The 144,179-nt window shown below is 36.0% G+C and overlaps 2 protein-coding genes across 3 annotated transcripts; both read right to left on the bottom strand.

Moving 5' to 3' along the window:
- Positions 1-3,744: 3,744 nt before the first annotated feature.
- Positions 3,745-4,650, bottom strand: LOC131053461 (uncharacterized). Its single transcript, XM_057988071.2, has one exon. The coding sequence runs from the start codon at positions 4,648-4,650 to the stop codon at positions 3,745-3,747; it is 906 nt and encodes a 301-aa protein (XP_057844054.2).
- A 23,157-nt stretch (positions 4,651-27,807) lies between these two features.
- On the bottom strand, positions 27,808-91,288 carry LOC131053482 (uncharacterized). 2 transcript variants are annotated; one of them, XM_057988105.1, is made up of 12 exons: positions 91,163-91,288; positions 75,759-76,075; positions 35,398-37,860; positions 35,258-35,323; positions 35,046-35,164; positions 34,707-34,955; positions 34,519-34,599; positions 33,586-34,350; positions 33,200-33,461; positions 32,924-33,097; positions 28,690-28,967; positions 27,808-28,592 (listed from the first exon to the last, which is right to left on the bottom strand). In XM_057988105.1, the coding sequence occupies exons 2-12, from the start codon at positions 75,994-75,996 to the stop codon at positions 27,987-27,989; spliced, it is 5,301 nt and encodes a 1,766-aa protein (XP_057844088.1). In that variant the 5' UTR covers positions 75,997-76,075; positions 91,163-91,288; the 3' UTR covers positions 27,808-27,986. The 2 variants fall into 2 exon arrangements, with proteins under 2 accessions (XP_057844088.1, XP_057844089.1); XM_057988106.1 differs by having other exon boundaries at positions 35,398-37,848.
- Positions 91,289-144,179: the final 52,891 nt, after the last annotated feature.

Genomic DNA, 144,179 nt, shown 5'->3' with positions numbered 1-144,179 from the left:
TATAGTGAGCGATCAAAAGCTTACAGATTATATAACCCAGTTTCAAAGAAGATGATTACAAGCAGGGATGTCATATTTAAGGAGGAAGAAGCATGGGATGGAAATATTGATAGATCAGTCACAATTAGAGCACCAATTCCAAATAATGAAGAAGAACAGGAAGAACATGTTGATCACCCAAATCAAGGAGGACCAAGCACTCCACCAAGAAATTTTGTGCAAGGTCAATCATCAAAATATGCAGAGCATCCCACTCCAAAAGATGGTAATGAGACAACTCCTACACTTGCTAAATCACAAGGTAAGAAGATGAGAGGCTTGAAAGAGATACATGAACAAGGTGAAGAATGCTTGGATTTTAGTTCAATTTTTGTTTTATTCTCTTGTGATCCTATGTGTTTTGAAGAAGCAGTTAAGGAGGAACATTGGATCAAGTCCATGGATGAAGAAATTGATTCTATTGAAAGAAATCATACATGGGAGCTCATGGATCTACTAGAAGGTAAAGATTGCATTGGTGTCAAATGGGTTTATAAAACCAAATTTAATGCAGAAGGTGAAATTGATAAACATAAGGCTAGATTAGTAGCAAAAGATTATGCACAACAACATGGAATTGATTATACTGAAACATTTGCACCAGTTGCTAGGCTTGATACAGTTAGATTGGTTTTAGCAATAACTGCTCAAAATAATTGGAAAGTTTTTCAAATGGATGTTAAATTTGCATTTTTGAATGGTTTTCTAGAAGAAGAAGTGTATGTGAAACAACCACGAGGTTTTGAAGTTCATAGACATGAAGACAAGGTCTATAGATTGAAGAAGGCGCTCTATGGTCTCAAACAAGCACCTAGAGCATGGTATAGCAAGATTGATTCATACATGATTAGCAATGGTTTCAGCAGAAGCCATAATGAGCCCACTCTATACACAAAGATTAACAAAGAAGGTCAGATTTTGATTGTGTACTTATATGTAGATGATTTGATTTTCACTGGAAATTTGTTTGCAGACATTTTTAAATCAACAATGATGAAGGAATTTGAAATGACAGATCTGGGGTTGATGAGATATTTCTTAGGTATTGAAGTTGTTCTATCTGATAAAGGAATTTTTATTCGTCAATCTAAGTATGCCAAGGATGTATTGAGGAAGTTTAATATGTTGAATTCTAAATCAGCACCAACCCCAGTTGCAACAGGAACAAAATTAAGCAGAGAGGACAAGGGGTCAAATGTTGATCCAACTTTGTTTAAGAGGCTTGTTGGAAGTCTCATGTATCTCACAGCTACAAGGCCAGATATCATGTATGGTGTTAGTTTAATCTCAAGATTCATGGAGTCACCAAAAGACTCACATTAGCAAGTTGGAAAGAGGATATTGCGATATGTTGTAGGAACCAAGGGATATGGAATTTTATATTCCACCACTAACGAGTTTGATTTGGTTGGTTATACTGACAGTGATTTTGTAGGTGATATTGATGATAGGAAGAGTACTTCTGGATATATCTTTCATTCTGGTACAGGTTCAATCTCATGGGCATCAAAGAAGCAGCCTATTGTGACCCTTTCATCAGCTGAAGCTGAATATGTAGCAGCAACATCAGCGACGTGTCAAGCAATCTGGATGAGGAGAATATTGAAGGATCTATTACAAGAACAAGAGGAGCCTACACTAGTGTTTTGTGACAACAAATCAGCAATTGCATTATCAAAGAACCACGTTTTTCACCAGAGGAGCAAGCACATTGATACTAGATATCACTTCATCAGAGAATTGGTCAACAATGGAGAAATCTATCTTGAATTCTACATATCTGAAGATCAGTTAGCTGATATTTTTACTAAAGCACTACCTAGAGAAAGCTTTGAATATCTATGAGAAAATTTGGGAATGAGTGAAGCTAAAATTGTTAGTAGAAGAAATTAAGGAGGAATGTTAGAAGAAGTTAATTTCTTCTATTCATAGCCAATCTATTCAGTAAATCTTTCTCATGTAGATTCATGCAGATTCCTCCCTTCATGCAGTCGAATAAAACCGAGTTTAGAAATTTCTTTATCATGCAAACAGTCAGTTTGAGTTTGGTGATAATAAATTGATTTGTTGTTTGTCTTCATGCAGCTGAGACTTCTTCTCTCCATGCATGCATGCTAGAACAACTAGTTTAGTGTCCACCATCGTAAAAGATATGCAGTTAATAGGTTAACATGTTATTACCCATCGTCGGTACTAATAAACTCTTAGTTTGCATTTAATTATTTCTTCATGCAGATTTCATAAGAAATAAAAAATATGTGTTTGATCCTCTATTCATAGAGGCATTGTAATCTATTTCAGAATTAATAAAGATTTTAGTTTTGTATGCTGTAGCATACATTCAGCTATTAGTTTTTGTTATTTTTATTTTGATCTATTCTTTCAAATATGAAAACAGAGGAATGAAAAATAACAAAATAACAAAAAAAAATAGCTCAATGTATGCTACAGCATACAAAACCAAATCTTTTATTCATTCATTCTTAAATGCATTACAACTCCTCTTTTATTTATAGAGGATTCATCGATTCTTCTGAAATATCTAACTATTACCTATGCATGCGTGGAGGTTAGAGATCTCAGCTGCATGCATGGAGCAGACGTCGTAAGATCAATTTATTAATTATACCAAATCTTCAGTTTGACTGCTTGCATGGAGGATCTAAACGTTTGCATGGAGGATTTGCTTGCATGTAGACGGTGGCAGGAGAAATTATTCCTTCTAACATTCTCCCTTAATTTTGACTGCTAACTCTGGTTGCATTCTTAGTCTCTTTCACTCATGCTGCTGCATTGAAAAACTTCTAAATCTAGAGATCGAACCTAGGAAATCCCGTGCTACTATTGGGATGATCTTACCACGAACTCTGGCCCTCTTGGTAACCAGTCCATCGTAGGTTCAGGTATGATTCACTTTTATCAACACCTCCCTTAAATTCACACTACATATGATTGCTCGGGAATCTTACTATCAAAGGCCTTATTGACCTCAAACATTGCTTTCATACAAAAACATAATGCTCTTTTTTAAGTCTTCAACTTCAGCTACAGCCTGAGTAGTGCTTTCCCCCTTAATCTACAGCTTCACCATGACCAAATCTTACACCAATCCCCTTTTCTTATAAATTTCTAAAAACTCAACTTTACTGCTTTTCGACTCCCCCTTAACACTTAATCATTAAAAAAAACAGCGATCTTACTCATGCACGATACTTTGGTCTCTGACTCTTACTCATGCACGATACTTTGGTCTTTGGCTCCTTCAATTTTCTTCTTCACCAATAAGTGATTCTACACTTCTTCGTTAATTATGATCAACGGCTACACAAACTGACAATGATCTCCAAATTTCTTTGCAGGTAGTGGGCTCCTTCTGACTGCTACAGCAGTTCACACCAAGCTTTTTCTCTCATGGTTCTGGGCCCTCCCCTAAGGGAGATAAGCCCAGACCAGCTCTATAGCACCTAGCTCTGATACCAATTTGAAGGAATCGAACAGCAAAAATAATACACACACAAATAAAATGCTACAGCACAGAAAACATATTTCCTTTTTTCATTCATCATACGTTGAAAAACGATTACAATATCATTTATTTATAGGAAATACACTCCAGTGATTAGGAGATTTAAAACTAACAGTTTTTACGGCGCATGGTGATCATTACAGATTGCTAACTAAACTCACTCTTAACTTGCATGCATGCTAATTATCTAGTAGCCTATGCATGAGTTTCCTGCGCGACACTGCATGTTCGGTGCATGTAAATGAACTAACTACAGATGCATGGTAGAACTGACGGTGGCAGACTGAAGTTTGCGATAGGGATAAATTAAATGCATTCCAACAATCACACCTGTTTAACAAAACTTGTGGAATCTCTATACTTCCTGCTTTTACTGCATAGTGCAGAGCTGTCATACCCTTTTCGTCCTGAGTAGTCACTGAAGCGCCACGATCAGCAAGAAGTCCACATATGTGTGCATTTGCTTTCTCTGAAGCGCAGTGAAGAGCAGTCCTCCCTTTCTTATCTGCAACATTGACAAACTCATACATACTTGTGTCATCACACCTCCGTAGCAAAACTTGTGCAATCTCTATAATCCCTCCTTCAAATGCATAGTGCAGGGCTGTCATATCCTCTTTGTCTTTAGCAGTTACTGAAGCACCACGATCAAGAAGCGCTCCACAGATACGTTTGTATCCTTTCTCTGAAGCACCGTGAAGAGCTGTCCTCCCTCTATGACTTGACGCACTGACGAACTCATACATACTGTGCTCATCACATCTGCGTAGCAAAGCTTGCGCAATCTCTATTCCTACACCTTTAACTTTTTCAATCTTTCCTTCAAATGCATAATGCAGGGCTGTCATATTCTTATTGTCTTGAGCAGTCACTGAGGCACCGTGACCAGTAAGCAGTTCACAGATACGTGCGTTCCCTTTTTCTGAAGCACTGTGAAGAGCAGTCCTCCCACTCTTATCAGTGGCATTGACAAACTCGTATACACTTTGCTTATCACACCTTCGTAGCAAAGTTTGTGCAATCTCTATGCCCACACCTATAACTTTATCGATCCTTCCTTCAAATGCATAGTGCAGAGCTGTCATACCCTTTTTGTCTTGAGCAATCACTGAAGCACCCTGATCAACAAGCAGTTTACAGCTACGTACGTTTCCTTTCTCTGAAGCGATGTGAAGTGCAGTTCTCGCACTCATCTGCGACATTTGCAAACTCATTTATAGTTTCCTCATCGCCCCAGCATAGTAAAACTTGTGCAATCTCTATCCCCACATCTTTAACATTATCAATCCCTCCCTCAAATGCACAGTGCAGGGCTGTCTTGCCTTTCTTGTCTTGAGCATTCACTGAAGCGCTGCGATCAACAAGCAGTCTACAGATACGTGCGTTTCCTTTCTCTGAAGCGCTGTGAAGAGCAGTCCTTCCTCTCTCATCTTTAGCATTGACAAAGTCATATACACTTTGGTCCTTACACATGCATAGCAAAGCTACTGCAACCTCTGTTCCCACATCTTCGTTTCGAAATTTCGCAACTGAGTGTAAGACCGTTTTGTTTTTGTACTTACCAATTGCATGGCATCTTGCATGCTGGGCACCTCATTGCAATAGGATGTCTACAACAGCTAATTTCTCATCTTCTTCAATTTCATAATATTTCTGCTTTGCTACAATAACTAAAAGCTTGTCTAGGACACCGTAATTACGCGTTTCATCGCTGTAATTACGCGTCTCATCATAGCACCTCCACATTGCGTTATTTTTCAGCATCTCGTTAAACTTTTGTGGGTTGTCAGCCGCCGTCTCCGCAGCATGACGTAGAATTTTTTTGGCGCAACTGCCCTTGCAATCATGCGCAAGTCGTTCGTGTTTGATATCTGTTCGGAAATCGGAGAGATGTAACAGAATGGAGGTGGCAATCATCAAGGCATTGTGACTGTTGCTTTTTGCCTGCATCTCACGTATGTCTAGAAGGCTTGTAAGAGCACAAGTTTCTACAACATAGCCCGCAAAACTGTCGCACACAAAACACCAGATTGGCTCAGCAACATCTCCCACCTTTGCAGAAACCGGAAAAAAATATTCGTCACCGTCAAAGTATGTAAACTTCCACTTAGCACTACCCATGAATTGCACGACGTCCTCTTCTTCTGTTACAATTTTAATCATGCCTGATAGCACTTCTTTGACTGAATCTTTCCCAGAATACTTCGTCTTTCCTTAATTTTCAAGTGCTTTTCCTCCCTCTTCCCCAAGTCTTCTCGCTAAATGACCCATCATTTTGTTCATTTCTTCAAAATTGGCCACATCAGTGATAGGTATGTTGCCTCTTCTCACATCCCCGACGTTCCTGGTCTCATAATTTGTCCAAGAGTTTAGCAGCGAGTAAACTACTTCATAATTCCAATCATCCACGCACAAAAATAATGCTACTTCTTTTCCTCGTTCGCTGAGAATAACGTCAGCGTACGGATCACCTGGAAACACTTCTAAATATTGTAAAAAATAAACGAAATTGTATGCACCACTTGAAAACACGTCTTGAGTAATACTTGCACGTAATACAGTCTCTAGCTATTAGATGATGAGCTTCAAATAATATTTGCGAAAGTTTTGTTGAATTCAAATTTAGATGTTTTATTTCCCAAAGGTATTTTAGATTTAATTTGTGTTAGGTTCATCATTATTTTTATTAGAGATGATTTCTAGTTAACTTACTGTTCACTGAATTATGCAAGTGAATTTTGATATAAATGTCATAAATATTTGTCCCAATCATCTTTTATTTAGACAATAATGACAAGTGATCGTAATTGTGGTGTTGTGATTCTTGTCACTAAGATTCAAACTCCTACTAGGATGTTACTGTTGAGTGTGCTTGTCTAGAATGAGGTCCTCTGTATATGATCTCATCTATTCATTGCTGCAATCAAAAGCCCTCAATTTAAGAATAATAATAACCTTCTTTTATTAATGAATTAATATGTAAATGTGAGGACTATGAAATTAAATTTATAATAGGTTAATGCACTTAAGTATGAATGTTTCAATATTTCATCTACATCATTCTACTCTTTCGTGTTTCAAAATCTAAATAGTTTCTAAAAGAGTATTGATAAACATGAAATTGAAATTAAAATCAGGATGGTTACTAATGCCCACAAATATCCACAAAGGGTAATAGGACTGAAGATAAAATCTATTATATTAACTTTGATGAAAATACCTAAAAAATCTCTAAATAAAAAATAAAACAAACTTTATAGGAATAAAGGTAAAAAATTAAGTTAGTTGTGAAAGAAATCCATAGGCAATTTTGTGAGGAAAACTATGTCATACTATGCATCTGCTTAATTTTGACACATTGTGTTCGTTGTCACTAGCATGTGAGAGCCTCATTTTTTGGTGAGGTCTAGGTATGTGAAGGACTATAAGATGCATACTTCAAGCAAAAAAAATGCTTGGTTGAAATGAAGAAATAGGTTATAGTGAGCTACCATCAAAGAGGAGTAGAATGTCCTCTGGCATCAATGTTTTGAAAGGAGAGCTTCTATTAAAAAAAAATGAATTTTCTTTTTAGTTTTTCAATAAAGTGGATCTTCTAAAATGAAGAACCCTACTGAAGAGAATTATTAGAACCTCTAGAAGAAGAAACATCTAACTTTGATACAATAGGAAAGGAAGAAGGAATCGGATTTACCTACAAATAAGATAGGGCATCAATGATATCCGATTAATCGGGAATCGACACCCACGCCGATTAATTCCCCCAAAAAATCGCGTTTTTCCGGTAAACGTTTTTCAACGAGATTTAGTGGGGAAATAATCGCGAACCCTAAAACCCGATGATATGGCACGAAAAGCCGTCGTGAGAACTCCATAAATCCCGTCGCATGGCCAGGTATTTATTCTACGCGACACGAACAACCCACCATTAGCCAAGTATTAATGCTATGCCATCACCAACTGCAAATTTAATATCATTTAAAAAAAAAAAATTGCAAATGTTAGAATTTTTTTTGAAAATTGCATATTATTGAGTTCTGTTATGAACATATTTGTGATTTTTTATTTTTTTTAATTTCATGTTTATATACAGTATATTCATATTAACAGTTAATATACAATATACTGTGATTTTAATTAATGTACTATTAATATACAATATTACAATATACTGTTAACTGTTAACTTACTGTTAATTTAGTGATTGTATATTAACAGTATATTAACTGTTAACCTGTGCTGTTATACAATATACTGTTAAGTTGTCAGCTTAACAGTTAATATTAAATCTATATACTGTATTTACTATTAATATTAACATATATTTACAGTATATACTATATATATTGTATATGATATTTACAGTATAATAACAGTAATATTACTATATTTTTCTAAATTTAATTATTAACAGTAATATTACTGTATTTCTGTAAATTTAATTATTATTGTAAATTTACTGTTAATAATTATTAGCAATAGTATTACTGTATTACTGTAATTTACTGTAATTTAATTCACTGTATTAGTGTAATTTAATTTACTGTTATTTAAATTTAAATGTCATTCTCTTTAAAGTTATTAACATTTAATATTCTAAAAAAAGAAAATTTAATATATATGTGTTCAAGTGTAAAATAGTTTTTGATTGTTTTTATGTAATTTTTTAAGTTTTTTTTTCAATCTGATTTTTTGTCGATTTTTTTGAAAAAATCCTATTATTCTGTTTTGCCCAATAATTCCCCAAATGATTATTGCTTCTTTGCTCCATACAACTATTGGAAGATAGTCCAAGAAGTGAATGGTCATTCTATTTCATCTACATGATATAAAATATCATAAAAAATTATAATACATATTATTCCATAAACAATTTCATTGTTGTTAAATCATGCATTATTTTATTCATACCCACTTCACTTAGGATAAAGTCCAAGGAGGTAGAGTAGTATATTTTACTCAAGGTAGTGATTCTTTATCCATTATTTAAATTATAATTAGTTCTTTTAGTTTAGACTTATAATATATTTATTGAAATTAATTATAGAATATATCATGAAAACCTATAAAATGGAGACTTAATTTAGCTCTTGATTACAACAACCCTATCCCATCAACCCTCTTTCCAATCAATATCTAGAATCCATCAATCCATGCACCCACCTCCAAATTCAAAGCTATTAATTCACCAATTAAAATCCCAACCCTTACCTGCAATATTACAAATTCATACGCATTTATCCTAAATCCAACTTGACACCTATAATCCATTGCATCCTAACAGAAACACATTACCACAATAGTCATAATGGTATTTTATCAAGATATTTATATTGAGACAAGAGGAACCTAACTATCAAATAGAATCATCATATTTGTATATTGTATACCAATGCAAATATCCTAGCAAATAAAATTTACAAGGCTATGAGAATATCATGACTAAATAATCTAGTTTGGATACATCATATGTTCATTTGCACGATACCTAAAGTAAAATAATTCAAGATTCATCCAAAAAAATTAAAAATTCTAAAAACAAATTTAAAAAAACATCCATAAAATAATAAATATAATTACCATCTAATGGAAAATCCCATTTCTTATGGTGCTTTGTTCAAGTACCCTTGTCAAAAATCATTCATGGACATCATATGAAAGTTAATTAGCTATGTGAATCTTACAATTGGGGTCAAGTTATCTCATCTAGTCCACCATATCCACACTATCCAAACTAATTATCTTGGATCAAAACATGTTAATCCTAATATGGTGTATTTCTTAAAAATATCTCTTTAAATAATTTGGTCAATATATATCCTCTCTGCGCCATCAAATTCATCAACCATTCAATTCAACCCACCTTGTCATTGTCACTAGGCTTGGTTCATTCTCAAAATGACAAATTAAATCAAACCATTGTCCAAGCAAATTCTCAATATATAGAATGTTCCCAAAAAACTCCATCCATATGGAGGAACACAGATTCTAAAATTATTTAGTTATAATCTTTCATCCATATAAAAACATCCATTATATTTGTTTCTTATCTTTCTATAATTATTGTATCTCAAATCAGCCCAATCAATCATATTCAGGATATGTCTTCCTCAATACTCGCATTATATGTCTTTCTCAATACTCGCATTATTCTTTGTGATGCATCTTTTCCACATCAACAATTCTATCATCATAAAAAATTCAATCCTCGTCATTAATCCTTGGGTCCCCACCAACCAATTCCACCCACCATCCCATCTTCCCACACACCCTTAGCTTCAACATTTCATTGGATATTAACTTGTTTTTTGTGAATGTTTTATTGCTTGTATGTAATATTGTTTTGTGTTTTTTTTCCTCCAATCCTCTAGCGCTCAATCCATCACATTGTCACAGTCTCCCTCATCCTTCATATGATAGAATGCCTTAACAATGTGTCTATTGGATAACTCAAATAATTTTAATGTTTTTGTGTGTATATGCCTATGCACATAATGCATCATTTTTATGATCCATTATGTCATAGTACATAACACTAAATATTAGATCAAACTAAAAGGTTTTTTCTTGCATGCGAAGTTACTCTATCAAAGCTTTATCCATCATCTATTTTCATAATTTATTATCATTTATTCATAGTCCAAATTTCATGTTATTTTCTTGTATCATATTCTTGTGAGGTTTCATCATCCAACATGTAAATCCTAAAATCTAGAATCCTTTCATCCAATTCTCCAAGTGGCATCAATCAATATGCCCTATCCTTATCTATCATCATATCTATATACATGTCATGTGCAACATAATCCCAACATGATTTCTATCAAGCTATATTTTATTACTCTCACCACATCTTTTTATCATTCTTTATCTTTTTGGAGACCTCTTGAGCGCTATTTTTTATACCATCTCTCTTGAGGAAGCATCACTTTCATCATCATCCCTAAGCAACTTTGGTAACCTCCCACCAAACCTTTACTTCACCCTACTTTGTATTCTTCATGGACATGACATTTTTCCAACATTATACAAAAGAGGGGCAAAATATAGAGACCAAAATATTTCCTTAGCGTTCCTAGTCCTAATCAATCAATTACATCAGTAAGGCCAAATGCCCTTCATTCAGGGTCTTCCCCACTTAATGAAATAATGGAATTATCTAATTATCCTAATTTTCCATTCCATATCATAAATAAGTAAATAATTTTTATTTTTGACATATTTTCCATCTCAAACATGATTAAAAAAATTAATATTGTTAATATCTAATTATGTCAACGTTCCATTAACCCATTCCAAGAATAAAGAGAACCTAAAAAAATTATCCTTGTGATTTGATTAAGCTCTACACCAAACCAAAGAATAAACTCCTCCTAGATGTGTAAATGTCCCTCATTGCCCTCATTGTCACAACCACTTACTAAATTTAATAAGCCTATCCTAGCCATTCATAATCCAAAACATCTATCTCAACCCTCCATTCTCTTCTTGATCTTGGGAAAATCCTTTCAAGCATCCTCCAACATTTATCTCAACCATCTATTATCCCCTCAAAAGTTTTATAAATTAACGTACATCCTCATCCATTTCATATCCATCATCACTTAAGATAAGTACATGTTGTCAAATAAAGATACACTTAGAAAATGAAAATCTACGTACCAACTAGTTATTTGAGAAAATATTTTAAAAATGTATTCATTTGTAAAACTTGGTTTGGTTTTGACATTTCTAACTAAAGTAAGGTAGGCTTTTGATAGTGCCCAGAACTTGGTATAGAAAAAGGAGGTTACGAATGGGGTACCTATGACAAACAAAAGAGAATCTAAAATAGAAACATTAATTGCAAGAAAAAAATAAAACTACATAGAAAGAAAACTAACTACAACAACTATGGAAGATCAATTGAAATCAAAGTTGGAACTAAAATTTACCCTAAGAGGAGCAACTTGGGAGGGAAGACCTTTAAAGATGACTTTTTCATGTGACAAAAACCATCCAAGGAGCAAAACTTTTACAAATAGAAAATTTAGGAATAGGGGAGGAGGCATCATTAGAACAAACCAGTAGTGGCTCCACTCAAATGAGAGGTAGTTTTTGAGGGAACAACATCATACAAGCAGGAATAAGAATCTATGACAATTGAAGGACGAGGAGAGCCACTTGAAACATAGGAAGCTTGGGAAATAGAAGAAGAAACAATACCCATGGTCATCAATCCAACCAAATCACACACTTGAGACTGAGAGTTATGGATGACTAAAGGGGGAGGAGAGTTTCTCAAGTGGAAATAAGTTTGAGTATTAGAAGAAGAAGAAATATCCAGGGCCACCAAACTAATTGAAGCAAGTGTGGAGGGAGACGCCAATTCGATTGAATCGTCCAAATTATTATCTAAGTTGTTAAGGAAAATTGTGAGATGGATCAGAAGAGCACTCTTCTACTAGGTAGAGGAAGACTTGAGATGAGAACCACAAAGACACATAGAGGCCACATATCCTTTAGCAAAATAGCAACTATAGATGACTTCATAATAAATCATTTAAGTTCAAGGATGCTCATTCGCATATAGAATACTCTCACTCAACAAGGGCTTCAATAAATAAATATCCATGAGTATACAAGCATATGAGGTATAAGAGAAGTTATTGGTATTTAGGTCCACCTTAAGAAAATAGCCTAGCGCATTACCAATAGATTCATAGGATTACATACACCAAAATTGAAGGGGGAGATAGGGAAATCTTTCCTAAACAAAGGAAATATCAATAGATTATTATAATGAGTTAAAGGAGAGTTACCAAGGATGAATAGAGAGTGGATGAGGACTCCATTTTCAATCTTTCCTGATTAGGATGACATCATGATCTTTAGGAGAGGCAAAACTTACAACAAATAAATTATGAGCACAAGGCTAAATATCAATCTTACCTTCAATCGCAGGGGCCTAATTCTCAAAAATATATTTATGCAAGTCTGATAGAGTTTTTCATAAGTGATAGAAGCTACAAATCAATCATTTACTTTTAGAACAAGGGATATTATCAATCACCTCCTAACAGAGAACCACCACAAGGGCTATGGAGGCAATGGGAAGGCATTTTTGGGTAGCACTTTTTATTGTCTAATGAAAACCACTAGAAGGGTTATGTACTAGCTCAAGAGAGGAAGCTTTAATTGTAAGGGGGTTACGCACCTAGGCACAACAATTGAATTATAGAATCGGTGTCTAAGAGAGCAACAACCATAGTAGGGCTAAACAACACTTTCATGAGGGAAGTATTCTCCATAGGACAAGAAGAAGGTGTTGTAGAGGTGACCACACTAAAACCAAAACCAGGAACATTCACCACTGGGTTGCAAGTAGGGGCATTGAGTGGAAGACAACAACTTGAATGGGGAGAGAGTGGATAGCCATCAAGAGATTATTTCCTATAATTTCCTTTTGATGTTATTGTGTTTGTTTGCACTTCATTTTTGAGATCTGTTTAGAAACATTTCATCTTGGCTTTTAGATAGGAACTTGCTTGTTTGGTTGCTTCCATTTGCATTTCCAAGCATAAGCAATATAGTCCCCATAAAAATATTTGAAATCTTCCCTTAACTCTTTCTCATCATCTTCTCACCTCCACTCTTCATAATGAAACTATTTATCCAAAAATATTGATAATTATTTTCTATTAAAAAAATATTGATCTTTATTAAAGTATAGATGCAAATTTAATAATATTGAAAATTGAAAAGCTGAATTTAAGAGTAGAGGAAAAATTCCCATTACCCAGGTATTTAGCCCTGATTATCCTGCTCCAACCTGCATCCTTATTTAAAAGTTTCCAGGTAGTTTTGTTCATAAGGGCCTTATTGAACCTAGAGATGTTGCGGGTTCCCAATCCACCCATGGCCTTAGGGAGACAAACTCTATCCTAGCCCACCAAAGCGAACCTCTTCTTTTCTTTCTTCTTTTCTTCCATCCCCGTCCGAAGGAAAGTCTTTTGGAGATTCTCCAGTTTAGTAGCCATAGCCACTGAAATCTAAAAAAGGGAGAGGAAGTACACAAAGATCTCCTAAAGGGAAGAGGAGAGCAACTGCAATTTCCTAGCACTACTGAGAAATACACCTTTCCAACCAGCCAACTTCTTGTACTTCTTTCAAGGATTGAGATCCAGAAGAAATTAGAGACATCTTTGACAGTCAAAGGGAGACCAAGGTAGGTGCCAGGAAGGGAGGCCCTTTGACAACCAAGGATTCTACAGACTTTATCTTGAAGTTGAACATGAGTGTGAACGAAGTAGATGCTACTCTTCTCATAGTTAATGTGTTGACCCGAGGCCTGAGAATAAGAGTTAAGAAAAGATTTCCAAGTCGTAGCTTCTATCATAGAGGAGATACCAAAGACAATAGTGTCATCGACAAACTATTGCAGAACATTAGGAGGTGTTGTTGAGGCAGGTATAATGCCCAGGAGAGCTCCTCTATTGACCATGGAGTTTAGATTAGAAGCCAATACTTCATCAAGGATGATAAAGAGGTAGGGGGAGAGAGGATCCCTCGGTCTCGGACCTCTAGAGGCCCTAAACTTCTCCAGGGGGCTCCCATTGAGAAGCACATAGTAGGTGACCGTAGATATGCATTCCCCAATAAGTTTAATGATTTTATCTCCAAACCCCATAGTCTTCAGAACTTTAAAGAGAAAGTGCCAGTTAACTCTATCATAAGCCTTAGAGATACCAAACTTTAGCACCATCCCTAGCTGATGGCACATATCCACGGAATTTATTATCTCATGAGTAGAGATGGACGCATCAAGAATTTGTCTACCAGGGACAAAAAATTTCTGGGTAGATCTAATCAGAGAATCCAGGAAAGGTTTGAGCCTATTGACAAGAACTTTGCTGAAGATTTTATAAATAGTGTTGCAAAGACTAATAGGGTGGAAGTCCTTGAGCTTGGTCGCCTCTTGCACTTTAGGGACAAGGGAAATGAAGGTGTTATTGATCTTATTGAGAAGCCTTCCAGATCTTAATAAATACCTTGTGCCAAGGATAACATTAGGGCCCACCACCTCCCAAAAATCTTGGAAAAAGTCAGGGGGAAACCATCGCGACTCGGGGCTTTCAAGGCACCCATAGAAAAATTAGTGGACTTGACTTCCTCCTCAAAAATAGGGGCCAAAATGAGGTTGTTGTCCTCCACCGAGAGGGAGGACAGGAGGCAGTTGAGAAGGTCCTCCCCAACAGGGGCCCAAGAGTTACCATCCTCCCTAAACACGGTGGCAAAATAGTTAGTAGTCAATCTAACCAAACTGTCCTCATCTTTGACCTCATCATTGTTATCATCCATGAGGGAGGAGATGTGGTTTCTTCGCTCATGGATATTAGAAGATCTGTGGAAGAAAGTCATATTGTTATCACCCTCTTTGAGCCATTGTACCCGAGATTTCTATTTCTAGTAAAGTTCTTCTTTGTAGGAGTTCTCCTTCCATTTTCTGCAGAGAGAAGCCTCCTCCATATGAGTAGCTTCAAGGAATTCACCTTGATCTATGTGCTCTTGGATAGCAGTCAGTTTACTATTGAGATCCTTTCTTTGCTTGAAGATGTCCCCGAAGGTATTTTTGTTCCAACCCAGACATTCCTTTTGATCAAATCTACCTTCTGGGAATTCAAAACATAGGAGTGCCAGGGATGCAGGTGCTCCACCATCTTTTGATGTTGTCCTTGAACTCAAGATGAGAATTCCACATAATTTCATACCTAAAAGGGTGATTTTTCCTTACATAAATCGTGGTACTCCAAAGCAGCAGGGGGTTGTGATCAGAGATCATTATGGGGAGGGCAGTGAGCTTCAAGGAAGGACCAATTCCCCAATTGCTCGAGATGAGAAATTTGTCAAGTCTGACTTGAGTAAGATCCTTCCCCTTTCTAAGATTGGACCAAATTAATATTTGCCCCATTAGTTCCACATCCATTAACCCATTCTTACCAATGAAGTCGACAAGATCAATCACAGCTATCAGAGTACTTTGGGAGGCCCCCAACTTCTTAGAGGGGATCAAAGGAGAGTTGAAATCACCTATGATCAACCATTGGGCGTTGGCATTATTTTCCAATAAAGCCGTTATGTCATTCCAGAGATTTAGTCTACCAGATCTGACATTGGGTGTATAAACATTAATGAGAAGGCAAGAGTCCGTCGGGGAACAAATTTTAGAGACCAAAACCTTGGCAGAGGAGGAGAGAAGACTGCCAAAGAAATGGGAGGGGTCCCACATGGTAACCAAGCCACCAGAGGCTCCAGTAGCATCATTGATAACGAACTTAGTGCCAAGCCAAAAAAAATTCAACAACAAGGGAAAAGGAAGACATATACATCTTAACTTCCGAGAGGAGAAGGACCATGATTTTATTTTCAAAAATACAATTCTTAAGAGCATATTTCTTTTGGGGGTTGTTGAGGCCCCTAATATTACAAGAGAGGACCTTCATTTCTTACCTTTCATGGATGTCTCCAAGGTCTGATGCCTGGCATTGGCAATATCCCTTGCTGCTTCCTTTTGTTTTGATAGTCTCTGCGATGGCTGACATGCTTTAAGGTATGTCCCCACATCAAGCTTTGCATTCCTAGTTTTGCATCTCTGAGATTTACAACCCTCATCATCATGAGTCTTGCAACCACTGGATGAACCTCCAGATGCACTAGGAGTGGGGGAACCCCGGTGCCGAGTGGGGTGAGTTAACACTGTCAGGGAAGGAGCCATCTTTGGGGAAAGAATGGTCCCCCTAGCAATCTCACCATCTTCCACAAGATCAACTGGTGTGATCGAGCTGGCTATTAGGGAGATGCATTGTTCCTTCAAGGCTGAATTAGGGTCCTCATCCTCATTCTTTGTAGGAGATTTGAGAAGGTTGATAATACTCTCAGCATAGGGGTACTCTTCCATAACCGAGTCATCAACTGCAGGAAGGAAGATCCAGGCTAAAAGTAGGAGCCACAACATGCCCCTCTATCAGGACATTATGCATGGGAGGAACATTTGGCATAGGGCATTTATCTAGGGTCAAGCCCTTAAGCTTAAGAGGCCTGAGAGGTAAATCATTTCATTGAGAAATAATATTCCCAACTTTCCAGCATTTTTTGTAGAAAAGGGTGGCATTCTCATAAACAAGGGCCCGAGTCCAACTTCCTAATATGGACTTGAGGGTTATAAAGTTTGGGAGATTCATGCTCATAGTAGCTTGAACACAAAAACATGCATAGAGCAAGTGTGATTTGGTTCTAGTAATCTCATCAACACCAATAAAATGACCAAAGGTATTCCCAATTCATTTAAAGATGGACTCATCCCAGTACTCAAGGGGGAGCCTCGGGAGCTGAACCCAAACCGAGGCAATTTTCTGTAAATCAACCTTTGGGTCAAAACCAGCCTTCCATCGACAAAGGGAAAGATTGCTACGACCATAGGACCAGCAACCAAAATGGACAAGAGCGACATCCTCCTCAGCAGTGAATTTAAAGAGGAAGAGGGCTCCAAGCACAATGCTGACAGAGACACTCCCTTTCAGTTTGATTTTGTCCTTAACCTATTTTCTAACCATCTCCACTATGGGGTGCAGGGAGACAATTTTCCCACCAGGGTGTTAGCCATGTGCAAAATACGGTCGATAATAATGTCAGGGAGCTCTAAAGACGTTCCCTCCTTAGTTTTCGAGTAGATGGGGACAATTTTGGGTCCACGGTCTCAGTGTTAGGATTTCTTGTGCATAAGCTAAGCAAAATTTAAACTTGTATTTAAATTCTGATACAATTTTTTATTTTCTCACCATTATACTTTTGCCAAATTTAATGTAACATTGAACTTATAACCTAAGACAGGATCCATTGTGTAGATCTTGCAAAACTTAAGGTTAAGTTGAAGTTATAAGCTAAGGTAGGTTTTCTTTGTGTAATTTATTTAAACTTATAGTCATGCTGAAGTTCTGGACAAAATGAGGACTAATATTTAGGTTTTCCAAATTTAAAATATCATTCTGAGGTGTTGACTGAACTTTTTAGCTAGGTTTCTTCTTGTATTTTTTGAGCAGTGGACTCCATATCTCTGAAAACCCTATTATTTATTTCCTTCCAAATACCCTAGGCTATATGCAGCAGAGATAAGTTCTATAAAATACCAATCGCATGTTTACCATAGGGGCATTTCCATCGGCACCAAAAGTTCTATATAGAAACAGGGGAGACCCAATTAAAATTCCACGGATTAAGAAAGAAGGCTCAGATATCCCTAGCAAAGGGACAATGTAAGAGAAAATGACCAACTTTTTCAACGTAAACTTTGCATAAAAAATATCTATTAGTGATGGGGATCCCACATTTACACAGATTATCAGTGGGAGAAATCTTATTTTGCATGAACAACTAGAAAAAAAATATTAATTTGGGGGATTAAGAATTTATTCCAAACTCCTGCCCAAAAGGGGGCAAGAGTAAAAGATCTGGTAATGATCCTGAAAGTGTCTGCCACCACGAAATGCCCAAAAGTAGATCCACTCCATATGACCAAGTCCTCCACCTGAGAGGAAGGGATGAGGATCAGATTAAGTCAAGATTGCAAAGGCTCCAGAGAAGCATCAAAGCTACTAAGGTCAATCCAACCTCCATCACTGATATAATTCGCCACCCAGGTTCCAATCAAAGTAGTGTATTTTTCTTTGACTTGAGAAGCCCACCTCAATTTAGACAACAAACACTTTCTCATCCACCAATCTTCCCATAACCTTATATTTCTCCCATTCCCTAGCACCCATCGACATCCCTAATTGATAATGGGATTGGAGTTGAAGAAGTTGATCCACATATCAAAAGTTGAAGCCGAGAGGGTATAATTTTCTAGCATCCTTTGGAAACCGTGAATTTGTTATTTTTCCTAAAAAATATTTGTCCATTCATTGTTATCCTTTAAACATCTCTAGAGCTATTTGGTCATTAAATCCCCGTTGAAATCTCTCAAATGCCTAATATCTAGACCTCCCCTATTTATGGGCAAAGAAATGTGATCCCACATAACTAAATGAAGCCTATTCTTAGATTCAGTTCTCGACCAAAGAAAATGCTTTTGTATTCTTTCCATCTTATCCGCAATTTCGTCATGAATTTTTAAGACACATAGCATAGATCGGAATATTTTCAAGTGATTCCTTGATCAACTAAAGTTTACTAGCTTGACTTCACAATGCCCCTTTCAAGCCAGGCAACTTATTTTGGAACTTATCAATTAGACTGGACCAAAGTGAATCTAGGGTGGGTCCCACGCATAGGGGAAAGCCCAAATACGAATCTTCATTGGCAATCTTTATTTTTCTATGCTTAGGAGTATTCATGAAAAAAATGGAACTTTTAGAAAGGCTAAATTTTTGCGCAGTCTCTCTCTCTCTCTCATAGATATCCAAGATAACTTTAAGAGTTGTTTCTTCTTTTATCTAGCTTTCCCCCATCATCAATTTATCATCAATAAAATTTTGATGGGAGAAGATAGTAGCTTGGGAAGATAGCTATAAACCCGACAGATTGCTCTTTCTAATTTCTCTTTAGATAATTTTGCTGAAGGCTTCAGTCATCAAAATAAAAAGGAAAGGGGAGATAGGATCCCCCTGTCTAATACTCCTCGACATTGAGAAGAAGCCAGACGCAGAACCATTGATCAGAACCAAAAATTTAGGAGTGAAAATACATTGATTAACAAGATAGATGAACTAATTGCTCAAGCCAAAGGATCGAAGCACTTTAAACAAAAAATTCCAATTGACCCGATCATAGGCCTTGAGGAGATCCAACTTCATCAAAAAGCCTAGCTTCTTATTGATAGGTAAAGACTAGATATTCTCATGAACCACAATAATAGAATCCAAAATTTGTCTACTAGGGATAAACCCATTCTCATGCTTCAAAATTAAAGAGGGGAGGATTCCCTTGAGTCTAAATACAATAATGTTAGTGAAGATTTTATAGATAGAATTACATAAACTAATGGGTCTAAAGTCCTGAAAAGAGTTGGCATCCAACTTCTTGGGGATAAGGACAAAAAAAGCGGCATTCAACTCCTTAAGAAGCGTTCTGGAACCAAAAAAATCTCTCGCAGCATCCACAACATCAGAGCCAATAATCTGCCAAAATTTTTGAAAAAAGAACATAGGGAAACCATTAGGGCTAGGAAATTTATTACCTTCAAAAGAGAAGACCACAACTCTAACCTCATCATCGGAAGGAATTCAGGTTAGCTCCTTATTCATATCCTGGGAAATAGTACTGCAAAACTCCCTTAGGATCTCAGCTTGAGCATTTTCATTAAGAGGGCCATCATCTGAAAGAAGAGCGGAAAAGTATCTTATGGCTTCCTGGTTCAACTCCTCATGCTTATCAATCCAGCAATGATCCACCAAGATTTTATTAAAAAAAAATTCTCCCTATGTTTAAGAGTAATCATATAAAAAACTGTGTATTTCTATCACCACATTTGAACCATAAAGCTCTAGACCTTTGCTTTCAAAATTCCCCCTCCTTGGAGATGATGTCATGAAGCTTGGATAGTAACTCAATTTCTTTATCCATAATCACAGGATCATACCCAACATCTTGAATCTGAGATTGGACTTTATCTAGATCTTTCTTGAGCTTCTCTTTTATCTAAAAAATATTGCCAAAGGAAGCTTTGTTCCAAGGTTGAATATTGGACTTGACATTGGTGAGTTTCTTAGCTACTCTGAACATTGCAATCCCCTAAATATCAACACTCCACCACTTAGAAATTTTGTCATGTATTTTCAGAGCTAACAACCAAATATTCTCAGACCGGAAAGGGAAATCTTTCCTCCCAGTCAAAGGGTAGATGCTCAGACTAATCAGGAAATGATCAGAGCCAATTCTGGAGAGCACATTTAGCCTATGAGAAGCATCCTGAATCCACTTATGAGATATAATACCCCTATCCATCTTAACTTGAATGAGGTCCCCCTCACTTCTCCTATTAGACCAAGTGAATTTAGCCCCAAGGAGATCCAAATCTAACAAACCCAAAGAATTAATCATATCCACCAGCCTTCTCCAAATTAGATAAAGGGGTGTTGAAATCCCCCATTAAAATCCATTTCTCATTAGGGAAGATCGCTCTAGATGCCCCATCAACATCAACACATTGAGTTCCGCAATCTCTGAAAATAGCCAGTTTGATCTTTTCCACTTTACAACTAGGAATTTTGGTTTCTTGAACAAGACATATATCCGGTTTATGATCTCTAATCAAGTTGGATAGAAGATCATGGATGTGGGGATGGTTCAATCCCCTAATATTCTACGATATAAATTTCATTTTATTGGATGACGGGAACCAATCCCCATGTCCTATAGCATTCTCTAGACTACATCAACAATGGATACCCGACCATGTTTGTCTTTGCTAACCGTATTGGGTGGCCTTCCCACTCCCCTCACATCAAACGCACAGTCCGCCTCTTGACGGTTTCTAGTCTTAACTCCACTAGACACCAATGTTGAGTTATGGTCATTTGGGGAATTCCTTTTTCTGTTCTTAGCTCTGACCTCAATGAATGGATTTAGGTTGTCTACAACATCATCTTGAGCATCCACATCCAATATTCTTGATTTCAAAGAGTTTCCAACTTCAATAACAAGGTAGATGGTGGAATCCAGCTCCCAATAAAACCTCTGTTGGAGTCACATTCCCACAAGAAGTCTCCTTAGGCATAAAAATTCCCCCTACATCCCCATCCACACTCAAGGGATCCAGGTTTAAAAGATTTGGATCTGGCAACATTAGGAGTCATAGAAACATCATTAACTCCATCCAGACATGGAGAAGAACTCAAAGGCAAGGGTTCCCCCTGGTTCAGACCCTTTATCTCATCTTTCTTTTTCCAAGTCTTCTTAGACTTAGGCTTGGAGGGGAATTGCATGGCCCAATGGCCAAATTTTTTACAGTGGAAGCAAGCAAAGGGAATAGATTCATACTCCACTTTTTGAACCCGTCTATGCAGTTTTGAGAACAAATCAATCTCACTCGGCATGTGGGCAGATTGTTTTACATTCACACATATCTTGACATACAACAGGTGCCTCTTAGCAAACGTCATTGAGTCAACTGAAATGAGCTCACCAAGGCACGCTACAATCCAACCAAATATTTCGTCACCCTAGAATTACAAAGGCAAACTCGATAACCGCACGCATATAGGAGCCTCATTACACTCCCATTCCTTTGGATTGAAGCCTAGTTCCAATATTTTGAGAGCCAACGATGATTTTCCCATCATCCAAGGGCCACCCACCAAAGTAGATCGTAGGTCTTCCTCACAGACAAAGGAGAAGGAAAAAAACCCATTGGACATGGCTACCACATCAATCTGACCCTTTCCCTTCCATTTACAAATTACCCAATCCCTAACAACTTCAATATTAGGGCGAGGACCAATAAACTTACCAACCAGGTCAGAGGCCAGGTTGGCCATATTCCTTTCCACAATACAATCTGGAATAGAAATGGAGCAGGATCCAGATTCCAAAACCACTTTATGGGGAACAGGCGCAACTGCCTTGCCTTTAAGATTTGACACAAACAAAGAAATCCATTTCCTGTTACAATCCAGAGATACAGGAATCCTAATATTCTTTACAGACTTCTTGGGACCCTCCACCCCAAAAGGTTTATTAGTATTGTCATCTTTTCCTTTTGGTGGAGCCTACAAAGTATCCCCATCCCAAGTTTTATTGATATTTCTATCAGTAGCTTTAGACTCTATTTCTCCATGGTGGATAAAGTGGGATCACCTGGAACCTTCATCACCTGAACTTCCCACTCTTGCACCATTCAAATTCAAACCTGTCGCACCAATTGTTCCCACCTCTCCTGCCGCTCCCATCACTCAATCTTTAAGATTATCACTTGTTAAAACAACTCTCCCAATGGGTTGTCCTGGAAATCACTGAGGACCCTAGGCCCCATGGAGAGCCACTCCTCCCTAAGACTCCAATGCAACCTTCACATTTATTAACCCAATCCTAGGGCGGAAAACCAAACATAACAAATATAATCAACAAGGATAACACTATCCTCCCAATAAAACTTCGGCACCATAACCACATGGTATGAACCATCATAAAGAGATAATAATGACTCAAATTTGATATCCAATCATACTAAAAAATATCATCCAAATAGAGGTAAAGACATAAGGTTTACGAACCACCCCTATGAGCCTCTAAGGATCCTGTAACTTGATAAAAAACAAAACCCTAAGACAATCTATAAATCAACCTTAATTGAATAATACCATAAGGCTATAATTTTTAACATGCCTAAAATACATCCACATCAATAACCACATAAATTATATTCTTTATTAATCAAGGATTTATTTTTAATTAACAATAATAAAGACATAACTTCAATAACACTTATATTAAGATTAATGACATGAGGATATGGTTTATATATCAATGATAAGGAGCAATTAAAATAATGTTAATCCCTTTCCTATTATATACATATATAAGATTTCAATTAAAAATATGAAAATATATTTAATTCTATTATCCAACCTTAATTAACTTAAAACTAATAATATTATTATCCTCTAAAGTAAGAAAGGTTAATTTCTTTAGCATTAACCTAACATGGTTAACTAGGAGGGTAATTCCAACCCTAATATGCATTCTATCTAATTAAGTTACATCAATTTTAGAAACTCAATACGTACATAAATAATTAAATCATTTTCATTTACTTTCCATCCAAATAAATTGAATAACATTCTAGATAATATTTACAACATAGTTAATTCAAAATACAATTGAATCATTTACTGGAAAATTTACTATTGAAATTATATTCAAATCAGCGAAATAAATAAAAAAGCCTTAACCTAAAATCAATCTCCAAAATAAGAAATAATTTTATTAATCTTTTAACTTATATGAAAACTGGATAGGATATTTAACCTAAATATATCTCAACCTCTAGACAAAATAAAATATTGAACAACCAAGAAATAGAAATAAATATTTTATATCACTATAGAACAGGAAACCCTAATAGCAATGCATCCAAAACTTTATCATATAAAAATAATTACACGAGGCGATTCTTAAAATCTAAATCAACCTCCAAGACTATATGGCATAAAAAACAATGAGTAGCCAAGGACAATGCAATATAAATATATATAACTATTGCGCCAAAAAACCTAATACCTAATTCTCGAATTCATAAAATATGATTTATAATAAAATATTTTATAGCTCAAAAAACTACAATATGATTAATATTCTTGGCCACAAAACCCTAAAATTTATCCTAAGCATCTAATATTATAACATGACAAAAATATTAGCCAAGACACAATATCTTATTGGTTGGGCAAAATACTTCATTGCTAGGGTGAAAGGGAGGTTAGCTGGCTAAGTGGCACTACAAACATTCTAGCATGGGGCGTGGTTGTCTACCACCTTAATATGGAGGATATAGGAATACTCCCATTAAGTGGCCTCCTCCCATGCAAGTGGTAGACCCCCCCCTACATGCCATTTCCCTCCACATTGAGGCAATCAGACCAAGGACAAAGACAATGAGACAAAGGTTAAAATGAATAGAGAAATCAAACATTAAAATAGGAATGAACATAAAAAAATTTACATTTCGTGGATTCGGAGATGGATGTTGGGGTATCTAGCTCCAAGGATATCCCTCGCACCACGAGAAGGACTAGACAAAACACCAAGGCTGTGGAGGTTCCTATGCCTCAGGATCTTCTTGACCTCAAGGAAGCTGCTAAGACCATGTTAATGCTGAAGAAAGAGGCTACTGATAGTCTCAATATTTTCATGTAGCTAGTTGGTTGTTTTTTGTTGCTTCTTTTTGCCAGTATCTTGCTGGTTTTTTGTTGTCTTTTCCTCTGGTTGTTGTGTGTATGTTGTCCTTCTCTCTTGCAGCCCGTTTTGTTTTGTTATTTTTAATTCTGGTCTAGATGCTTTATTGATTTATCGTTGGAATTGATGTAAGGGGTTTCGGGTCCCCTCAAAAACTATTTTTGCTTAATCAAAAAGCATAATTTTTCCAGCGATAATTGGATAAATAAATGCGTAAATATATATACATAAAAAAGGGTTGTGGTGATTAATATTAAATACAAATTAGAAGCCTTCATTGCTAGATATAAAATGGTCTATATGCTCATAGTAATCGGATATAGTTTAAATATTATTGCTATTACATTTATTCAGAAGACACATTATGTAAAACTGAGAACTATTGAAAAAGATATTTTTAAACATCATTTTTTATTTTCTCAACACTTTCTTTAGGATCATCAATAGGCATCCTGATATCTTCCTTCATTGTCTCTGCATTGGTCTCTTCTTTAGGTGGTGTTTGGAATTCCTCCTCTTTCCCTTCTTTCTGATGTTTGTCTTGTGCATGTTTTTCTCTTAGCTATGTCACTTCCTTCTCTTATGCCTCATTTAGCAACTCTTCATTTTTCAGACCCCTATAGGTTTTCCCAAAGTTGTTTGCATTTTTCTCAAGGAAATCATCCTTTGCCTTCTTCTTCTCTGAATAATCATCTTTATGGGCTACTTCACCTTCTTTCTCATTGGCCAATGGAAATTTTTTTCTTGGTGTACTCCCCAAGATATTGTGTTATTTTTCATTCGAACTCTACCATTTTCTTATCAAAATATTCATCTAACTTTGTCTTATGGACTTTCATCTTCTATTACATCTTGCTATCTCTTCTCTCTTTTTAAATGCTTACTGTGATACCTCACCTAAGTTTCTTTATTTTTATTCACTACCTTTTCTTTTGGTATCTAGGTTCTTCACTTCATCCTATCAAAAAAAAAAAAAAATCTTCCAAAACTTTCCTTGCCCAGATCTTTGGGCTCTGATACCAAAAATAACGCAAATAAAGACAACAATCAAGTTCTATCACAATGGATCCACACATTGCCTAATTCATCATTTTAGGCACACTACTCCTTGAGCCTAATAAATGCCCATTCATTCATCTTGATCAATATTATACAAATGATGGCTTGCCAAGCCCTTTCCCAAGTCATTTGAAGGTCCACTAACAATTACTCCTCTTAGATAATTCAAAACAATGTATTATTTCATAAAACCCTCATGAAACTAGGTTTTTAAGGTTGTCCCACTATGAAATGCAAAGAACAATATTTAATAACTTTCACATAACAAATAACTAAGCCAATCACTTCGGTGAGATTTAGCATAACACAGATACAAAATTTTCCCCCAATTTTTATCAAGATCCAATGGTGGAAAAGAAAGTTATGGATATTTTTCAAAAACTAGTAACCCTAGTTCTTGAATAGAATGGTTTGCACAAAAATTGCTCTAACTCACTCAAATCTTAATGAAATTCAGTAAGACCGGTTGCAAATGAAAGATGATTTACTCCTCTAACATCTCCAAACTAGTACAAATCATTTAATGAAATATATAGTCCTTTCAAAGTAAAAGAACAATTAAAAAAACATGAGAGAAACACATAATTTTTGTACCAAAACAAGGATTTCTTCTTCTTTATTCATTCTCTCCCCTTGCATTTGAGCTAAGAGGCCACATTTATGCCTTTAAAACCAATTTAAACTGTATAACTAATGAACTAACCATTTTGTTAATGATTACAACAATTGTAACAACTTTGACAAAGTTTCTTGAGAACTTTTGTTGCAACATGACAACTTTTGTGCAACTTCTACAATTTGTTACAACTTGACCTCAAACTTTCCAAAATGGACCAAAATGATCCCAAATGACCTTATTAGACCCATAAACACCTAAACACACTAAAAGACAAAATGTGACATAATGCATGCTTATGAGTCTCCTCATGTCCTTGCACCAAAGTAGAGCACTAGACAAGAGCATGGAAGGTTTTTAAGGAAATTATATTAGAAATATCTAGTAGATAGGAAAGTGTATCGAGCATAGAGGAATGTGGGAATAAATTATTTGATTGAAGAAGAGTTATTTAATTATGCAAATTGCATAAATAAAATATTAGTTTTCTGGTTTCTAATTATTCTAGTTTTGAAGCTAATATAATCAATGAGTAATTTTTTAATGTGTTGATTATGCAAGGTGTTGAGATGTTGCAAGGTTGGGTTTTGTAATAAGGTACCACAATCCTATCCACATAAATGAAAAACTTTTTGAGTTAAATTACTAGTTACAATAAGGATCATGTCGATACTTGTGGAATATATAAGGTCAGATTTTCGGGTCTAGTGAGGCATGCTAATTATTCTTGACAAATACATGACTTGAGGACCATTTTAGTAAAAGTATATATCCTACGGATGAACACGGGTATAATGTATTCTGCTAGGATCATATACATTCTAATCTATGTTGGCTCAAGTAGTGGAGGTAGAATCCATTATAAGAAAAAATATGCAAACCCACTTGCTTGACTATATAGGGAAGAAAATAGAATTCAAATTAGCCTATACTCAAACCTAAGGAGGAAAAATGATAAGAGAGAATCTTCAATTCATCAAATCTTCAATTGGTATGGTAGGGTATTATGTAAAGGACAAGCTCTAATCTATTTCAGATACTCAACCCAATCCACTCATTGGTACATCCATTGCGTAATTAAAGCATCATCATAATATTAGAGTGTCAACTAGTACTAGATTAGTGGGTGAAGTGCAAGATTTTGATGTCCCAAGTTTGGGACTCATTATTGTGGCATTAACCAAGTCTTTCATATCTATAGGATTTTTAGAAATGAAATGATTTTTTAAGTTCCATGGATTTTATATCTATATTTCCTAGAACTCACCTCAATCGTAATACAATTTTAGTTGTGGTAGATAAACTTGGTAAGGTCATATAATTTTGTTTGACTTAAGATATAGTATACTCAAAATAAATCATCCAAATCTTATGTAAATTAAACCTACGAAACTAAATGAGAAACAAAATAATTATCAAATGACATAATTTATTTATCATTTATTTTAGTAGAAAGAAAGAAATATTTTAATAAATATATAATTTTTTTATTAACTATTCAAAAAAAATTATATAAACTATAATATTAAAATAAATATTTTTCCCTTATTATATAATTGAAATAAATAAATTAAATTATATAATTTCTATGTCAACATGAAATAAAGTTTGATATAACTTAATTGCTATGTCGATAAGATTTATGTATGGAATTGATTTGCTCCATTGAATTATTTATTTATTTATAAAAGTAAAAAGTAGAGTAACTTGCTGCGACAAGAAGCTAATAAAGAGCTTCTTTGCAGCTAAATTTTAAAACAGAAATGGACCATCCAAGTGTTTCTGACAAAGATCGCCTAACACACATTTCAATCTTCTTCAACTGCTACCATTTTTGCTGTCTTCACCAAAGGGTGGAAGATAGCCAGCTATACAATAAAATCTAAACCTTTGAAAAGACTCAACACCATCCATTGACACGTCATACTTCTCTAATGCGGACTTCATTCTCTCCCAGTTTTTCTTCTCTGTTTCCCAGCTTTCTTCACTCTTCCCCCTTTTCTTACCGACCATCTGCTCTTTTATTTTTTCAAACTCATCGGACACCTGTTCTTTAAATTCTTTTAAATCTTTCTTCAACTCGTCAGAGATTACTTCCTTCAATTGTTTCATTTCCTTCTTTAATTCGTCAGAGATTACTTCCTTCAATCGTTTCATTTCCTTCTTCAACTCAACCAATGATTTCTCTAATGCATCAAGTTTCTGTTCCATGATTCTCTCCGCATTTGCCTTCTCACTGTTTTGGAAATCATCTGTACTTTTACTAATATCTTCCGGCTTTTTGGTTTTCACAATCTTCCCTTTGCCATTTTCATCATGGCTAGTCACCTTCATGTTCTCTCTCTCACGTTCTTCCATTAAATGCTCGACGATCATTAGCAGTGATGGTGCATTCATTTTAAGATCACCAATTTCTTTCCATTTCTGCAAAACACGATACAATATTCTGTTAATATCTCTACATTTTTAATGTGATAAATCTCAATTTCGCATAAAACTAATTAGTGAAATTGTGGCATACCTTTATGACAAGATTCATGAATTCCTGCCATTCCCAACACATAAATATCCAGGTGATCAACTCTACTTGCCATCCATAAAAATTCTTTGCTTTTTCATTTACAGAGAAAATGTACCAGACCAATCTGTGATAATTGAGAAGGCGCTTCCACTCGCGAGGATGTTTTCTGCAGTCTGTAGCCAACCTTTGAAAGTACAGAAAGGCATTCTCCTCTCCTCTGCTATACCTTACGAATAACATCTCTCTGACAAGAGTATATGAAGTGGGTTTTTCTTGCCCTGGATTAACATCGAAATTCAAATTTATTTCATTTATTGTTAAATGAGTAGAAATGTTACGAGAATGAAAGATCCACACTTCCTTCACTGGAATTTGTACGCCCTACAATAAAAATTATTTACCATCAACATATAAATTATTACACGAGGAAATTAGTATATAATTTTCCTTCTACTTAACCAAATTGAAACGCTATGCTCAACAGATTCAAGACAGTTTCACGTCACTGTCATCCAATTCCAACCTTGACATTCACTTAGTTCTCTTGCTTTTCTTTTTGATTGTTTTGCATAATAAACTCGGTAACAACAATATCTTTAATAGTTATTTTCATGCCTATTTTTCGTTTTCAATGTTTCATTCTGGGTGCATAATGCAGAATGTTATAGGTACTCATTTGTAGTAGTTTGTTTATTTTTTTTTGTCTTGCATTAGATGCATGAGAATATTTATTTTTCAATCTAGCAGTTAGCTAATATTAGTTTTCTATTATTAGCATGATCGAGCAAGAAGTATGTTCGATATATGTACTCTATTTTAACTGAAGCTTTCAATCAAGAATATTAAGGTTTTGTTTTCATCTCTGCTGTACACACATAGAGTAGTTTTTATTTAAAATCTTTATTCAATAATTTGTGATTGAATGAGATTGTTTTTTATTTTCTGATCTAATATTCATTCAGTATAGTGTAAGAACAACATATTTATTTCTTTCAATTGATATCAAAGTTTGGCTGCATAGTTTACTTCCATTTTGCAGATAGAAATTTCTTTTCCAAGAATTTCATAATGAAAAATGGCAATATTCCATTGCAGCTTTTGTTGTTCACCGTAAGAACTATGAAAATTGGAACATAAAGATGAAAACCCTATTATTATCCTAAGAATTTTAGGAATTAGTAGAAGTAGGATTCGTCGAGCCTACAAATTAGAATGCTTTGAATGTATTGAATGCAAATCAGTGAAATCAATTGAAAGAAGACAAGAAGAAGGACAATCGAGCTCACTTCACTATCGAATTTGGATTGGATATCTCAAGTTTTTCTTGTATTGTTGGTATGAGGAAGTCAAAGGATGCATCAAATGTTCTTCAAATTGCATATCAAGGAAATGAAGACTTCAAATCTTTCAAAGAGATCTTGAAAATCTAAGGGTGAAAGAAGCTAAGCACGTTCATGAATTCATTACTAGGACTCAATATATAGTAAATTAGTTTAGAACCCAAGGGGAAACTATCATATTATCTATTCCTTCAAAGTTTAATCCAATGGTGATTTCCATTGAAGAAAGTGAAAATCTAACTACTTTCAAAGTTGTAGAGTTGATAGATTCTTTGCAGTCTCATGAGGAGTGTATGCAACTTTCTATGGAGAGCCTAGTGCAAGTTTTTTTAACTATAGCAAAAAACGAAGACAAGTCTGAAATCCCTCCTCCTCACCCCTTTAAATCTTTAGGGGAGCCTTCTACAAATAGAGGACATAGTAGAGAAAGAGGAAGACGAATAAATTATATGGATCGTATAAGCATCCAGTGCAGACATTGTGAAAGACATGGACACTTTGAATTTGAATGCAGAAAGAAGGAATCTTATTTGAATAATCAAGAGCCAACTAAGGAGTATTTTGAAGAAGCCAATCACTACACATTCTTTGCATGCAATTTGGCAAAGGACCTTTCAAAATGATGTGTGGTTCCTAGACAACGATTGCTCAAATCATAAGACTGATAAATATGATCTCTTGGAAATTCTAGACGACTCTATAAGAAGTCAAATCAAATTTGGTGATGATAAAGAGGTTGGTGTAATGGGAAGAGGTACCCTTGTAGTGAAAACTAAGCAAGGAGAAACTACTTTTATTCATGACACTTTGCATGTGCCAAAATTATAGCATAATCTTTTGAGTATTGGGAAGATTATATCAAAAAATTATAAGGTTGTGTTTGAAGATAACTATTGCATTTTTTTTGATAAATCAACTAATCATCATCTTGTAGAAAAGACTTGCATGACAGAGAACAAGATTTTTCATCTCATATTGGCTTCTACTAGGATGCATGCCCTCAAGGTAACCAAAAATAATTTGTGGTTATGGCACCAACGTTTTGATCACCTAAATTTTCAAAGACTATGTTGGCTTCACTAGAAGAACATGGGGAAAGGACTTTCAACAATTTAGGCAAAAGGAAAAGTGTGTTTAGAGTGTGCACTTGACAAATAGCATTGAGATAGTTTTCTAATGAACAAGTCATCGAGGGAAAAATCTGCTCTGGAGGTTGTGCATGCAAACATATGTGGTGACATGCAAGAGGAATCCTTGGGTAAGAATCTATATCTCTTGACCTTTATTGATGATTTCTCATGCCACACATGGGTTTATTTCCTCAAGAAGAAATATGAAGCTTTTGCATGCTTCAAAGACTACAAGGCTTCGACACAGAAGTAGAGTGGGTATTTTCTCAAAATACTCATAACTGATAGAGGGGGATAATTTACTTCAAAAGAATTTGTTGATTTTAATAACGTTATGGCATCAAGAGACAACTAACTACAACCTACAACCCCCAAAAAATGGTGTTGCGGAAAAGAAAAACCCTAGCATTATGACAATGGCATGAAGCATGCTTTAGTCCAAAAATCTTCCCAATTGCTTGCTATTGGGGAGTAATAGTAGCTACAACAACATACATTCTGAATAGAAGCCCTATCAAGTTGCTGATGAATATCACTCCAAAGGAGGCTTGGAGTGGTCACAAGCCTTCAGTAGCTCACTTTCACGTATTTAGATGTCCTACATATGTTCATGTTTTAGAATAGAAATAAAGAAGTTAGATATAAAATCTCAACTTTGTATCTTTTAGGGCTATTTAAATGAAACCAAGGGTATGAATTCTATAATCTTGACACAAAGAAATGGATCATTAGTCATGATGTAGTTTTTGATGAAGGGGGAGTATGGCAAAGGTGTTCAACAAACCACACCACTCAACATGGGTGTTGAAGATGATCATGATCCTCCTCTTCCTAGAAGCTCAAGTGGAAATTCAAACTCCATTAATTGCTCAAGTTTGAGCCCTACAGGTGATAGTTCAGGTCCAGAATCAAGTCCAAGCTCTTCACGAAAGGTATGAAGTTTGAATGAAATATATCAGAGGAGCTCTACTATGAATCTAGTTGTAAATTTTTCTTTGTTTAGTTCAATTGAAGATAAACCCTCTATGTATGAAGCAGCAGTTAGAGAACAAGTATGGATTGATGCTATGAATGAAGAGATCCGCCATCATTCCACACATGAATTGGTTTGAAATGGACAAATGGAACCACAGTTTATGCTACAGCCAGTTTAATTGCTTTAAAAGATCAACTGGAACAATTGAAAACATGCTATGCTCAACGGATTCACACCAGTTTCACGTCACTGGCATACAATTCCAACCTTGCCATTCACTTCAGTTCTCTTGCTTTTCTTTTTGATTCTATTGCATAATAAAATGCATAAAAACAGTTTCATTAATAGTTAGTTTCAGTAAACTCGATGCATAATAAATCTGCATGTATGCAGAATGTAATAGGCAGTCCTTCATATCGTTTGTTTTTTGATCTGGCAGTTAGATATTATACGCATGATCGACCAGCAAGTTTGTTCTATATATGTACTCTGTTTTAACTGAATCTTTCAGTCAGAAATATTACAGTTTTGTTTTGATGTCTGCTGTACGCACACATAGCAGTCTTTATTTGAAATCCCTATTCAATAATGTCATTGAATCAGACGATATTTTGTTTTCTAATCTAATATTCATTCCGTATAGTGTAAGAGTTTCGTATTTTTTTCCTTCAAATTTGCTGGCTTAACTTTATGCGTACATTTACTTAAATGTCGTTTTGTCGTGACGGATAATGTCTGCAAAAACATAAATTAATGCTAACAGCAATAGATAAATGTAAGACAGAAACCTGTCGCATATCTCATGTCTGCTGTTTCCGATGGACTTTGCACGCTTATAGCAGTGTGGTCTTGTGCTTCACTGTTTTGTTCTACAGCTTCTTGTTCCTCGGCACTAGTGGTTGAGCTCCTATTATCTGGGACATCTTCTCTTTCCTCGTCACCATTAGTTGAGCTCCCATTATCTGGGATTAGAATTGCGAATAATATGTTTAGACGGGAAGTAAAATAAGAAAACAAAAACCAAGGCATTTCCGAGCTGTAAATTCTAATAACTGCACCCTTACCCTCTATAGAAGTTTTATTTTCATTTTCTGATACACCCAATTGTCCTTTTAAAAACCTGCTTGATTCTTCATCGCTAGGGTCGGGAAGATCCACTGGCACTTGTATGATTTTTTGTAAATACATGTCTGCCAATTCCTGGTTATCTTTAGCATTTGCATCCTCAAATTTCTTTATTATTGCTCTTTCTATCAATCTTTTGTCCATTCCTATTACCACATTGATATTGCACTCTGCTAGTACAAGATTAACAGCTGATAAAACCTGTGAAAAGTATAAAATGTGTCAAAACGAAATAGCTTGAAAGAAAGCCTATGAACTGAAAACTGAAAAATTGTTCTCAACATGAAAACCAGAGGGAGAAGTGAACAAATTACAGTTAGCATACCTTTAAGATCACAGATTCCTGGCATCTATCCAAATCGTCCACAAAAACAATTATTCGAAGATTGCTTCCTGATGCAGGGGTTAGCTTTGGAGCTTCTATGACCTTTTCATGGCTTCGATGATGGAATGGTAGTGATATTATGTACCATCCAGTAATTAGACCGCATATCACTTTGATGATGGTGAAGACCCAAGAAAAGACGGCAAACACCCAAGACAATACAACAAATACCCAAGAGGCTGTTTTGCCAATTTCATCTTTCAAGAAAGAAATATCTGGGATCACCTGTTCCTGATATCCCAGTTTATCGGCATGATCTGGGAATGATATATACTGCATTAACTGAGTACTAACGGGCTTTAAAACGCCCATTATTGACTTTGTTAGAGTCCACACAATTATTACTACGGCTGCTGGCGGCCATGCATATTTTGCTTTTACCCATCCCTTTAATTTGTCACCGTCCAAAACCACCCATAGTATCCAAGTAAACGAACTTACCAAAACCAATGCAAGGAGAGAGGGAAAGAAAATTTCAATCCATAGAGAATATTTCTTCTTTTCCCACGTATTTCGCCAGCAGGTGCTGAGCCATTGATCCTGGGTCATAATTCCTTCCAATTCTTTGGTAATCTCAACTGCTATACCTGCCAAAGCTTCTGTATCATCCTTATATTTCCATGCATTATACTGAACAGTTAAAACTGCTGGCACATTTTCCTCTGCTGGAGGATCTGCTTTTGGACGTGACGCGTTGGTTTTCAACTGCCAACATTGACAAATAAAAACAAAGAAAATCTAAATGTTTGAAAGCTAACATACGTTTTAAAATGAACTCAAAACAAATTTTGACTCGAGTTTCAAAAGCAACGGAGTGATTAGTGTTAAATTAGTTTAAACTTAAAATACTTCCATAATTAACGAAACTCTTACCATGTCACTACTGTTCATAGCAGCGAGTGCTTTAATAACCTTTAGGTACTTAAGGTCATACTCGTTCAGAATTTTATCCAGCTGGTAAATAAGCATTTCATTGAATATTTAGTTACAGCTAGTCTCTGTATACATATACTAGGCAATTGAATAAAAAGAGAAGACGACATACTGAGTTAAGAAATTACCTCTTTCTTAACTTCCTCTACACTAATATGCTTTAGCTTCCATCTAATATTATCCCACAAAACTAGAAATCTGTTTTTATTAACTCGTTCTTCACACTTTATTTGTCTGTATATGTGTTTACATTTCCTTTTCGCCTTTGTTGATAATTCACACGGTTTAATATCAGGTAATTCTAACTCCGAGCTTGATAACTTTGAGGATTGAAACAATGCCATTTGAGCTGCTGTTGTTAGCAAAATGCGTTGAGTCTGAATTGTTCAGAAAACGAACAAAACTTAGTCAATGTCCCTAACTCTAAAGAAATATTTGTTACAGGTTGAAGTCGAATTAGATGATACCTGGAGCATAAGGCTAGATTTACCCATACCCCAAGAGCCAGTGATACCGACAGCTATGGGAGGCTTTATGTAAGGATTCAAAAACAATGCAGCAAGACCTTGTGCATAGTCAAATCTTCCTGTTTTTCAAATATGATTAATACAATTATAAAATATAATTAAATTTATGATCGGTAGATTTTCAGGCAAAGGAGTGAAAAATATTTATTTACCAAGAGCGTCTGTTATAGCTGGTTTGTCATTTCCTTGTTCTTTGATTGTTTCAATTTGTCTTAAAACTGCATAGAAAGTGAGCAGGTCATCAATAGATCAAAATTATGATGTAAATACACAGGTAGGATCGAAAAATTACCTTTCTTTACCTCCTCTTGGTTTTCTGGCGTCCATTCCGGATCGCGAATGTCCCCTATTTGATAACCTCTGCTAATCAGTTCTTTTGTCATGTCAATCTGTCCAAGAGAAGCAGCCATTTTCAACAAATTGCCCTTATATTTCCTATTTAACGACTCGTCTTCTTTAAGCTTGTTCTTTTCATCTACAAGAAATTTGTGAAGCGGATCATTTTCTTTGCTTGGATATTGGTCAGCAGTGCCGAAGCCTGCTGCAGAGGCCCATAATAGGAGCGATTTCTCTTCGTCTGATTTACATGCCTCAAGAAGGTCAAGGGCCAATTCCTTTTTGTGCTCGGGGGCCAATTCCCTTTTGTCTTCAGCTTTCGCTTGCACTGCATAATGAAGAGCGGTTCTGCCATCGCAGTCGCGTTCTCTGAGAGGGTGTGCACCATGGTCCAACAGAATTTTCACTATATCCTTTTCTCCACGTTTTACTGCCATATGGAGGGGCGTTTGTGCGCGGATATCTGCTCTGCTCAAAAGTTTTGTTTTGATTTTATCCCTGGAAAGAAGCTCTTCAACAAACTCGGCTTTGCCTTGTGAAGCAGCAATATGCAACAGGGTTCGACCGCTGCTGTCCATCAAATCATCTCCAGACACATCTTTCTCCAAATATGCATCCAACAATTTCATAGACAGGCTTAGCTTGTAATTCTCGTTATAGGCAGGATATATTGATTTTCTGTCCTTGTACTCTCCTTTAACTACATCATATAATGGGTTTCGGCCATCTCTATCTTTGATATATATTAGTTCTGGATTTAATTCGAGAAGACCTTGACAGAGCTCTGCATGTCCATTCAAAGCTGCCTCATGGAGGGCAGTCCTCCCTCTGTTGTCGCGCTTGGCCACCATGTTTTCTGAATCTGGAGTTGCTCGTTCAATTAATAAGGAAATAATTTCCATTGCATTAGACTCATTGTCACACATAGCAGCCAAATGCAGAGCTGTTTTGCCTTCTTGATCACGATCACCATATGGCAGCCTTACTCCATTTTTAAACAGCCTGTCAGCGATACGCACATAACCAAGTTGTAAAGAGGTACATAGGAATTGTGCCGGATCCACTTTATTAAAATAAGTTTTTGACTCTTCTGACTTTGATAACAATTCTGCTATTGACTCATATTTCTTCTTCTCAACAGCTATATCTAAAGGTGTGTATCCTCTATTGTCTTTTAAATCAAGTGATTCACTGACACGCGGACTCTCCAGTAACACATCTATAACTTCATCAAACTCTCCTTCAAATGCATAGTGCAGGGCTGTCATACCCTTTTTGTCTTGAGCAGTCACTGAAGCGCCGCCACCGACAAGCAGTCCACAGATATGTGCACCTCCTTTCTCTGAAGCGCTGTGAAGAGCACTCCTACCTCTATCGTCTGCCGCATTCACTAACTCAGATATACTTTGTTCATCACACCTGTCTAGCAAAGCTTGTGTAATCTTTGTCCCCACATCTTTGTCGCGAATTTTCGTAACTAAGTGTAAGGCCGTTTTGGCTTTGTACTTACCAATTGCATAGCGTCGTCCAGGCTGGGCGCCGCATTGCAATAGCATCTCTACAACGGTACCAGCCATATTTTTTACTTGTTCGATATGAGTATACTCACCCTTCGCTACAATGAATAGAAGCTTGCTGAGAACACCATAATTACCCGTGGCATCATAGCACCTCCACATTGGGTTATGTCGTAACATGCTGTTAAAAGTTTGTGGGACACCGACTGCCTTCTCGGCAGCATGTCTCAGAATCTTTCCTGCACAGTTGTCCTGACAATGATGCGCGAGTGGTTCATGTATGATATCGGATCGAAAATCCGAGAGATACAAGAGAATGGAAGTGGCGGTCATCAAATCCTTCGGGCAGGGGCTTTTTATCTTCATCTTACTTATTTCTAGAAGGCTTGTAAGAGCAAAAACTTCTACAACATAGCCCGCAAAGCTGTCGCACACAAAACTCCAGAATGGCTCTGCAACGTCTCCCTTCCTTACAGAATCCGGAAGACAAAATTCTTCAGCTTCAAACAGTGCAAACATCCTCCATATGCCGCAACCCATGACTTCCATGGTGGCATAATATTCTGTAACAATTTTGATCATGCCAGATAGCACTTCTTTGACTGAATCTTTGCCAGAATACTTCGTCTTTCCTGCCTTCTGAAGCGCAGCACCTCCCTCTTCCCCAAGTCTTCTGGCTACATGACCCATTATTTTGTTCTTCTCTTCAAAAAAATTGACATCACCGAGTAATATGTTTCCCTCTATCACTTCCCCAATGTTCATGGTCTCAGAATTCGACCAAGAGTTTAGCAACCAGTAAACTACTTCATAATTCCAATCATCTACGCACAAAAATAATGCCACTTCTTTTCCTCGTTCGGTGAGATGAACATTAGCGTATGTGCCACCTGGAAACACTTCTAAAATACCCGTTAATTAAACATCAGCAGATACACCTCTTGGAAATATTTCTTAGTAATAATTAAACATAATATCATTTCGAACAACTAGATGATGAGCTCCAGATGATATAAATGTTAAAGGTCGGTTGTCTACAATTCAACAAAGTTTGAACACAGAGATGTAAGGACTGTCCATTTAAGTATGGATCCTTGAAAACTTCATCAACATCATTGTAGTCTTTTATGTGTCCAAATGGTTTAATCAATCAATAAATAAATAAAATTAAAATCATTATTAATGTTTATATATTAAAAAATAATTGTTCATTATAAATAAAAATGTATTAAGTTAAGAGATTATTTAAAATGTGTATAGAATATATCATATGGACATTTCTGTAAGACATATATTACATCTAATAGTGTTCTAATTTTAAAACTTTATTTTTCTTATCATTATTATCCAAAACTACCATGTAAATAACTATTATATATATGTATTGATTCATTATGAGTTTGTTGGAACAAATAAAAAGGTTAGATCTATGCTATTAGCAAAAATATTTCCTTTTTTTACTTACTCAAATGATGAACCCTAAACATGCAATCTTATCTCATGCATAATGCCATATCAAAATAAAGTTTCCAAACACTATCATGAGACTAGAGGGACACCAAAATCATTCTTGTATCCCATAAAAAGTTTACATCTAAAAACAAAATGATCCTTAGTCCCTATTTACTGAAAGCTAAGTAAAAATAATTTGTTCATTTATTAGAGTGTAGCAATCTATTTCAATCCTCAAATGGTGAAAGTAAATGTTGGAATCGTTTGTTGTTGCGCCAAAAGATCGACCTATCAATGCTCACTACAAACGTCAAACTTAACCCAGATCCACGGGAGGCTCACTGCCATGTCACAAATTTTGAGGTCAAAATTGAATGCCTCACTGACAAGGGGGCAAACAATCCTCCTCTCAAGGTGACCTGAGGGTTCAAACCCGTGACCCATGGCTCTAATACCAAATGTTGGAATCATTTGTCGTTGCGCCAAAAGCTCAAACTATCAATGCTTGCTACAAATGTCAGACTTAACCCAAATCCATGGGAGGCTCACTACCATGTCAAGAATCCTGAGGTCAGCATTGAACGCCTCACTAACAAGGGGGCAATTCACTGCCAACAATAAACCCATATCTAACCAAGGGGAACCTAAGTTGATGGGATCAATGGTTTCAAAGATAGTTCAAAAAGATAATATCTCCATCACAAATTTGAATAAATGTAGATGCATAATCCTTCATTTTTCAACTCAATAGCTTAGGAGGAGAAATCCATGTAGTTTAGATTGGGTCTAGAAGGAATGTGGGAGTTCTTATGCTCTTTTGTTTCTTGTGATCATGAAGCTTGCTACTATTTGTCTCTATTATAAACTTTGTGATTGTCTTATTGCTATGTCATGACTTTTAGCAAACCTTTATCACTATCATTTAACTTACCATTGGATCATTCACGGTTGCTACTTCTAGTGACCCCTTCTTCAAAATACCTTTGGCTCTTAAATATCATCAGCAGCTCTGTCCTCTCAATGTCAAGGGCTTCCTCTACTATTATTGTCTAGAATTTAAAATTGTGACCTCTAGGATGGAATCATTGAACGATATGCTATCTCATGACTGCTCTTAATGGCATCCAATGTTGATACTATTCTTGTGCTGCTATAGAACCTCAAACTTGACTTTAATAAGGATTGCAAATATCAGTTTTACACTGTCTTAATGTGTATGTTGGCTCACAAATCGATAGATCCCTAGACCCTAAAGACTTGGCCATGTTCCTATCAACACGTCTAAGGCTGGATTTGGCCAACAAATGAGATTTAGTTGCGAGGTTGTAATCTCTTGCACTTCTTTCTCTGCAAGACCAAGGCGGGTAGACCTTAACAATGCCTCAAGACACTGAAATCATACATGGGCTAACATTGTTACATTGAGTAGATGTCTCAATGAAAATATACCAAGGAAAGAAGAATAAACTTTCAGTTTTGCCTATAACATCAGTTTATATCTCATATGCTTGTATTGAGACTGGTTTTCTAAACTATCAACTACTATTGTAGACATATAAAAGGTGAAATAAGAATTCAAAAGATAAACAAGGAATATAAAATTTGAAATGAGAATGACCTTGAAAATATAAAACAAATCAGTACCTATCTAGGGTAAACAAAGTCCAACCTACAGAATGTCAATATTTGAAATGCAACCATTCAATTAGCACTCTAAACATTTCATGACTTGCACAATCTGTTCTGAAAATCATAACAAAATTACCAATATTTTTAAATCAACCACATATTGCAGTAACCTTGAAAGTAGACTTTAACTCTTTCATTAAACGAGATCCACATTCAGATCACACATTACTACTTGAGGAAGAAAAATTCATATGCCATTAACATAAATATACATACAATATGTGGACACAAAAATATAAGGCAATCTAAAAATGATTTTCATTGATTAATTTTCAAAATATTAGTATACATTACAAAAGGACATATGTAGTAAGGAAATGTTCACTCTATTTCTATTTCTCTTGGCCTATTACATACTACTTTGTGAAAATTTCCATAATCCTCTCACTATGGCCCTGGATTCCCTTTTATAAATACAAGGGAGCAAAATAAGCTTCAGGTCATAAGTGACACATGTCAAAATATCATTAGTTAAATTTTTTTTTTAAATATTGCCAAAATAGCTTAAGATCTATCTCATAAGCAAGTCTTCATGGATCATTAATTGTGGTGGATGCAAGGATTGAATCTGGAAACTAGAGCTCCATTATGTTAGGTGGTCAGTTTTGTACTTACATTGACTGCCATGGGGGTTTGGATTTTGGAAGTTGGGGTAGATGCACATGGATAGATTTGTAGTGGTTGAGCCTTCCAATCAGCTCACCAGAATTGATAACCTGCATAAGACAAAATAAAAAAACATACCAAAATTGGTGTAGCTTTAATTTTACACATCTTCTTCAGACTGATCCTCCTCCAATGAGTAGTACTTTTTGTGCCAAAATTCAACCTCATTGGTTGGCCAGACAAAAGACCTCAAGCCCTCCATTTTTTTCATTACCTCTTTCATCCTAGGAGTCGGTACAATAACAATCTCTAGTATAAAGTTATGATAAAAAGAATCCACATCGATGATTTTATCAATAATCATATGATAAGTATTCTCTTGATTAGGTGCATTGGTCAATGTATCTAGGACTACATTTATTGTTGGTTTGAAGTCCTCCTTCCATCCAGCAAGATCCTTTACTTGCCCCTCATTTGTAAAAAATGTGGGAATGTCCCAGTTTTCCAGGTCCTTGAAAGATCCCATCTTTTCATTTAATGCCTTTCTTTCATCCTCCACATCGGGTAATTCTTTGATTAAAAAATTATAATTCTTCCATGTAGACCCCACATTTTGAGGTTCCTTGGGGTCATTTTTTATGGCCAAAAGAATTTCTATCAATTGATGTGCGTTTGGGAACCAAGTCATCTTGATAGGTTGAAAGAATGAAAGAATTTCATCCAATTGATCACTCAATTATGACACCAAAGAATAGGAGGTATGGACCTCATCAAGCTTATTAAGCAGTCTACTTGAAATCTGCAAAATTGTAGACCTCCTAATCTCAAGATAATTTTTCTCGGCCTCATCTTTTGCCTTTTACAGTTCCTCTTTCATCTTTTCCAACTCCTTAGGTCCGGGACCCACTGAAGATGTCGAGTCTCTTGCAGCCAAGTCAATTTTTAACTTGGTATTTTCAATGCATAGCCGCCTGTGATCAATATTAAGGGCCACGTGTGATGCCTTGAGCTTTTCACACTGCTTTTCCTGCTCTTCCACAACCAATTTGGTGAATTGGGCTACATGCATTGAGATGGCAACAACCTTTGATGCAGTTGTGTCCACTAGAGTTCTAATGACTACATCACCCCTGTTTATGCTCCACCCCTTGTAGTACCATGGGCTTATTTGTATTAGGAGCTTTAGACCATAAGGCAAAATCTTTTATGCTTGGGTTGACCCCGGATCCATGTTCTCCAAATTCTTATGCATACATGAGGTCTTCTTGCCTCATTATTTGGTCCAAAATGAAAATTTTCTCAAGGTCCTTTTGGTACCAAGAAGATGCCACTCTTTTTGACTCATTCTCTAGCCTTTTGAGGAGTGCATTTAATATTATTCTTATCAAAATTTTGCATCTCCTCTTCAGATAATTCCTTTAACTTTTCTCGCAACCAAAAAGATTTGAATTCATCTGTATAGATGAAATTATTATCTAAGATGAATTGTCTTGAGGCAATTACTCTCTCATCTGTAACTTCATCCTCGGGGATGGCATTGGGGATGATTGCCATGTCCATATCCACAAGCACTCCTACAACTTCATCTTCTTGAAAAGCATCATGAGGAGGGGAAGGTGGTGGCACACTAGAATCCATCTCCTCATCACTAATGTCAGCAAAATTAGAGATTCTAGCCCTCCTCTTCGCAAACCTTCTTATTGCCCCAACACTTGGTTTCTCTGTTCTTTGGGGATCTTGTTAGGAAGAACCTTGTGAAGTCCCCTCTATTATTATAACTTCCTTCTCTTTATATCTTACAGGGAGTGAATGTAGGCCTCTCTTCAGGGACTATGTCACGATGCTTACCCTGTCTTCAGGTCAACTCTTTTGTGATTAATTAATCAAACGTTCAGACTTTACATGACATCCTGACAAAGCCATTATGAATGTTCATCAAAAATCCATGAAATTCAGGCTCTTCTTCTCTCCTTTCTCTTTCCAATTTATTTAAATAGTCCCATTTCTCCTTCTTTTCAAGGCCTCAGATGGGTAGGCATTCCTAATTAGATCCCCCCTTTCATCGAAACTATGAGTAAATTCCCTCACTTTTAACTTGTTAACCCTTACATCATTAATATATCTTTTTGGATCAAAATTTCTTGCTTGGCTGACCTTTAGCCTATAATTATTTACAAGGAAGTCTTGCACTTTATTAAGGGTGTTGATGAGCTTAAAATATGCTCATAATTTGGATGTTATGATAAACTTTTAAATGCCTTTACTGTTGTTATTTCGTGGCTGTTCAAACTTTGTTGAAACCTTTTATTGGGATATCCTGTAGCAAGATACTTTTATATTCCTGCAGCTCATTGTGTTGACTTGATTGCATTTATCGTATACAGTTTTTGAATGATGAAGTAGATTTAAATGTGTGATTAATGAATAGATATCGTGTATATGCCATACGCCTTTTCTGTTGCCTGTTACCTTTTGTTGCAGGTTGTTGAAGAATGATCGAGTCAAGCGCAGCTAATCTCGGCCTTGCAGTAAAGTCCATTTCCTGCACGACTTCGAGGGGGCTCCGGCGAAGACTCTTTGACCAAAACCATGGGAAAGAATTTTAATGACAGTTAATCTGGAAAGAGTGGAGCGCTAGATTCTCTTTGGATCGGGTTGAACGCATAAATTCATTTATGAAGTTTGTTCCTTGATTCGGGGATATATTTTACTCCCACGTCTTTCTTTGATGAAGTTAGTTAGTTAGTTGCTCTCCTGTTTTTAAATAAAGCTCTCCTCCTGCACGAGAAAAAAAGGAGAGATGATAGATAGAGTAAGATAGAATCAGAGTAGTAGATATCATGTAAGAATCAATATGATAATGAAAGACAGAATCTGTTTAACCAGAGACAGAGTTTGTTGTTAGTTTCCATATCAACAAAACAATGTATGTCATTCTATTTTAATGAATAAAGTTCAATGAAGTTCTGAGTTTAGCATCTGTGTAATCAGTAGATGCTTGCTAAGGGGGCCCACTTAGTAAGTATCTGTAGCTAGTTAGTTAGTTGTTCTTTCTTGTTAAGCTTCAGTTTACTTTCATCTTTAAAGTTTTTATACAAACTCAGCCTTATATTGCTTCTGCAGCACAAGGAATCCATCACTGTACCTGTTCCTGCAACATAAGGTCAGTTCATAGTCTGTGTTTCAGTTGTAGTTATCATGGTTTCTGTTTTAATCAAATCATGGTTGAGTTAAAGAACTTTGCATTACCTTCCTGTAGCGTAGATAGAATTTCTTTCCAATATGTATTTCTGCTAAGAGTTGACCAAAATGAGTTCCTAGTGCATATATTTTGCTGCGCCATTTAAAGTATACGTCCCCTGGTTTGACAAGTAAATGAACGTCTACAGAGAGAGATATTGGTCACCTTTTGGAATGCCCAATTCCCAGGAAAGGTTTTACTGTGATTTTCATATCCTTTTGTGGGCGCGACCATTTTTGGCACCGTTGCCGGGAATGGCATCTACCTAGGAGTTTATCAGAAGTCATTTTTAGCATTAGTTTAGCTTGTTAGTAAAATTTTCTAGATCCTTCAAGCCACTATTCATCATATTGCATGCATAGAAGAAGAAGAGATGCCTAGGAAGATTCCTCCCTGAAAATCTGTTTATTGAACTACCATTTGACCCAGCTGACAACGAACCTGAGGAAAATCCATTTGCTCTGTTATTCCAGCAACCAAACATGGCAAATAATCCACCTCCTGCATTTGAGTTTCCTATTGTTCCTTAGGGAGATACTGGCAATCTTAAAAACATTCCCTCTTCTTTGCTTCCAAAGTTTTATGGCCTGGTCACAGAGGACCCAGAAACCTTTCTGTTTGAATTTGATGTCCTCTGTCGCAATTATGACTACAACACAGACGCTCATAAACTGAAGTTATTTCCTTCCACCTTGAAGGAAGGAGCTCTCAGATGGTTCATGAGTCTGGGAAGAGGTGTCGTCGATAGTTGGGCGACCATGCAGACGACATTCCTTGACAAGTATAAGGAATATTGTAAGAGCGCCAGCAAAAGTGATGACATATTCCGAATTCAACAGAAGGACGATGAAAGTCTGGAAGATTATATTTCCAGATTCTTATTTTCACTAAAGAGGAATTCAAACCATACTCTCAACGAGGACTCTCAGAAACTATTGTTTCTAAGGGGAATCAGTGATGCTGTATAGATGCCCTGGACTTGATAGGAGGAGGTGATATAACCCAACTGCCTTGGGATGATATAAAGAAAATATGTCTTAACTACTCTCGAGCAATAGTTAAGAAAGGTCGAGGTCATCATGCTACAATAGGGAAGTCTTCTTCTGGTGGAGTTTCCCGAATGGAGATAACAAATTTGCTATCTGACTTCAAGCAGGACATCATTAATAATATGGCTACACAACTGGACACTATGCAAGCTCGGAAGAAACATGAGGAGGCTGAAGCAGTTTTGGCTGAGTTCTGTCCACATTGCAGACAAAAGAAGCGTGACTGCAGATGCAAGATGGTGGCTAATTTGGAAGCCAAACAACTACTTACTGACTTCAAGCCAGTAGAAGGAGATGATGATCAAGTGTTCTTTGTTGCACAAAAGAAACCATGGGCCCAAAGACAAGGTATGCCTCAAGATCCTTTAACTTTTGGTAATTCCTATTCTGGCTATAATAACCAATGGCAATATGCATATGGACCACCACCACCCTGGAATCCACCTCAACCAAATTGACCTAATTATCAGAACCAGCAATGGTAATCCCCTCAAGGACGATGGCAGCAGCCAAAAGGGCAATGGACCCCACCTTCAGGAAATTGGCAGCAAAATCTTCAATGGCGAGGCCCTCAGCAATGGCAAAACCAGTCCTCTGGATTCCTGCAGCTTCCACAGCCACAACCACAGGCCCTTATGCCGCCTCCTACAGTAACTGCCACAAATCCTGGACCTCCAAAACAAACGCCTATGCCTGCCCAGTCGTTGCCCAATCCCAATAATAAGCAACAGCAGCCTGCGTATCTTGCTGAAGCCAACCAATATCAAGCTTATGCTTTAAATGTTAATGACATCCATTTGAGGTCTGGAACTACTTTACCTGCTCCAAAACCGCCTATGATTACTGAAATACCAGATTCTCCCCATGAAGAATCTACTATACCTGTTGTTCCTACTGAGCACATGCCCATAACTGATACAGTTCCTAAAGAGTCTGTTCTGCAAAATCAAGACAACCCACCTTTTCCTCAGAGGTTGCAAAGTACTGCATATAAACCCATGGAAGAATCCACTTTTGACATTCTGGATCAGCTCAAGAATGTGCAGATTCAAATTCCTTTATTTCAGGCTATTAAAGATATTCCTAGTTTTGGAAAAGCTATTAAAGAAGCCTGTTTGAAGAAGTCTGGACGAAAAAAAAGGATCCTCAAACAATTCATGTACTAGGAAAATTGGCTGATATAATATTGGGAAATGTAGTTATTCCAAAGTATATTGACCCTGGAAGTCCTGTAGTGCAGATAAATGTAAATGGCCAAGTTGTAAAAAAAGTTTTGATTGATTTAGGTGCTGCCATTAATGTCATGACAAAGCATACTATGGACTCCCTGAACATTTCAAACATTAGGTCTACACCCACAGTTCTGCAGCTTGCAGACAGCTCCACAGTTAAACCTGATGGGATAGTAGAAAATGTAATTGTCACTCTTGAATCTTGGGAGTATCCTGCTAATTTCACAATATTATCAGTTAAGGAAACTTTAGGAGGATATCCAGTTATTCTTGGTAGACCATCGTTAGCAACTGCTGATGCTTTTATAGGATGTCGTTCTGGAGATATGACCATTTCTGATGGACAGTCCACAAAGAAATTGGATCTGTATCCACCTGCTAGGCCTCAGCCAGATTTGTCCCAACCTGTTTGGCCAGATGTGGGGGAAGAAATTGAAGAAGTCAATTCTTTGGTTCAATTAATGATGATTCAAAATGACCCATTCTCACAACTTCAGAGTGAGGATGTCTTGCTATTTCAAATTCTACAGTACAACTCTGATCCAAATGGTACTCATTTACAATGTTTCCTGCAACAACCAGATTTTGAAAGTTCACTGCCTAAACTTCCAGCAATTTTTCATAATTTGCTTCCACAAGAGATACAAACATTACCTGTAGACTCTATGAGTAATCTCACGGAGCAAATAGAATTGTCTCAAGGTCATTGTTTGAATATCAATAGCAAGCTGTCACAGTCTCAACAGGCTAACGTATTAAAAATGCTACAAGAACAGCATAAAGTTTTTGCATGGGAATATGGGGACATGCAAGGAATAGATCCTCGAGTTTGTACTCATAGGATATATATCAAAAAAGATTGTTCACCAATTAGACAACCTCAAAGAAGAGTAAATCCAGCACTTAGAGAGATAGTTAAAACTGAGCTTCAAAAGTTGCTTGATGCTGGTTTTATTTATCCAATCTCTTACAGTCAATGGGTTTCTCTATTAGTCATTGTCCCCAAGAAAGGTGGAAAATGGAGAGTATGTGTAGATTACAGAGAATTGAACAATGCCACTAAAAAAGATCACTTTCCACTACCTTTTGTAGATCAAGTACTAGACTCACTGTCTGGCAAAAGATATTTTTCATTTTTGGATAGTTACAGTGGGTACAATCAGATAAAAATTGCCCTTGAAGATCAAGATAAGACCACTTTTACCTGTCCATGGGGAACATTTGCTTATTTGGTCTTGCCTTTTGGCCTATGCAATGCGCCAGCAACATTTCAGAGAGCAGTAATTAGTATCTTTGCTGATATATCTCATGAATGTATGGATGATTTCACTACCTATGGAGTCACATTTGAAGAAGCACTGGTGAATTTAGAAAAAGTATTGAAAAGGTGTAGAGAACAAAATTTGTCTCTAAACAGTGAGAAGTGTTTTCTAATGATGGAAGAAGGTATTGTTCTAGGTCATCATGTTTCAAAGAATGGAATTCAGGTTGACCCTGCTAAAATTGAAGTAATTCAGAATTTACAAACTCCTGCAAAACAGAAAGATGTCAGAAGTTTTCTTGGTCATGCAGGGTATTATAGAAGGTTTATAAAAGACTTCAGTAAAATTGTCAGTCCACTTTATGCTTTGTTAACAAAGGATTCTCAATTTGAGTGGACAGAGGCCTATGAAAAATCCTTCCTACAACTAAAGGACTTGCTTACTAAAGCCCCTGTTCTTCAAGGTCCAAAATGGAATTTTCCTTTTCACATACATGCTGATGCTTCTGACTTTGGCATAGGAGCAGTTCTGACTCAAAAAGAAAATTCAGTTGAACATGCTATTTACTTTATCAGCAAGAACCTTCAAGGTCCTGAGCTCAACTATACTGTCACAGAAAAGGAGTTGCTTGCAGTAGTGTATGCTTTGAATAAATTTAGGTATTATGTCACAGGTTATCAGATATTCGTCCATACTGACCATGCAGCATTCAAGTATCTGATGAACAAACCTGCCATCTCTGGTAGGTTGGCACGTTGGCTCCTATTGTTACAAGAATTTAACATTACCATAATTGACAAACCAGGGAGAGCTAATGTTGTAGCTGACTTTTTATCAAGACTTCAATCAGCTGCACCTGTTGAACATGAGATCATTGATGATAGGTTCCCAGATGAACACTTATTTTCCATCGCTGCGCATACACCCTGGTATGCAGACATTGCTAATTATCTGGCAGCAAACAGAATACCAGCCCACTTTTCTCCAAAAGAAAAGAAATTGTTAATAGAGAAAAATTTTAACTTTTCCTGGATTGCAAATAATTTGTTTTATACTGGACCTGATCAAGTAATGCGAAGATGTGTAAGAGAAGATGAAACTTACGACATATTGCATGCTTGCCATGACGAACCATGTGGAGGACATTTTGCAGCAAAAAGAACATCAATGAAAGTTCTTACAACAGGGTACTACTGGCCAACATTACATAAAGATGTTGTGGCCTATACAAGAAAATATGACAGATGCCAGCGTATGGGAAGACCAACTAAGTCTGATGAAATGCCACTATATCCGCAGATAATAGTCACCCCTTTTGATAAATGGGGGATGGATTTTGAAGGGCCAATTGATCCACCATCAAATGGAAAGTCATACATTTTAGTTTGCACGGACTATGTAACAAAATGGGTCGAGGTAGCAGCTATGACTCATGCCCGAGATAACAAAGTTGCTGAATTTCTGTATGAACACATTTTCACAAGATTTGGAGTTCCCAGAGAGCTTGTAACTGATCAAGGAGCTCAGTTTACGTCGAATCTGATCACTGCACTAATGAATGACTATAAAATCAAACATAGGAAGTCCAGCCCCTATCACCCTCAAGCCAATGGTCAGGCGGAGGTAACAAACACAGAAATTGAGGCAATCTTCACAAAGATAGTGCAGATCCATAGAAAAGATTGGAGCAATAGACTTCCTGAAGTAGTTTGGGCTTACAGAACTACATGGAAAACAACAACTGGGTTTACACCTTTTGAGCTGCTTTTTGGGAAAACAGTCATGTTACCCATAGAATTTGAACACAAAACTTTGAGGACAGCTCTTGAACTCAATATAGACATATCTGAAGCACAGAAGGACCGTCTCCTGTAGTTAAATGCTTTAGACGAAATGAGAAAAGCCGCCCTGCAGCATACAAAAGCAATCCAACAGCAAAGGAAGAAATGGCATGATCAGCACATCAAAACCAGGAAATTTTCTGCTGGAGATTGGGCTCTGTTATATGATTCCAGATATCAAAAAACCTAAGGTAAGCTCACAACACGCTGGCTTGGCCCCTATGAAGTTGAGAATGTATTCGACAATGGAGCTGTACAGCTGGTAACAATAGACCCAGTCCGCTTCAAATTGCTAGTGAATGGCCACCGACTCCGGTTGTACCACAAACCAGTCTCCAAGGAAGAATTCATGCAGCAGTTCGTTCAGGTTCCTCCCGCTACTCTTCTTGCAGCCGAAGGCTTTAGCCTTTCTCCTGCAGCGTTACCATAATTTTCAAAAAAAAAGCATGCCCATAATAAAGGTTTTCTTTTTTTTTTAAAAAAAAAAGGGAAACCCCTTTTTCTCCATTTTCATTTATCGTCCCCATTTCACTTCTTTATCTTCCATCCATCCGTCACCCATCCAATTCATCTGTCCGCATCAACCTTAATTAAGATATCTTTCCCACTTGTCAATTCATGCAGATGCCGTCATCTTTCTTCACACGTACGTGCAATTATCAAAGGTACGCCATATCTTTTCTTATCACATATTTGATTTATTTCATTCTATTCATTTATTGTTATACATATACCGGTCATTATTACCCGAACCTCTACCTGATCTTTACGACATGTGAGGACACATGTCATACTTTAAGTAGGGGGCGGGGTAATCCATCTTTTAAAACTTGTCTTTTCGTCACTGCCATAGCTGCAAAATAATCTTTCTTTAATATTTTTCTGGTACTTTCCAAATATGCTCGCATGTCCTTCTTTATTGCATGATTTTCGATTAAGACTGCTTGTTCAAAAAGTTCATTTTTGGAAAAAAAAAAGAAATGTGACGGCATGAAAGAAGAAAAACCAGAGCAGAAAGGGAAACAGAGAATTTGAATATTTAGCAAGGAATTGAGTTCAGCTAAAGGAAAACTACAAACATGGGTGGTCAGTTGGTGCGACATGAGCCTGTAGCTCATGAATTGTTATTGCAAAATCCGCAAATAGTCCACGCATTCAGTCTCTGTGGATGGTTAAATTATTTCTTGAGCTTAAATGATTTTGATGAGGAGGTTGCTGGAGAATTTTTGAAAACCCTTTCTGAAGGGGAAGCCACCATATGGGGTCTAACGGTTGTTGCAACCGAAAACAGAATTGCTGAAGTAACCGGGCTTCCAGCCGTTGGAGAAAACTTTTCTTCAGACGCTGCAGCTGCAAGGGCTGAATTTTCAATGCCTACTGATGGACTTCTGGAAGTCTCCAAGTAGGGATGTAAGTGCGTATCGTTGCCTCCTCCTTATTCAGAGTATGTTATTTACATAATCAAGTATTTGACCTGTGAAGGTCGTTTTTCCTATCTGCATTCTCATCATTTTAAATTATTGAGCCATATGAGGCATGGGTTAGTTATAAATGTTCCGAATTTCTTGTTAAAATTTTTAGAACAAAGTGCTCACGGAACTCAACAGTGGAAAGATAATTCTGTCGCTCATCATGGCCTTATTAAATTACTGATTGAGCGCTCTTTGAGGGATGTCTCACCTCTCCTGGCAACAATTTGTTGCCCAAAAGAGTTTGCAAATTCTACAACCCCCTAGGGTACTTACCTCACGGCCTCAGAAAAAGAAGAAAGAAATTGCATCTACCAGTAGAACAGGGCAAGGGTCATCTACTCCTGTAGCACCTGGTCCTGCAGCTTTCGCACCTGAATCCTCTGCTAGGGTACAAACTAGGTCTGCCACTAGGAGAGAGAAGAGAAAAACAAAGGCAGAAGGGTCCCCAGAATCTGACCCTCGTTCTCAGAAAAAGCAATGCCCTTCTCCTGCAGCACCTTCCCTTGCAGCTGTTTCTCCTACAGCAACACCTGTTGCTATTACTAGTTCACCGTCATCCTCTGGTAGGGTAGAGCCCTCTAAACAAACAAGGAAAAGGAAAGCTACCAGAACACCTCCTGCAGCCGCATCAGTGCCAAGAAGGGTTTCCACAAGGAAACAATCTAAGACCTCCCCTGCTTCACCACAACCAGAGGTGATTGTAATTTCAGAAGGGTCTGTTGAGTCCGAATTTAATGTTTCTCAGAATGTGTCTGAAAATGCTGCTCAGAGTTCGTTCGTTCCTGAAGAGGAACAAGTTGAGACAAAAGAAACAAGGCATAATGAGCAAAAGTTACCAAATCTTGATGATTTGGCTACTGCTGCTATGCAATTTTCGGAGGAAGCACAGACTTCTCCACCACAGCAACAAGAAGAATTTATCTTGCAGCAAGAGCAAGAACAAACTGAACAATTGAATGTGCCTAGTAAAGTTGTATTCCACCCTGCAATTTGTAGAGTCATTGTTGTGTATAAGAGAACGTTTTTAATTGAGTTTCTGGAATATGTTAAAGCTAATTGGGAAACAGTTACATTGCAAACCCTGACTTTCCGACTCATAGCCCAGACTGACATGCAACAAAGTCTATGGGAAATAGAAAAGAAGAAATTGAAAAAGAAAATTGAAAGTCAGAAGCAGGAAATTGCTGAATTGAAAGCAAAAAAGGACGAAATGTTAAAAGTAACTGGTCAGATTATGGAATGTAGACCACCAACCAGAGTTTATGCTCTGTTCCTTAAAGAACAGTTTTTATGGTTTCAATTGATGAGAATTTCCAGAAACCAAGATCCTATAATTCATACTGCCAAAGAATTCTATGAAGCATACCAGGCAGCCCCTAACTGGTTAAGGAATTCTCTGTGTGAATTCTATTTGCATGGCTTTTTAATACCATTTGAAACAGAATGGAATCTTCTTCTATATATTGGTGATATTCATTTGAGAGCATTTATGTCATGGGCAGCAAATGAGGCGAATTATGGCAGGCAGTGGGAAACATATGAGGAAGCTAAGAAAACAAAGTCTGTTCCATTACGTTCTCAAAGTTCAAACCCCCATGCAATGTTGAAAGATTGGTTTGCTCTGACATATGGTATTAATAATGTTTCAGCAAGAGAGAAAATATTTGATATCAGAAAACAAGTATATGATGAATTCCAGGCACAACAATATTCATTTTGGAAACTGGCATACACCAGAAGTGAGAAAAGATGGGAGAGATTAACTGTTGGGTTAAGAAAGTCAGAACCACATGGTCCTCTGAATTTCACAGCAGCTCTCAAACGAACCAGTAGATATATTCAATTAGGACTTCAAACAATATTTGAACTGTGGCTGCCGCTGACATTCAGACCCCCTGTGCTAATGTGGCCACTTTATCCTCACCAGGCTACAAATCTTAACAATGAATTAGAAGACCAAAAGTATGAAAGATGCTGGGATTTCAAAGGATTTTATTACAAGTTTGGAAATCCGTTTCAGAGCCAGGCAGCAACCACCGACTTCAGAGAAACCACCAGGAAAGTTAATGCTGGAGGACCAGCATTGGGCTAAGTAGGGGGTAGTGATGAGCTTAAAATATGCTCATAATTTGGATGTTATGATAAACTTTTAAATGCCTTTACTGTTGTTATTTCGTGGCTGTTCAAACTTTGTTGAAACCTTTTATTGGGATATCCTGTAGCAAGATACTTTTATATTCCTGCAGCTCATTGTGTTGACTTGATTGCATTTATCGCCCCGTTGACTTCCTAAAATGATTGATATATCGTATACAGTTTTTGGATGATGAAGTAGATTTAAATGTGTGATTAATGAATAGATATCGTGTATATGCCATACGCCTTTTCTATTGCCTGTTACCTTTTGTTGCAGGTTGTTGAAGAATGATCGAGTCAAGCGCAGCCGATCTTGGCCTTGCAGTAAAGTCCATTTCCTGCACGACTTCGAGGGAGCTCCAGCGAAGACTCTCTTTGACCGAAACCATGGGAAAGAATTTTAATGACAGTTAATCTGGAAAGAGTGGAGCGCTAGATTCTCTCTGGATCGAGTTGAACGCATAAATTCATTTATGAAGTTTGTTCCTTGATTCGGGGATATATTTTACTCCCACGTATTTCTTTGATGAAGTTAGTTAGTTAGTTGCTCTCCAGTTTTTAAATAAAGCTCTCCTCCTGCGCGAGAAAAAAAGGAGAGATGATAGATAGAGTAAGATAGAATCAGAGTAGTAGATATCATGTAAGAATCAATATGATAATGAAAGACAGAATCTGTTTAACCAGAGACAGAGTTTGTTGTTAGTTTCCATATCAACAAAACAATGTATATCATTCTGTTTTTATGAATAAAGTTCAATGAAGTTCTGAGTTTAGCATCTGCGTAATCAGTAGATGCTTGCTAAGAGGGCCCACTTAGTAAGTATCTGTAGCTAGTTAGTTAGTTGTTCTTTCTTGTTAAGCTTCAGTTTACTTTCATCTTTAAAGTTTTTATACAAACTCAGCCTTATATTGTTTCTGCAGCACAAGGAATCCATCATTGTAGCTATTCCTGCAACATAAGGCTAGTTCATAGTCTGTGTTTCAGTTGTAGTTATCATGGTTTCTGTTTTAATCAAATCATGGTTGAGTTAAAGAACTTTGCATTACCTTCCTGTAGCGTAGATAGAATTTCTTTCCAGTATGTATTTCTGCTAAGAGTTGACCAAAATGAGTTCCTAGTGTATATATTTTGCTGCGCCATTTAAAGTATACGTCCCCTAGTTTGACAAGTAAATGAACGTCTACAGAGAGAGATATTGGTCACCTGTTGGAATGCCCAATTCCCAGAAAAGGTTTTACTGTGATTTTCATATCCTTTTGTGGGCGCGACCAGGTGTCACATTCCACAATGAATTCATTATACTCTGTCACTCCGGGAGGTGTCACTCCTTCCTTTATGTTCTTATTTGGTCCTTCTCTAACCACAATAGTTGCCATATGAATTCAATAAATGCAATCCTGGGAGATACTGTAATGGGCAGCATATGAGGTGCTTGATTACACCCATATACTCCAATCAATGTACAATTGGAGTAGAATAAAAAGTCCCCAAAATTATGGTGAATGCCCCTTCATTGTAACAATGTTATCAACTCTGGCACTATTGACCCTTAAGATATTTTTATATCTTTGGGAAGCCTTGGTAGTGTAACCCCCATCATCATCGAGATCCTCATAACAAAACAATCGAGGAATGCCTTATAATCAGAGTATTTGGATGATTTATCCCGTACTTGGGTCCACCTTTGTAATGGCCATGTTGGCCACCCTGCATTAGTCCTTTGATAAAAAATGTTTACCTTCAAGGATTCCTTCCATTCAGTTCTATTTTGGAAAAGAATAAGATGACACAACAAAGAATGGTGTTTGAAATTCAATCCCTCTTTGGGGTTCTTTGCTTTAATTAACCCCTCGTGCATCTTTTTTTGAATAATTATGGTAAAATAATATAATTAATTGGTATATGAATGTTGGATCTTCATGGCCATCAGCATGAAGTCCACAGGCATCATTGTTAATCCACTATCCTCCCCCAAAACTTGACACAGAGAATGATATTTCTTTGAAAAGTAATCCTCAAAGAGGGTTAAACTGAGAGGCTCCTTCTTTGATTCTAAGAGGTAACCCTTTCCTCCTTGATACAATATCTTCAAGAAAAGAGGCAACATCTTCTTCCTATAAAAATATTTTTTGGCATAATACTCTCTTGCCAACCTGTCTTTGTTGATTCCTTTAAGAGCACTCCTATCCAAATTAAAGCATTCAACTATTAGCCTCCTTAGATATATCCACCAAAACATCACTATTGGTTGTTTTAACAGTCATGCTCTGAGGATGATACCTCTTACCAAGCTCCCTAATCAATGTTATTTCCATAAATATATTTGTGACTACCAATTTTCCCAAATTGAGTCTCCACGGGCTTGGCACTGGGACTGGTTTGTCTCTGTTTCTATAGAAGTAGTAAAATATATCCCATCCACGATCATTAGTATACCCATCTCTGCATCTTAACTCACTAGCATTGAATGCAGTTTTGAGATTCTCTTGCATAGTTGACCCTTAAAATAACGAAAAGAGAGCTTGGTGAAGACTCCTCACTTCCCTCTTCTTCCTCTGATCCATCTCTTCTAATTGCTCCTCCACTTCCTTGGTAACTTCCTCTGTTGTTTTTAATGGGGCAAGTGGATTAGAGGCTTTTGCAAGCTACTCAGATTGGGTAGGAGCTTTCTCCTCTTCTGCAAGAGTCTATTTGGTCTTCTTAGTAGCCCTAGGACTTGCCCTCTTGATAATATTCCTTCTCTTTTTGGGCTCTGAGGACTCCTCCTATGGGTTTGACCCCTCAACTTGTGGATCCTCCGCGGGGGAAGCCTCAGTGGATAATTTTTTGGTAGAGGATCTAGCACTAACCCCCTTCCTCTTTTGAGTTGGCTTCCTATCCTTCAGGGGAGGGCTAGGGTCATCAAATGACTTGTCATTTGTCGATATGAGATTTACCTTCTTGGATGTCATCTTTCTTTTGGGATGAGGAGGATTTTCCCTGGGTGGAGAACTTGGTTCAACCTCTGGGGATGCATGGGGAGTGGTTGCATGGGTGGACTCGACAAAAGGTGCATTTGCAATTTCCAGCATGGGTAATTTCAAGCATGGAGGAGCTTCTTGTTGCTTCGGAGGTCTTTGCAGCGAACGAGGGGGGAGTATTCTCAATAGATGACGTCATTGAAGTTCTTTTAAATAGAGAAAAATATAATCTAGACAAAAAAACCCTCCCACAACCATGGCAAGAACAAAACGTTCCCTTCTATAACTCTACCCAAACAGCTTAAAACACCCTACAGAACGTAAATAAATCGCTTAGAAATGACTTACTAGCTTTTTGAGGCACAATTCAATCGCTCTGGATGCACTGGTTCTCTCTTAGCTCACTCTTTAATCACTTTGGTTACTCTTTGAATGCAGGTTGCGTGATAATGCCCTCAATTTTTTCCTTTATAGCACATAGGTTGGTCGTTGTTAATTCCTACGTGCATGGCATATTGGTTTGGTGGCTTAGAAATTCAAATTTTATTGTTGATAAAAAATAGAATGGTTAAGATCACCGTTTGACGGCCTTTGAATGCTGACATGGTATCTAGTAAGCCACCCTTGATTGATTTTGATTTTGATAACTTCATCACCCTTTAGATTTTGCCCCCGTGGGATAGTGGGGAGACTTTCTCTTCTCACCTTCCATTTCCTTTCATAACCTTCCAGGTTTCACTTATCATCATGCGAGGAAAGTTCATTTATGCGTCTTAATACATCCCGCTACCTCGTGAAGTATCATCTTTTCTTGTTGAAGGGAGTGATCTTCCTTCTATTTCATTTTATCTTTTGTCATCGTGTGATAGTGGGGACTACTATCTCCCTTCCTTCCTTTTATCCCATGTCTCCCTTTGCGTGCTTATGTTACCACTGCAAGGTAAACATTTCTTCATCGTCTAAGGGTTCCCGCTATCCTACACAAGCTCCTTTAGCTTTGCATACTATGTCATTTCTTTCCCTTGTCTCATTCAGTCATCGCTAGACATGGGATGGCAGGGAGTACTAAACTCCTTAGCCCTTTCCTCCCCACATCGTTTATCTTCTTATCCCATGAAACTTACAGGGTATGAACCTCATTTGATTGCAACGATTCCCACTATCCCGCGAGATGTCTTCAAATCCTCCTTTTCTCCTAGGCATAAAAATTCTTTTGCAATTATGCGGGATGGCGGGGCCCTCTTATTTCTTCCTTGTCGCTTATCCTGCAGTGCCAAAAATATAGCTTGTGACTCCCTCAGGTTGAATCTCTTGGTGCAATTCCTTAGTTCCCACTATCCCACAGGGAGTATATGTCTTCCTTCATCCTTGAGAATTAGAAGTTCATATACTGCCGCACAAGGTAAATATCTATGTTTTCACTAAGAAACCTCTTAGCCTGCATGGGCAACTTTTCACATGTGAAGGGTGCACGGCACAAACCTTCTTTTTTAGTGATAACACTCCTCGCTGTCCCAATATGATATGTGATCCTCTCGGGGTAGGCCACCTCAACGCTTAAAAGTAGATCCCACCATCCTGTGTGGCTAGACGTCAGGGCCCTCACTTAAGTGGAATTATTTTGCACATGGAGACTTATAGAGGGCATGAGGGGCCGTGATTGGTGCACACACTAGGATATATAGACATAGGGATTTTTCTTTGTGATTGCAAGCAAAAATAAAAGATCAAACGTTTTAAATCAGAGTATTGTCCCAACAAGCTAGGCTCGACACGAGGGGCCGGTAATCGCACGACATTAGACCCTTCACACAACGACTTAAAGCCAATGAACTGCCAAAACCGATCAACTGAAGAATATAATGAAGCTAAGGGTTTTTAAAAAAACATAGCTAGAAGCTTAAACTTTGCTAAAACCCTACCTACCAAAGCCATTCGAGAAGCAAAAACACAGACATAGGACAAAAAAATTGAACACTCCCAAAATTGTATATGACTTCTTATTCAAGGAAGTCATTGTTGAAATTATTATCCTCTGATCAAGATAATGACTGCTCCTTGTGAAATGGCCTTTATTGTGATTGTTTCATATGTCCCATTCATGCTATGATCTTTGATCTATATCTTGACCTATTGGTCTCAAATCTAAAACAAACTTAAGATTAGCTTTATGATTAGTCTTTTCGATCTGACTTACTTATTCTTTGAATGTACACTAAAGGATTATCGAATGCATTAAGTCTACTATTGCTTTCCCTTTGTGGGCTTGATGAGTAAAGATAAACTTTTGTGACACTAGTTAAAGGAAACCAACCCTAAAGGGTTTCAAGAGGCAGATATGTGAAAGTATAATAACCTTTGCTTTTAAGATCAAAATAAAAGACATCTAGGTGTGCAAGTGGTCCTACCTCTTTAAACAAGATAATGGAAGAATTATAGAAGAAGCACACCTATTTTGAGACTTAAGATGCATGTGCCCTTTTAGTAATTGAGATGTAGTTGTCTTTTTGGCTTTTCCTCCCCTTTTCATGTTTTCTCTTTCTTGTAGGAGCATATCCCATGTATAAATCCTTGAATCAACCACTTAACTGCTCTTTATATGTATGTGCCTTCATGTGGCTAAGATCACTACACTCTTTGTGGCCTCGTGAAATGAAATAATAGAATAATGAGAGACTGCATGAGAAGAAATTGCAAAAGTAACTCAATATTATTGGCCAAATCCCTAACCCAACCCATACTTCGTGAAGAAATCATCTCATTTCTATTTGCTACAAAAATAACTCTTTGTTTTGATTAATCTTAGTGAGTCCATGTGGGAAAGGTTTTTAAAATCTTCCCTCTAAATTTTCCTTTCAAACACTAAACCTTATCTCCTCTAGAAGCAGGTAGATTTTTTCAATAAGAGGCCTTCCATATACAAATCTTATAATATATTTAAAAAAAAGACTTAAATTTGATACTTTATGATCAAACAAGATTATAAGAACCTTATTCACACATAAAATGTACTTTTGAGACCTAGTACTCCTAGAAAACCTTTATGGCATAAATGACATAAGTACACCATAAATGTGCATTTATGACTCGAAGTAAAAAATATATAACAATTACAAGGAGTAATGAGCAAGAGCATCAAGTTTGAATTTTCCATGGGTAGCAACTAGTGTGGGAGAAGATAAAAATATTATGTCATATTATTGTTCCTTCATATGAATTTTATATTTTAATCGGAAAACCACAAATGAAATAGAGTAAATAAGTATCATTTGTATTGCATCAAAATATTAAATATGTTTATAAAGGTTAAGTGGTTAAAATTCATAGATATGCACACTTGAAATGATTAGAACTAAAGTACTTTTTCTATAAATACTGTTAAAAGCACCACAAGAGCCTTGATATGTGAAAAGCATCACTTGTAATACATGTACCACAAAAAAGAAACAAAAGAATATAAATAAGGAAAAAATGAGACAATTTGTCAAATCTACAAAACCTAAATTTAATAGAATAAAATAATGTATATACATCCAAAATATATGTATTATGATTATACAAGACTTAAAGAGCCTCATATGATTCAAATTTAGTTTTTGACTAGTGGCAAAATAGGTTTTCGGAGAACCCAAAACCCCTTACAAATTGATTCCCATAAGAAAAACATTGCTAGAAGATAAAGAATCAACTAGCAACAAACAAACAACAAAAAATCAATTTCCAAATAGCAGTAGAAAAGACAAGAGGCCAATAGTTACATCATCGAGCTCAAATCCTTAGAACCTTCCATCTCAAGGAAACAACAATATTGAACCCTATAAACAACAATCCGGAGCCTTATAAACAAAAAGAAAAGAAAACCAAAGATTGAATCTTTTAATAGACACCTTCCTTCGATATAGGTGCATGAAACTTGTACTACCCGCAAGATATGCCATAATTTGAACAACAAAAGCCAATCTAAGAGTCACTCTTAACCTCCACCTCAAAAGGAAGAAAAGAGTAAAATCAAGAAAAAGGGCAATAAGAGCCCCTTACTGATGGCCCAGTTTGTCGTTGCATCAAAAGATCATTGTGTCAACGCACGATACAAACTATAGAGACATGGATCGCATAGGAGGCAGTTAGTCCCTTGTCATGAATCCTGAGGGGAGTGCTGACCATTTTGCCAACAATATTCCCCCCAACGTTACTCGAGGGGATTCAAACTTGTAACCCAACGCCCTAACACCATTTGTTGGCTTAGTTTTCCATTGCATCAAAAGACCGATCTGTCAACACCCAATATAAATTGTAGAGATATGGATTGCACAGGAGGCAGTGGATCCCTTGTCACGAATCCCGAGGGGAGCACTGACCATTTTGCCAACACTTACAAAACCTCTCCACTTCTTCAACAACACTCGCTTCCACCTCTATAGGAAAGTCAGAAGAAGAAACAATAGACATGTGTTGGAAATTAGAACAATCCACCATCATACACCCCACCTTAATAGAAACAACATGGCTAAGCTCTAAGAGAGGAAAAAAGAATATCCCCTTGTAGCAACTCTAGTTTTTTATGCATTTAGGCTATACACAATTTCTTAAGTTTACTTTGGGATAGGTAACCTTCTAGATGCATAGCCATTTATTAGCTATCGAGTTAGATATATGTTTTTTTTTTGTGCAAGAGTGGTTATACCTACTCTCTTTCCTAATTAACACATTTGTCCTCGTTGTTTGTACACCTCTCCTGAATTCTACTTTATAAACATGGGGTCTATATATCTATAAACATCACATTCTCATTAATGCATTGTGTACATTGATTGGTGCAATATCTTATGGTTGCTTCTCATTGTTTGGTGAAGGTTTTGTGTTTTGCCTTGCAACATAATCTCTTGGGTGCATCGACATGGTATCAGAGCAATTATGATTTATCCCCTTCCTAGAAATTGAGTTTTCATCAAATTGTAAGGTCCCATTGTTTTTCTTGCGAGAGCACTGAGTGTGAGATTTTCTATTCTATAGAAATTGGCATTGGATGTTGCAGTGGAGGCAATCAATGCTTTCATTTATGATTTGAGTATTTTATCAAGTCTCTATTATTTTTGATAAAGATAAACACGTTTTACAGAGGACCTGAAACCTAGAGTATTACAAACCAAGGCCAATAGCCAACCAAAAAATAAAACTAAGCAAAAAAGGGAACAAACCCCACACAGACCGAAAGCCAAAAAACACAAAACAACAGAGCCAAAAAATAGGGCAAAGTACTTAACTAAGAGAGTGCACTAATTCAGTATTTTTTTTGAATAATCCTCTTATTAATTTTTTCCAAATCCTCTATGATGAATCTGGAGGTTCTTTGGTCCTGGCTCTAGCTCCTGGTTCTAGTGCAAGGTCCCGAGCTAGTCTTCCCACTAGCAGCACTCTGTGCACCCTCTGAGGCAATCTTTTTCTGGTTTTCCCCCAAGGGAGGGTCACTGGCAATGGTCCTGGTTCTATAGTCAGTCATCATGGAATTGATTTTCTCCAAACCATTAACACTATTGTTCATCGGCTCCCTATTGGTTTCCACCAGATTGTTCAGGTTTTCCTTGATATCACTCGCATACTCTTCAAGCCTCTCAATTCTTTGCTCATGGAAGACCTTCATAGTTTCAACATCTTGAGAAATCTTCTGGATGATGGTCATGATCTTCTCAGTTCTAATGGGCTCAGACGATTTCGTGAAAGTCTCAATAATTGTCTTAATCCCATCTTTTAGGGATCCAATTTCCTTATCCACCCACTTCCAACAGCTCTCCTGACTTCTAGTAGCCTCCAAAAGAAGATTTCCTAGTACCCTCTCCTCCTTTTTCTCACTTTATTTTCCTTATTCACAAACCCTTGTTTCTCATCATCCAAAATTGATGGGGATGTCCAGCCTAATCTCGTGGTCCAGGACTTTGGACCCACTAGATTTGGTTAATTTCGTTTTCTTTTTGGTGGGGGGCTTTAGGTCTTGCATTTTCCTGCTACTCGATTTGAACTTACTTGTCGCCCACCTTGGAGGATTGGTGCTCCTTCTACTATTAGTTCCTAGGGTCACCATAAGCTCCCCTTCTTTCTTTGGTCTATACTGAGGGTCCTCTATATCCTTGATGTCATGCCAATCCATGGCAGTACCATTGTCATCCACATCCATCTTTGTTTTAGAAACAACCTGCACATCAGGGTTAGATGAGGAAATATGGGTTTTATCCTTTGGTGAGGATTTCACTTCATGAGCTTGGGCGTATTCCATAATCAACAAGATAAGCACTTCATAAATCACAAGGTTATCCTTGTTTTCAAAATGTTTAACTAAACTATTTTCCACGGACGAAACCAAGTAGAAGGGGATGGAAATAATTCTACCATGCCTAAAATGATTTAAGATAGTAAAATGATGCGAGAAAATGTTAGCATATCTACCATCCAGGGTGATGTACCTCATGATGAATTTTCCCATATCAGCCCAGAGGGAAATCAACTCTTTCCTGTTAAAGCCACCGTCTGCCATTTCCGTAACCCTCTATCGTTCCTTTTCCTTATCATAAAAGGCAACAATAGCCTCCTCACTTGACTTCCTGTCTCTATAGAATTTTTTGCCTTTCATATCCAAACCAGTAACATTGGCAACCAGGGTTTCATCGACTTGAAACTCTGCACCAAAGGCATTCAACACACCCTTATTCCAACCTTTAACAAAGCTTTTCATAACAATGACTGAATGACCATGCAGTCTCTCCAAAAAGGGCACCATCCCACCATTAGAAATTTCATCCCAATCCTCCTTATTCTTCTGCCACTTATCATAGGTTGTAGCTCGAGCAATTAAGACAACAAGACTCCAAAAAAACCAGGAGGAAACCACCCCAACGGCTCCCATCCCATCATAATCTTTTATCATTAATATTATTGTAAAGGATAAATATCTCGACATCATTTTTTTCCAGGTCGCACAGAGTTTCCGAGAAAGTTTCCCTTCCTCTCCACCATTTAACTACCACGCTATCCACCACAAAGTTGGCCAAATGAATCGCTATTTTGTTTCCTTCTCGGAAAACATGCGAGATCTTGAAATCCTCCAAGCCAACAATCATTTCAAGGTAATCCTTGATTAAGTTTGAAATAGTCTAGCTAGGCATCGTACATCCCTTAATGCATTTGACAATGTTAAGCGAGTCACTTTGCAACCAGACCTCTCTGAGCCCCTCCTTGCTCGCCATGTGTAGTCCTATGTAGGTGGCACTGGCCTCCGTGAAATGGTTAGTCTAGGTGCCCAAAGGGAGCACCCCACAGAGACAAGCAAACCCAAATGGCTCCTTGCCACTCCACCACAACCAGTTGGCCCAGGATTTCCTTTGGCCGCCCCATCGATATTAATTTTGATCCACCTCAGAAGGGGCAGATTCCAAGAAAATTTCTCTCTGGTATGTTTAATTTTATAAACAGGGATAGATATATTCGAGCATATCTGCCACCACTTGATAGTATCTCATTCCTCCTGGCTAGACTCAAGTGGAGGATCATTTTTCCTACCAGGACAGTAATTAAGAAAGTTTTCCTTAATAGGATTCCTTATTCTTATAACCACAACAAGAGAACTAGACTCCATATCTTTGAAAACCCTATTATTTCAAGTTCCTTGCACAAACCCCAAGCAATGTGAGGTAGGGATAAGTTCCATAAAATACCAATCGCATAGTTTCCATAAGGGCACTTCCATTGGTACCAAAAGTTTTGAATAGAATCAGGGGGACCCAAATAATATTCCACAAGTTAAGAAACAAGGCCCAAATGCCCCTAACATAGGAGCAATGTAAGAGCAGATGGTCAACATTTTGAGCTTCTTCTTTACATAAAAAAAATCTATTAGTGATGGGGATCCCACGTTTACAAAGATTATCAATGGTAGAAATCTTGTTTTGCAGGAATAACTAGAAGAAGATATTAACGTTAGGAATTGAGATTTTATTCCAAACTCCAGCCCAAAAGGGGAGAGGGGAAAAAGACCTGGTGATGATTCTAAAAGAATCTGCCACCAACAAATGCCCAGAGGTAGAACCATTCCATATGATCACATAATCCACCAGAGAGGATGGAATGATGATCAGGTTTAGCCAAGAATGCAAAGGAGATAAGGAAGCATCCAAGCTTCGAAGGTGCACCCAAACTCCATTACTGATATAATCTGCAACCCAAGTTCCAATCAAATTAATGCATTGCTCTTTGAATTGTGAATCCCACACCGAATTAGATAAATGTCCCTCTCCTTTCCACCAATCATCCCAAAACCTTATATCTCTACCATTTCCCAGAACCCATCAGCATCTCTGAGAAATAATGGGAGTCGATATGAAGAAGTTGTTCCAAAGATCAGAAATAGAAGTCTGGAGGGAATAATTTTCCGACATTCTTTGGAAACCCTGAATTTGGTTTTTGTCCTTGAAAATATCAACCCATTCATTGTTCTCTTTTAAACATCTCCATAACTGCTTAGCCATTAAAGCTCTATTAAAGTCTCAGAAACTTCTAATATCCAGGCCTCCCCTATTTCTAGGCAAACAAACCTAATCCTAGGCAACCAAATGAAGCCTACTCTTGGATTCAATACTCGACCATAGGAAATTCTTATGTATTCTTTCCATTCTATCAACAAAATGGTCGGGATTTTAAATAGAGTCATAGCATAAACGAGAAGGTTCTGAAGCGAAGCCTTAATTAACTAAATTTTACCCACTTGGCTTAACAAAGCTCCTTTCTAGCCAGCCAACTTCCTTTGAAATCTATCAATCAGACTAGACCAGAAGGATTCTAGGGCAAGTCTCACACAAAAGGGCAGACCCAAATATGAATCAAGGAGAGCATCCATCTTATAGCCCAAAATATTAGCAATCTTCATTTTTCTATGCTTAGGAGTATTCATGAAGAAAATGGAGCTTTTAGAGAGACTGACTTTTTGCCTCGATCCTTTCTCATAAGTATCCAAGGTATCTTTAATAGTAATTGATTCTTTAATTGAAATTTCCCCGAATAGTAGCGTATCATCAACAAATTGTTGGTGGGAGCAAATAGTAGCTTGGGAAGAAGGTCATAAACCCCTCACATTTCTCTCCCTGATATCTCTTTGGATAATTTTGTTGAAAGCTTCACTCATCAAAATAAAGAGAAACGAGAAGAGAGCATCCCCTGTCAAATACCCCACGACGCGGAGAATACTCCAGACGCTAAACCATTGACCAAAACTAAAAATTTCGGAGTGGTAACACACTGATTGACAAGCTGGATGAAATGGTTACCAAAACCAATGGATTGAAGCACTTTAAGAAAAAAAATTTGATTGACTCAATCATAAGCTTTGAGGAGATCCAACTTCAACAAGAAGCCTGACTTCTTATTGACAAGAAAAGAATGGATATTCTCATGGACAACAATAATAGAATCCAAAATTTATCTACCAGGAACAAAACCATTCTGATGCTTCGAAATCAAAGAGGGCGGAAATTTTTTAGGCCTAAACACAACTATCTTGGTAAAGATTTAATAGATCAAGTTACATAAAATAATGGGTCTAATGTCCTAAAAGGAACTCACATTAGGTTTCTTAGGGATCAGGTCAAAAAAAGTGGCATTTAGTTCCTTAAGAAGCGATCTGGAAAAAAATAACTCTCTAGTAGTATCCACAACATCCAATACAATAATCTGCCAAAAGGTTTGAAAAAAGAACATTGGGAAGCCATCGAGGCTAGGAACTTTATTACCTTCAAAGGAAAAGACCGAAACTCTAACCTCATCATGAGATGGAATTCTAGTTAGCTCCGTATTCATGTCTTGAGAGACAGAACAACTAAACTCCCACAAGATCTCATCTTGGGCATTAACATCAAGAGGGCCATCATCGAAAAGAAGAGCGGAAAAATATCTAATGGCTTCCTAGATCAACTCCTCCTGCTTATCAATCCAGCAATGATCCATCAAAATTTTAATGATTTTTTTTGAAGCCCTATGTTTGAGGGTAGTCATATGAAAAACTTTGTGTTTCTGTCACCAGGTTTGAGCCATAAAGCTCTAGACCTCTACTACTAGAATTCCTCCTCCTTAGAGATGATATCATGAATATTGGTAAGTAACTCAACTTTTTAGTCCATAAGCACAGGATCATACCCCACATCTTAAATCTGAGACTCGACATCATCCAAATCTTTCTTGAGCTTCTCTTTTATCTGAAAATATTACCGAAGGATGCTTTATTCCAAAATTGGATATTGGACTTAACATTGGCTAGTTTCTTAGCCACTCTAAACATCGCAAATCCTTGAATGTCAACATTCCACCATTTAGAAATATTTTCATGAATATTCAGAGCTAAAAGCCACATCTTGTCAAACTTGAAGGGGAAAGCCTTCCTCCCGGTCAAAGGGGATATAATCAGATAAATTAGGAAATGATCAGATCCAAATATGGATAACGCATTTATTCTACAAGAAGCATTATGAATCCACTCAGGAGAAATAATACCTCTATCTAGTCTGACTTGGATGAGGTCCCCCTCACTTCTTCTGTTGGACCAAGTGTATTTAGCCCCAAGGAGATCAAGGTCTAACAAACCCAGAGAAATAATCATATCCGCCAAGTTTTGCCTAATTTCATTTGAAACAGGCATCCCACCAGCCTTTTCCATACTAGATAATGGGTTATTAAAATCCCCCAATAGAATCCATTTCTAATTTGGGAAAGTCATTCTATCATTAATGATAGAGGAATAGAGCATTTTTCTAGTATTTTTCCCATAAAGACAACCTTACCCAAAATCCGTCTAGGATTCCAAAAAGTAGCAATACAACCAGAAGCCCCATCAACATCACCACAATGAGTTTCGCACTCTCTAAAAATGTCCAATTTGATCTTTTCCACTGAGAGAGTGGGGGGGGGGGGGGGTGAATCGGTGACACTAAAACAAACACTAACCGATAGATGAAATTAACCAAGGATTTAAAAAAAATACATGCTATCCAAAATGAAATAATAACATCCACATAAATTAGAACATCCACCATAACACAAGTGTTTATACGTGGAAAACCAAAATAGGTAAAAACCTCGGTGAGATGGAACTCACAAGTTAACTATCTGCAGTAATAGATAACTGACCGGTTAAGGCCTTACAAAGTGCTCTGCTAGGAACGAATCTTGTTAGAGATCCCAAGCTTGATTAGAAAAGTAACCTGGCTGGAGGATTTAAGAATCCAAACTAATGGATCACCTTGTTAGAGGATTTGTACAATGAAGCTTGTTAGAGCTTACCCGATTAGGGAATTTGATTATGTTGTAATGATTAGAAAACAACAAGAATGGATTGATGTGTTCTGAGTAGCACAATATTTGCTTGATCAGATCCTTCTAAGTACATTCAACACTGCTCTTCATCTTAACACTTATCACTCTTCAACAAAAGCTTTCACTCTAGATGCATATCAGTATTCGCATACCATCATTCTCTATCAATTTCAAATGATTCACTAAGATGTCTTTAAATAGACATTCAAATCTTATGTCGGCCATAGGAAATCAAAACACAATTTCCTAGGTGCAATGTATCTAGACAAGTAGTCATAACTCATCACAAAAATGACCGTCAAGAAGTCGGTGTTGGTAACTCATCACAAAATCCGATACCAGTTAAAATAGTCAATACCGGTTGGAACAAAATATGTGAACCGTTGTCCTAGAATCTTCCGCTTGATCTTCATCTTCATCTTTATCTTCATTTTGATGTCGACTTAATGTAACCACAGGTTATCTCTGAGGCACATACCGGTTGACACAAAGTACCGGTTAGAGATGGACCTTAAATATATCAGTTAACAGTGTAAATCAATGAAGTTACACCGATAGTCATTGTAATCATATGTGTGTGAGAGTGTTTTATCAATAACAACAAGTGATAAATACATTACAATCATCATCAAGCCAACATCGATAAATTCCCAACTTCAACAAAAAGGTGGATGGAAGGATCCATTTCCCTATGAACCTCCATCACAGACTCATTCCCATAAGAAATCTCCTTAGGCTTCAAACTTCCCCCTGCATCCCCCTCCTCATTCAAAGTATCTGGGTTTAAAAGATTTAGATTTGGTCCATCCTGAACACATGGGATATTATTCACTCCATCCATACATGGAGTGGGAACCAAGGACCAGGACTCCACCAAATCCACCCTCTTTATCTCATCTTTCTTCTTCTAGGTCCTCTTAAGCATAGGCTTAGAAGGGCATTCACTAGCCTAATGACAAACTTTTTTACAATGGAAGCAAGCAAAGGGAATAGATTCATACTCAACTCTTTGAACCCATCTACCCAGTTTAGAGAAGAGGTCATCTCTTTCAAAAAACTAGTATACTGTTTAACATTCAAACAGATTCTAGCATACACCATTCGCCTCTTCGCAAAGGTCATTGGGTCAACTGAAAGGAGCTCACCAAAGCACGCAACAATCCCAACAGAGGTTTCTTCGTTCTAGAACTCCATAGGAAAACTTGGTAGCCGCACGCAGCTAGGGTCCTCATTACATTTCCATTCCTTCAGGTTAAAGCCTGGTTCCCATTTCTTGAGAGCCAACGATGATTTTCCTAACATCCAGGGGTCACCCATTAAGACAGATCCAAGATCGTCTTCAAAGGCAAAGGAGAAGGAGATAAAACTATTAAACATGGCCACCACATCAATCTGACCCTTTCCCTTCCATTTTTGGGACACTCAATCCCTAACAGCTTTAATATTAGGTCGAGGTCCAATAAACTTGCCAACCAGGACAAAGGCCAAATTAGCCATATTCCTTTCCACGATACAATCTGGAATAGAAATTGAAGACGAACCAGACTCCAGGTCCACATTATGGGGAAGAGACGCAATAGCCTTGCCTTTGAGGTTCGAACCAAACAAAGTACACCATTTTTTGTTGCAGTCCAGACATCTCGGTTTCGTAAGATTCTCCACAGACTTCCTGGGACCCTCCCCACCACAAGGTAAAACAGTAAAGTCATATTTTTCTTTTGGTGGTACCGGCAAGGTACCCCCATCCCAAATCTCGTTGAGACTGCCATCAAAATATTCAAATTCTATTTCTCCCATGGTGGAAATCATGTGGGAACCTCCGGAACCTTCATCACCCGATCTTCCCACTCCTACTCCATTTGAATTCAAACCAGTCATTCCTGCCTCGCTCAAATCTCTATTGTTGATTGCGCTTTGTGCCCAATTTTTAGTAGTCTCAAGAGTAGATTGAATTCATTTCTTGCTTCATCTTCTATCCATTGAGGGTTGTCCAAAGCGGTGTGATCTATTTGTTTGATCGCAGGAGGATTTGAGCTTTGCATTTGTTCATAGAAGTGGAAGACAAAGATTTTGGGTTCTATCCCTTCCATGAAAAAACATTTCTAGCAGCGTTGAGCTCCATTTGTCAATGCAAAATATGTTTTGTCATTTTTTATAAACTCTAAAGTGTACAAGAAATACTTTCATTACATTTAGGGTTTTATTGGCATATGCAGTGATCAAAGACTAGTGGGCCCAGTTTTTTTTGGTATTGGATTGGGACTTTTATCCCATATTGGGTGTGCAACTATATTATTGGTTTCTAATATGGTTTGATTTAACTTGCTTATTTTGTAAGAATTGTGTATAAGGTATCAATGCATCGTGTACATTGAGAGGTAACTTGTGGTTTCTTCTCACTGTTTTGTGGAGGTTTTGTATTTTATCTTGCAACATAGGTTCTTAGGTGTGTCACATGGGTCCCAAAAGATTTGTTACACTAAGAGAACTCTACCTTGATAGGAGTAATTTGAGAAACAACCTAATAGAGAAAACCATGACAACTGCTAACCAAAAAATCCAACAAATGGCCCTAATGAAACAACATTCTCAAGGCATAAATAGCCAAAGAAGAGAGCAACAAACTCAACATGGCTACCACACAAAGAGATAAAAACAACTAAGAACCAAACCTTGTAGATCCCACCATCAAAAGATCTTGTTCTTAGAGGATAATCAATGCCAAGATAAGAACCAACAAAAAGAACCTACCCCAAAAGATGACCAGAGCAACCCATCTCAGACCAAGAGAGAAAGAGGAAGCACCAACAATAGCTGCCATCACATAAGAAAAGGCAGGAAGAACAAAGAACCTCCTAAAATAGTGAAACCAAAAAGATGTAGCACCATTGTTAGATAAAATAAGAGGGAAATCAATTAATGAACCAACAAAAGAAAAAGAAAAATCATCCTCCCCACAAACAACTAGAGCATCTCTAGAACCAGTAACCAAAGGATGGGCTCCCCAAATCTCCAATTGAACTCCCAAATCTCTACCACAAAAACCTCTTAAAAGAAACAACTTGAAAGAATCCCACAACGACCACTAACACACCACCAAGATGAGTTTCTAACTAGGAGAAGAAAACCCAACAAAGTGTTTAGGTCCTTTGTGGTTGAGATTTGCTTGGTGTTCTTTTCCATCATGTCTTCTATTATCTAATTAATACCATTTCTAACTTTAGCATATTTGATTAATCAATATTTCTTGTGCTTCTATTTTCTCTAATTTTCCTATTCCATTATTTCTAATTCACCTTATATATTATATCTTAAGACTTTCACTTGATTTGAATTCTTCACACGTGGAATTTCACTCTGATACATATTATGTTTCTTTCATATGGAGTCATCCCATTGATTTCATTTATGTTGTTCTCTTTGAATTGTGTAACACTTTTGTGATTATATGATTCCCTATTTGCATTATTTCTTATTTAAATAAATTTATCTTATACTCACGCATTCACATATTATATGAAACATCATTTGTTGGAGTATTACATTAATTACAAAGATTAGTTTAGATTAATATTTAATAAATAATGTTAGTGAATTTAGTTATTTGGAAGTTACTCACATTAAGGTAGTTTTTGGGTACGTCATAAAAATATATTGCCTTTATAAGCCACAAAAATGTAATGTTGAAAATCTTAATTGAATATAAATTTAATATTTTATTTTATTCATTTTTTGCTATAATGATGTAGTTATTTAATTTCTATTTATTCATTTTTTTGGTATTAGATTATTAGTAGTACTAGACCTATGAGGAAGCGATGAAGAGGATACTAGCAAACTAAACATTTATTTTCAAAATGACATTTTTTTACATGAAGCTAATTCATTTGTTATAAAAATATGATAACTCATCACACTTTACAAGTTTGCCGGTTAACAAAACAAAGTATATTGATTACCGGTTTACAAACAAAGACTAGTAAACTGGAACATAGTTTTCCAATCATAAAGAGATTGGTTGCCGCTTGGGGTCCTCGTACTGCTTGAGGTCGTCGGTCATTATTTGACCGGTAAGCTCCTTTTGCAAACACTGATAGTCTTCTACAAACAAAGACTATGCATACGTTGACATATAATATCGGTTTGAATAATACATCACATACTATCGGTTGAGAATAACTCATACAACAAATAAGTGTGTCCATCAATGACAGTCACAACTAAGTACAAACATCATCAAAATGCCAACATAAGGGTCATTTGAAAGTTAAAATCCATGGGGTAGGTAATCCCCCTTGGATAGATAAACTAAAAAGATAATTTTTTAACGAACCAACATATGTTCAGTTAAACTTAAGAAAACCTCATTAGCGTTTGGGTGTGTGTGATGATTTTGGAAATTATGTATACTGATAAAAAACCCATGGATGATAACGGGTCAAGGGTGGCGTGAATCATAGGAAATAGGACATAGTTATTTTAGGCTACAACTAGAAGGCCACCTTGAGCCTTTTTTCTATAGAGCTACCATCGTGGGTAGCAACCACATAGAAACTATCTAGTTCAACATTGACTCTAGAAAGGGTTGCATACCCACCAAATAGTTTACATTAAACATAGATAGAAATTAGAACTACATATTTTACGCCTTAGTCTCTTGCTAGCAACGACTATGTAGTTTGTCTATGGACAAAGTTGTCCCTAGTACTCAAACATACCCCAAGTTGACCTAGGAGAAAATGTCTATACCTCTCTCCATCTCTCTATAATTACTTAGCTATATATTGTTGTCTCCACCTCTCCATTTATCTCCCCATTTAAATCCATATCTCTCCTCTATCTCTTCCTTCTCTACCCATCTCTCCTTTTCTCATCCCATCTAGATCTTTCCCAAGTTATATCTATCTCTAAATATGTATTCATCTTTATATCCCTATCTCCCCATCTCCTTATCTATCTCTATCAATCCCTATATCTATATCTATCTACTAATCTCTCTTTCTCTCTATTTATCCACCCCCCTCTACCTATGCCTATTTATTACTTGTATCTATCACCTCCTTTCTCTCTCACTCTTTCCCTTTTTATATCTATCTTCATGTCTATTTCTATCTCATTATCTCTAAATCACTCGGATTCCCTCCATCTTTCACTCCATGTATCCTACTTTCTCTATCTCTTTCTATCCATACCTATCTCTACTTCCATCTCTCTCTTTCCCTCTCTCCATATCCATCTCATTTTCTATATCTTCATCTATTAATATATCTTTTCATCTATACATAATAAATCTCTCTCTCTCTCTCTCTCTCTCTCTCTCTCTCTCTCTCTCTCTCTCTCCGTCTCTTGACCTTTCTATGTATCTCTCTTTATCCCCATCTATCTATCTATTTACCCCCTCTATATATATCCATATCTTTGTCCCTCCATCTCTCTCTATATCCACCTCTATATCAATATATATCTCCCTCTCTATCTATCCCTCTCTATCTCTATTTTTCTATTTATCACACCACTTAAATCTCTCTATCTATCCATCTTCCTCTTCCTTTATATCTCACAATCTCCTCCTCTTTGTATCTCCCTCTGTCCCATTCTCTATCCCTACATATCTTTCCCTCTATATATTTATCTAGATGCCTTTACCTATCTCTAAATCTATATGTATTTGTCTCCCTCTCCCTCTATTATCATTTATATCTCCATCTTCCTATCTAATTTTCTACATCTAGATATGTCTTCCTCTTTCTATCCATCCTTTTCTTTCTATCTTTCTACCTCTCTCTTCCTAGACCTTAGTATATATGTGTGTGTCTATCTCTTTTCTAGGTATATATCTATTTATTTTCTCATCCTATCTCTCCCTCTCTTTATCTCTATCTCCGTGTCTCCCCATCTCTTTTTAGCCTTATAGATCTCCTTATCTTTATCTTTATATTTCTATATATCCATCTCCCTGTCTCTCATTCTCTCCCTCTAATTTATATATTTATCTCTTCTTCTCCCTCTCTATATATGGTAAGGGAGTTTGATTATCCTCACATTTTAGATGTTTATGTGTTATCTATTTTTGGATCTTAGTTTTTGATGAGGTGTATGGGACATTTGGTTCACTAAAATATAAAGATATCTAAATATCCAAATAAATAGAGAGGTAGAGATTCAAGGAGGGAGAGAGAGTGAGAGAGGGGAGATGAAGAGCTAGAAATATGTGTAGAGCTTGAGAGAGAGAATGAAGTAGGGATTTACTGAGAGTTAGATAGATAGGTCTACAAAGAGATGGTTAAAGAGGGGAAAAAAGAGAGGGAGCGAGAAATGGAGAGGTGGAGAAATAGGTTTTGATCTTAGGAGAGAGACGTATAGAGAAAGGAATAGAGAAAGATACGATAATTTTTCAAAAGTTATTACTCTTCTTCGTATAATTCCTAAATTTGTTATTATTAATTACTCATTTAATGTTTCAATTAATTTGAGATGATTTTTATGAAAGAGGAAATTCATATGCCTTTAAGTTGTTTGCATTTGATGTTTCAAAGTGAAGGATGAATATAAATTAATTATAATTATTTTTTATGCATAACATAGAAACACCACCTATTCCAATATGTAGAGCTCTAAACTATCTTTCTAACACTTGCAATAAATTAAAATTTTGATAGGAAATATAAAAGTTATGCGCGTTTTACTAATTTGTGTTTTTATAGGCTTTTCAAAATGGATATCTATTTTGAAAACATAATCTTTTTTCCTAAAAGCAACTTGAGGAAATAGATATCCATTTTTGACATTTAACATAGGGATATCTATTACTAACAAATATCCTTTTTTTTTGTCACATTTTTTTCTCCCTCCATTTTGCTTTAGTATTTGGCTTAGAGGTGTAAAACCTAAAAAGTTAACAAAAAAAAATGTGTACAGAAATTTTTCGTAGTTTTCCAAACTTTACCAATGTGGCTAATGACTTTTTTTAATCCAAATTTGATGAAATGAAAGGGGTTTATTAGGGAAATTGTTAGCTTTCCACCGCTATAAATTTTACCTTATTTTGAATTTAATAAATAATTATCATTAAATTTCTACATGCATTATTACTAGAGTCTTGTTTGATAGGTTGATTTAAGTGGTTTCAATTTTTTTGAATTTAAAAGATGCACCACATTCTATTCTTCGCATGATATAGGATTCAAAAAATGAATTTCATGAAGTTTTGACCATATTATGATGTTTTAAGACCTTTAAGTTTTTATATTTTAAAAATATTTTAGTAAAAAATTCATAACTATTTATTTACTTAGAAAAAATAACAAATATATGTAGCACATCTGGGAATGTGTCCTCTAGTTATATTTAAAGTATCATAGAAAAATATTATGTTTTTATTATACTTAAGTTGATTAGACATACACTTGCTTTTTCTATTTTTCATGGAAATTTAGTAATATTGTATTGAAATTTCAAATTTTCACCAATTTTCTTTTTTCTTTTCAAAATGCAACTAGTAGCTTAGAAACTACATTCAATTTTCTACAAATTTTGGTTTTTATGAAATTTTGAAATTGTGCTGATAACATATTCAAAAATTTGTCACTTTCTCTAACTCTATTTGTCTAAATTTTCATCACCACTTAAGGGCCTAGTTTGACCCTCCACAATCTTACACATACCGAAGGAGGGAACATTGGAGTATTGCATTAATTACATAAGATGTTTTAAGATTAATAATAAATAAATAATGTTAGTGAAATTAGTTAGCTAGAAGTTACATCTATTGAGGTCATTTTTGGTAGTTTTGGGGTAGTTCATGAGAATATATTGATTTAATAAGCCACTAAAATGTAATGTTAAAAATAATGATTGAATAAAAAAATTACATTTTAGTTTGTTCATCATTTTCTATAATGGTGTAATTATTTTATTTTTATTTACTCGTTAACATGCATATGATTTTTATGCTTGAATCTTATGATATCATTATTATCCTTACAAGCTTATAGATCATTAAATTTTTTTGTTCACATAATCTCCAACACATGCGACTATATGTATCATTTATCCTTATAATTCTATCTAGCACTTGATATTTTGTCACTTGTTCATTCTCCTTAGCTTGTCAGCATTGCAAAATCTCTTTTTCCTCTATATAATTTTTAACATTTCTACATCATTCTTGAGATTTTGCACACATATTTTGCATACTAATAATTACATGTCTATTTTTCTTTTTTCTCCTATCCTCCAACTCCTTTAACCTTTCCATGTAACCCATAAGATGGGGCATATATAATATCACTAACCTTTTAAGGTGATTATGATTGTAGTGACTATATTTTGGCCCTAGACAACTATATGCTAAATGCAACTTCTTCCAATTCTTGTTCCATATTCCTTGCCAAAGTAATAAAAAAGATCTTTTATTTTAGAAATTGCTAATAAATAATTATTAACTAAGAGTTTCTATGGACTAGATGCATGTTTTCATAGAATTATAATGTTATAATAAGAGAGCATACCAGATTCTTTGATTTGAATAAGCAACATGTATCCCAAACATCCTTTGAAGTCATTTCCCATTTCAAAATTATAGCCTGGACCAGTTATCCAACCATCCAATAGACGCACTCTATCCCATTTGTTTAAAATATTTTGCTCTTTAATCATTGGCAGCCCATTCTTGACTTCATCAAAAGTGGCCAAGCGATACCCATTTGGAGTACTATAATAACTTCTTTCAACCTTCTTGAAATCCATACTGACTTTCTCACAAACTAGGTCATTCTCAAGTTACCTTGCTTGACTAGATCACAAAGTCCTTGAGATAATTGTGCAACTGTAGGAACCAAAAAGAAAAATAAAGATTAGACATAGTTAAAGAAAAATAAATCCAAATATGTTCAACAATAACAACCATGGTCTTAAACATTTTAATATGTACGAAATACATGAATTTTTTTACTAGAATGTAGATATACTAACTCGAAGTGTTATGTACAATTGAACTCTATAAAATTGGACCTAATATATAATTTGCACTAATCCCCTCCATAGATTATTAGTAATTCCACCACACCCTATCAATTGTATCAACTATATATTTGAGTTTATTTTGTAAGTTTAGAAAGCCACATGTAAAATGAAGAATATTTCCTAAAAGACATTATAGAGAAAATAAATTATGATAATTTAATTCCACCAGACCCTATCAATTGTAACAACTATATATTTGAGTTTATTTTGTAAGTTTAGAAAGCCACATGTCAAATGAAGAATATTTCCTAAAAGACATTATAGAGAAAAATAGATTATGATAATTTACTTAAAACTAGTACATATATCTTACAACTATATTAAAAATACTTATTATATTTATTTTATGTAAATATAAAATTTAACTTTTTATTTACAAATTATTTAATTTTATTTCTTAATTTTTTTAATTTTTTAAAAAATAATATTTATGTATGTATGTATATGTGTGTGTCTATACATACATACACATATACATACATACATACATACATACACACACATACATACAACTTGTATGTATGTATGTATGTATGTATGCACATACATATACATATGCATACGTATGTGTATACATATTGTACATACATACATACATATATACATACATACATACATACATACATTCACACACACAAATGCACATACATACATACATATATGTATACGTATGTGTATACATATTGTACATACATACATACATATATACATACATACATACATACATACATACATACATTTACACACACAAATGCACATACATACATACATACATACATTTGAGTGCTAGGACACTTTTGGTATGCAGGGTCTGTTTTTGAACTGTAATGGTTGCAGATGTTACAGACAAGTGGACCGTGTGCGTAGTAGATCTGTAATCTACACTGACACTTCTCGATCTCTTGGTTTACGAGATATTTTACAATCCTCATTGTGGAAAGTGTTGTTCGGTGGAAGCTCCTAGAAAGGGATGTTTCCTGCTATTTATGGGATCGTTCTTTGAATATCTTCATACCCGAAGTGCCTTTTCCTGAGTTGGGATTGTGGATAATGGCCTTCTTTGGAGACATCTCGTGTGTTAACTGTGAAGAGGACCTAAGGGGGCAACTACAGAACTTGATCTTTACAGTGGACGCGGCCTATGATGCCATGGAGGGGTTGGTAGGTGCGGTCCTCAATCATCAAAGGCACTGGTGCGACTCAAAGGTCCTTGAAGCCACGCTTATCCCGATGGTGGATGTTATGGAGTCAAAGGAAAAAATGGTTTGAGTTTTTAGGCGGATTTGTTAAACCGCTCTTGGTGGACGCAATGGCTAACTGTATTTTAAGTTTACCATCCGATCAGAGACTGAGTATCCTGAAAGTTTATTTTCAGATGGAAAACTATCAGCCATCTGATAGCTCGAAAGACGGCTCGTCTGTAGAGGATGGGGAGGAGTCGGACAACAAAAGGCACAATCGTGCTATGAAAAAATATTTGGCAAAGCTGGAAGAACGAGATAAAATGAGAATCTTCTGCGAGAACGCTTGGGAAGTGTTTCGTTGTGTTGTTATGAACAGCAATATGGAACCCTTCAAGCGTGTTACCCAAACTCAGGAGTGGTGGTTGTCGAATCAATCGACTAGCAATGTCATCCATGTTGGTGAATGCGTTTTTGTTATTCTACAAGCCCTGCGTGGCATTTAGTAGTTGTTAGGCCTTCATGGAAGGGTTTATGGTTTTTTGATTCGAAACTTTATGTAATCTTTTTATTGTTAATATAGGGCGCTATCCCCATACTTGATAGCACCAAAAAAAAAAAATTGTTTGTTTCAATGGGAAAATTAGGTAAAAGAGTGTTGAAGGAAAATATAAATTTAATTTCTGAAATAGATCTTTTAAGAGAAGAATAAATAAAAGTGAAAAAAAGTAAAGCACAAATACAAGCAGAAAAATATAAGCTTTCAAATAAAATTAGTAATTATAAAGAGCAAATTGAAGATCTAGAGGAAAAATTAAAGTAGTTGGAAGAAGAACATATCTTGCACATGAAGGAGTTGATTAAATTTGGTGAAAAAAATAAAGAGTTAGCAGAAAAGTTAAAACTGTTTGATGAGATTAAAAAAAGGAATGAAGAACTAGAATAAAGAGTGAAGTTGATTGATGATTTAGAAGAAAATACAATGAAATTAAAAGACGAGAATGAATGTTTAAAAACAAAGTCAGCAGTGCATGATGTTTCTTGTAATACAGAGGATTTAAGTTTCTCATTTGATGAGTGTATTTTTACTAAAGAAGTTTGTACTAAAGATTGTGAAAAAGAAAATGATAATGTTGTCAGTTGTAATGGCAATGACAAGAATATTGGTTTGAAAATTATGAAAACAATGGGTTATAGAGGCAAAGGATTAGGAAAGAATGAACAAGGAATGAAGGATCCAATTGAGCCAATAATGAGGCCCAAAGATGAAGGCCTTGGGTATATGACAGGTAGTAGGAAGGAATGATACATTTGTTTCAGGTTCAAGCAAATCAGCAGAAAGAATGCAAAGCGTGCAGTGTTCACATTGTAATAGGAAATGACATATGAAAGAAAATTGTTGGGATTTACATCCTTGTACCCTATGTGGGTTAGGAAATCATTGTGAAAAGATGTGTTGGAATAAAGGATCAAATAATGAATGTGATAGGTTCTATGAAGATGAATTGTGGATGGAGCTATGGGATGAGTTGGCAGAAACTTATAGGTATGATCAAAAAGTTGTTTGTTTAAGTTTAGATGTTCATTTTGTTGATTGCAATCAAGCAAGATTTTCAAAAGGCACCACAAATACTTTGGATAAATAGAAACTATTGTCTAGAAGTTAAGTTGCAGGAAGATCAAGATTGATAGGCTGCCGCAGCAGTGGGAGAAGCCAAATGAATACCAATATTATTAAGTTCACAAAAATGGTTTGAGGAAGTCTGCAGACTTCATTAGAGACAAAGGCAAAGGAAAAGAATTTGGAAAGAATAATTGGCATAATTGACATAATTGGAATATTGAATGATTGTAAATGGGTACCTGACAAAGCTTTAAGCCGGGACCGATCTCTATTAGATCATGGCATATTCAAAGCAATTGATTTGCGGTCGAAATAGAGGGGGAGTGTTGGAGTGTAATTTCTCCATGTGAAAGTCTAGTCAGCCTGCCTTTGTTTCTACTATTTGCACGTCTAGTTACACCGATAATCTACCACCGTGGAACTCTTAAGTTAATTTCGTCGGTCATGCATCTACGGTCAGATCCAACATGCATCTAAAGTCAGTTCCACCATGCATCTACAATTAGTTTTTCTGTTGTTAAACTCAATTAATTTCCTTTAATCATGCATTTAGCCATGCAAGACTACTGTTACGGTGGAGTCCATGCATTTCAGAATCTTCTATAATCTCTTATAAAACAGATGTAAAAACTTAGCTTTGACAAGCAATAAAATTTATATGTTTGGTGTTGCAGCATATTATGTATATTTAATTTTCTGTGTGTTTTATAATTTCTGTGTTTTAATTTGCTCCATCCACAACCTACAGTTATAACCCCCTTTTTGGCACCTGCCAAAAGACGGCATTCATTTAATAGCTCCCCCACTAACTCCTCGCTGTGCCATATTATCCCCAAACTCAATCATAGCTTCAAATTGCTTTAAGATTTTAGCAATCGTTCCATTTGAAACTCGGCTGTTCTTATGAGAACAAAAGAAGCATTCTAAAACCTTTCTGTGTCATTTCTACTTCATCCATATGCAGAGTTTAAATAAGCAGAGTTTAACTGAAGAGAAATTTTCTTGTTAATTTTATACGATCAAATTCAAAACGAATAAATCATTATGGACTGTAGAAACTGAAGGGAAATTCCATGTGTGATGAGCTTATCTTTCACTTACATGTAATAAAAAAGCCAGGCACAAACAAGGGGAGTCGATGATAAATTAGGTTTAACACGATATCTGAGCGAAGAACTTAAAGGAATGTTCTAGTTAACAATCTAAATAAGGTATCACACGACAGAGTTAGCTGACTTGCTTTGGAAATTTACAGTACTTAACATGACCACCATTCATATTAGTTTACAAGCAGAGTGACTTTGGAAATAAATACAGGTAACATATTTGTCAAGATATCTATAATCTGCACACATATAGGAGTAACAAATCTAATATGAACTAAAGAGACAAAGAAATGCCCTTGAACACATCATAGTAGAGTGAGATTTATTGATAGACAGTTGAAAAACCAAATTCAAAAATATGCGTTTTCCTGGAGGCTTGCTGCATCTGAATACCTTTAAGTCGAAAGCTGCGATTATAATCCCTGCAACTGGAGTTTACGATGCTTGAGTACTATACATGGAACTGCACTTTCTACATAGCATGGCGTTGGTGGGTAGATCAGTAGAATAAATAATGATGATGTTTTACTGCGACAAATACCCTATGTTCTACAGACTTCACCAGAGCTTTTTGTCAATTAAATACGACCAATAAATCTTACGATGCCAAACTTATCGGGGTTTGGGAGCTACTCGTAGAAACGAACTCTGTAGCAGCGTCTAGGTGGGTAGACAGGACGATAAATAACCCACATACTTGTTATGAGCTGTTCAAATATCGCTCTCATACTGAGTCAGAGATTGAGATGAAATTGATAAATACAAGCTGATTAGCTACGATATTTTATCAGGGTGCATACAGTGCCGTAAATGCCTTCTTTTCAGATAGAAAACTTCAGCTAAGCTTGAAGATTACCTACTGTCGTATTAAATACGAGCAAAACATGTGCTACACGATGAAAGATGACAGTGGAACAGCATCGGAAAGAGATGTGAATCTATCTAGATTCAATTATTGTGGGAAGAAGATTGACCATTCATTTTCATTAGGACGTTAATTTGCTGTGTCCAGTCCCACGATGTTAATGCATACAAATCCTTTCAGCTGGGAGGACAAATTTGTTTTGATGGTTAAAACCTTTCTACTGATTCTTTTAATGAGATTCCTATTTGGGTTAGGCTCCCTAACCTTCCCCTTCATCTATGGACGGACTCTCTGCTAGAGGAGGTGGGGGAGGCTTTAGGCGAATTCCTAATGATTGATAAGGACTCTTACCAAATTTATCATTCTACTTATGCTCGGATATTGGTTAACATTGATGCTTCTAAAGGGCTCCCAGCTGAGATAGAAATTGAATCTTCTTTGGGATCTTGGGTCCAACCGCTTGACTTTGAGGGTATCCCCTTTAGATGTCGAAAGTGCTTCCAGATTGGACATGTTGCTACACGGTGTGAATCAGATAAGAAGAAAAAGAAATTTGCTTCTTGGTGGAAAGGTGCCTCCTCTGAGCACTACTTTATTAAAAAGAAAAGCTTTTCCCAGGTGGTTGCGCAGGATCCTCAAGCCGAGCCTCTGGTTGCTGCCTTTGTTTCTGGTGCTCAGGGGTGTGGGGATGCTTGCGGTGGCATCCCAAATGATCGTCTAAAGATTGCTGGATCTTCTTCCTTGGTGGATGACCTTCCCGCTTCCCAGATTGATGCTGGATCTTTGTCTGATCCTTTGATTTCTGCTATCCCTGCCTCTCCGGAAGCTGGCTTTGTTCCTCCTAGTGATGGGAGGTCCTCTATTCTGGATCCATCCTATTCTGGATCCATCCTCTTGGCAAAAGGCTGCTGCTAGGGTTGAGGAGGGATGGATTACTGTTAAAAGTAAAAAATCTAAATCGTCTCACTCTTCTTTTGATATGACCTTTCGATCCCATAAGGGTAGGTCAAACTCTTGATCCGTCCTGGTTGGGTTGGGGCTGCTGGTCTCTTGCAGCTCACTGGTTCTTGTTGGGGGTCCTTTTTGTGTTGTACCCCATCCTTGGTTCGGCCATGTCGTGTCTCATTTGTGTCCTGTTTCTTTGAGTGGACTTTCAAGTTTACCTTTCGGTTCGGGTTGCAGGTCCTTCCAAAACCTGCCTTGTAAAGGGTTTCGGGTCCCTTAAAACCTGTTTTTCTTTAATAAAAAACAAAGCCTAGAATTTTAAAAAAATTATGACAGTTAGTAATTTAAAATTTTTTATTTGATGTTCTATGAAAAATATAAATTATTAAAAAAAAGAGGTTATGAAGAATTTTGGGTAAAATTTTCCATGTTCAAATATTTTTATCAATTTTATTAATCATATATTTTAAATTTATATATATAAATTGTAATTTTTGAATTTGTTTTATATTAATATTAATAATAAAAATAGTGTTTTTAAAATTAGAAAGTTTAACTAAAAACTTTAAAACAATATTATAGATTTCATTAACATTTATTATCTTTTTCTATTCTTTAAAAGAGACTAAGTTAATAAGCTCAATTATACTATTCTATAAACATTTTCAAGTAGATACTTACACAACCCAACTAATAGACCGCTTCACCCTCCTTTTAAACTATCTTAAAATCTGTGCCCGAACAACCACCCATTTTTCAGCATTATACCTATGATTGGCTTCATGTAGAGGATTGATTTTTGAGATATAAGGCTTATATTCTACCCAAAACACCATTATTGGCAGTCCCTTTTGCTCATGGCTGGCTCAAACTAAATTTTGATAGTTCCTCCTTTGATAATCTAGGGCAGGCAAGTGAGGTTGGCATGATAGGGGACTTTAAAGGAAAATTAATTTGCGCTAGTGCTATCACTTTGGGGGTATAAAATTAAACTATGCTGAGGTGACGACATCATATTGGATTCAAATTGTCAAGGATAAAGTACTAGGTAAAATTATCTTTGAAGGGGACTCTTTTGTTGTCATTAAAATGTTATTAAGAAAAGCCTTTCCCAATGGTTCTCGCTATGGTTCCTTTTCTAATTGGTCTCTCGTGGACATGATTAGAGTGACTCCTAGTAATCTAACAACCTTGTAGAATCACATCATTTCTCACGTGTAGAGGGAAGGTCACCAGGTGACACACTTGTTGGCCTAAGATAAACTTGGATGAGAATTGAAGATATACATTCAAAAAAAAATTATGCACCAAGAACAAGATTCTTTGTGCTCTAAATCTATGATTTAAACTACTAATTTTATTATTTTATAATTTTGGATATTAAGGGATTCAACAAAGGGTAGTACACAAATTTTTCATGTTTACAAATTTATTCTAAAAACATGAATATTGTTTTCTATTGTTTATATTCACTATATTTTTTTTCTTTTATTATATTATTGTAGTTTGCAATTAGTTATTAGTAACTTGAAATGCAAGGCAATGCAATCAAAAATATTATATTGAAATTTTGGAGAAAAATCAGCCATACTCAATTGTATTCTCATTGGGTTAACCTTAGAAATGACTGAAAAAAATAGATCATCAAAACTTATGGTTTTACCATTTGAAGCATATTTTTATTAATCAATTATTCTAATCATAATGTATTTATGAAAAAATGATGAATTTTAAATGCCAATAATTGTTGTTAAATATTCTCCTATAATTTAATTTCTAACTTTCTTTGAAAGCTTTATAATGCTGATGTCCTATGCAAATTTCATTTAAGTGAATCATAAGTGTAATTATAAAACTTGTTATTTTGTCGTCAACTATTATTGAAGTACCAGCATTTGTAACGTGCCTATAGGCAAGTTGAGTAAATGCTGTGCAGAGTTGTGATATGGATCAAACAGACATCATACTTGATGTAGTAAGATAAAAGTCACTATCATTATCTTTTCTTTGTGAATTCGAAGCCAGTGATTCTGCAAGCAATTTTGTCCCACAATACACAAAAACCAATTATGCATAAATAAGGGTCAATTAATGTTGAAGGGACTTTCAGCTTTCTCTTTCTCTTTCTAAGCAATTAAGACCGTGCCGTAAGAAGGAGGAAGCAAACAAGTCTAAATAAAATAACAAAGGAAGGAGGCGAGAAAAGTGTGTAGTGTACGTGTGTATGTACTATGAATTACCATACATTGCCACATTAGTGACATGTCTGCTTACCTATCCAATCTCTTGTTTTTAGTTACGTATGAATGGATTTGTGTCTCTACACAACCACAGAGAGAGCCACACATTATAATCAATGGTCGCTGAGTCTTTTTAACTTCACCCTTTCTTTAACCAGGTCTTTTTTAGTTTAATTATTTTCACGTGAATCGTCCCCACAAATTGACAGATAAGAATGGAAATAAATAGCGGTCATAATTTCAATTGTTATTTTTCGATTCTGTTGTTTTTAATTCGACTTTTTTCCATGCGATTGTCTTTTTAGATGTCCGTTATTGGTTAGAAAGATTTGAAGTAAATAGAGAAGTAATTTCAATTGTATTTTCAATAAAGATTTGATATTTTTATAATTTATTATATAAGTATATTATTAGTTTCTATCACATGATATTAATGTATTTAATACACATTAAGTTTCTGTAATCTATAAGATATTAATATTAATGTATTTATTAAATTTAATATTAATATTAATATATTTATTAAATTTAATTTTTTCATTACTTCAAACAATCATTTTATAAAATTAAATATTTTGAGTAACAATTCTATAGGATAGGTTTAATTTTTATTTAAAATGATTTAATAAATATTATTTTCCTTTCTTTCTATTGATTGATATTGAAAATAGTAACTATAAAATTCAACTTTTTCCTCTCTAAAAAGGGTACATTTTATGCATTCAATGTCAAAATATTGAATTTTTATTACATAGCATACTCTTTCTACAATTTTATTAATTTATTTTATATTTTTTAGATCATATTTCTATCTGACGTCACTACATAAAATAGATAGCTATTATTATTAATAATATAGAAGAATTCACACATTTGCGTCCATTCATAGATTTTATTTGTTACAATATACTTGCCCAACATAACAAATGATTTTGTATTGTAATTTGCCTTTGCCTAAAGTCCATGGGAGAATTTTTTAGATTTTGTCTATGTTTTGTCTTAGAATCAAACATTTTTTAAGTATATTTTATTTGAAGTGAAAGATGCTTTGCAAAAATTATTTATTTTTAAAGATTTTTTAAACATTCTTAGAAAAGATTAAATAAATATGGTCATTTATAATTAATTAATTATAGCAATAAAAGAGTGAATCTAATTGTATATACATAAATCTAGCTTGAATAATTATTTGGATGCAAAGGTTATTTAAATATTCTTCTATTGTATAGTTTAATTCCCCAATTTAATTATATAATTCACTTTTTTCTAAAATTCCTCTTAAAAATCCTATTCTCACCCACTTGCATTTTCCGACAAATCCACATCTTCATGCTCTTTTCCACCTCATCAAACACATCATCTTGTGTACACTAATATTAATTATTCAAATTCAATAATTTAATTTTGTCATGTATAGGTGATTGTAATTATTATATTTTTAATAAATTTGGTTCGAAACTAAAATTAATGAGAAAAATAATTTTATTTTTGGTATTAGTGTCAGATACAATTAAGTTCAAAATTATCATGTATACCAAGAGTCACCTTGCTACTAAGCATACTCAAAGAACTACTCTTATGATAAGAAAGTCTACGTTTCCTAAAAGTTGACATAGATACTCAAATAACTATTTTGTATATGGGCCAAAATACAATCAACATTGAATTCTATAAGGACAAATATGTATCAAAATATAACTACTCCTATGATAAGAGAGTCCATATTTCCCAAAAGTTGACATTGATACTCACAGAACTATTCCCTATATATGTCAAAATACAATCAACATTGGGTTCTATACGGTCAAATATGAATCAAAATAGTTACGATTGCACCTTGACATTATAGAAAGAAAATAATGAAAGATAATTTTATTGTCCATGATGCCAGACTCTACATACAAGGCATACATATCTTTACCCTTCTGAAATTTGAACTCGCAACCTCTTTTAAGAATACAAATTCTTTACAATTAAGCCAACTCAAATCATACATTGTAATAGATGAAATATGATAAATGCCTCAATGATTTGTTAAGCTCTCCCAAACCCCTATAAAAAATCACTCCCCCCTCCATGTAATAGCCAACAGCTAATCTCCACACAAAATGGCACTTTAAAAAGACTTCCAAATCTACAAATCAGTGTTTTTAGTCCAATTTTTTGTGGTTTTACAACAATAGAGATGCAAATCATTAATATTTAATTAATAAAAAATTTACAAAAATCTTTTGTGTTTTACAGATTTAAAAACTATACAAATTGTGTGGAAATTAACCGCGTCCCCTCTAATATAAATCGAAATTTAATGAATCTACAATTCTAATAATATTAAGGCTAAGAAGGATTGTTTGAGATTTTGGAGAGGATTGGTCATGTGGCTTATCACCTTATCTTGCTACCTAGCTTGTCTCGCAATCCATGATGTGTTTCATGTATCGATTTTGGGGCCATATTTTCTTGATGTGACCCAAGTTTTGGATTGGAATACATTGCGTGTAGAGGATGAGCAGCTTTCTTTGGAGCCCGTGAGCATTCTTCAACGTTGAGGGTTGACCCTCAAGGGTCATGACATAGAGAAAGAAAGGGTCCAATGAGACCCGATTGATGATTCTTTGGCGACTTCAGAGGATGTAGCACGCATGAGAGAGCTTTACCCCTATTGTTCTCAAGCTTCTAGGAGTAAGCCTAGGCAAATGGGGGGAGGATGTAGTGTCCCTCCCTAATCCATCTTTTGGTGGTGCATCGATAAACATGTTTAGACTCTTTGGTGATGTTTGACTAATACTTATGACTTTATTTATATTTTAGATGCTTTTTGGTGATGCTAGACATTTTATATGGACATTTGATATATGACGGTTCATGTGGATTGTCTTAGATTATTATGATGGATCAACTTTCATTTGATGGTTATATGCATGGACGGATTATATTGCTTATGGTGATATGATGGCATTTTGTTAGTGTTAACCTTACTTCATGAATATATTAGATGTGTTGATGTTATCATACTACTATATTCATGATAGAAATGATGTCTTACCACTCATTATGAGCATATGATATGATGTTGTGATTGCCTTCACTTGTCTGATTATTTATGACATATGCAATCATGTATGTTATTTTGTGAATATTGGTGGATGTATGATTGCTAGTACTAGAAATCAACTCCACTCGTTCTCATAGATTTGAATGTCTTTATCCCAATGGCAAGTTGATTGGAGATGACATGAATTCCTTCTACACACTCTAGGCTTAACTTGACATATTATTATTCTAGAATAACATATATAATCTTTAAATTCACCAACAATATAAATTAAGCCAAACCTTTTTTAAAAAAACCAATGATCTTATAAGTGAGATGGTCTGGTAACAAAAAAAAAAACTCAATACAACCATAATAGAAAGTTGAGGATTCTAATAATATATACTAGCACTTGCACCAAAAAGAGGTGCAATGCTTATGTCGACAGTAAAATATAGTTTGAATAATAAATTGGAGAGTACAAATCACAAAATATAAAATTTGTATTCGTGAAGTGAAATCACAAAATATAAAATTTGTATTTGGGAAGTGACAATTATTTGTAATATAAACAAATTGATTAAATTGAAGACTTGCCATTCATTAGACTTGATTTTTGCAAAAAAAAATTGAAAAAAGTGAAATTTATGTGTTGATGTCGATCTTTTGAAAATGACAGTGTCATTCATTAGAGTGGAATATGAAGAAAAAAATGTCGAATAGCTCATTGAAATGGAAAGTAGTTTTCCACAACATAAGAACCTCAGTTGGAAGAATCATAGACAAAATGATTTTTTTATTCTACCACAATGAAACCGACCAGATTGAAGTCAACATAGTCAATTGCAGGTTTACACAATCAAGAATCCTAAATGAACACAATCTCATTACCTTAAGTTTTAGAAAAAGTGCATGATTTGTTCTATTTAAAGACAACTTTGTAAGTTCATTCTCTTCTTTATTAAAAGGTTGAACAATACCCCCATAGAATTGTAGGGGGGGCTTAAAATAGTAGTAACTAATTCGCACGAAAACGGCAATCTGAAAGGCTTCATTGAAAACTTACTGTTGGAAGAGCATGGGGATTTATTGTTCATGTGTGATGCTCCTTGGCCGGACAGTCGAGTTTCTCTGAAAAGGACATCGAAGATTATGGCCAATTAAGCTAGCACGGTTCTTTTAAACATAAATCTGATATGTGCCCATACAAGCTACTTTATCATGTTTTGCACCTATGTATATAGACTTTGCTAAAACCTCCAAACCTTACATTTGATGGCTTTTTTATTTCCTACTGTTTTATTGCTCAGATACCCCACATACCGACATTTAGAGCGTTCTCTCCGGCCACCCTAATTCCCATGAATATAGATTGTAAACCTTAAACAATATACATCTACACAAAAATGTTCTTCCCTTCTCTTTTCTTTTCTGTCGTTGTGCTTCATTGCAAAACTCTCTACTTTTACGATTTATTGTTTATAAACTCATATTGGAACCCCTCCTCCTACCTCCTACCACCCCGTTCTTCTGAAATCGAGTACCACTGTACAGGGAAAATACAAAAATCTCAAAACCGTTGCAGATTCCTTGTGATGATACTGTTCCCTTATTTTGTACGTGCGTGTAGATCTTAGGTTCAAGTCGCACACTATACGAAAAGTAAGCTTTCTCAATCTAACAAACGCTACAGGAAGTAAGCAATGGCTCCGCCATTAAAGCACACAAATACTTTTCTAGAATATATTCTTCTTTTCTCCTCATGTACCCGTCAAACATCTTATAAATTACTTACTTCCTTTTCCTGCTTTTCATGTTCTTTTTAAATCGATTTACGACTCTTATAACATCACGGTCTACTTTAGTATATTAATTCTTCTTTTATGTGCTTTTCATTTGCCTAAGGGTTCGAAAGTCAAATTTAAGCTGCAAGCCCCTCTATAGAAAAACAGAATCCCAAAAAATGCTTCATCACAAAAACTTGTCCATCCCCGCCCTCGATCTTACAATAGGCGAGCGTTAAACATGTATTTTAGGCAGACAGTTATGTTTACTCAAATCTTTGTGCAACACATAACTATTTTACCACTGAAACTGACCATTCAGATTTACCTTTACATAATCTCGCAAAGGAAACAACTGCTTGCAAATTTCTCACGAAAGAAAATCTTATTTCGCCACAAAAGACGTATGGAATCCAAAAAATAAAGAAATAAAAAGAACAAACAAAAAAAGCACATCTTTGAATTTGTCACTGCAAACAACGCTGAGGTGATGCACCAGCCATGAGCAAAATGAGCAGCAGGAACAGGTCATTATTTTGATTATTACCGGCCCCCGCAGTTGACGGGAGTCGATCTGTAGACCGATTGGTTAACAATTCAAGTGAACCGCTATTCCTGGCTCCCGGTCTTTATGCTTACTCCAGAGATGAATGTGAACACATTCACACAGCAGCAGCAATTACAGACTTTAAAAAACACAAGGAAATCTAAACAATAGATTCGCTTATATGAAAATTATTACATAAAGTTCTTCGCTTGTTTCAAGTCTTTAATAGTCGGGAGAAGAAAAAAACAAGAAAGCATGCAGATCTCACACGACTTCTTGAGAAGAGGAATTTTCAATGCAGACGGATGACGAAAAACGGTGGAAACGAATTTTTCAGCGTGACTTTCCCGCACGCACGGCATCAGATTTTTCTGGCTGAGCGTGAGACATTTCCGGTGGGCAAAGCCCACGTAATACAAGCCTATCGGCTAAAAATAAAACCTCTAAACGCAAGACTTAATAGTTAAATATTAAATACGTCTGACAATTTTCTGCAATGTGGAAGAACGGTAAATGGGGTTACAATTGGATTGCAATTTTGAGGGGCCCACATTAAGTGTCCAACCCTGGACTGTAGATAGATAGTGACAAACTCGATTTCATGAAAAATAGCTTAAACAAAACAAATACAAGAATGAAACCCCTAGGAAAGCGGAATATCCTCTCTGAAATATGGTTCATTGTTTTTCTTGCAGCTTTTGTTGCATCTGTAGTTGTAGTCTCTGCTGGTCCGTTTTGCAGTTGTTTATTTGCGGTTGTTTTATAATTGAATTAAGAAAATAAAATTATAAAGCTGCAACAGCAGGAAAAAAACTCACGTTACAGAGCTGCAATAACAGCAGATAGTTTTGGCTGGTCTATTCTTTAGTCTCATAGTTGCTAGTTATTTCATGCAGTAACAGAGCTGCAATAACAGAAAATAGTTTTCACTGGTCTATTCTTTAATCTCACAGTTGCTAGTTATTTCATGCAGTAACAGAGCTGCAATAACAGAAAATAGTTTTCACTGGTCTATTCTTTAATCTCACAGTTGCTAGTTATTTCATGCAGTTTTTACTGCAGATACTTTGTAGTGTCTCGTTTTTATTTGCGTTTGTCAAGAGTATAGTGAAATTACACTACATTAGTTGTATAATATTATTCCTATACCGTTCATGTCAACAAACTCAACGCTTGGAAGAAGTCTTTTTGTAGTCATTCTTGGACCTCTGCCATCAATGACGGACGGAACCTCAGCATAACAACACAATTCATTTTGGACAATAATCCCATGGCGATGTCTTAAAGGATGTAGTAAATGCTACTTAAAAAAGGTATTACAAGAAAAGCTTTGGAAATTTACTGTACATAGCAAGATTGACGCTCATACCACTTTACAAGCCTAATCGCTTCCGATTCAAAACCCAGATAACCTTTTTGTAAAAATATGTAATCACAAACACTTATAGGCTAAAATAGATCTAATACAAATCAAATAGACAAAGGAATAGCCTTCGAAACTTCATAAAAGAGTAGGATTCATTGATAGACTGTAAATAAAACAGATTCACGAATATGCATTTACCTGAATTCAAGCTTACTGCATCTGAATCCCTTCCAGCCTACCGAACGCTTTCATCACATTCCCAGTGTTGGCAACAGAAAGCTTACGATGCTAAACTTCTCGGGCCTAGAGAACTATGTATAAAACTGCACACTTTATGGCACTAGCTAGGTGGGTAGACAGTACCATAAAATATAACTCACATTGTTGAGAGTTGTGCAAATGTCGCTGTCATACAGTCATTGATGGGGGTTAACTTTTCTAATCAATGGTCAATATCGCCTAAGTACCGATCTGTCATACAGTCATTGATGGGGATTAACTTTTCTAATCAATGGTCAATATCGCGTAAGTACCGATCGGTACTTACGCGATATTGACCATTGATTAGAAAAGTTAACCCCCATCAATGACTGTATGACAGCGACATTTGCACAACTCTCAACAATGTGAGTTATATTTTATGGTACTGTCTACCCACCTAGGGCAATGGCTACGCAGCGGACAAAACGGCCCGCCCCATGCCATGCCATGCCCCCCATGTGATGACGTGACCGCCCCGTCCAATCAAACCTTCCGTGCCATCTCCAGTCCTTTTCAGACATTTAGTGACTGTGCCGTAGGAGGGGGTAAGAAAACAAGTCTAAATAAAATAAAGGAAGGAGGCGAGAAAAGTGTGTAGGGATTACCATACATTGCCACATTAGTGACATGTCTGCTTACGTATCCAATCTCTTGTCTTTAGTTACGTATGAATGGATTTGTGTCTCTACGCAACAAGAGAGAGACACACACATTATAATGAATGGTCGCTAAAGTCTTTTTCATCTTCACCCTTTCTTTAACCATGTCCTTTTTAGTTTAATTATTTTCACGTGAAATGTCTTTTTAGACGTTTATTCTTGTCCCCACAAATTGATAGATAAGAATGGAAATAAATAGCGGTCATAATTTCAATTGTTTTTTTCGATACTGTTGTTTTTAATTCAACGTTTTTTCCATGCGATTGTCATTTGAGATGTCCGTTATTTGTTAGAAAGATTTGAAGTAAATAGAGAGAGTAATTTCAATTGTATTTTCAATAAGTTTGAATTAAGATTTGATTTTTTTTTTTATTATATAATTATATTATTAGTTTCTATCACAATATTAATTTATTTTTAGAAGACATTAAGTTTCTGTAATCTATGAGATATTAATACTAATGTATTTATTAAATTTAATATTAATATATTTATTAAATTTAATTTTTCAATTATTTCAAACAATCATTTTATAAAATTAAACATTTTGAGTAACAATTCTATAGGATAGGTTTAATTTTTATTTAAAATGATTTAATTATGCTGAGAGGTGTATTAGGCATGTAAGATTTTTCGTTAATAAAAACAAAAGTCATTTAAGTTGACGTACATTTGATTGTCAACCAATTTGTTAATTAAAAAAAAGTATTATCTATATTAAAGAAAACATTATCTATATTACTAATTCAAAATTTCATGTCAATAAAAAAATGACTTCTTTATTATTATTAGATTTTATAATTTTTAAATACAAAGCTATTTTGTTTCCAAAGAAAAAAAACATTTAATTTTCTTTACATTATTAGATTATATAATTTTTAAACATAAAGATTTTATGTTTGTAAAGTAAAAAATATATATTTTCTTTATTATTATCAAATTTAATGAGTTTTAAATGCAATTTTTTTTCTTTCCAAAAAAAGATCTTTCTAATTTTCTTTATTATTATTAGTTATGTTATATTGAAAAAACATAAGAATGATGTGGATAAATGTATCCTTCTAAAAAAGTATTTTTTAAATATTAAATAATAAATTCTTATAAAGATATCTTCCTAAAAATCAACTTAATTAAAGTAAGTTTCTAAACTGATATTTAAAAAATATTTATGATAATTTTTTATGATAATATTAAAAAAAAAAATTCATAAATTTTTTTATGATAATATTATAAAATGAGATATATTAATATTATATTATTTAAATAAAATAGTAAGAAATTAAATTACTCTATTATTTAATATTATTAATTTTAATATATAGTAGCACCACATTTTCTTATTTGTGTAAAAAAGCAAAAATTAAAAAAATGGATAGTTTCTAAATTTTTAATTTTTCCAACTTTATATGAAAGTATGAAATATTTTTAAATAATCTATATTATTTAAATTATTTAATTTTGTTTAAATTTAAATTTTGCTTTAAATTTGGTTTTACAATATTATTACTACATTATTTAATTAAAACATTTTTATTTCCGAGAGGCGTATTAGACTTAAAGACAAATGTAAGATTCTTCGTCAATAAAAATGAAACTCATTTAAGTTGGATCAAAAACATTTTTAATTTGATTGGAGAGGACTGCGAATTTTGATAGGATTGCGAATTTCGATAGGACTGTGAATTTCGGCGACTACGAATCTCGGGGTTTGCGAACTCTAAACCTAGCTGTATGCGGACTGTTCGAGGCGACCTTAGTGACGTGGACACCTCAGCATCTCTATGGAGGGGTTAAATCTCCTCCACCCCGTTTGAAATCCTTTCTCTACTAATCTCTTTTCTGATTCTCTTTAAATTCTACAAATTTATTTCGCTAGCCTTCATTTAATTCTTAGCACCCCCACCTACTTGATCGCTTGTGCAACTTAAACCTTGGTTCCCTATGGAGACAGAGTCGGATGGTGGTGCAATTAATGGTCCTAAATCCATAGCTTAAGCTAAAACTCCTCTGAAAAAATCCTTCGCCAAAACCGTCGCCCTGCCTGCAAATGGAATCAACCCTAACACGCGATTTTCTAAGGCTTCTGGTAACGAATGATCTGGTGAGGAAGGTAAGAGCCATAGCACTACTTCGGATTCCTTCTGCATCTCGCCAAATACTAAAATGTTGGCTGAAATTGCTTTGAAAAAGGCTAGGTTAAGTAATACGGCCATTTTCTTTGTGTGTATTGATATTGAGAAATGTCCACCTAGGAAATTCTTAGACAATTGGTTTCATAACCTCTGGAATTTAAAACTAGGGCTTAGAATATCATTCTGCAGACAAATTCAAAAGGGTCTTTACCTTATCTTCTTTAACACTCACGAGGCTCAAAGTGAGGCACTAAAGCATCAATATTGGATAGTTGGGAATACTTCCTTCCATGCCCTAGCTTAGTCTCCAGAGGCAGTTGGTGAAGAGGTTCTCGCACTGTCTTCCCCCAGATGGGTCATCCTCAAAGATATCCCTCCCTTTATCTGGCATTTTCTCCCCCAGTTAATGGAGCCTTTTGGAAAAACACTCTGTATTGATGAAATGACCCACCTGGTACCTAACTTGGATGCCAAAATGCTTGTATCGATTAAGCCAAGGATTGATATCCCACCATCTCTACCCCTAAACATCAATGAAGAAACTTTTGTCTGCCCTATTGAAATGCTTGGAGGCTTAAATGCATGCTTTCTATGCAAGAAAGAAGGGCATCTTCAGAAAAATTGCCCAATCATTAATCGCAGAAAACAAAAACCCAACATTAATTTAACCGATGCATCCTCAAACCCTAGAACCAAGATTAATCAAGATTCATCCACCCCACTCCCTGTTAACGAAGAAGATGCTATTCTCATCACCAAATCGACAGAATTAAAACCCATGCATATTGATCACACGCCCCTTGTCTCTGATCCCCTCGGCCCTACCTCTGACCCACCAGAAGGTTCTGCAGAATTGCCCTCTGGCTGTTTTCAGTTGGTCACCTCTAGAAAACGAAGGAGGAAAATTAACAACCTGAACACCCTGAATCAAATCCAACCTACTATCCCAACTATCAGCCAATTAATGGGCAATTGCGATTACCCTCTCCCTACAATTATTAGCACACCCACTACCTCTCAAACCCTGGCTAACTCTGTAGTTAAAAAAATGGTTTAAAAACTTGAGAACCCTAGTCGAGGTGTTGATGATGCTAGCACCAGTGATAACCCTACAATTTTGATGCTCAGGTCTGAAACTCCCAAGAACTCGGATTCCTCATCACTTGCAGGGCTTACCCCTGAAGTTAACATCACCAACCCCTTGACAGCTTCTATGCTCAAAGAGTTAGAGGATAATCATGTTATTGAAGTAATCTATGCCAATAAGGGTCTAGAGGAAATCAGGTCTAGCACAATGCTCCTTGGCTTTCCAAACTCCCAAATGTCTAGGTCCAACATAGGAGGAAATACACTTACTAGGACTGAACCATCCGAAGTTAGTGAAGACGAGGGCGACCTTATGAAAGGATCCTCCTTGGCTAAGAAGAAAGGTAGGCCTATGGGCTCCAAGAATAAGAAGAAATCTAGAGATCCATGCGGTCTCCCTAGTTGACCCTCTTAACCCTCCTCCCTAATGAAATATATCTCTTGGAATATTAGAGGCCTTGAGTCGCCTGATAGGAAGTTTGTCATCAAAAGTTCTCTGAGCCATCACAAGAACTTAGATTTCTTGATGCTGCAAGAACTTAAATCCTTCGGATTCCATCTTGACAATTCACTTGACTTTATCTGGAGAGATGTAATCAAAATCTACACCAAGAACCTGAAAGGAAAGGGGGGAGTTGGCCTTCTTATTGCCCCTAAGTGGGCAAGCAACATTAGGGATAAAGGGATCTCCCCATGTAATAGAGCAGCCTGGGCTACCCTAGATATTAGGGGCTCCAGCTTTGGCATATGCTCCATATATGCACCTAATGACTACAAGGAAAGAGTGTCCCTTTGGATTTGGCTAACATCCCTCCCAAGTATCCCCTGGATAGTGGATGGAGACTTCAATATGACTGAGCATCAAGATGACAAGGCTGGGGGACTTCCTTTTGAATGGAAGAATTCAGAAAAACCTCACTGGGACAAATTTAAACAAAAACTCCAGTTATTTGACCCCCTTGAGGGCACTAAAACTACTGCCTCTGACCTATGGTACACCTGGTGCAACTTTCAACAAGGCCCCAATCACATCTACTCCAGACTAGACAGATTTTATGTTAATAATGACTTCTTCTCCTTCTCCCCTAACCACTTGGGCAGTGCAGTTGTTGTCCTGCCTGTTACCCTTTATGACCATTTTCCTATCCTGGTGGTCATTAACACTAGAAACGCTATCCCTATCAGCAGCTCCTGTAGTAATAAATTTATTCTCAACACCTCCCTCCTCAAAGATAGAGATGTCCTAGGTGCCATTAAGGTGGTTAGGATCTTCAACGTTCAGCCTCAGCTTCCCTAATCTTGCACCCTTAGATGGACAAGGAATGTCTCCTCCTGGCAGAAAATTCTCCAAACTATTGGCTAAAAGAAAGCCAAGGACTCTAAAGCCATTGAAAAAACTCTCACCCATCGCCTCCACTCCTTAGAACAAGATATCCAAACTCATCCCTCCTCCCCTACCTTGGCCAAGCTTGTCTCTAAAGCCAGAGATATCATCAGAAAGCACCAGCAGGTCAAAATCAGGGGAGCCTTCATTAGAGCTCATAACCACTGGCTCCAATTTGGAGATAAAGGCTGCCAAATCTTCTTTAACCTCCTTAAGAAGAATCAGAATAGAGAAAAAATTGATAGAATAACTATAGACAACAAGGAACTCTTGGATCTCAATGATATCAAAGAGGCCTTCGAAATGTTCTATAGGACTCTCTTTACCTCAGAAGATAATGAAGCCTCAAAAGAGGCTCGACACAAATGTAGTACCATCATCCCTAAAATAATCTCTAAGGATGATGCTCTTCTCCTTAGTGCCAGGATCTCTATACAAGAAATTATTGATGCCATTAAGGCCCTCAAGGATAATAAGGCCCCTGGCCCCGATGGACTCCCTGCGGAATTCTACAAAGCCAATCTTGAATGGGTCACACATGACCTCTATGACATATACAATGAAGCTCTTGTAAATGGCACCCTAGGGAAATTCATAAATAAAGGTATTGTTAAACTCATCCCTAAAGAAGGGGACAAAGCGCTTATTAAAAACTAGAGTCCAATCACCCTCCTTAACGTCTCCTATAAAATTCTTGCCAAAGCCTTAGCTACCCGCCTTGAAAAGATTCTTCCAAAATTCATTTTCTCTACCCAAACTGGATTCATTAAGGGCAGGTACATATTGGGAAACCTTGTCACTAGTTGGGAATCCATGGAATGGGCTAGAACTTCTAACCAGGACTCTGCCATGTTCCTTGTTGACTTTAAAAAATCCTATGACAGGGTCGAGTGGGACTTCATCCTCATGATGCTCCAGGCTTTTGGCTTCCCTAATGAATTCTGCGACTATGTCCGAATTCTCCTCAAAGATGCTCCACCATGATTGAAGCTAATGAAACCCTATCCCAACCTATTCCTCTCTCTAGATCCATTAGGCAGGGCTGCCCTCTTGCCCCTTCTCTATTTGTTATTGCCTTAGATGCCCTGTTCTATCTCCTTAGAGATGACACTCTATCTCCTAAAGTCCATGGTATCGTGATGTCGGATGACTCTGAATTGCTCAATATCCAATTTGCCGATGATACCTCTCTCTTCCTGGAGCTCTCTAGGCAAAAAATCAATTCCCTCAATCTAAAACTTGACACCTTAGGTAAAGCCTTTGGAGCCTGGATCTCCAGCTCCAAATCTATCCTACTTGGATGGAAAGATGAACCACCAGACTAGCTACAACAATTTAGGTACTCATGGGGAGAACCCAATACAATAGTTAGGTATCTTGGTATCCCCTTCTCTATATCTCCCTCTCTTCGAGACATGTGGACCTGGTTCAAATGGAAAATAGATAGAAAGCTCAACAAGTGGGATAATAGGATCCTCTCCCTAGCTGGTAGGGTTCAAGTATGTCAAAAAATCCTCTCCTCGTACAATATCTACTACTCTTTGGTTTGTATGTTTAACAACTACCAAATTCTTGAAATCCAAAAGGCTATCAGATGCTTCCTTTGGTCTGATGGTAAAGGCAAAAGAAAGGCCCATGTGGTCAAATGGGCTTGGTGCCACTTAGACAAAAAACTTGGAGGCTTGGGCCTTAAGGATCTAAAGATGCAAGGAATCTCCCTTGCCGCCAAGTGGATATTTCATGCACTAGATGGGCAAGAACCTTTCAAGATTCTTGTTAGAAACAACATTCAAAATGGATTCCCCAAGGCTGCCAAATCATGGAAAGCCCTCCCTCTCAGTGATATACTTGCTGGTAGTTTCTCTGTGTCTGTCCAAGGCACCTGGGTCTTTAAGTCCATCTGGAAAGCCTAGGAGCATGTGCGTAGACTTATTGGCAATTCTAGCATTGACTGTGATAATACTCTCCATGGTGAAAGGTCGATATGGTGGAACCTCTACCATAAATATAAGCCTCTGGCCTTAACCCAACACTGTTCTGCTAGATTATGGCATAATAAGGGGGTCAAGTATCTTATGGATATCCTAGAAAATGACAACCTCATCACCTGGGAGGAACTTAGTAGTAAATATAATCTCCCTGCTTCACATTAGTGAACCTACAATATGATTAGGAATGCTTGTAAGACCCTCAACCTTCTTAGGAACACTCATGTTGACGCGCACAGGTACCTCTCATTCCTATGGAAGGATGGCTCCCCCCTCCCCAAAATTAAAGCCAAGGTTATATACAACTTGCTTAACCAGGACACCTCAGTGATCGACCATGTTAACACCCTATGGAATGTTCACCACAGGCCCACCGCTTGGTATAAAGTATTTGAGAACCTTTGGAAATTTCCCATCCCCCCTAAGATTAAGTGTTTCAGATGGCAGCTCTTACTAAATAGATTGCCTATTAGGAATAACGTGGTTGCATCTGATCTCTGCTCTGTTTGCAATAAACCTGAGTCCACTCGACACATTTTCCTTGACTGCCCTTTTGCTAGGGAGATATGGTTAATATTTGGAATATCTATTACTGAACATGTCTTTACTTATGATATAGTTACTGGTTTCGTCCATAATCTTAAAATGGATTCTAACTTAATTTGGCAAATTTTGTCTTCTTTTATCCTTTGGTTTATTTGGAAACTCAGAAATGAGAAGTTCCAAGGTAATGCTAAGGAACTTACTTGTTTTTTTAAAAAACTCAAATGTTACAAAATTGTTGTACAGGTTTGCTTCCTGATGAATGTTGAATGAAACAAACTCCTACGGTTCCTCAAAGAAGGTCGAGCCACCATGTTTATATACGAGATGCAAGATGGGTATGAATGGGCCAGGATCACAGAAAATCAAATCGCCTTTGAGAGTGCAGTAAAGAAACTGATTAAAGAGCTTCAAGATACCAGAGCTCCCCCCTTCAATAGAATAGACATGTGCATACAAATCATGGAAAGGAAGAAGGTGGTTTGGATGGAAGGACTGTAGGGGTGGACCACATGGCTGGAGGACCAAGATGAAATCCTCCACTAGTGCCTTATGATAGCAAACACAACTTTATTTTTGAGATTTTTTGTAGTGCACTGTATATGACACTCGTCCAAGTCTTTTTGGTTTCGCTTCTTAATAGTTGAGGCCCTGCCTCCCCTGAACTCATTTGTATAAAACCTTTTTTGGTCTCTCAATCTATAATATAAAAAAAAACTCATTTAAGTTGTTGTGCGTTTCACCATCAATCAATTTGTCAATTTAAAAAAAAAAATATAATCTATATTATTTTATTTAAATTCAAAATTTTCTTTAAAATCGGTTTTACAATATTACTAATCAAAATATAATATAAAATTAAATTAAATAATTTTAAAAAAACTTATTAAATTTTTTAAATGGAATAATTATTTAAAAATTTAAAATTTAGATATAATAATTTTAAAATGCAAAGAAATTTTTTAAAAAAAATCATAATCTATACTATTTAAATTATTTTATACTATTTAAATTATTTTATTCTATTTAAATTCAAAATTTCCATATACAATATATCATTTTCAAAAAAAATTACTACCCATAATATAATATAAAATTAAAAATAACAATTAAAAAAAAGTTATTTTATTAAAACTCTTATTAGCTCAGTAATTGAAAAAATCATAATAATTTTTGTATATGGTGAAAAGTGGAAACAACAATATTGAAAGACTAAACGAATTCAACCACAAAACCCTAGCCTAACAACAACAAAGATCCACCATAACATATGAAGATTACCTAAGACAATGCAAATCAAATGAAATCACAAAGATTATAACATCACATGTCCAATAGGGTTTGAATCTCCATTCTTCCTATCTCCATTGATTTTACTTGATATATTTTCTCTCAGATTTTATGTGCACAAGAGCTCAACAAAGAATGGAAATGTGGTTGCAAGTAGGATCGCATATGAAAGTTCAAAGCATAGTGTAGTCGAGTAATCATTAGGTAGTTAGAATGCATAGGGTTGATAATGAAGAAAGCATCTCCTTATATAGAAGACACTATAAGAAATGGAGGGATAAGATTGAGAGCTGTAAAAAATAAATGGTCGGCTATGATTAAAGGGTAGGTAAAGAAAATTATAAAATAATAAGAGGGTAGGTAGTGTAGGAATTAAGATATGAATGCCATGTGTCATGGGTAGAAATGGTTAACGAATTAATTAAATAAATAAAGATTTATTTAATTAATAGAAGAAGTGGGATCAATTAAATAAATAAGATATTTATTTAATTTAGGGAAAATGATCATTTAAATAAATAAATGTATTTATTTAAATGGGAAATAAGGCTAGAAGAGGATAAATGAATTAATTAAATAAATAAAGATTTATTCAATTAATAGAAGAATTAGGCTAAAATAATTAAATAAATAAAATATTTATTTAATTAGACTAGACAATTTTAGGTCTACATTTTGCCCCTCTTTGAGACAATGCAGCTTGTCGCGTTGTTTCAAAGAAGATAAGATGAACTGATACAAAGTTTCCCCAAGATGGGAATGGTATGCCCCCTCGAGAGATTGGATGAAAATATCTGAAAAGATCGCAAACAATCTCTCGATAAGAAAGAAAGGCTAGAAAGGATTGACCGGATAGGATAGAGTGACAGAGTTATGGGGTAATGAAGATTGACATGGGAGACTAGGGCTATGGTTAGGGATAGGGCTAAGGTAGTCTATAAGATAGACCACAAGGGGAAAACATCCTCATTGTCATCCACACATCCAAGAGATCAAAGTGCAGAGAGAGAATAGAGCAACAGTAGTTAGCAGCGATGGCATTGGTGTATAGGTTCGATCGCGTTTGCCGATTTCAGAGGCCAGTAGATGCAAGAGAGCCGGTAAGTACCACAAAACCTCTTTGTACTTTGTCACAATAAATGTTGTCATTAATGCATGCTAGGTAGTGCAATAAATGCATTTTAGAATATGTCAAACAAGTTCAAAAAATGTCGAGGCGCATCTGTGCTGGTGTCAGGCATGTCTAGGTTGGCCAAGCACGTATGTGTTTGTGTCAGGCATGTCTGTGAATGAAAAGGCATCTATGTCAAGTGCGAGCGCATCTGTGTTGTACAGGTGTGTTTGTGCTATGTGGGCACGTCTGTGCAAAGAAGGCTCATTTGTGTAAAGCAAAGGCACGTTTGTGTATTTTAGGTGAGTTTGTGCAGAGCAGGTGCATTTGTGCAATATGTAAGCGCTTTTGTGTCTTCAAGGTCAAAACGATAGTTCTGTGATGAACATACACTATCAATTAGATAAGCTGCTGAGAGGATGCACTCAAGTAGGTCATTTAGGGAAGACTAGGATTACAGATAGGGCTAGGATTGACAATTTTGTGATATAGCATACGTTGTCAATTAGGAAACTACTCAAGAGGATACACTCAAGAAGAGGCCCTAGGATAAGATAGATCAAGGCACTTTGTGATGAACAGTGAGTACCAAGACATAATACTTTGTGATGAACAGGGAGTAACAGTGAGTACCAAGACATAATACTTTGTGATGTACAGGGAGTACAAATACGAGCAACACTTTGTGATGAATAGGGAGTGCAATTATGAGCAGCACTTTGTGATGAACAAGGAGTGCAATTATGAGCAGCACTTTGTGAAGAACAGGGAGTGCCACTAGGATAAATAGCAACACTTTGTGATGAATAGTGAATGTCACTAGAATAGAAGCAACACTTTGTGATGAACAGTGAGTGTCACTTTGACTGACACAGTTGATTTGCTTGACTGCAGGAGTACCCACCTATGCTGGAGTCACGGGAGAGATTCCCATCGACTCAGAGGTTACGACCAGAGCTAACAGTTAAGGATAGAGTACTGGTTCAGGCTATGGGCCTGCGACATATTTTGTATGTGCCTGAGTTTCGAGCGAACATGGGATTGCTGACTGTGTTGGCTGAGAGATGGCACTTAGAGACTTGTAGTTTTGATTTGCCGATGGGTGAGATGATAGTGTATAGGATACTGAGGATACCGATCGATGGGGAGTTGATTTCCTATGATCGAGACAGAGACAAGGATGCACTGAGATGAGTGTTCTAGGATCTGGGATTGGAGATGAGGGCTGGACACGTGGCTTGGGATACCATGACATGAACATGATTAGCACTACCAGCAGTGTTGGTAGGAGTTATCAGTGGGTTCCTCTGTTTGGATAGGGTGACACGAGGGGTGGCTGCAAAGGACACAGGAGCCAGGAGATGATCTTGGGACGGGTCCTTCCATAGCTCAAACTCCGTCGAGGCCAGGCAGCTTCGAGGGAGGGAGTTCATCATAGCCTTAGAGGGCTCCTTATGTATCAGTTTTGTACCATTTTTGTATGATGATGTAGACACCTTTGGGTGATTGTAGCCATATGTATTTTGACATCATTGTATCATGACACTTATGATTATATATATATGATATGATTCATCTTTATGGCAGCGATATGCATGTGTACCTATGTGATGTTGCTTCTATGTGATGCTTATGATATGGATGCAAATATGTACATGATGAAATGTAATATTTTTATTCTTTTATGTTTTTAATATGTCATGCCAATGCAAATGTGAATGTATGAAATGCAAATGAATATGATAATGCAAATGATTATTTTCATGATGAAAATAAGATTGCTAACATATGTTGTGTGCAGGATGTGATGCAATTGTGATATCTATATGTATGTATGAAATGCTTAATATGTGGTAATGCAGGAGCAACTAGATGAAATGCAAATATTTTTGGTGTGTCATTGTACTTAGTCATGTGATAGCAGGCTACACAGACTCAAGAAGGATGATGGAAGTCAATCAAGAAAGGGGGATGGAAGGTAGAAGATATGAAAGTGAAAAGAGCTTCTTGTGCATTATCATCATTGAGCTTTATTATGGAAAAATAGGTTATGACAATCGAGGCATATGTTTGACCCAGAAAGTCATTGTACCTGTTTGCATGGAGATAAGATAGTCACAAACAAGGAATGCCCTAATTCATACTAGACTCATAGTGTCCTCATATCCTTGGACAAGTCATTGCATTACTAAGAGACAATCAACAGACAGCAAAAGAAAAATAGGTGACGATACTCCATCCTCGCCTTTCCAGTTAAAGACATCCTGGAGATAGAATCTCTAGTCAAAGACATCCCGAAAAAGCTAAAAGACATGTCACCAAAAGATAAAAATCAAAAGAAAACCAAGACTTGACACCAACATCCATTGTAGTCCTCAAGTTTAGTGTCTCTTGTCACTTGTATAAGTCTATTTGATTGTGGTCATAATGTTTACTTTCACAAAAGGATAGATAGCACTGAACCATAATGTTGTCTGAGTCTGTTGAAAGATTTGATTTGTTGAAGTCCATTGTTGTTGCTGTGTCTCATCTGAAACTGACTGAATCCATGAAACTGATACTTTATTGCAGAGAAGACAAAACTTTATTGTGGATTGGCGATGCAAGTGTTGCTTTATTGCAGATTGTGCGCGGATAGACTGAAGAAAAGTGGAAGAAACTGTACTCCTCAAAACATGTGATGCTCTCAGTTCCACACCCATCTCTAGACTTAGGATTAGCCTTAGCCATAGATAGGATCTGATTTATTATGGATGGAAAGGGTGAAAAGGGGGTTATTATGAATGGCTAACAAATCTTAGGTAGATCAATAACAAGCCATGATGGGAATGGGTAGTTTTATTATGGATGGATAGATCATAAGTGTGTTCAAAAAGTGAAAGGATGAAAGTGAATCCTGAAGGAGGGAGGAGCAATGTCTCTATGCATGGCTCTGGTGACCCAGTTTTCACCATGGTACTTGCCTAGGGTGCCACCGAAGTGGTTTTCACTGTTGGACGAAATGTTTTTCTTTATTTTTTTTAATTTTTCAATTTTTTTGTTGTGTCACAAGGTGCCCGTTTGCTAGGTTTTCACCAAGTAACGATTTTTTTATGTTTTATGATTTTTTTGTATTTTTTATATTTTTTTTTATTTTTTTGTATTTTTGAATTAAGATACTCTGAAGAGCTATGTGTAAAACCTACAAAGGTGCATGTTGTTGATAGGATCCTCCAAAGGTTCATCACCTGGAGTTGAAAGCTGATATGCACCAGATCCATATGTTGCTATGATAATGTAAGGACCAAGTCAGTTTGGTTCGAACTTGCCCTTCTTCTCTCTGTCTTGCTGATTTTTTGGATTTTATCTAAGAACCAAGTCACCTACCTCAAATGTGTGAGGCTTTACCTTATGATTGTAGTTGTATTGTTCCTGACTGAATGATGTGTAGCTCGAGTGACTATCTTCTTTGATAAAGGAACTGAGATTGAATTACTAGTGTGTGAACTATGTAGGCCCATATGTGTGTCTCCTGAAGAAGTTTGGGCATCCCTGATAACAAAGTTCTTCAAGGAAGCCCCATTAAAGGTCCATGATGTATCGCCAGAAGGGAAAGGATGTGTGGAACAAGTGAATGAGTGATCAAGGCTTATGATTGCAAAAAGAAGTGAAAGTAGGATAGCATGATGGAGACTTAGGATCAACAAGTATGCTTTTTGACTTAAAATTGTAGAAATTTTGCCCCCAGTTATTTTGGTATTAGGGGAGATCAACTCTTGTTCTTTTTCTTTCATAGGATTTTTATCCTTGACCTTGATTTTTGCAGAGTCCAATAGCTTTTGATTTTGATTTGAACTAAAGGACTTTTCTTTATTTTTGACTTTTAGATTTTTCTTTTCGTAGCTTTATTTTTGATCCCCAATAAGTGAGGGCTTTTGTGATTCTTGATGATCCAAGTCTGGAAGTGGAGTGGAAATGGAATGAGTGGATGAAATGGTAAAGCTATATGAGTTCTCAAGAGGGTTGGTGATATGCTCAATAGATTCTTTGTTGGAACCACTTTTAGGATTATTGATATCAAGAGATGCTTGCACCACTAGAGGAGATTTACATTCAGACTTAGTAGCCACAACACTAGGTGGTTCACACCCAATTCCTTGCAAATTGTTTATAGATTGTTCATGTTGACTGAATACCTTAGGAGATAGTGGGAGTTGATCAGCATGAAAGATATACTCACCACATCCCAGGTCTTTAAAATTGAACTTTTCTTTTAGCTTCGTTTGTTTTGATGTTGAAGCTTTTAACGATTCTGGATCCACATATGCTAATGAAGGAATAGCTTCTCGATTGACTGGGATTGTTATTTCTGATCTAGGTCATAGATTGTTGCAATATATGAATGTATTTGGGTCAGCTTTGACAGTCACTTCAACTCCATTGTGTGGAAACTTGATACATCGATGATATGTAGATGGGATTGCGCTCATTTCATGAATCCATGGATGTCCTAGCAATATATTGTATGTGAGATCCAGGTCGAGGACTTGACAAACCACATCCTTTATAACTGGCCAAACTCTGAGAGGTAAGGTGATTGTGCCTTTGGATGAACGTTCCTCATCATCATATGCTTTGATGGTAATTTTGTTTGTAGAATTCACTACTTTATCAGAATATCCCAATTGTTTAATAGTGCTCAATGTACAAATGTTTAGACCTGCTCCTCCATCTGTCAAGACTCATTTTATTTGATGTTTGTGTATGAAGGCTTCAATGTGTAGTGGTGCATTATGTGGCTGACTTACAGAGGCGTCATCGGCTTTTGTGAATGTAAGGGAGTGTGGAACGAAAAGGTATCCCACCATGGCTTGAAACTGGTCCACATTCAGATCAGTAGGGACAATAGTATCTCTCAAGATTTTGTCAAGAATGGCTTTATGTGCGGGGGATATGCATAAGAGCTCAAGGATTGAGATAAGCGCAGGTGTCTTCCCTAACTGTTCTACAAGGTCATACTTAGGATTGGTCGATGAGGAAGTGGTATTTTTAGCTGGAGCACCTTGCAAAGTGAATTTACCTCTACGAGTTGTAACATTACATTCAGAGGTAGGTTCGAAAGAAGATCCAATGCCTTTTAGGACAATCTTGGGTCTTTGGGTAGAATTTTTAGGTGTTTTGTGTTTGATGATAATGGTAGAGACATAATTATCCATCGAAATGTGATTGACAGTTGAATCATAGTTATAAGATGCTCTGGTATAGTTGGTTTGATCATCTGTGGTTTTAGCTTTTCCCTTGTCATGTTTTGGGAATGGTTCCTTAAACATTTCATGTTCTTGATTGGATGAGTGTCCTTCAATCTCAATGTCACCTCTATCAATAAGATCTTGTATGATGTTCTTCAGTCGATGGCAATTTCCTATCTTGTGGCCCTTGCTCTTATGAAATTCACAATATTCATCATCATTCCACCAATTTGGTTTAACCTTTGGCTCATATGGAGGCAAATCTGGAATTGTGATTATCTTGTTTGCCACTAGCTTTTTGAAAACTGACTCAAGTGGTTCTCCCAATGGGGTGTACTTCCTTCATGATTTGGAATTTGTTTGAGTATTCAATTAATTGTTTGTAGAGCTTTGATCTAGAAAAAATGATTTTGGGTCATACTGTATTGACATCAACAACACCATCATTGACTGTGTTCTTGTTTTTATTCCAAAATCTTGGCTTGTCTTTTCCTTTAAAGTCCTCTTTGTTTTCTTTGAATATTTTGATGACTCCTTGCTCAATTAGGACCTTTTTTATCGCCAAGCCTTTTTCCAATGATGTCCTTGAAGGTGGACAAACAAGCTTTTCTTAAGTCATAACCAATGTCTTTGTTAACATTTTGGGTGAACATTTCTACCATTTGTTTTTGTGGAATTTCACAAGAGCATCTGCTGACTAGATTCCTCCATCTTTGTAAAAATGATGAAAAAGATTCTCCATCCTTTTGTTTGGTGTTGCACAAAGTAGTGACTGATATATTTGTCTCTATGTTGTATGATAAATGTTGGATAAATGCCTCTGCTAAGTCACCCCATGACTTAATACCAGGTGGAAGTTGGGAGAACCATTCCATAGCTTGATCACCTAAGCTTTGTGGGAATAATCTCATCAAATATGTCTCTTCTGCTGCTACCTCAATGCAAGCTATGAAAAACTGTCTTATATGTGCCTTAGGATCCCCTTTGCCTATATACTTATCAAACTTAGGTGTCACAAAGTGTGTAGGAAATGGAGGCATTGGAATGCTTTTGTCAAATGGATAGGGACATATGTCTCTCATTGTGTAAGTTGGCTTCAGTGTATTTATGTCCTCCATTCTCTTTTGTAAGTCCTTGATTTACTGTTCCAATTTATTCTTAGGTGGAGACCGACTTCTTGGACCATACCCCATGCCTGAAACATTGTGTGGAGGAGGAGCATGTTGCATATATGGATGGTACTGATCATACACATGTTCATATGGAGGAGGTCTATAGCAATACTGCGTATAAGGACCACTTGGTGTAGAGTCATGATGAGGAAGGAAATATCTGCTTTGTCCATGTATACCATACTCTATAGGCATTTCATGAGTTTGTTCTAGTGTGTTGCCCCCAAATTTGACACGGGGTTTCCTTGTGTCCAAATTGTGAACATGCCTTTGGATATCCAATTTCTTTGGTGGTTGGTCCTTAGCATTGGTATGTGATTGAGTATATTTTTTTGCATAAGACTTCCATAATGGTCTGCGAAGGTGAGTATCATATGCTTGACCATGTGTGTATAGGACCTCTAAATTTTGAAACAAAGATGATGGTGATTCAGGCACCATACGTGATCCTCTATTGTCTCCACTATTAGGCCTCCTTTGATCCATGTTGGAGTGAGTTTGTTGCAAAGGTCGATTTTCCATTATCTAAGACATGTCAAAATCATGAGGGATCTTGGCTCCACTTTGTGCCATCACTTGTAGAAAATATTGTCTATCTCTCCTCATTATTTCCTCAACCAATCGATTGAAATGGGGATCCATAATGGAGTCTTCCACTTCTATTGAATGTACTGAAATGTTGTCCATATTGTCATTGTGTATATCATTGTTGTTTGTAGTGTCCACGTTCTCAACATTTGGAATGTTTCTATAGGCATCCATTTCAGGCAATGTAGTATGATCAGAATCGAAAAAGATATCATTGTCATACTCATAGGAACTCATGTTTGCGGACTCTTGAGCCTCTTTAGCTTCTCTCCTAGATTTTTGGGAACGGGTTTCAACCATGAACTAGGTATTGACCAAGATGTGCGAGACTAGATGAAAATGGAAAGAGTATGGAAGACCAAGAGTTGGATGGAATGTAAATGAATATGAAGTGTACTTGCAATGTCCAAAGTGTAAGACCAAGTATGTATGTAGTAGAGTAGGTGTGGCTTCCAAAGAGATGATAATTTCTCTTGATGAGGTATGTTGACCTTGATTCTAAGTAAGACCAAATGAGACCCAAAGGTGATAGACCTTGATGAGGGACCACTTAGAAAAATGTTGTTGTATGTAGTGTGTTGACAAAGTATGATGAGGACAAGCAAGTGACCTTTTGACTCAAGTTTAGACAAATGTGAATGTAATGTAAGGTGTAAAGTAATGATGGACTTTGTCAGACCCAAAAATAGGTTGAATGCTAGATGAAAAACCTAGAGAGATAACCTAGGAAGCTCAATAAGTTTGGAACTGACTGTTCTTGTTTGCTAAATTATGAAAGTTTTCAATCTTGAACACAGACGTGCCTGTATACTTCACAGACGCGTTTAAATGACACAGACGCTATTTTGTCAGACACAGACGCGTTTCTGAGATGTTGGAAATGCAAAGTTTCTCAAAGGAAACAGACGCGTTTATGCCCTTCATAGACGCGGTTAGACGACACAGACGTGGTTTTGTCATACATGGACACGTTTCTGCAAACTTTGTGCAATTTTTTTTTCAATCTGTGAAGTTGCTTGTTGTGACCAAATCTGAATGTTTGACTTTTTTTTCACGACAAGAGGACATAGTTTTGATGAAGACTCAATGTTTGCAAGTGTTTAGACTCAAAATGACTCCAAAGAAAAGTGTGTTGTTTGATGTAAAATTGTTTTGCATACACTTGAAGACACAAAAGACACAATGTTTTGATGTTTGGTCTTGAATGTTTGAATGTTTAAAATAAGTCAAGCACAATTCTTATGGTTGGCCAGGAGAATAGTTGTTGATCCCACATGGAGTTTCCCCCGAGGCTACACTATTCTGGAGCGGATACTTAAATGCTTGACCCCACTGGCTCCACCCTTGACACTCACCTCTCAGGGCAGCCAAGCATTAGTCCCCATGAAAACTCCCCGTAGTGAACTTTGTATCTCTACTAAGAACCGTATCTGTGTGGACAGCTACCAGAGGTCTGACCTCCTGCCCCAACAACTAGAAGGATTTTGGCTTCTAAAACAAAAAGGTGCTAGTAAGGGCATATACTCGTGTGGCCATACATGCGGCACTTTCAGCTCTGTAAATACAGAAGGCTCCCAACCGGTAGGGGTTACGCCCTACAACTAATCAAATAAATTTGATCAAACGGGTTTATGGGGAGACATAGTATCGGTATGAACTAATTAGCACACGTTATCCATAGTTTTCACCATGAATACAGTTGTTTATAGTGGTTCGGAAGAGGATGGTTTTTCCTTGCTACCACTTGGGTCATTCTCTCCTCACTAGTAGTCCTAATGACCACATGGGAAAACAGGCCCTCTAAAGATGAAACAAAAACAGCCTATTGCCCAAGACACAAAAGATACTGGTTCAATTTTAGTGCACCAATTGAAGTCTTTGATAATATATGAAAACAAGGCACAATAAAGATCAAAATAAAATCCTTGTCAAGGTCCTGCAACAAAGATTTATTAGTAGTTTGGATTGTTTCAAATGATCACCCCTTCCTGCAAGCACACAAGTTAGGTAAATTTTAGATCCAAAAGACTTTGTGAAAATAGGGGCCTTCAACAAAATGATTTTGCTTTCAAAAAAAGCTGCACCAATTTCGTTAGCTAGATCTGAAGATGTTAGCTCAAAATAAACTAGATCTGAAAATCCGAATGACGAAAAACCGAATCAAAGAAACCCAAAATGTAACAACTTCACACAGACGCGGTTATCAGAAACACAAATGCTATATAACTTCGCAGACGTGCTTAGATCTGACACAAACGTGGTTCCAGAACACAGGCGCAACTCCTGGATGCAGACACGCCTAAAGACTTCACAAACGCGACTAGGGAACACAAATGCATTTCCCAGAATCTGCAAAAAAATAAAATACTATCGAAGATGCAGACGCGAAAGAAAATAAAAAACGTGATCCGTAAGCACACAGACACGAAAATATCAAAATGTTGTCAGAAATGTCAGATCTGCAACTTCAAAACACAAAATCTGCAACAAAAGATGTTAAATGCAAAAGGGACAAGAGTCCCACCAGGCATGCCAAAATGTATATGGTGAAAAGTGGAAACAACAATATTGAAAGATTAAATGAATTCAACCAGAAAATCCTAGCCTAACAACAACAAAGATCCACCATAACATATGAAGATTACCTAAGATAATGCAAATCAAATGAAATCACAAAGATTATACCATCACATGTCCAATAGGGTTTGAATCTCCATTCTTCCTATCTCCATTGATCTTGCTTGATATATTTGCTCTCAGATTTTATGTGCACAAGAGCTCAACAAAGAACGAAAATGTGGTTGCAAGTAGGATCGCATATGAAAGTTCAAAGCATAGTGTAGTCGAGTGATCATCGGGTAGTTAGAATGCATAGGGTTGATAATGAAGAAAGCATCTCCTTATATAGAAGACACTATAAGAAACGGAGGGATAAGATTGAGAGGTGTAAAAGATAAATGGTCGGCAATGATTAAAGGGTAGGTAAAGAAAATTATGAAATAATAAGAGGGTAGGTAGTGTAGGAATTAAGAGATGAATGCCATGTGTCATGGGTAGAAAAGGTTAACGAATTAATTAAATAAATAAAGATTTATTTAATTAATAGAAGAAGTGGGATCAATTAAATAAATAAGATATTTATTTAATTTAGGGAAAAGGATAATTTAAATAAATAAATGTATTTATTTAAATGAGAAATAAGGCTAGAAGAGGATAAATGAATTAATTAAATAAATAAATATTTATTTAATTAATAGAAGAATTAGGCTAAAATAATTTAATTAGACTAAACAATTTTAGGTGTTTACAATTTTTAGATGAAAAATTTATTTAAAAATTTAAAAATTAGATTTAATAATTTTAATATATATATATAAGAATCTGGATAGGATTTTGGGAAATCCCCATTAAATAAATAAAGTAATAAAGCTGTTTAAGTTCCAGATATGTTGACAATACAATTACATCAAGAGACACAAGTGTGAAATGCAGCCGACCAAAGAATAAAGAAATTCGGAGAGAAATAGACAGCACAACTACCAAGAGAAAATATATATATATATATATATATATATATATATATAAAGATATAAAGCATAATCTATATTATTTAATTTAAATTCAATTTTTTCTTTAAAATCGGTTTTACAATATTATCATATTAAAAAAATAATAATGAAAAAAAAACTTATAATAATTATTAGTAACACTAACACTACATGTAATTTTTTGAAAAAAGGAAAGTAATGCATTTGAAAGTATTTTTTTGATAAACTTCTAAATCCACTTTGGTAAGATGTTGTACAATTTCATATTGTAAAGAAAAAGAATAAATATTAAATTGAAATAAGGAAAAACATAGAAAGTTCATGATTTTTTGTCATTATGATTTTGCATGTTTCCAAAAAAATGTAGAGTAGTGATAAGACTAAGAAGTGGCCACATGAAGCTTTCTTCCATTCCAGTATGATGATGTCTCCATTCACAGCCTAAAGAGGTCTCTATCAAATCTTGGTATGAGAATCCATCAATATTTTCCTATTTGCATGTATTTTATTTTGTGAGCTAAAATTGTAAATAAACCATTTGGCCGCTATTTTTCCACAAAAGAAATTCCTCAAATCATATGTGTTCACATTCTTACCAGCTCAATGAGGGCCCATGTGTTTGTCCATTAGCTCTAGAAATCCTTTGATTTTGTTTTCATGCATGTATTCTTAATAAAAAAAAATTTCATTTTGCTAAAAGTTGAGCCTATTCATATTCAAAAATTAAATGTTTTAATATTATTGTATCTTATTATCAATTTGCAAGGCTTATACAATTGTAATATAAAGTAGGCTAGTTTAAAAAATACTATTAGTTTGCACACATGCAAAATGGAAAATTTAATTGAAAGGGAAAAAGGGATCATTTTAAACCTTTTCATATTGATTTTGGTTTAATCGATTAGATGGGTGATTTGCAGGTAATTGGGTTATTGAAATAATGGCTCACACCACAAAATGCGAAGAGATTATTAATGATAAACATAACAATAAAATGAAAAATCTAATTATTGTTTTTTTAGGTTACCAAATAAAAAATACCGAAGTATTGAGTTTTGTGTTTTTCTTAGATTTTTATTTCAAAAGAAAATGACTTAATTTTTATATATTTTAATCTTTTTATTTACAAATCAATAAAAAGTAATATAATAAGGTCACAAATTCATACTAAAAAGTAAGTCGACATTAACATAAATATGTTAGTATATATGTATTTGTGATATTCTATATTTAATTTACTAACCATTTAAATAATAAATTAAATTAAGTGTTATGCTTTCTAAGTTGAATCATAACTAACTCTATAGATGTAATTGTAGACACCTAAAAATGGTCAACGCTTGCGAAGTCATGCTTTAACATTTGCGCATTGCCTCATTTTAGGTTTTTGCATCGCATTAACATTTCTCCTATGTCACGCACTTGGTTTTTATCATTTGCGAGCATCGAGTCATTCTTCTATCATCTCGCCTTCGAATTTGGTCTTGTCGACAACAATCTTCAATCATGATTTTGGTCGATCTTTGTCCTTGTCAATCTTGTCATATTGTGATGGATTCGTCATCGATCCTTGTCCTTTTCAATCATGTCAATTTGGTCAATTTGTCATTGATTTTTGTCAACCAATCTCAATCAAATCATTTATCAACACTGTTCATTTAACAATTCAAAATCATGATCGAATCGATATTAACTATCCTTTGTCAAGACCTAATTGTCATCCTTGCATTTCTAATTCATCTTCCAAGGTTTTATGATTTATTCATTTAATCTTGTTTGACATTTTCCCTCTAGGTTAAATAGTTTATTTATTTATCCTAAGTCTTCTTGTCACAATTAAATGTTCATTTAATTGACTAATTATTCCTCTTTTTGTGAATTAATTAATAAATGACAAATTATTAATTAATTTACCTAATTTTCTAATTTTCCATCTTTTCTAATTTCTAAATTTTCTAATTCCTAATTTCCACCTATTTTCTAATTTCCTAATTTTAATTTCCACCTAATTAACTTGTCTTTAGTGCTCCCTATTTTTGTGCTTCATGCGTCATACTCTTGGCATAGCAAGATGTCATAGGGTTCTAGTCCTCTAAGCTTTGCATTGGCAATATGTCATAATTTATGACATAGAAGGTGTCATAACCTTCTTCTTTCCACTCATTTTTCCCATTTTGAAATCAATTGCTTCTAATATCCATTTCATGCTAAATTTGATCCTATCTCCAATTTATCTATAAATTGGATGATCTTCATCAATCAAGGCTAATAATTAATAATTGGTAATTGGTAATCAGATTATTGAATTTCTAATCACTTTATCAAATCACACTTCTAGTATTCTTGTGTCAATGTCAATCTTGCTTTCTCAATTAGGTTTATGCACTTGAAGGTGAGATCTACAACAAAACTATTTGGAGAAGAAAGAAGGACAATGGAGCCGCATGAAGGAAACATTTGGATTTACATCTGGTTTGAATAATCTTTTTGAATGTTTTATCTTATGTCTCTATTGAGTGTTGTTTAGGATTAGATCATTGCAATGAATGCATTGGTGATTGAGCTAATTATGTTTCTCTTGAATGTTTTATCTTTATGTCTCTATTGAGTGTGCTTAGGATAGATTGTTGCAATGAATGTCTCTGTGATTGAGCTAATGTCTAGTATTTTGATTTGCATGTGATGATTTCCCATTTCCTAACGTACAGTAATATTTTACTTGATAAAAAACAAATCATCTTAATTTTTTATTTAGAAAAATAAAAAACAACTTCTATGATTCAAAATTTTAAACATAAAAATTTATTGTTTCAAAATTACAAAAAATAGTGTTACACATACATACATAGTATATTAAATTTCTAAATTCAAAAAATAGATGTTAAGTTAGTACACAAATATTTCAAAATAATAATTTTTAATTACAATAAAATATTTTTTAATTTAGTATATATGTATTTGAGATATTTTATATTGAATTTAATAATTATTTGAATAATAAATCAAATTAAGTGTTGTATTTTTTAAGTTGCATCATATTTGATTCTTTAAGTGAAACTTTTTGCTTTGATAAAAAAAATCTTAAATTCAAAAAATAGATGTTAAGTTAGTACACAAATATTTCAAAATAATAATTTTTAATTACAATAAAATATATTTTAATTTAGTATATATGTATTTGAGATATTTTATATTGAATTTAATAATTATTTAAATAATAAATCAAATTAAGTGTTGTATTTTTAAAGTTGAATCATATTTGGTTCTTTAAGTGGCATTTTTTGCTTTGATAAAAACCAATCTGAAATTCAAAAAATAGATGTTAACTTAGTACACAAATATTTCAAAATAATAATTTTTAATTACGATAAAATATTTTTAAATTTAGTATATATGTGTCTGAGATATTTTATATTTAATTTAATAATTATATGAATAATAAATCAAATTAAGTGTTGTATTTTCTCGGTTGAATCATATTTGGTTCTTTAAGTGGCATTTTTTGCTTTGATAAAAACAAATCTTAATTTTAAACATAGAAAAAATCAAAAGGACTTGTATGCTTCAAAATTTTAAATATAAAAAACAGAGTATTTTTAATTTTTTTTTAAAAAAGTTACATGCATACATAGATATATAAAGTTTCTAAATTCAAAAAATAGAAGTTAAATGCATACACAAATATTGAAAATTAATATATAATTTTTAATATAGACAAATCAAAAACAATTTATATGCTTCAAAATTTAAATAATAAAAATATAATATTTAAAAAATAATATACTATTTTATATCGTATTTAATAATTTTAAATTTTAAATTTAGGATAATTTAATTATTTTCTATGTTTATAAATTTTAAAAATAAAAAATATAACTTTTTTTATATTCCAAGGAACATGCATACAAAAATATTTCAAAAGTAATATATAATTTTTAATCTATTAAATATTTATTATTAAATGTCATTTGCAATTTCTCATATAAATATTATTTTTTCTAGGTAATAGTAAAAGTTAAAAGTTAATTATGACAAATCCTTTGGTACAAAGATAGTTAAGAGTGAGCACTAGAAGTTGTGTATTTTTTTGTAATTTTTTGTTGAGTATTTTTTTAAATGATTTTTTGAATCAAGCACATCCTGAAAAATCAGGTACCTGTTCATGCATGAAGTATAACTTGCACCAAAACAATAGAAAATGATTTTTTAATTTTTTTTAAATTGTAAAGAATCAAGTGCACTACAATAATATATAAAGTTTTTAAAATTTGGATAAGTAGATCAAAATTTATTAAAAAAAGATACACATATGTCTCTGAGAACTATGGAGACACTAGTAAAAGAAATTCAAGAATAATATGTTCTTGTTGTTCAAATTTTTAAAAAAATTATATGGATAGAAATATTAGAAGATGGGTGAAAATATGGTGGCAATTTTAGAAATACCCAGTTGATGAAGTGTAAACCTGATGATGACAAAGTTGAGAAACCAAGTTGATAAAACAAAACACATCAAAAAGGAAGGAAATTGAATTAAAAAATCAAACTTCCAACCTACACCTTTGTCATCCAAGCCTATTCACAAGCCTAAGTAAACTAAAGTGCGTACGAGTTATTTTGAATATGAAGTGCATGCATGGTTTTAATAAACAAAACCATGTATGGGGTAGTTTGAATAAGAAGCGCGTACAAGGTTTTAATAAACAAAACCACGTATGAGGTTTTAAGAAGACAAACCGCATACGGGGTTCAAACTAATAAAGTTATATTAGTAATATGAACTTGTATGCAATTCATTTAGCATTCCATTAAGTTTTTCAGCAGGATATATACATAAAATATAACATTTCTCTTTGGAATTTCTCTGTCTTTTATCTTTCTTATATTTTAAGTTATATTTTATGTATATATTGTCAGGTTGTTTGAAAGTGGTTTCACATCTCTAGGAGTCATAATGAAGATTTTAGATCTTAGGAGATCCTATAATTTTTTAGACTTAGTCAAATTTTAGTAATCAGTAGACCTATATCATCATTCACTTGCTATCTCTCTATCTCACGCTATTTGTCTCCCCTAAGATCTAGACCTATCTATTTTCCCATCTCTCTCATCCTCTCTTCACCTCTCTATATCTCACTCCTCTCTCCACAAGCTTTAGATATTATAATTTCTCAAACATAATCAAGTTTCAATAATCACTAAGCTATTATTACCTACATAATATACCTACCTTTTTGCACTCCCCCCTTAAAATATTTATCTAAATAGCTACATAGATAGAGATGTTAGACACAATGTACCACTCAGAGGGGGGTGAATCAGTGGTTCTCAATTTTTCCCTTTAACTATCCTATGTGAGTATACCGGTTCACAGATAAAGCTCAATGAAGACTTATTGGTTAGTGGGGAGACCAACACAAATACAATCACACACAAAAGACAACTCATAACACTAGTATGTATGAGGAAAACCCAAGATGGGAAAAACCTTGGTGAGCAATGCTGCTAGAGACTACTGCTCCAATCCATCCTCAAAATAAAAAAATTGTTACAATGTTTAGGGCACCAACCCAAGGAGCTACAACCCCTGATTTAGGGCACCAACCCAAGGAGCACCAACCCCTAACTTGTTTATGGGCTACAACCCAAAGGAGTTACAACCCCTGATTTAGGGCACCAACCCAAGGAGCACCAAACTCTAACTTGTTTATGGGCTAAAACCCAAAGGAGCTACAACCCCTACACCAGGCTACAACTCAATGTTCACAATGAAAACTTCAATTACAAAAATAGTTCTCTTGTTACAAGTGAATCTTGTAACCATTTCATTTACCTTACTCTATCGGTGAGATACTTTCTCTATTGCATTGACTCAGTCTTCGGTTGCTCTCACCTACTGCTCTATTATCGACAAACCCTATCAGTACACCTATCCTCTTCTTCTTCTCTACTGGAGCTCCTCCTCACTACTTTGCACTTTACCGACGCTATACTCTATCGGTTTTGTATCTGCCTTGTTTGCAACTTCCTTCTCTTCTGCTCTGCCAGTATGGACATTACCAGTTCTTCTCTTCTACCGGTTTAACACTTCAACCAAGTTCACCCTCACACTCAGTCTCTTCTCAGATATGCTTTGTATACTTGACTGATTTTCTCTCACATGCAGAAGTAATACACTTCACAACAACATAATATTCTTCTATTCAGCAACAACTTAACTATGTCTTTGGCTTGTATATTTATAGACTGGTTTTCTCGCCAAAAGCCTATTCAAAATCTAGGCGGTTAGGGTTTCCTAATCATCCTCAAGGCAAACTAAATCCAATCATATCTTTTCCCGATTTGATCACCTAGACATCCAATTATACAACTCTGCCATTATCGCACCTTCTTGACCACGCCATCTATCTTTGGCATTATGATTTTTACCTTATCGGCTGATCTCTTGGTCAAGCACAGAGATTGGTCTTGTTGTTTATTTCAACCGCCTCAATCTTCTCAATCACTCTTAGCTTTCTCTCGGTTGTCCTCTAGACCTCAAGCCACAAACCTCTGCAATAACTCTACAACACGTCTCGTGATTTGTGGGATCTTCCATTAATGTCGACCAACTCAGCAACTACCCCATCAGTGTACATTCCTTCTTCATGCGAATGTAGGTCTGCCACCTTGACTCCATGTGACATCCATGTCGACCAATTACCAGCTTGACTCTTCATGTTGGTCTAGATAGGGTCACTGACCAAACACTCTACTAGTTTCTCTTCTCTATCGATTTACTAACCCTGTCGGTATCACATACTCTACTAGTTAACCTTCATGTCTGCACTTAGCTGAACTGTTAGTGGAACCCCTTAACCGGTAGCCAGACATATTTAACCAAAGCATGCACATTCCCACAAGGTGGGAAGACATCTGCATCTACACCTTGTCCATATTACAGGTGTACTTCCAAACTGGTAAGTACTCTTGATGACACTATGTCATCAACCTTCACCAGACTCCATCTTCAGTCAGGACAAATTCCTCTGTTTGCATCTGCTCAGCTTTGCCTTCTACTTGGACAACTTAGATCATATGTCATCCAGTTTGTCAAGTTGACAAACCCATCACTTCTTCTTCTCTACTGACATCTCAACATGCCTTCTAAGTCGGTCCAGTGCATATCCCCGATTTCATGCACTTGAGGCATTCTGATAGAGTGACACCTAATCATCAGCTTTCTACAATGTACTCATGTGGCTTGCCTTTTTGTGCAACATATCTTCAAGCAGGAACATGTGATCCAGTGTGAGCACATTCAATTTTAGTCATTTCTTCTCATGATGACTACATCTTCATCCAATGGGAGTCCTGTTGTTCTGCAACTTCACAACATACCTATGATCTGTGCATTCTTCTCCTGCTATGTTGATTTCATTTAGGTAACATTTTGCCTCTTCATCATAAAAAACAACTCAAGCATCTTGGCCCTCCAACTTGTACACCGGTCATGAGATTTGTTAGCTGACAACCACTCACTTGGTTGATCTAACTTTTCCATGTCAACACATCACTTACCAGTTGACATCCTTTCCTTACTGGTACTGATCACCTTCCCAACTCATCCACACAACTTAGGCACTAACTTGTGTATCGATGACTCCCACGGTCATCTTCCTTACCTTACCAGTGTTTTGCAACACAAGGTGGTATCAAAGATATCTCAACCTGTACTCCTCCTTGACAGTATTGTACATACATCTCTCATACCAGTAGTCATCCCATACCGGTTGACATCAATGACAACACTGTTGTGACTCATTAAATTTGAGTCAAGTTTTGAGCCCCATTTCGAAACTTTGATATTGCATTTTTAGAAAGGCACCTAATCTTATTCAGGTGGCCTAGTTAGAGAGAGGGTAAAAGGGAGCTAGTTGATTTTCAAGGGGTAAGGCTTGGAAAGCGTGTCCTACACCTTTCATTTGGCCTATGTAGTGATGTGAAACTTTCAGAATTCAGTTTGGATCAGTTTATCAGGTACCCATTTCAAGGGGTGAGTTGAAAGTGCATTTTAGGCACAAATACAGATTTTACCAAGTAGCCTACTTTGAGTGTTTATATCTTTTGCCTCATTGATCGTCATGGTAAAATTCAAAATGGATTCAATTATATGCATAAATGTGTGCCTCCGTGCAAAATTTCAAGTCTTCATGAATCCATTTTCTCAATTTTCAAAGCTCAATCCGTTTGCAGTTGGTATGGTTTGACAAGTCCCTGTTTCGACAGCTAGTCAGAGCCCTGTTTTGCATAAGTGTAAAAGTTGCCTCGGTGAATTTCATGATAGAATGTTTGTTACAGGCTATTGTTGGTATAAATGAAAAGCTATTGTTTCCATTTTCAAGCTCCTGCCAATCCATTTGATCAGTTTTCAAAAGGGTTTCTTGAGCCATATGTTTTAGTGATCCGTACTTTTATTGTCGTATCAGTTAAAGTTGCTATTTTCATGAGCGCACCATTTGCACCCAGTCAGACTTTTGGTTGAACTAAGAATTCTAAGTTTTGATATGTACTTCAAGGTACCTATGTCTCAGATTTGAGGGTCTACGGAGATCGTTTGATATTTTTAAGAAAGGCATCATGAGTTGCTTGCGCATTGACTTCATTAGGTCTGCAGTGCCGACAAAGCCAGTTGGTCATTTTTGACAATTAATTTCTCTTTTCTTGGGATTCATCTTGAAAAACCGTTTGGTAGAGTTCATGCTTGTATATCAGAGTACATGCCTGTCAGATGGCGTGGTCTAGAAAGGTGTTTTGACTGGTTTGAAAATTACGTCTTCGCGATTAAATGCGAAAATGTGGCACAAGTGCCTGAAAGTTGCAAAACTCGGTTTGATGATCCGAAAATGGTGTCGATCGATTCTAGAGGTAAGTTTAAGGTTCCTGAAGCATTTCGAAGGCTAGTTGCATGAAAACGAAAAAAAAATTTAGTCGGACCCACTTTGGGGCCCGACCTGGCTCATGCTTGGGCAGTATTATTTTATTGGCGACTTGGTCCTATGAGCATTTCTAGAATAATATTGACATCCATAGTTGGAGTAGAATACTTGTATGTACCCCACGAGAGGATAATGAAAAATGGGAATGCCTCTTGTAGTCAAAACAACCAAGGCAGTTTACGTGTTCATGGTAAACATGCAAATACTGGTGCAATTTTGAAATGGGATGTGGCAAGTAATGGAAATTCATCACCACCAGAGTTAGAAGGGTGACAAAAGCAAATGGAATTGAGAATCAAGAAATTACAAGAACGGGAAAAAGAGCTAATTGATTCAGCAAATGCAAAGTTGCAACTTCAGAAGGAACAAGAGTTGATTGAAATTTCTCAGAAGGAATGCAGTGTTTTAAATGCAGAGAAGGAAGGGATGTTGATGGAGATGACAGAGTTAAAAGAAACCTCAATGAGAAGAATGCAGATATGAGTAAGTTGCAAGCAGATCTTAGTAAGTGGAATGTGGTGTGGAGCTCTATTGCTAGCATCCTCCCTTCACGTGGAACAGACAAGGAAGGCTACAAAAGCTTTCAGAAACCTAGCAAACACCCAAATGCAAAATGAAGCCCTACGTGGATGATGAAGAGGGTAGCTTTGAAGTTTATACCAATGCAAACATTTGTTTGCTCTCCCTTCCCACGTGGCATGTAAGGCAGTATAAAACTCAGACCAAATGCATGTAACAATAGCATTGAAAAATAACTTAATGCAATTGGCAGGTCATGTGGTTAAATGAGTTCACCAGGTGTATTTCCAAAGGTCTCCCTTCCTATGTGGCTCTGGCAAAGGCTACAAACTCTATTCAGCAAACTCCCCTCTGCGTGATGTTTCCATCCTTCAGCATGGAGAGTTTGGAAGGTTTAAAAAGCATAAATAAAATGAAATGCCAATCTTCTTTTCCTATAGCATGGAGCCGAAAGACATTAATGGAATTTCCAAGCAAACTCAATCACCAGGGGTCGTGTTGCTCCAGATTGGGTTTTAGAAACTTCAAAAGGATGCATTTCTAGGTGAAACACATTATCCCACATTGGTTGTGGAAGGGAAAATTTTAGTGTTTATAAGCAAGACTCCACACTACCATAGTGTCAAAGCCTTGGAGGCTTTTGATGGATGGTGTTGGTTAGATCCCAAGGCAATCAAGGAGGCTGACAAGTGGTGACCAGGTGGACCCCACACAGGCATGGATCCCGAGGCAGGCAAGTTTTGCAGAGAAAAGGCGATTTAAAGATTGAGCAAGTTGTCAGAGATCTACGATGCGCGTGGATTCACGAAGGGAAGATGCTCGAAGAATACCCTTCGCGAAATAGTGAAAAGCATGTACGAAAAATGAAGGTTAAAGACCCTGCAGGTTCAAGATGATCGGACGGCACACGTGATTTTGGAGCCCAAAGATGCACGCACATTACCCATTGCAAAGCAATGAAAGATGATGTGGCAGTCCATGTGGATATCCAGCTTGTGGGTCCTAGTGATGTGGGAGACAGGTGGCGATGACATGGTGTTGAGGTGGCTGACAAGTGACAGTGATGAGGTAGTGAGGTGGTAGATTGATGAGGTGTCATCCAAGGTGGCACCTAGTGGACCCTATTGGCAAATCAGAGACCGCCATGTGGTGGGGTGTCAGGCCAAAAATCAGAGAAAAATCAAAGTTAAAATCAAGTTAAATATATAGTTGAAAACTATATAAAAAGTTGAAAATTTTAAATGATGTGAACATAAAGTGGATTAATTCGCCCAGAGGTCCATTTTTGGTCAAATAGGCAAGTATTATATATCACAGAAAAGCTCTCGGGATGAGGAATGCAGTTGTGGAGTTAGTTTCAACAATTATGGGATATTTCGAGAGAAGTTTCCATGGGAAGGAAAGAAAATATTTTTCAGTTAGAAAGAAGGGACACTTGGCAGTGTGTTATGTAGATCTGATCTTTCCCTCCTCTTCTTATTCTCATTTTATTCTCATTGTAAGGGTTCCAGAATTTTGTGAGAGTGGCTCCAGTTTTCATGGTTTCTAGTTCTAAACTTCTTGACCCAAATTTGTAAAATTCTTTGGTTTGTTTCAGGGTACATAGATTACATTGCAGGATGACAGATTGTTTTCCTAGTTGTAGATCTTACTTGTGTCAGGCATGAGTAAATTTCTCACAATATTGTCTCTGTGCATGTATTTCATTGTTATGGATTGAATCCTTAAGGAGGATGAAATTTGTCAATTTCAAGGAGATTGTGTGATTGTTTATAGGCATCCTTTAATGAAGGTTTTAAACTCTGTAATTGGTCATGAATAATGGAATGTGTCCCAGATCTAATAATTTTGTGAATAAATTGAGTAATGCATTAGTATAAGGTATTAATGCAGGAATATTGTTTAAGGAGAACCAATTTGTGACTAGGATGTACATCTGCAGTTCTTTGTGTGACTCTGTTGCTTAATGAACAAGACACTGGTCTTTGAAATATTTGGGGATAGTTTCAAATTAACAAAATTAAAGACAAATCTATTTCCCTTTATGTTTAGGGGTTTGTCTTGTATCCTTCCCAAGCTCTGTTTCACCCATTATTTGTACAAAATCTAGCCAATCTGTATGTGTTATCTAATTTGTTGAGTTTGTGGAGTGATCTATCTACTTTTGTTGATGTTGTCATATGTGGGTAAATGAATCTGATTCAATGCATCAAAGGGTGTCCCCCCCTAGGTCTAGCAAAATCTGAAGTGTAGGAGGATCATTAGGATCCTATGTTATGTTGTCCAAGCCCTAAAGTGTTTCATTGATTGAGATTGGCTTTCTCATAGATTGATTTGCAAGTGTACTTGGGTTAATCAATTTTGATGAACAACAAACACAATGCTAAGAATCTCCCCCTTTGGCATTGATGTCAACTCATGTAGTATCCGACATACTACATAATCTTTCTCCCCCTTTGTATGATCTAATGGATTCTCACTCATGTAGTATGCAGTATACTACATAATATTTATCCCCCTTTGATAACAATGGCAAAGGGCACTGTTAGGGTATCATTCCTCCTTGTCTTTGCCAGGCATTGACAAAATTATTTCTCCCCCTTTGTTGTTACCGGATGTCTCTCCTTCTTTGATACCAATTGTTGCATTTTGTTAAATTTTCTCACGTCACGGTACTTGAGATGGAGGACTCAACCATCAACTAGCACCAATTGAGCATGCAAATTTTATACCATTTGTTAAACTACACAATTTCAAAGGGATGTGACAGTGAACACTAATCACCTGTCGGTCAAGCTGCATCACCTCCTATTTGGTCATAAATTTATTGAGGAATCAAATGTGATTGTACTACCAATACAACTAGCCAATTCACAAGTAGGAATCAAATGTGATTGTACTATGAATACAACCAACGAACTGACAGGTAGATACCCCTTACAATGAATTATTCCTATTGTAAATTTTCATCATCTGTAGTTTTGGGCATTCAGTGCACTTACTCTACCAAGTTCAAGCATCATGAATTTGCATCATAGCCACTTGAACTCCCCTTGAGTCATACATCTCAAGTCCTCAACTCTAGTGATATCTAACATCGAGGCTCCAATTTTCTCCATACCAGTTGAGTCGTACAACTATGATCATTTGATGATCTTTTAATTTCATTACATCCACCACATCCTGTGACATGATCCTGGATGAACACAATGCCATACAATGTCATCACCAAGTCATAAATATAACCGGTTAGCCCATAAACATGCATGCCTGCATGGTCAGCCACTAGGCCAACAAATGGCATTTAGGTCTTTTCCAATACCACCTGAGACATGAACTCCACATTCCATTCCACCGAGGCTATTGCAATGATCTCCAACTTCATTGTCTTACATAACCTACAACTACATGTTTAGCATTCATGTAGGTAACAACATGTTCTTCCATGTTGCCTTCATCACTGAGGGGGTGAATGATAAATTCAGTATATTACTCCCCCTAAGATCTTGCATCTCCTTTAGGCCTTAGGAGATATCACTTGTGCATTGGATGCATAGTGCCCAGTCCATGGTCTTCTTCCTCCATACCTACCTGGTCTCATTCATCTTCCCATTTTCAGGCTTGGGAGCAGGTCTTTCCTTCTTCTGCTGGTGAGTCCTTCCATTTCCTAATTCTCCATCACAACCAAAAGTAGTGCTATAGTAGCACACAACATCCATCCCAACTTCATGTTTGGGAAATCTCTTGACATACCGGTTTGACCATCTTCTTCTAGTCATGTTGATGTGTTTAGCAACAGGATCCGGTGGACATCTTGCTCCTGTGGGGACAATTCTCGTTTGGTTCCATGTAGGTCTCTAACTTCCATATGCTCTGAGTTCGCCTTTCTGCAGAGCATAGTTATACCAGCCTCCATGTGACTACAGGTTCCTCTTCCTATGCTCAAACTCTCTATGGCCAAATCCATTGCAGTTATAACATACAACAATAGATGGATTTTTTCTAGCATAAGTCTTAAGGGGAGAGACTAGAAACCACTTGTTCACCTAAGAAGACTAAAGTGAGAGAGAGACAAAGAGAGACTTAAGGGGAGAGATTATTTAATTACTAGGGTGATTAGGAAGAGAGAGAGAGAGAGAGAGAGAGAGAGAGAGAGAGAGAGAGAGAGAGAGAGAGAGAGAGAGAGAGAGAGAGAGACTAAAACTACTTGTTCACCTAAGAAGACTAAAGAAAGAGAGAGAAAGAGAGACAAATATCCTAAAATTCTTTAATCACATACTTGACTTGAATAAAAGGGGTGTGAGAGAGAGAGAGAAATAAACTTTTAAAGATCATCTAAGAAGACTATAGAGAGATCTAGATATATATATATATATATATATATATATATATATATATAGAGAGAGAGAGAGAGAGAGAGAGAGAGAGAGATCTAGTCTTAAGTAAGGGGATAGATCCTAAAATTCTTTAATCACATATAAGACTTGAATAAAAGGGGGGGAAGAGAGAGAAATAGATCCTAAAATTATTTAATAGCCTTTAAGAAGACTAAAAGGAGATAGAGAGAGTGAGAGAGAGATTAAAAGTGCTACTTAAGGTGATTAGGGAGAGAGAGAGAGACAGAGAGATCTAGAACCTTAAGTAAGGAGATAGATCCTAAAATTCTTTAATCACTACGAAGACTTGAATAAAAGTGGGGAGAGAGAGATCAATAGATCCTAGAAGTCTTTAACAACCTTTAAGAAGACTTAACGGGGAGAGAGAGAGAGAGAGAGAGAGAGAGAGAGAGAGAGAGAGAGAGAGAGAGGGAGAGAGAATGTTAAGGTGATTATTTAAGTACATGTGAAATATTTTTACATACATGGTCATGTTATTAAGCCATAATAAGACCTATTATGTCATAATAGGTTATATTATGTCATATTTAAGATAGGTATTATCTCATATAATAGGTATTAATATCACATAATAGGTTCTAGTACAACATAATATAGGTTTTAAGGGGACTCAAGTATAATGTGAAATGTTTTTGCATACGCTTGAAAACAAAGAAGACACAATGTTTGTTTGTTTAAAATTGTTTGATTGTTTTGATCATGCAGGCACAAATCCTAGGGCTAGATGAGACAATATTTATTGAATCTCACTTGGGGGGTTATCCCAAGCTACATAATTCAGAGCGGATACTTAGGTGCTTGACCCCACTAGTTCCCCTCCACGACATTCTCTTCTTTGGGGCAGCCAAGCACCAATCCCCATGAAAACTCCCTGTGGTGAACTTTGTATCTCTACTAAGAATCGTAAGAATGTGAGCCACTTCAGAGGTCTGACCTCTTGTGCCAACAACTCGAAGGTTTTTAGCTTCTAACACAAAAGGTGTCTAGTAAGGGCATTCGTTCAGGTGGGCATAGATCTGATGAGTTAACGTTGCTATGCCATTCTAGCACCTATTCCTTGCAAATTTTGTTAGAATCACTTTTATTTATAGTGGTTTGGAAGAGCTTGGCTTTAGCTTGTTACCACTTTGGGTCGCTCCCTCTCAATGAGTCTTTAGGGCTACTCAGGAGGTAGGCTCCTTTCTAAGGATAAAACAAAAAGAGCCTATTACTCATGACACAAAAGACAAGTTTGTTAATTTTAGAGCACCAATTGAAGTGTTTGCTAAACTATAAAGACACATGGTTTTAAAATCTAAATTAAATTATAAATTAAAACCACATCTAACGTGATTAGGTAGAGAAAGAGAGAAAGATCCTAAAATTATTTCATCACATAAGACTTGAATAAAAGGGGAGAGAGAGAGAGAGAGTAAATAAATCTTTGAATCACCTTAGAAGACTATATATATATATATATATATATATATATATATATAGAGAGAGAGAGAGAGAGAGAGAGAGAGAGAGAGAGAGAGAGAGAGAGAGAGAGAGAGAGAGAGAGGATCTATACTAGGAAACAACTAAAGAGTGTAGGAGAGTAAGAGAGAGAGAGAGATCCTAAAATATCTTTAATCACATAAGACTTGAATAAAAGGGGGGAGAGAGACATAGATCCTTTAACAACCTTTGAGAATACTAAAAGGAGAGAGAGAGGGGAGAGAGAGATTTAATCAAATAAGAAGAATAAATGGATCTAGAGAGAGAGTCTTAAGGGGGGGACTAAAACAATTTAATATTTAATAATCTAAAAAGAGTAAAGAGAGAGTCTTAAAGGGAGAGATATAGTAAAATTATTTAATTATCACCTAAGAAAACTAAAAGGGAGGGAGGGAGAGAGAAAGAGGGAGAAATTACTTTTTAATTTTTATTTTATTTTATTAATTTAAGTGGGTTGGTGAATTATAAATTGTAAAGATGCATACTTATTTTCTTCATATGATATCTTATCGATTCTCATTCACGATGTTTTTGTTCGGTTTCTAGTGAATACTTTCGTGCAACCTTTTTTACCCTTGTCCTTTTATTTCCTATCTCCCTCCTTTCAAAAAATGCCGTTTGAAAATTCCACAATAAGAAAATTCACTTTAAAATGCCTTCTTTGTGAAAATGTGAATTAATCTTTGAATTTGATATGTTAAAAATGAAAAAAAAACATCTATATTTATATGATATCGTTCATAAAAAAAATAAAAAAATGGCTGACAGGGGTTTCTATCGAACGTCGACAGTTAAAAAAGGCCACGCTCGATAGAAAGTGGTTGTTATAACAAAATTTGTGTTGGGGGGGTTTGATAGAAGGGGGATTCGAATGAACCCTGGGGGTTCGATCAAACCTCCTTCGATAGAACATATGTTCTATCAAACGTGCTTGGTTTTGTACTCCCCCCCAAGCCTCTCATGGTTTCTATAAATTTTTAGCCTTCGAAGCTCAAATTGGGGGCTCAAGTGGATTAATTTTGACAAAACCAAATACATGATAGCACTACTCAAACCAAGCTTTCTAATGACTATTATTTTAATATATAAAGAGTTAATTATGATTTTATTTTTTAGATTAACTAAACATAGGTTTCATACCGAACATCAACTTCCGAGTTCAACGGCTATGGAAAAATAATAAACAAGTGAAATTTTTTTTTGAAAAATATCTGTGCACTAGGTATTGAAGTCCTCTTTCCAACCAAAAAAAATTGAATTTGGATAAGTACACAACAAGTTATGATAAACCAAATGAACATATGTCAAAATTACAGTTAACTCGACTTCAAAACTTAATAAAATATGAAAAATTAAAGATAATGTTATGAAAGCAATTGGAAACATTAGATATGGATGTCACAAAACTAAATTCGAAAGAATCACATTCATATCTATTTTATAAAAAAAATTATGCCATACCAAATGAGTATCACTCTTTAAAAATGTTGTTTTTTGTAAAAAAACTAGTTTTTGAGGGAGATAGAAAAATGAAAATAAATTGATTAAAAATATATATATATATATATATATATATTTAGAATCTACACAAAAAATGTCAAAAATCACTAGTTCACATCATTCGCAAATTCCTTATGGTTGAGCAGTAATAAGTATCTGAATGTGAGGTTTTTTTCTGAAAATGAAAATTGAAGTGTCAAAGTTGGCAAAAAGGTGTAACCCAATATTGTGGGTTCACCCTAAAAGATTCACTTGCAGATTTTCAAATCATAAACCATCTAGATTGAGGGGACACTAGAACATCTTAAACACTTTGCCAAATCCGCAAACCAAGATATTGTAATTTTGGAGCAATTTAGAGCAAAATCCAGAATATCGAATAACACGAACAACCAAAAAACTAACTCCAATACTGGATCTCACAACTCAATCAAATCACCATGAGGACCTTTGAAACTTTCACTGAATCAACTAGAGATACTTATCTCCAAACTCTTTAATCTGCAACAACTCATCCAATCTGACTACAACACTGAAATACAGTGAGAAATATGTTGACATCAATGACAACACATCATTCTAGCAAAATTCTCAACAATATCCAACAATATTTTCTTTTGGCATTGATGGCAATATATGAATGTGAAAAACAATCAATACAAAGAAATAAATCAACAACCAACAATCTCCCCCCGAGATCAGCGCAGGATATAGTAATTTTTCACATGCTTCTCTCCCCCTTTGACATCAATGCAAAACGCACAAACAAATCATTATTCTCTCCCCTTAGGAAAAAAATCACAAATCTAAACACCTAAACCACAACACTGACTACTCCCCCTGAGTAGTAGCCTAACTCATCAATCTAGATCACTCTAAAGTCCACCGAGTTGATGCAAATCCATGCATCTTAGTTCTCATCAAGAGGGGTAACCACCCCTAGCTTCTCTCTAAGATACTCAAATGTATCTTTAGGCAAAGGCTTCGTGAAGATATCTGCAATCTATTCCTTTGTAGATACATATTCCAATCTGACTTCCTTCTCATTCATCTTCTCTCTCAAAAAATAAAACCTGATTGATTTATGCTTGGTCTTAGAATGCAACACTAAATTCTTGAAATGTTGATAGCACTTGAATTATCATAGTATATAGTAGTAGCCTCCTCAAAAATAACTCAGATATCCTTCAACATCTGCTTCATCCATGCCAGTTGAGTACAATTGCTGGCAACAACAATGTATTCAACTTTTGTAGTAGATAAAGAAATTTCATTCCGCTTCTTACTCATCCATGAAACTAATCTCATACCCAAGAAAAATGCACCATCACTAGTACTCTTTCTGTCATCCACATCACCTTCCTAATCAACATCAATAAAAGCACTTAAAGTAAAGTCATCATATTTAGGATACCACAAACCAAAATCAAGTGTCCCTTTCAAATATCTAAAATTCTCTTTACAACAACAACATGAGATTCCTTAGGATCAACTTGAAATCTAGCAAAATGACAAATAACATTCATAATATCTAGTTTAGTTTGAGTCAAATACAACAATCCACCAATCATAGATCTGTATCTAGTCGGATTTTCTTTTGGAGAATCATCATCCTTAGTCAACTTAAATCTGGTCACCATAGGTGTACTAACTGGATTTGCACCATCTAATCCAAACTTCTTCAACAACTTCTTCACATACTTAGACTGAGATATAAAAATACCTTTATCCATCTAAGTCATTTGCAATCCCAAAAATAATTTCATTTCACCAATCATAGACATCTCAAACTCATTTTGCATATCATCAACAAACTTCTGGCAAAAACCATCATTTCCACCAAAAATAATGTCATCAACAAATACCTCAAAAATCAAAATGTTATCATGATCAATCTTGAAGCACAAATTACTATTAGCAATACCTTTATTAAATTCAAGCTTCATCAAATACTTCTCCAATCTAGCATACCAAGCTCTTGGGGCTTGCTTCAATCTATAAAATACTTTCTTCAATCTGCAAACCATATCTCTCTGATCTACCAACTGGAATCCATATGGTTGCTCAATATAAACTTCTTCTTATAACTCACCATTAAGTAAGGTTGACTTTACATCCATCTAATAAACTTTGAAATATTTGTAAGTAGCATAAGAAAGAAAAAATCTAACAACTTCAATTCTAGCTACTGAAGAAAAAGTCTCCTCAAAATCAATACCTTCCATCTGAGAATAGCCCTTACAAACAAGTCTAGATTTATTCCTAACCACTTCATCTTGCTCATTCAACTTATTCCAGAAGACCCATTTAGTTCCAATTACATTTTTATCCTTAGGTTTGGGAATAAGAATCCATGTATTATTCTTTTCGATTTGATTCAACTCGTCTTCCATTGCTTTAACCCGATTTTCATCTTTACAAGCTTCACTAACATCCTTAGGTTCAATCTTAGAAATCAAGCAATACCCTTCAACAATTATTCTCCTAGTCATCACACCTCTATTCTTATCTCCTATGATTTGATTATCTGAATTATTCAACCTTACATACCTGAGAGTCTTAGGATTTGCATGATTTTTAGACTCTTGAGCTCTTTCTTCAGCATTAGCACTTATACCTTCTCCTTCATTCATAGGCTTTTCTAGAACAATCTGCACTTGATTATGGGTTTTCACTTGCTTTCCATTATCTTTGCTAACATTCTGATCATCTGAATCATATCCATAAGATCTGATCTTGATGTAGGAGCATCCTCGGTTCTTGGCAATCTTGCATCAACCAAAGAAACATTTCTTTTTAGTTTGTTTTTTGTTTCGTAGTTTCAACATTTCATTCTGCATTTTCTTGCATTTGCTCATTAGATCTTGCGAAGCCAGATTTTTCTTGTGAACATGATTATCTTCCTTACCCCAAGTCCATGGGACATTTGGATCTTTTTCCGGCAAGTTATCACTTTCGAATTCCAAGACAGTTTTCTAGCTTAGAACACCGAAACCGCTTGGACCTATTTGCATTTGGCGAATCTTGCGGATCCTTTCCATAGCTTGCAAAGCTTCAGTTCATTGTTCCAACATTCCTTGGTGTGTGGCTGACCTTCCCTCTAGTATGCACTTCTTCCTTTGGAGTTTTTGGAGGATTTTCATTGGCGAAGGCCGACCTGGTGGTTTTACACGTTTCATTTTATTCATTGGCATTTGATTCTTCTTGGGCCAACGCGGATCCCTCTAGATCATATAAATGACTGTAATCTAGCATGTAATAGGAATTAGTGAGGATATAGAAAATAAATCTAAGGAATAGGTGTTTCGGAGTTGGCTCACTTTATTGCTTGAGCCAGATGTTGCATAACATGCTTATATTGTAATCAAGCTAGTGAGTCGAATCTTGTAGCCTGCATGTTGCCAATATATTACAATTAGTTTTCATGATATAATTTAATCAATTATGCATTGCCTCCATCATCTTGTCATGTTTCCGTTGTGTTTTACTCCTGTTGCATGGTCCAGATTGATCTCCTTGAGATCCCTCCTAATCGTGACTACACCAAATCTGTCTCCCATTTCCTTCATCAACCTTCACATTAGAACTTTCAATTATCTTTCTTAATCTCTTATTATAACACCAGTAGGGCTTTCTCTTAGTAGAATAAAAAATAAAGATTCTTTCATCACATCTAGCATCAAACTTCCCTAGATCTTCATCTCTTTTGATGTAGCATTTACTACCAAAAATTCTAAAATATCTAACTATAGGAGCATGACCAAACCATAATTCATAAGGAGTCTTACCGGTATCACCTTTGCTATGCACCCTATTCAAAGTGTATACTATAGTACTCACAACTTCTCTCCAATAGATATGCGGATCATTTTCTTCAATCATCATGGTTCTAGCAGCTTCTTGAATTGTTCTATTATTTCTCTCCACATTACCATTTTACTGAGCGGGCTGTAGAGCAAATAACTATATCTTCACCTCATGCTCTTCACAAAAGACATTGAACTTACAGAAAGTAAATTAACCACCTATGTCAGATCTCAGACACTTCAGCTTCAGTCAAGTCTCTATCTCAACCAAATCTTTAAAAATCTTGAACTTCTCCAATGCTTTAGAATTATCCCTTAAAAAGGTAACCCACATCATCCTTGAATAGTCATCAATCAACAACATGAAATACCTATCACCCTGCATGATTCTTACCCTAGAAGGACCATACAAATCAGTATGCACAAGATCCAATATTCCATTATAATTATACTATTTTCTTTTGAAAGAAAATCTTGTCTACTTCCCTAATTGACATTCCTTACATGCTGGATTAGAAGGCTTCACCAACCTAGGCAGATCTCTCACTACTTAAGTAGAACTTATCTTAAGCAGGCAATCAAAATTTACATGACACATCCTTCTATGCCATAACCAACTTTCATCAACCTGAGAAATCAAACAACTTTTACCACCAACATTCAAGTGAAAGATATTACCTTTAGTCTTTGTACCTGATGCAATCTCAATTCTGGAGCTACTCGAGATCTTACATTTCCCATTCTTGAATTGCAAATGATAACCCTTATCAACCATCTGTCCAACACTCAAAAGATTATGCTTTAGACCTTCAACATACAAGACATCATCAATGTTATTCTTACCATCAAGAGAAATAGGACCTCGACCACAAATTATACCAGCTTTATCATTACCAAATCTTACTAAACCACCATCATACTTTTCCATGGTCACAAACTTACTCTTATCACTTGTCATGTGATGAGAGAAACCACTATCAATAACCCATTCATCTTTTTCTTCAACTTTAGTAGCCAAAGATTTCTCCTCATTAATGCAGCTAGTCGAATCAACAATCACCGAATCATCTTCCTTGATAGCAATGATCACCCATTCATCACCTAAATTTCCCTTATCAGACTCATCATCAGTCACACCTTCATCATCATCAAAATAACACTTCTTTTGATATTTAGGCTTGTATGGATTCAATGGCTTCTTAGAAACTCTTTTTGGATACCTTGAAGCAAAATATCCTATCTTTTTGCATGAAAAATATTTAAGAGGCAACTTCCCTTCATACTTATTGGCACCTTTAGGCAATCTTCTAGCAGTCAGGGCTTCAATCTCTTCAATATCTCTTTCTTCTTCTTCAAGATCTCTCATCTTCTTCTCATATCTGGATACCCTTGTAAAAATTTCTCTTGAATCATATTTATTCTTCCCGGAAACAGTAGCTTTAAATGCAGATTCAAATTTAGGAAGAGATTCACCAAATTTGCTCAACTCAAAGGCATCAAGCTTTCCAATCAACATGTATATGTTCACATTTGTCACAATCTGGATCTCCTCAATAGCAGTACCCTTGTGCTTGTAAGCAGGAGGCAAGGATCTTGGCACCTTAGCTATAATCTTAGATTCTCCCAATACTCCACTGACACATTTGATGTTCAACACAAGTTCATTCACTTTTTGCATAAAGGAGGTAATTTTCTCATCTTAACCCATCTTCAGCATCTTATACTTTCCCTTCAAGCTCTGCAACTTATAAAATTACACATGGCTGTCACCTTCATACAGAGTCTCTAGCTTCTTCTAGATCTCGTGAGTAGTCTGCAAACCCATCACATTAGTCATCTTAGAATTAGACAAGGCACTCAACAATGCTTCCTTAGCTCTAATATTGAATTCAGCTTCCTTTATTTCATCCAGAGTAGTAGGACCATTTGGAGGAGCATTATACACATTCTTAGTGACCTTCCAATAATCTTCACCAATCCATCTCAAATGACATTCCATCTAGTTCTTCTAGAGAGTGTAATTCATTCCATCAAATATCAAACTATCCTTCTTGATAGATAAGGTTGCCCATCCCCAATCACCTCAAGTAATCAAGCTTCTTCTAGAGGATCTAGATGTAATACCAATTGTTGGAAACAATGCAACAAACTGAGAGGGGGGGTGAATTAGTTTGCTCACAAAATTTAATAAACTTAAACATAAATTCAGATTTGATAATTAGCAGTGAAAGCATAGATCAATACCACATCTAAAACACACATAACACCAAGATTTTTGACATGGAAAACCCAGTTAAGGGAAAAACCACTATGGGAACCTACCTAAAATGAGATAATACCATGTTAAGAGTAATAAAATATTAGAATGGGGAATACACATACATTCAAGCACAATGCCTTACAAAAACATTTAGATTACATTTGGAGGATCATGAATTGATGAAATAGCATCTCCTCATGCCTAGTTACAATTCTAGTTAAGCACATAACACAAACTCTACTCTTTCACACTTCTGCTCTACTACTAAAAGATCAAATCAATGTTCGCACATGCAAATACATCTCCCAACATGACTATTACATATATTTATACAAACCATCAACCTATATTTCAAGGTTGGCTTAACTCTCAATAAAAATTACAAAGCAATAACCTCACATGCTACAACAATACATGTAGACCAAAACAATGTCGGCTAAGACATAGTATGGACCTAAACCAATACTGCATGCAAGAAAACATCCAAGGATTATGCCTTGAACATCCACAATACGCTACAATCAACATGAATGTTGCATAACATGAAGAACACTACCAGATCAAGAAAATGATCAATAATGTGCACAACAATCAATGTAGACCAACAACAAGGATAGAACATGATCTAGAAACATCTAAAAGAAATGTGAATTACCATAGCAACAACCGTAACATTACCACTTACTATAATCTTCATCATCATTATACCAAACCTCAAGAACATCAACTATACTGACTGTCAAACTGAAAGATTCACTTGCGGACTTCCAAATCATGAACTATCTAGATTGGGGACACAACAAAATGTTCCAAACACTTTGCCAAACTTGCAAACCAAGATATTGCAATTCCAGAGCAATGTGGAGCAGAATCCATAACACTGAATAACACAAACAACCGAAAACCCCACTCCAATATCAGATCTCACAACTCGCACAAATCACCATGTGGACCTCTGAAACTTCCACTGGATCAACTAGAGATACTTATCTCAAAACCCTTTAATCTTCAACAACTCATCTACAACACACTGATCAAACCAACTCATCCAATCTAACTGCAACACTGGAATACATAGTGAAATATGTTGACATTGTTGGAATCAATGAGCGCTAAGAGTGTGGGGGGGGGGGGGGGGGGTGGTGGTGGGGGGGGGTGGTGAATCAATGTTTTGCAATTTTTGAATTTGTTAATCCAATTATTAATCCGTCGGATGCATAAGAAATAACGTAAAGTGAAGAACCATAAGACAATCAACCACACAACCATAAGACCAACATTTTTACGTGGAAACCCAAAAAGGGAGAAACCACAGTGGGATTTGAACCCACAATATTATTATACTATGCCTTGAAGTATGATAATATTACTAAGGGGAATGCACTTGCATTTAGGCACACTACCTAGAGCTCACTACTCAAATACATAAAAGGGAAACAACCCCGAAGGACTCACTGTCCTACAAATGAGATACATAAGTAATTACAATGTCTAAACTGGAATATAGCATCCACCAATGCCAAAGATCAATTTCGATTAAGCACAATCTGAATATCAAATGCTGCCAATTGTTTTGGGTTGGGGTGGAAGTGAGTTTTTTTGTGAGATGGATTCTATGTTTTAGTTTCTCTTTTGAATAATAAGATTTCTGTGAGCTTTTCTTGAAATCTTGTATCCCTTGCTACCCAAATTCATGATTTATCCTAGAATTTCGAATCCATTTATTTTGTTCATGTTCCTTGTGAATGGAATATTGTTGCTGATATTATTTCTAAATGGTCTTTGTGTACCCACAATGGATGAAAGGTTTTGGAGTGGGAATCTCTTTCTCATGAACATATAGCTCAATTTTAACATCTTCTTCAAAAGTGATGTAGGGACTTTTGACTCGATTGTCCGTTTGGGTTGAGAGTTAATGTGGAGGTATATCGTGAGGACTTGTTTGGATTTCCAGTCAAACATGTAGTTCTATTGGACCTCAGTTTGATCAAATTTTCAGGGCTGAATTCCTTCATCTGAGGCCTCAAATTTGGCTTTTAGTGATATTTTCGAGATTTTCTAAATCTTATTTTTGTAGTATCTTTTTATTTATGCATGTAATCTCTTAGCGAGTTGAAAATTAGTGTCGCTCAAGATAACTCTAATTAATTGGAAATTTTTTTAGTCACGTGGATAGATTTATAAATTGCCGAAAATGACAAAAAACTAATTTTGTGAAAATCTGCCAAAAATGGTAATTTTTGGATTGTAGTTAAAATAGTGTTTTCCTTCCATTGTAGTAGCAGAGTAGCTGGATAATGATGAAGAATTGTTAATCTGATCTTGTTCTCATTATGTCTCTTTTCTTATGAAACTGTTAATGGTGAATGTCTGGGTGTTATTTGGTTACATCAAAAAGGATGCAGGTTAATTATTGTTCTTTAATTTTGAGCTTTGTTGGTACCGTGTAGTTTTCAATTTGTTGGTTTATTGGGACACCTTCTTGGATCCTTCTACTTTTTTTTTTTTTGATAGACATGACTATTTTGAAGTCTTGTTGTATTCTTTTTATTACATTTCATTAATAAATTCTATTCACTATTGCCAAAAGAAAAAGAATGAAAGAAATGGGTTAAGCTTCTACATGACCCATTAGCAGACAAAGGCAATTATATTGATAGATCTTTGGAAATCATATATATATATATATATATATATATATATATATATATATATATATATATATATATATATATATATATATATATATATATATATATTTGTGTGTGTGTGTGTACGTATACATATACATATACATTTATATTTATGTACATATGCATACATAAATTTGTGTGTGTATATGTGTATATATATGTATGTGTATGTACATGTATATGTATATGTATATGTATATATGTATGTATGTATGAATGTATGTATGTATATATATGTATATATGTTTATATATATATGTATGTATGTATATATGTATATATGTGTCACACACATATATATATACATATACATATACATATACATATACATATACATATACATATATATACATATGTACATACATACATATATATAATATATACATACATATACATATATATACATATATATATACATATACATATACATATACATATATATATACATATACATATATATATACATATATATATACATATATATATATATATATACATACATACATATATGTATATACATATATACATGTATATACATATATACATGTATATATATATATATGTATATATATGTGTATATTTTTAGACATAATGTACCACTGAGAGGGGGAGGGGGTGAATCAGTGGTTCTCAAAAAATTTCCCTTCATCTCTCCTTTGTGAGCACACCGGTTGAAGGATCTAACTTAATGAAGACTTACCAATTAGGGAGGAGATTAACTTAAATGCAAAACATACTTCACTTTTTCTTGACAAATCTAATGTGTATATACCGGTTATGAGATCTAACACAATGAAGACATAGCAGTTAGTGAGGAGACTAACACAAAACAATCACACACAAAGAGACATCTCATAACACCAAGATGTATGAGGAAAACCCAATATGGGAAAAACCTCGGTGAGCAATGCTGCTGGAGTCTACTGGTCCAATCTAGGCTCACGATGAAAAACACTGTTACAAAGTTTAGGGCACCAAACCAAGGAGCACCAACCCAAGGAGCTACAACCCCTGCACCGAGCTACAACTCAGTGAACACCAAGATAATTTCAACTACAAAAGTATTTGTCTTGTTACAAGTGAATCTTGCAACCTTGTCATATATCTTACTCTATTTGTGAGGTACCTTCTTTTTTACACCGACTCACTTCTCTTCCTGCTCTTCACTTGCTGCTTCTCTGTCTACCTTCTCTGCAACCTCCTTCACTTCTGCTCGACTGGTATGAACACTACCGGTTCTTCTCTCCAACTGGTTGATTGCTTCAACCAGGTTCTCCCTCTCTCTCACTTACTTCTTTCAGATGCTTATTGAGCACTTGGTTGATTTTCTCTTTCTTGCTGAAGTATCCCACTTCGTATTAGTACAATAATCTTCTCTCAAGTAGCACTAAACAATCTCTTAGGCCCTCATACTTATAGGCTCATTTTCCTGCCAAATCCCAATTCAAAATTTGGACAGTTAGGGTTTCCTCACCATCTACGAGGCAAATCGAATCCAATCAGATCTTGCATGACCTGATCACTTTGATTTCTATCTATTAATCTCTGCCATTTTCGTGCCTTCTAAAACACGTTTTCTAGATAAGGGAAGCATGATCCTTTATATCGACCTACATCTGTCAAACTACACTATTAATACCTCTGTTGTTTCCTTCTCGAGGTATTCTTTCAATCCGATCTTGCTTTGATCCAAATGCCAAGAACTCCTTGATTTTGTTCTTTCATTCATTCTTCCTCGAGCCACGCACATCAGATTCTGATCTACAAATCATGGGATCCATAATTAATACACACCTATCGATATACCTAACTCAACATTGCACATCTCCAACCTTTGCGAGATTTCTAGTTAGACACCAAGTGGCATTCATATCAACCAACAACTGACTTTTCTCTTCAAGTCTATCCAGATATGATCACCAACCAATCACCCTACCAGTTCCTTTTCTCTGCAAATTTACTAAACCTGCCGGTATCTCTCATTATACCAGTTAACTCTTCATGTCTGCACTTTGCTTGAGTTGTCGGTGAAGTATCTAAACTGGTCTCCAGACATGTATATCCAAAGTGTGCTCATTCTACAAAGTGAGAGTCTTCTGGATCTGCACCTCATCGATATTACCGGTGGACTTACATACTGGTTACCACTCTTTATGACACCATGTCATCAGCCTTTACAAGATTCCATCTTCAATCAGGCCACTTACCTCTATCTAGATCTTCTTGGTTTTTCCATTTTCCTGATCAGTATGGACCATATTTCAACCAGTTTGCCTTAGTGACAAACACGTCACTCTTCTTTTGTATTGACATCTCATCATGCCTTCTCTGTTGGTCTAGTGCATAACCCTGATCTCATGCACTTAAGGAATTCCCTCTGATCACCAGTAGATCCGATAGGAGCACACTCACTATTGGTCATGCTTCACATGATGACTGCATCTTCAACCGGTGGGAGTCTTGTTGTTCTGCAACCTTACAGCACACCGGTTCATTCTTCTCTTCTAGTGTTGATGTGATTCAGATAACATTCTGCCTGTTCATCACACAACCAAACACTCAAACACCTTGTCCATTTGACATACTCTTCTAACCTTATGGATGTTTTCCAACACAAGGTGATATCCAAGGTATCACATCCTGTACTTCTCCATAGCAGGTGTTGCACATACACATCTTCTACCGATGGTCATCCCATACCGGTTGACATCAATGACAACACAATGCCAACAATCTCCTACTTTGGCATTGATGTCAACACATGTAGTATCTGGCATACTACAGAATTCTTCTCCCCCTTTGACACAATGAAAAAGGGCACTATTAGGATATTATTTCTCTCTGTATGCACCAATCACTGATAGAATACTTTCTCCCCTTTTGTCTTCATTTTATGTAACACTTCCTTTGATACCACTTGTTATCTTGTCACTGGTTGTTACATCTTATCAAGTCACAGTACTCGAGATGGGGAACTTAACCATCAACTGAAACCAATTGGGCATGCAAGTTTGATACTATTTGATAGAGCACTCAATGAACATTACTCACATGTCGGTCAACGTGCAATACCTCTACAATTTCCATCTCTTACAGTTTGGGTAGTTATTATCCTTACAAGTTCAAGAAAAATGGCTCTGCATCATGAGCACTTGAACTCCCCCTGATTCATACACCTCAGGTCCTTATCTTCAGTTAGGTATAATACTGGGACTGCAATCTCCACCATATACTGGTTTAGCTATGCATAAGTGATCATCCAATGATCCTTCAACTCCATTGTATCACCATAGCCCATGACATGATCCTGGACCTACACAATGCCAACCAATGTTATCATCATGTCAAGAATCAAACCGATTAGCCCAAAAGCATGCACTCCTTCATGAACAACCACGGGGCCAATATATGTCATTCAGGTCTTTTCCAATACCACCCGAGACATGAACTCCACATTCCATGCTACCGGGGTTATTGCAATGATTTTCAACTTCATTGTCTTACATAACCTATTTTGCATTCATGTCGATAACATCTTGCACATACTAGTTAGCTTTTGATGCCAATTGTTAATCTTCACTTCTTGACATATGTGGTAGTGATCCAGTACTGATCTATAGATGTGTAGTTAAGGCAACCTCTACACACACTTATCTTTTCATTTCCATCCTTCATACCGATACCAACATGTTCTTCCATGTTGCCTTCTTCACCGAGGGGGTGAATGATAATTACAATGCGCTACTCCCCCTAAGATCTTGCATCTCCTTTAGGCCTTAGGAGATATCACTTGTGCATTGCATTGAATGCACAATGCTGGTCCAAGGTCCTATTCACCTGCTTCTTTCTCCATGTCTGCCTGGTCTCTTTCTTCTTCCCATTTTCAGGCTTGGGAGCAGGTCTCTCCTTCTTCTGTAGATGAGTCCTTCCATTTCCTGACTCTGCATCTCAGCCAGAAGTAGTGCTATAGTAGCACACAACATCCATCCCAACTTCATATTTGGGGAATCTCTTTAAATACCAGTTAGCCCTTCTTCCTTCAATCATGCCATTTTGGCAGTTTACTAGTTTCTGTGTATTCCCTAGTTTTATAGGAGCATATTTCCTCTTGTTCCAAACTGGTTTATGTTGCTTGTACCTTTTGTAACTACTTCCATGTAGAGCATGATTATTCCATCAGTTGTTGTAGGATTGCAAGTTCTTCCTCTTGCAATCATAACTTCTATGGCCAGGTCTATTACAGTTGAAACATACAACATTATTCATATCAGAAGAGGGGGTATACAAGCTTCTACCTCTAGATGCATTATGCTCATATGCATAAAATCTATAGCCATCTGATTCATTATTCCTAGGAAGAACACTTTGTCTATTCATAGACCTCATTTTACATTGTTCTGCTCTATGGCCATAACCTTTGCATCCAAAACAATAACCAGAGAGAGGAGGCTTATTACTTACAAAATTATTTTGCCAATAATGAGGTATTCTTACTGGTTTGGCATCTGCATTTTTCTTTCTTTGAGAATGGATCTAGGGTTGTCCATTCTCTACAGATCTTTCATCTATTCTCTTCTTCTTCCATGCTTGTCTTGACTTGGTGGCAACCCCATTTCTTTGTCTTCTCCTATTCATGCTACCGGTAGTGCTATCTTCCCACATCATTCCTTTTCCTTTCAGATCTGCATCGTTTCTCCATGCAACACCAATTTTCCTCTTCATGTCTTCATTGGTTTACGTTAGGTTAACCTTATTTCTTGGAGTATCTTTATGGGGGGTCTCCTTGCTTGTGGAGCATTCACCGGTAGCACATCCTGATCCTCCAGTATCCTTCGAATGTTTTTTCTTTCTTAACATTTTGTCCAAGGCCTCAGAACTACCATTGTACCGGATCCTTATCTTGAGCTCATTTTGACATTTCTCAAGATCTTTCTCGAGGTTCTCCATCTCTTCCTTGAGCTTTAGACACTCTTTGTCCTTTGTTTCTACTGCTAGTTGGAGATCCTCACATCTTCTCTCCTTATCATCGAAGACTGATTTCAACTCACCAGTCAATCCTTTTGCCTCTTCAAGTTGAGATGTCAATATGTAGATATTCTTATTTGGTTCTTCAAGGCATATTCTCAACTGGCTGCATTTATTATGAACTAAATCTTTGTAATTTTTAAAATCCTTTCTAACACTTTGCAGCTCATCTAGTGCACATACCAGTTCACATTCAAGATCTACTTCGGCTTCATCTTCATCATCACTCACAAACACATCTTGGCGGTGGGGTCTATCAGCCTTGTCACACTCTGATGTGTTTGCATCACCTTTTGTCTCTTGTACCATGAAGAGATGAGTTTCCTCTTCATCAAAACTCCAACAATTGATAGATCAGCTGTCAACACTTCCACATGTGTCAACATTGTTGTTCTTTATGCTTCCACAATCCGATTCAGCAGTGCATGACTCATTTCCATAAAGCATCTTCAGTCTATCCCATAGACTCTTTATTGTCTTGCATCTTTCCACGTGTAAGGAGACATTACCAGTGAGCCCACTGAGTATAGCCTTCATGGCTTCTTCATTACATAACCATCTTCTTTCTTCTTCAGTGCCAGTGGGGGGACATGCATTCCTAGGGAGACCATTTACAACTGCCATCTAGACATCATAACCTAGGGTGGATAGGAAGACTTCCATTCTACAACTCCAAATAGCAAAGTTTGAGCCATTAAACATTGGAGCAGGGATTGACACTGAACATACCATTGTGTCCTTAGGCCAAAATCTACCCAAGCTGGAGAAAACTCGTCTAGTTGGGAACCTAGGCTTTGATACCACTTGTTAGACACAATGTACCACTGAGAGGGGGAGGGGGTGAATCAATGGTTCTCAAAACTTTTCCCTTCATCTCTCCTTTGTGAGCACACTGGTTGAAGGATCTAACTTAATGCAGACTTACCGATTAGGGAGGAGATTAACTTAAATGCAAAACATACTTCACTTTTTCTTGACAAATCTAATGTGTATATATTGGTTATGAGATCTAACACAATGAAGACATACTAGTTAGTGAGGAGACTAACACAAAAAAATCACACACAAAGACACATCTCATAACACCAGGATGTATGAGGAAAACCCAATATGGGAAAACCCTCGGTGAGCAATGCTGCTGGAGTCTACTACTCCAATCCAGCCTCGCAATGAAAAACACTTTTCCAAAGTTTAGGGCACCAACCCAAGGAGCACCAACCCCTGACTTTAGCGCACCAACCCAAGGCGCTACAACCCCTGCACCGAGCTACAACTTAGTGAAGACTAAGATAATTTCAACTACAAAAGCATTTGTCTTGTTACAAGTGAATCTTGCAACCTTGTCATATATCTTACTCTGTTGGTGAGGTACTTTCTCTTTTTCACCGACTCACTTCTCTTGCTGCTCTTCACTTGCTACTTCTTTGTCTACCTTCTCTGCAACCTCCTTCACTTCTGCTCGACTGGTATGAACACTACCGGTTCTTCTCTCCAATTGGTTGATTGCTTCAACCAAGTTCTCCTTCTCTCTCACTCACTTCTCTTAGATGCTCATTGAGCACTTAGTT

This window comes from Cryptomeria japonica, chromosome 4, assembly GCF_030272615.1.
Source record: "Cryptomeria japonica chromosome 4, Sugi_1.0, whole genome shotgun sequence".
Lineage (NCBI taxonomy): Eukaryota > Viridiplantae > Streptophyta > Pinopsida > Cupressales > Cupressaceae > Cryptomeria > Cryptomeria japonica.
Note: the sequence above shows the minus strand (reverse complement) of the source record. Positions and strands in the feature narration are given on the sequence as shown.

Coding starts and splice junctions, on each gene's coding strand:
- LOC131053461 (XM_057988071.2), bottom strand. CDS start 4,650: ATGACAGCTCTGCACTATGCATTTGAAGGAAGGATCGATAAAGTTATA.
- LOC131053482 (XM_057988105.1), bottom strand. CDS start 75,996: ATGGATTTCAAGAAGGTTGAAAGAAGTTATTATAGTACTCCAAATGGG. Junction 34,956..35,045: donor AATCTAGCCTTATGCTCCAG/GTATCATCTAAT, acceptor TGAACAATTCAG/ACTCAACGCATTTTGCTAAC. Junction 28,593..28,689: donor TCATGAATCTTGTCATAAAG/GTATGCCACAAT, acceptor CGTGTTTTGCAG/AAATGGAAAGAAATTGGTGA.